Source organism: Anastrepha obliqua, chromosome 6, assembly GCF_027943255.1.
Source record: "Anastrepha obliqua isolate idAnaObli1 chromosome 6, idAnaObli1_1.0, whole genome shotgun sequence".
In the NCBI taxonomy this organism is placed as follows: domain Eukaryota; kingdom Metazoa; phylum Arthropoda; class Insecta; order Diptera; family Tephritidae; genus Anastrepha; species Anastrepha obliqua.
In genome coordinates this window covers 4,951,294-5,095,472 of record NC_072897.1, presented here as the reverse complement: position 1 = coordinate 5,095,472, position 144,179 = coordinate 4,951,294, and the positions used below count along the sequence as shown (strand labels likewise).

At 37.3% G+C, this 144,179-nt stretch overlaps 2 protein-coding genes across 2 annotated transcripts; one reads left to right on the top strand and one right to left on the bottom strand.

Annotated features, from left to right (window-relative positions):
- Nucleotides 1-46,117: 46,117 nt before the first annotated feature.
- On the bottom strand, nucleotides 46,118-47,285 carry LOC129249906 (kelch domain-containing protein 10 homolog; the record flags this gene model as incomplete). The annotated part of the gene is made up of 2 exons (XM_054889571.1): nucleotides 46,118-46,665; nucleotides 46,734-47,285. Coding segments are annotated over 2 exons (903 nt in total), but the record flags the coding sequence as incomplete, so codon positions are not given.
- Nucleotides 47,286-57,188: 9,903 nt separating this feature from the next.
- Nucleotides 57,189-138,146, top strand: LOC129249905 (uncharacterized protein DDB_G0287625). Its single transcript, XM_054889570.1, has 4 exons — nucleotides 57,189-57,280; nucleotides 59,043-59,468; nucleotides 92,417-92,993; nucleotides 136,910-138,146. The coding sequence occupies exons 1-4, from the start codon at nucleotides 57,189-57,191 to the stop codon at nucleotides 137,321-137,323; spliced, it is 1,509 nt and encodes a 502-aa protein (XP_054745545.1). The 3' UTR covers nucleotides 137,324-138,146.
- Nucleotides 138,147-144,179: the final 6,033 nt, after the last annotated feature.

The following is a 144,179-nucleotide window of genomic DNA, read 5'->3' as shown; positions in this document are numbered from 1 at the left end:
TATCTGCGGGATGTTCTGTTATTTGCCACTCTTTCCTTAGTCTTCTTTTCGATTCTATTGCCTGTTTTATAGAGTTTGGGATGTCATTTTTTTATTTTTAGTCTTGTTTAATGTCGTCGACTTAGATACCGCATCAATAATTGAGTCTCCAAAGTGCGAAACGGCACTATCAATCTGCTTTTCAGTTTAAAGTCTAACATTGTGGTTAAGAGCATGTTGTAGTATGTCGCGGAAAGCATTCCAGTCGGTGTTTTTATTATATGGTTTTCTGTGGTTTATTTCGATGTCAGGTGTGGTAAGAAATGGCAGGAGTTTTTTTGAGTGGTCGGATGATAGATCATAGTGTGATTATATTGTCAAGTAGTATCGGTTTATATTTTTATAGATATAGAAGTCAATCAGGTCTGGCTTTCCTGTCAGTGGGCCAGTAGGTGTGCTCACCAGTGCTTATATGGTCGCTTTTGTTTGTTTTAATGGCGTCGAGTAATTCGTTACTTTTTTTATTTGTCAGTCGTGATCCCCATGCTATGTTTTTGCATTTTAGTCGCCTCCGGCAATAAACTGGCTACCAAGAGTTCTCAGGTAGGCAAGATATTGGGTACACGTGTTGTTGTACTTCGGCGGACAGTAGGTGCAGGATATTGTCAAGAATCCGGATTGATCTTCAATTTGAATCGTCGTAGCTTAAATGTTGTCTCTTTTGTAGGCGTCCATTTCGATGCATTTCATGGTTTGTCGTATAATTACGGCTGTGCCACCATGCGCTTTGTTGCCTGGATGATTGGTGTGAAATAATTTGTAGTCAGGAATTTTAACGTAGCTTTTACTTGTCAAAGGAGTTTCGGCCACTAGTAGGATATCTTTTCGTAGTCAAGTAGAAAAGACTTGAGTTCGTGAATATGCTGGCATAGGCCGTTTACGTTCCATAGTGAAATTTTTAATTTATTTTGTCTGTTCATTTAGTTTTGTAACAACGAGTGTGATTATGGACATCATGTTCGACATTTGTGCTATTAGTTGTTTCACCATATTTTTAATTTCGTGGATTTTGTTATTTGTTGTTGTGAGCTTAGGTGGTCTCTGGTGTAGTGTGGCGTTTAAAGCTGCTTGGGCGAATGTTAAGTTAGGTGTCAGGGTTGATGGTTGCGCTGGCTGGTCGTTTGTGGATTGTACGTATGGTTACATGTTGTCCTCTATTTTGTTTGTGGTCAACGTTTGTGGTCGTAGCGCTGGAAAGCGTTGAATTCTAGGTGTTTTGTACACCATACAGTCTTTGTAGTTTGCAGTGTGATTCCCTCCACAAAGGGCACATTTAGTGTTTTTGTTATCCATACTTAGTTTGCAGCCACTTGTTTTGTGTTCTCCCGCGCATTTAATACAGACTGGCATCTTAGATAAAAAATTTTGTGTATGGCCATATTTTTGGCAATTTGGGCATTGTGGTATCGTCCTTTTTTGATGAGGGGGCTCAAAATTTATTTTACAATGAGGCAAAGACGTTACGGAATATATATCTTTATTACTTTGGTTTATTTTTAGCTCAATTGTAAACAATGGTAGTGGTTTTTTGGTATCTGACTGTAAAATGTTGTGTATATGTGTCACTTCGTGGCCGAGTTCCTTAAGTTCTTGTATGATTTCGTTGGTGTTTGTTGAGTGATGCATGTTTCGTAAAATAACTTTGAAACCTCTTTGTTCCTTTGGTGTGAAGGTATAGTACTGCGTATTTTTGTCCTCTAGTAACTTTATGATTGAGGAATAGTTAGTCGGTTCCTTTGCTTGTATTTTTATAATATTTCGTTATTGCTCAAAACTTTAAGCACATATTTGTTATTCGCTTAACCAGTACCATTTAAGTGACGTCTGCTTCGTTGTTTATGTTTTATGCTTTTTGTTTGTTTTCGCGCCTTCTTCTAATTTACTAGGAGAGTTGCGAGTGCACTTTTTTGTGTTGTTCTCGTTTAGTGATTGTTGCTGTTGTTTGTTGGTTAATGTTTGCTGGCTAGCTAATATGCTTGTTTACATTATCGGAGCTGAAATGAAAATTGTTGAAGTTGTTGTTGTGATTGTGCTATTAAAGGCAAGTGTTGTAACAGGCACGTTGGTTGTGTGAGTGAGAATAGCAGAGGTTGTTTTAGTGGGAGTTTTACATTGCTTGCTCCAACTGGCAGCGGGGATTGAAACACTTAATTCCAGGGTTTTAGTTGTTAAAGAACTTCGAACGGAAGTTTTCGCATTTAATGCCGGTGTAGTTTTTGCGCGGTTTGTGTCGTTGTTGCAGTGCAATTATTACCGCCGGAGGTTCATGTGCTATCGTTTTCACACTTATAGGACTGACTTATAATGGAAATATCTGCTCTCATTTCTTTAACTGTCTGTAAGAATAGGTCTAGGGCGGCCTCAGAGGGGTTAAGATTTATCTGAACAATTCGCGTTTGCTTTTATTTGTCAGAGTTCTCCTGAATACTGGGCATATGTAGCTCCAGGTAATATGGTTGATGTTCTCTTTTCTGTCGGTGTCGCGAAGCACAGATTTCAACAATCCTTAGCGAAATGACCCTCAACACCACATTTCCTGCACTCTTTAGATCTATCGAATGCATTAGTACAGTTACGCGATATGTGGTCGTACTCTAAATAGCTACAGCATTATCGTAACAATTTTGATTTTGGGTAAGTGTGATAATAAGAAGGATGATGGGTAAGTAATTCTGACTGGGGAGACGTTTGTTTGCTCCTCTCGCTGCAGGTTATCAAGTTTGAGTTACACTTACACGATTCTGTGGCAGGTTGGTCGTAGAGGGATTTTATATTGTAAGTATATAATATCCCTCATTAGCGAATGAATTGAACGACGCTTTTTTTCGTTCTCCACTAACATATTTATGAGTAACTTGATTTCCTCCCCAAGTTTTATAAAAGGATTGTTTGCTTCGCCCGGTCGGTTAGCAGGCGAGTCAGTACGTTTTATGCCACGAGGCTCCCCAATTTGGGTGGTTATACCAATAGGGGTTCTCGCAAGTGTATGAGCAAGCCTTAAGCTCTTCTCGAAAGGGTCTATGTCTTCCAAGGCAAACTTACTTTGTATTTCCTTATCTTTGTTTGTTTCATTTAGTGTTTTATTAATGATTTACAATGGCGTGCGTAGTTACCTATTTGATCCCATGGTTATCTATGTAAACAAGGAGGCCATGGGAGGATTGACACAATCTCTTATGAAGAATTGTGTTCAGAGCCAGATCGGTATTAAAATAAAAAAAAATAATAATAATTGGCGCGTACACTTCTGTTAGGTGCTTGGCCGAGCTCCTCCTCCTATTTGTAGTATGCGTGTTGATGTTGTTCCACAAAATGGAGGGACCTACAGTTTCAAGCCGACTCCGAACGGCAGATATTTTTATGAGGAGCTTTTTCATGGCAGAAATACACTCGGAGGTTTGCCATTGCCTGCCGAAGGGAGACCGCTATTAGAAACATGTTTTTTTATTGTATTAATTTTGCTTTCACCGAGATTCGAACCAACGATCTCTCTGTGAATTCCGAATGGTAATCACGCACTAACCCATTCGGCTACAGCGGCCGCCAGATCGGTATTAGTCAATATTAAATCAACTTAGGCTACTCGGATAACTTAATGGCGACTGCTCAAGAGCGTTTTCTGAATCCTGCCAGGATTTTAACGGGACGGAGGCGAACTTGGCATTAGCCAGCAAGCCGTTTCCTCAGAATATCCCTCCTGCATACTAAGGTAACAGAATACCAGTCTCAGCAGCTTCTGTATACATATGTATGCATATACATATAATATATATATAATTGGAGCGTACACCCTTTTTGGGTGTTTGGCCGAACTCCTCCTCCTATTTGTACTGTGCGTCTTGATGTTGTTCCGCAAATGGAGGGACCTACAGTTTCAAGCCGACTCCGAACGACAATATTTTCATGGCAGAAATACACTCGGAGGTTTGCCATTGCCTGCCGACAGCAAACGATTGCCCCGTATTTGAAATCTCCGCCGCGAAAAATGGCAACCAAAAATACGAACCTCGTTCTCTGTCCATCACACAGCGATGACTGGCCAGAATTTTAACAGAATTAGAAATATCATGGTACCAAAATAAGCAAAGCAATCAATTCAAGTAATAAAATGATAAATAATCAAGGGTTGAGTGCTTTAAATGTTGTCAACAAGCTTAAATAGAAAATTAAGAAACCTTTACATTTGTTACGATGATTAGATTCTCGCCCAAATACTTCCAAATTGAATAACCAAGAGTATTTCAACAAAAATCTCTGAAAACGAGTAAATGATCTTGAAAAACAAATCCGGTCCAAAGGTAACAATTACAAGAACAGGTACATATGCATATGTTATGGGATGCGAGCGGCATACAAAATCACCTAAATGAATTACAGATTTTATGAGAATTGGAAGATATTGACGTGTGTGTTATTTTGGAAACGCATTTAACCAAACAATAACGCTTTTAATGCAATCACTTCCTGTCTAGCCCACTACACACCCAAGCAACTGTCCAGGGGGTGGTAGTCCCGTAATACATTAATTAAGAAAAATGTAGGGCAATACGAAGATTTCAATTTAAATACAGAAATATTCTAAGCCACAACTGTAACGAATAAAACAAAAATACCACCCACTTTCTATCACTGCTACAGGTATATATTGCCCACCAATATACAACATATCTTCAGACGATTACAAGAAACTCATCAACATGTACAAATTTAAGTTCGTAATTGGTGGCTATTTTAACGCAAAAAATGTATATTGGGGGTCATGTTTAACGACAGCAAAAAGACGTAAGTTGTATAAAGCAGCGCGGTAAACCCGATGTGACTTCAGTTCAACGGCCATACTAATATATTGTCCAACAGATGTCAATAAAACTCCAGACTTGATTGAGTTTTTCATTGTAAAAATACTTTCAACGAATTTTTTTCAAGTAGCTGAAGCTTGGCAAACCCATGGCGGAACATCAATTCTTACATATGGTTAAGAAATAGGCTAAAGCACTACTCTCTTGAACCTTACTGTACCAAATTTATGCAAGAAAGTTCTTCTTCTTTTATTTAGGACATGCCTGTTTTTCTTTACACAGTTTCTTAGATACAAAATTTTATAATTTATCATATTAATAATACTGAATTATATATGTAATATTTAAATACATAACTGATATTAATTTTCTATTGAAGATGATATCCAGCTTTGCGCCCATCTTTTCGGTGATCTTCCAGGACGTCGCCTTCCCACTGGAATTCCGTCACGTGCAATCTTAAGCAATCGATTGTTGGAGGCTCTTAAAACATGCTTGTCCCATGCGCGTCTTCTTGATGATATCAATTTGACAATGTCATCGGTGTTCGTCTGAATTCTAATATCATGGTTTCTACAGCAATCCCACCTCGTTTTTCCTGCTATCGTCCTTAATGTGTGCATTTCTGAAGAGCGCAATAGTTGTTTCGTTTTTGTGTTCTCCGCACGGGCTTCTGCACCGTATGTTAATATCGGTCTTACATTCATATATTTGTTCTTTCATATAATATCTCGCAGAAAACCTGATATTTTTGAACCATTTGTACATCTTTCTCTCACTTCTGTGACGATGTTCCGATCGTTCGATACATCTATTTCCAAATATTATATTTGAATTGCATTACTTGCATTACTTACATTATATGTTCTGTTACATTATATGTTCTGGTTAATTTCTAGCTTACACCTTATTGGTTCCTTAGATATTACTATTAATTTGGTTTTTGCACTTGAAACTTCCATATTAAATTTCAAACCAGTAGTAACGAAACGGTGCAATTAAAACTGCATAATTTGCATAGCAAATAATTGTTATGTTTTGATTGTTTAGTTTGTAGCCTTGAAGTTAGTTAACTTCAGAAATAAATTTATCTATGATTAGATTAAAAAGTTGCGGATTTAATGAATCCCCTTGTCGTATTCCTGTGGTGCACTCTATACTGTTGGTAAATTTCCCATTTACCATAACTTTTATTGTGCAATTGGTATTGAGGTTCCTAATGATTTCAACAATTTGTCGAGGAACTTTTCTCTCTTTTAAAATTTCCAAGACGTCCTTCAGCCTGACTCGGTCGAAAGCTTTTTTAAGGTCTACAAAAGACATGAAGGCTGGACAATCGAACTCAATTGATTTTTCCATTATTTGTTGTAGGATAAAAATGCAATCTATTGTTGATCGGTTTTTACGAAATCCTTGCTGTTCTTCTTGTCCGTGTAGGTATGGCTGTAATTTTGTTCATAGGAGTTTTGTGAAAAGCTTTTGTGTGGAATGCAGAAGCGTTATTCCGCGGTAATTATGCGGGTCGTCTTTTTCCCCCTTCTTAAAAATCGGGGCTGTTGTACTTGGTTTCCATTCTGATGGAGCTTCTTCGTGATTCAAGATGATATTGAAAAGTTTTATAAGCTCTAGTTGAAGCTGTATTCCGTCATATTTCAGTATTTCATTTCTGATATTGTCATGGCCGGGTGCTTTTCTGTTCTTCAAAGTTTTTATCGCATATTCAATTTCGTTAAGCGTTACCACTTCACTTTCAGTTTCATATTCATAGCAAGAATCAGATGTTGTCGTTGTATTGTTTTTGTTTTTGTACAGCTCTTTAAAATATGATTCCCATTCGTTAATATTTATTGGATGTAATTTGACAGTTTCATTTACTTCTAACTTCCTATTTCCTAGCACCTTCCACACTTTCCTTTGCGCACCATACATATCTCATTCCAGCGATTTTGTAAAACCTTCCCAGTAGGATTCCTTAATTTCTCTTATTCTTTTATTTGTAGCGTTCTTTTGACCTTTGTAGCATTTTTCATTTTCTTCAGTTTTCAACGACCTATACTTCAAGCAAGCTTTCTTTTTCTCATTGGTTATTCGTTTAATTTCTTCCGTGTACCAAGGCATTTTACTTTTCTCTGTTTTATTGCTTGTTATTGACCTTTTACCTAAGGCTTCTGTTGCTGCTTCCAAAATATTTGTTTTTATTTTTTCCCAAGCTGTGTTTGGACTATCTTCTTCATCCAGACTTCTTTCCTCAATCTTATATATAAAATAAAGTCAACTTTTTGTGTGTGTTCGCTAACCGGCCATGACTTTGCACCGAATTAAACCAAACTTATACACATTGTTAAATAGGTATTGAAGATGGTTTACGTATAGTTTGGATGCCTATTGGTGGATAGGGCTCGAGATATAGGTCAAAACGTGGACCCGGGTAACCTTCGAATGTGTATGTACAATATGGGTATCAAATGGAAGCTGTTGGTGAATGCTTTAGTACAGAGTATTTTTCATGCCGCTCCGTGACTAGGGCCTTGAGATAGAGACCAACACGTGGACCCTAGAATGTGTTTGTACAATATGGATATCAATTGGAAGCTGTTGGTGAATGCTTTAGTACAGAGTATTTTTCATGCTGCTCCGTGACTAGGGTCTCGAGATATAGGTCAAAACGTGGACCCGGGTAACATTCGGATGTGTATGTACAATATGGGTATCAAATGGAAGCTGTTGGTGAATGCTCTAGTTCAGAGTATTTTTCATGCCGCTCCGTGACTAGGGTCTCGAGATAGAGACCAAAACGTGGAGCCTATAATGTGTTTGTACAATATGGATATCAAATCGAAGCTGTTGGTGAATGCTTTAGTACAGAGTATTTTTCATGCCGCCCAGGTAACCTTCCGATGTGTATGTACAATATGGGTATCAAATGGAAGCTGTTGGTGAATGCTTTAGTACAGAGTATTTTTCATGCCGCTTCGTGACTAGGGTCTCGAGATAGAGACCAAAACGTGGTATTGAATAAAGAAATAACTAATATGAGAATAAAGAAATAAATAATATGAAAACCATATCTTTTTTGTTCTAAACCATATCTATTCTATTTTAGTGTGCCCAGCGAAGCGGGCCGGGCTTGCTAGTTTTGTATACTATCGTGATCAAGTGATTCTACATTATACTTTTCTTTTTTGCTACTTTTATCGTGTTTGAGATATTTATAGCCCATTCTTAATTTACATAATATTATAGAAGAGAGTGATCCCTTCCTATATTTGCTGAGTTTAGTGTTCGCACTTCCAATATGTTTTGTGGCATGAAATGCCTGCTTGTAATGATATAATCGATCACAGAATTTTGTCCTTGGGAATTTTCAAATGTAGGTATATTAGTATTTTACAGCTTTGACCATGCTGTCATTAATTCTTAAGTTATTTTGTGCGCAGAAGTTTATTAGTGACTCACCGTTCTCATTTATGACATCCTCATTAAATCTTTGTTTTAGACCGCTGTGATTTTTTATCGAATCAGCTGGTTTTGCAGATTTGCATAAAATTCAGTTCGTTTTTCTCTAGGCTTTGTTATATCTGGTGCATACACGCTAATTAGGTTGATATCGTTTGGTGCATTTTTAAGTTTAATGTGAAGTAGATGTTCATTTATGTATTCTATTCCTTTTATACTGTGTTTCAGATTTTTGTGTAGCAGCAGTCCTACTCCCGCTTTTGCTCTAACTTCCTTATTTACTCCACTATATATCAAGATATAGTCGTCCATCACAATGTTACCTTTGCCTTTTTTCTTAGTTTGTGAGAGCGCACAAATATTTATCTTCTTTTCTTTAAACTCCTCTATTATTTCTTGATCTTTATTTATCCATGTCTTTATGTTCCATGAACCGATTCTTATGATGTTTTTATGTTTTAATCTCTTAGTCTTTTGACGTTGCCGGGTCGTTACCGTTGAGTTATTGTTATTGTATCCAAGGCTTTGTGTAGTTCTTTGAGCACGATATTTCCAATGTAGTAGGTTGCTAACCTGGCTACTTAGGATTTTTACGGGCTTACTCCCATTGGTTCGCAGGAAGTATTTGATTTTTGTTTCCCTCCTGAGAAGTGTTAACAGCCGCTTCTAACATGAAGTACAGACGCTGGCCGAATAGCCGCTCACTCTGAGACAGTCCCTACCGGGTTTAATTTTCCAGTTTTGGTCCGCGGGTGGTATTTTATTTCCCACCTAACCCGTATATCTACAGAGCTTTCCTCTATCCGCCACCTGAGGACGCGTCCGATTGGAAACTGGAAAAACTCCACGGAGAAAGTTCAACATTAAAAAACAAAACGCGAATTACCGTACGATATTGTGAAACACGTCATACTCGAAAACACGTCAGTCTGAAATTTGTTTTGCCGTCGTTTGATAGATGACAGCACACGGGAGCCAGAAGAACAGAACAAACAACTACATATATATGCAGAAGCGTATAAAAAAGGAAAAAGGCATCTAAGGGGGCTATGCATGGAATCATAGTTTTAACTTAGTATTAATAGTTTTGCTTATGCTCGTGGAAATATTATTCCTAAAAAATTGTTGTTTTATTAACAAAACAAACATTATTCAACTTAAAGTTCATTAAAACAAAAATTGAAAAATATTTAAGTGCCAAAGAAGAATGAAGGATGTATACATCTAAATGGAAAAAAAAAAATCGACGCATGTATCAATGCCTAACGAATGATTAAATGATCGACCTAAATGTCTGCGAAAAATTATAGAGACCGAACAATGACTATTTACGGTTGTGTTAATCTCTTCGCACTACTGATGAAATTAATCAGTTGGGTAATATCATGCCTTATACGTAGGCATAAAAAAACAGTAGGAGCCAAGATGCATAATCAATCCGAGTCATGCTAAATCAAGTCTCTTCGACTAGCAGAACAGGACAGCCTAGGAAAAGGTGCTGAGGGGACTCCACCTCATTATCCCGACAGCTGCTGCAAGGATACCTAAGGTACATTGCCTGGAAATGACGGCTTTGTTAGCCTTAGATTTCTCTCGAGCGCATTTGATCCACGCGTAGCCAGAAGGATCTCACGACCTCGCTGAGTTGACGCTAGGCTTTACTTTACAAGAGCAGATAGGTACTCAAAAGTACTTCGGACTCCTCATTTCTCTGGGACACTTCCTGACGGGTCACCTGTCTAGCTAGAACACAGTCCAGCAGTGTTCAGCAATATCCCTGAGACCATTACTCCCGACTATTTTCGAGCGCACCATCAGTCATGATCTTAATTGCCACTTGGCTTATTTCACTGATAGTTGCTACGCAATTGAGAAGCCAAACTACTACTTCGTTGATTACAGCAAGCTCCCGTAAGAACCCACTGCACTGGTTCCTGAATTTGAACTTGATCAACTCCTTGCAAAATACTTCTCCACCAACCTATCTGTCCAACTGCGAGTAATCCATCAACAGGTTCACTGAACCCTGCCTCCAAATGCTGCAATCCACAGGCGCTTATCTTGAAGGGATATGAATGGAGAAAGTTTCACTTGGACACAGCCTCAACGAAGATGAACGTAATGAATGAGGATGAAAGTGTTTAAGGGCACTAAATTTCCCGTAAATGAAGTCAATTTTGTAGTACGAGCTTCTCAATTTGATTATCTTAAGTACAGTGGCTGTTTTGCGTGCGATGTTCACCGCTACCTCATTTAGCATTGCGTTAAGCACTGGAGTAGGAGTGATCCGAGTCACCGTATTGATTCCAGCCTTTGGACTCTCTCCACCTTCTTTAAGGACGTCGTCCTCTTCAGCGAGTTCCACCAGTGGAAGAGAAGCATTTACAAGAAACGTATAATTACACAATCTAGATAGATTAATATTACTTTGGTTATTAAAAATATTGCTTACCAGCTTCTCACCGCCATACTTGAATAATTCAAACACAGTCCGCAACTGTGTTACGCCATGAATGAATATACTTCGTGTTGAAGTTTCTCTGCCATCATAAAGTCGATACAAGGTAATTTAACAAGCTTCATTCCAAGGACATCAACCAAAATAGTAACAGCCGTAGCTCTTATATATATAGATTCTGTATATAGATTCTGTATACTTTATATAGATATATATGTATATCTGCAATTAGAGCATAGTAGTGCTGTTTTCCATTGCATGTGCATTTCACTTGTGTAATCTTTTGTCCGGTGTGATCTGTCCAAGCATTTTTTTATTATCCATTTATTTATTCCAATCTTTTTAATAACATTCAACAATATTTATACTTAAAACTAGAGACAGGCAGGGTGTAACCATTCCGCAATTTTCGCTTTTTAGCAAATGAGATCTATTGTTGAAGGAAATGGGATTGGTGGTAGTTTTTGTAATTAGTGTACAGGGTTTGATTGAAAAGTAATGAGCCCTGTATTTTTTAAACAGTTTTATTAAACCTTTTGGCTTATACCACTAATATTCTTCAAAATAGGACCCTTGAGCGTCAATACCCCGCTGGTAGCGGTCCTTCCACTGCAGGAAACATTTTTTAAACTCATTCGCCGGAATCGCGTTCAATTCGGCTGTCACAGTTTTTTGGATCGCCTCGATGGAGTCGAAACGTCTCCCCTTCAGGTTTCTTTTCAGGCGCGGGAACAAGAAGAAGTCCGGAGGGGACAGGTCTGGGCTGTAGGGAGCGTGGGGAAGCACCGGAACCCTCATCTTGGCCAATACAGAGGTGCAGAGGAAGGCGGTGTGCGCCGGCGCATTTTCGTGATGAAGGGTATAAGTGTTGACGATTTCACGATTTCCCGCACATTGTAGTAAGTTAAATTTAACTCTTCACTGATCTCACGTAGACTAGCACGACAGAGATTGATCCCTGTAAGCCTCCTTGAGTAGCCCAATGGTTTTGGTACTCGTTTTGTTTAGCTGTACGCAAAATTTGATCGAGTAACGTTGCTCCAACGATCGCTGCATTTTCGCCTTTGCAAAATCCTAACACACTTTTAAAATAGCTTTCACGCACGGGGCGATGTTGACTGCACCGCTGTTGCCAGCGAGCTGGGACCGGTTTGTAGTGGAAGGGGAAGGGAGGCATGCTTTTTGATTTCTTCAGCTATTGTGGGAACTTTGAGATCACGGTGAATTTGGGCATTTGTGACATAGTATGGTGCATTTGGGATCATTCTGAGAGTTTTTGATTGGAATCTTTGGAGTATTTCGATGTTTGAATTAGCTACGGTGCCCCAGAGTTGTATGCCATATGTCCATACTGGTTTTAGGATAGCTGAGTACAAGGAGAGCTTATTTTCGATGAATACAATGCGATTTAAAAGCCAATAAAGGCTTTCAGGTTTGATTGTTAGGGCCCGCGTTTAGTAAAAATATGGGTTTACCATGTGAGCTTGCAGTCAAGATGTATTCCGAGATATTTGGTAATATTTCTTCGGGGTTTTTTTGTGTTATTGAGTTTATCGGGTGGGCGAGTATTTCGTTTGAGTGTAAAGGTAACTTGAGCAGGTTTTGTCTGATTTGATTTTATTGTCCAGTCTTTAAGCCATTGAACTATATTATTTCATCCAGCCCTTTTTGGAGTTTAAGAGAAGCCACATAAGGGAGTCAATTGAGAGTAAGGAGGTGTCATCTGCAAAATTTCCGACGATAGTTTCCTCAGTAACTGGTAGATCGTGAGTGTAAAACAAGTATAAGATGGTACCCATGATATTGCTTTTGGGTACACCAGCCAAACTTTCACTAATGAGATTGTTCTTCATTCGGTTTTCCAAAAAAATGCCGATTTTTAGGTAGGATTTGATAAAGGTATAATAATTTGTGGGTTGAGTAGCCTTTATTTTACAAAGTAAACCGTCATGCCAGGCACAGTCGAAGGCCTGAGATATATCGAGAAATGCAGCTGCGCAATACTTCTTCATTTAATGCAGTACTTGTGGGTTGCTACTGCGTCATACTTTTGCCTGATGTTCATGGCTATTGTATATATTTTGAGCATGTTACCATCCGATGATCTTTCTTACAAATCCCACATGCAACGTGTCGGTGAACATGATATTTCTGTCGGATAGTTTTGGAGATTTTGGGACATGCTATACGATAGATGCGACTATCTCTCTTCTAGGATAATAGAAAGAGTCTGTTAAACTCCGCCAAAATCGCGTAAGCGGTTATCGCACCAGTTAAGAAGAAGAAGAATGTCCAGGGAAATCAATTCCTGTGGCGGCAAATGGACGGGCTGGGGTTGTTCTCTCAGCTGAGAGTGCCGCCATTATTTGTGTGTGTTGTGTCTTCTTGTATAATATACAAGTTTTGAAGTTGTTGATCACCGATTTTATAAGGGCCCTTAATTTTGGTATCCAAAACTTGGTTCGTATGAGTAGCAGCACCAGTTGTTTGTCGTCGTGTAGGCTTATTGAGTGGGTAAAGTCAATAGCTTTGGCATTTCGCTGCTATAGGGTAGTAAGATTGGATGTCGCTTGTTATATGATAGCGCGGTGGAATTGCTTAATCGTCGATTTAACTCGCATTATTCTGTTTAAGTCCATTAATGAGTTGAGTGTGAACTTTTCTTGGGAATCTGGTTCTTTCGGGTCAAATCAACATATTCTTCTGGAAAATGATTTTTCTGTCGATACATTGTATGAATATTCACGTTAAATAAATCGGAAGAGCCTCCATTTTGAAATTAGAAGGACTAAGTCCTTTTGAAGAGTGGGTCCAATATGTTAAATGTCATTGAGGCTCTTCCGCTTGGATGCGGGGCTTGATGCATTAAATACCACTCGTACTTTTGATGTTATGTCGGGTTTAATGACCGCGCGGTGTGGTAAATAATATGAGGTTACTTTATCCGTGGGTTTATATTCAAGTCTCTTCGTTTGACCAAGTTCCAGTTATCTTCAAGAATGCATTCAAAGACTTTTAGGGGTTCTAACGCAGTTTTGAACAAGAATCGGCTTATTGTGTCTATCCCGAGATTTGTTAAGTTTGTCAAAGAACTGTTCACCGTTCTTGGTAGGGTTTTAATGTAGTTACTTGTCTCTTGGGTTACTTAAAGCAGGTAAAAAGGGACTTTAGTTGAGTATTCACCTACATTCGTTTGTTTTCACATTGGCCAACTAAATTTTCCCATGCTTATATGAAACCAGCGTTCGTTAGGGGCACGCTTATAATTGCGCCTGTTCTTTAGGATGTCCACATCCTTATTTATTAGCTAAAAAGTTTAGATACATGTGATAGCATTTTTAATATTTATCCTTTGTTTTACTTAAGTCGATGGTCTCGTTGGTACTATTAAATGCTTTGCAAAAAGCATCATATGTTTTCTTCCACTTATCGTAAAGAGAATCGAGTCTTAATGTGTAAACTGACTTGTCTTCGGGTAGGATCTGGATATGATCACCTACGAATTCGATGAAATCAGAAATTGTTAATTTAAAGTATTGAAAGAGCGGTGTTTAAAACCGAATGTACTGCACTGAATGAGTTCGTTTATTATTCATGCACTAAAAGCAACTGATTATAAGTTTCGGAATTTCCTGACAGGGTTTTTGTTAGTTTTTCTTACTGGAACAGTGCTTCGATTTCTTACTGGATATTTTACTTTATGAATACTAGTTAGGTTTACCGTTGATACTGATACCAACAAATTTTTAGGCGGAATGGTTTGCTTTATATTAATGTAAGTGTGTGTATATATCTAGTCTTGCCTTAAATTCTGTGACAAATTTTCTATGCAAATTAATGTTCTAACGCGGGTGAGCGTTAAAAAAATAAAACGCTTGCTTACAAACTCAAACTTGAAGTGCTTATTTTATTCATACTTTATTTCTTTTATACAGAATTTTTGCTTACTCTATCCTTAACAAATAATTGTTTATGTTTACAGTAAATATTTCACTACTGGATGAGCTTATTTCATCATCCTCTAATTTGTGCTTATGCTAGCTTTAAAAAGTATTGTTTACTGTAACTCTATCCATAACAAATAATTGTTTGTGTTTACAGTAAATATTGCACTACTGGATGAGCTTATTTCATCATCCTCTAATTTGTGCTTATACTAGCTTTAAAAAGTATTGTTTATTGTAACTATCCTAAACAAATAATTGTTTATGTTTACAGTAAATATTTCACTACTGGATGAGCTTATTTCATCATCCTCCAATTAGTGCTTATGCTAGCTTTCAAAAGTACTGTTTACTCTATCTTTTTGTATATATTATATTTGCCGTTATGCGGCTTACCAGAGTAGGGTATTTACTCCCCCTCCTCTAAATCGAAACGTCTTGGAATATATATCGGTGATATTCTGAATCGTCAAATCAATATCACTCATTATCATTTCTTTTATATTTTTACTTCTTAATGCTTTTTTCACATATATTTTCTTTATTAATTTATAAACTGTATAAAAAGACAATGACAATATCAATACTGTGGTAAGTGACCACCAAATCGGTTTTTCCTGAATTTCCTGTTTTATTTTATTTAATACATTAGAATTTTTAAATTTTAAGTATTCATTTGTAGATTCAACATACTCAGGTATTTCAAAGTTATTAATATAATTAATTTTTATATAATTCCAAATTTTTTCATCAATATTTTCGTATGTAACATTATCAATTATAGTATAATTCTTAAAAACTATTAAATAAACTCCATCTAATGTGTGTTCATCAATTACATGCGTTCCAGAAACTAATATGGCCCCCTGTTTTATTTCTTCTATTTCTTTATTTTTCTCTTTTAATTTTTTGCATTTGGTTCTTGCTTTATTCAAAATTTTCGACAATCAAGATTTCCTTACTTTAATTTTACAGTATGTATTTTTTATTTCTTCTTTACATTCTTTTACATTTACATAATTATTTCCACACTTCTCTATTTTATCCTCAATTATCAATTTACCATCTCTCTGCGCTATAGCCCGGGCTTCATAAAATTTACAATCATACAATACCTTTGGATATTTTATATATATTACAATTAATTCTTTATTTTGAATTACTTTAAACTGTGAATCATCTATTAAATCTGTAATCGTTATTTGTCCGTGTTCATGTCGTGTTATATTTCTTATCTCATCAATGTGCAGAATAGCTGGATTCAAAATTTCTACTTTGCCAAAGTTATAGTTTGTATTAAATTCTGTAATTCATTAATGAATATTAAAATTTAATATTATCCTTGTGAATTATTCTGTCGCGTTTCCGAATTATTATTTTATTTCCCCTATCTTGTTTTACTTTTTGTCTCCTATATTTCGGTTTTAATTTATTCCTTTCACCTATAGCTCTCTCATATACTATCTGACATGGAGTATAATTTTTTTCTTTTCGTCTTTTATTATGTACCTTCAACATAACCTCCTGTGCCGATTTTAATTTATCTTTTATATTTTCATGTGGTTTTTTATTGTAAAGCACCTCATACGGGTTTTCTTTAATTGTCGAATGAATAGTTTTATTGTATTGCTGAGCTGCTCTAATGATGGATTCTAAATCACTTATTAAATTCAATTCCTCCTTTAAACATCTACCTATTTCAATGAGAGTAGAATGCACTCTTTCTACTTGACCATTAGTTACTAAATGTCTTGGATCGCAATAATATATTTCAATATTACATCTATTAGCAAATGATCTAAATTGAGCCGATGCAAAACTTGGTTCATTGTCCACTGTAATTCTCTTTACTTCCGGAAATACCTGTAAAGCTTCCAAAATCTTTTCGTTTAAATTTGTCTTATATTCAATATGCTTAATTATCAAGGACTTAGAATAAGAGTCAATCAAAGTTAAAAATTTCAATTTTTGAGCGTAAAAAATGTCAACATGAACTTGTTCACCTTCTTTATCTGGAATTGGTGCCCTTCCAATTGGTACCTTTTTGGGTTGTCTATCGTATTATTTTTTTTATTAACTACCTGACAATCTCTAACATATTGCTTGAATTGCTTCACCATTTGGGGCCAATAGTATTGATCCCTGATCTGTGCCAAATTTTCCCTATAATTTCTATGCGCTCTACCATGTTTTTTCTCTATAATATTACCCTGGTCCTCTCTATTCGTGACATCAATTGGAAAACACTTCTTCTTCTTAATTGGCGCGATAACCGCTTACGCGATTTTGGCCGAGATTAATAAAGCGCGCCAGTCGTTTCTTTCTCGTGCTAACCGGCACCAATTGGACACACCAAGTGAATCCAAGTCCTTCTCCACCTGATCCTTCCAACGCAGAGGAGGCCTTCCTCTTCCTCTGCTACCACCAGCTGGTGGCATCGAATACTTTCAAAGCCGGAGCGTTTGTATCCATTCGGACGACATGACCCAGCCAACGAAGCCGCTGGATCTTTATTCGCTGCGCTATGTTTATGTCGTCGTAAAGCTCATACAGCTCATCGTTCCATCGTCTGCGATATTCGCCGTTGCCAACGTGCAAAGGTCCAAAAATCTTACGCAGAATCTTTCTCTCGAACACTCCAAGCGTCGCTTCATCGGATGTTGTAGAGTGTTAGTTTTGTTCGTCGAGAGAGGACTTTACTGCTCAATTGCCTACTTAGTCCAAAGTAGCACTTGTTGGCAAGAGAGATTCTACGTTGGATTTCAAGGCTGACATTGTTATCGGTGTTAATGCTGGTTCCTAAATACACGAAGTCTTTTACAACCTCAAAATTATAACTGTCAACAGTGACGTGGGTGCCGATACGCGAGTGCGCCGACTGTTTGTTTGAAGACAGGAGGTACTTCGTTTTGTCCTCGTTCACCACCAAACCCATTTGCTTTGCCTCTTTATCCAGTTTGGAGAAGGCAGAACTAACAGCGCGGTTGTTAAGGCCGATGATGTCAATATCATCGGCATACGCCAGCAATTGTACGCTCTTATAAAAAATTGTGCCTGAGCGATTAAGTTCTGCGGCTCGTACGATGCTCTCCAACATCAGGTTAAAGAAGTCACACGACAGCGAGTCACCCTGTCTGAAACCTCGTTTGGTATCAAACGGCTCGGAGAGGTCCTTCCCAATTCTGACGGCGCTGCTGGTGTTGAGCAACGTCATCTTACATAGCCGTATTAATTTTGTGGGGATACCAAATTCAGACATAGCGGCATACAGGTAGCTCCTTTCCGTACTGTCGAATGCAGCTTTGAAGTCGACGAAAAGATGGTGTGTGTCGATTCTCCTTTCATGGGTCTTTTCCAAGATTTGGCGTATTGTGAATATTTGGTCGATGGTAGACTTTCCAGGTCTGAAGCCACACTGATAAGGTCCAATCAGTTGGTTGACGGTGGGCTTCAGCCTTTCACACAATACGCTCGCTAGAACCTTATAGGCGATATTTAGAAGACTAATCCCGCGGTAATTGGCACAAATTGCAGGATCGCCCTTCTTATGGATTGGGCAGAGCACACTTAAATTCCAATCGGCAGGCATGCTTTCATCCGACCATATTCTGCATAGGAGCTGATGCATGCACCTTACCAGCTCCTCGCCGCCATGTTTGAATAGCTCAGCCGGCAGTCCGTCGGCGCCCGCGGCTTTGTTGTTCTTTAGCCGTGATATTGCTATTCTCACCTCGTCATGGTCGGGTAACGGAACGACAACTCCGTCGTCAACGATTGGGGTATCGGGATCTTCACATTCTCTATGACATGCGCAGCTGTCACCGTTTAACAGGTTCGAGAAGTGTTCCCTCCATAATTTAAGATTGCTCTGTACGTCAGTCACCAGATCGCCGTCTTTGTTCTTACAGGACAACGCCCCGGTCTTAAAACCTTCTGTAAGCCGCCGAACTTTCTGGTAAAATTTTCGGGCGTTGTTCGTATTGGCCAGCATCTCAAGCTCCTCGCACTCACGTATTTCGGCCTCTCGTTTCTTCTGTCGGATAATACGTCTCTCTTCCTTTTTCAGCTCTCTGTAGCGATCCCACATGGCTCGCGTTGCGCCCGATCGCAGCGTGGCTCTATAGGCGGCATCTTTTCTGTCGGCGGCAGCATGACATTCCTCGTCGTACCAATTGTTTTTTTGGGCTCGCCGGAATCCGATTTCTTCTTCGGCGGCGGTACGTAGGGAACGAGAAATGTTGCTCCATTGCTCGCGCATGCCGGTGTGTTGGGCAGTGCTCTCCGAGAGCAGGAGTGAGAGTCGAGTGGCGAATCTTCTGGCTGTCTGTTGTGATTGCAGCTTTTCGATGTCGAACATTCTTTGCGTAGGTAGATGTACGTTTTTTGCTGCACAGAGGCGTGTGCGCAGTTTGGCTGCAACAAGGTAATGATCCGAGTCGATATTGGGTCCTCGGATCGTACGTACATCTAATACACTAGAAGCGTGTCTTCCATCTATCACAACATGATCGATCTGGTTTCGCGTTTTTCGATCAGGAGACAGCCAGGTAGCTTGGTGTATCTTTTTATGCTGGAATCTGGTGCTGCAGACTACCATGTTTCGGGCCCCGGCGAAGTCGATCAGCCTCTGTCCGTTACCGGATGTTTCGTTGTGTAGGCTGAATTTTCCGACTGTGGGACCAAAAATTCCCTCCTTGCCCACCCTGGCGTTGAAGTCGCCAAGCACGATTTTTATGTCGTGGCGGGGGCAGCGCTCACAGGAACGTTCCAAGCGCTCATAGAAAGAATCCTTGGTCGCATCGTCCTTCTCTTCCGTCGGGGCGTGGGCGCAAATTAGCGAGATGTTAAAAAATCGTGCTTTGATGCGGATTGTTGCGAGACGCTCGTCCACCGGAGTGAACGACAGTACTTGGCGACGAAGTCTCTCTCCCACAACAAATCCGACACCGAATTTGCGCTCCTTTACATGGCAGCTGTAGTAGACGTCGCAAGGTCCTATGTTTTTCTTACTTTGCCCCGTCCATCGCATCTCTTGGATGGCAGTGATGTCAGCCTTTACTCTCACGAGGACATCAACCAGCCGGGCAGAGGCACCTTCCCCATTAAGGGACCGGACATTCCAGGTGCATGCCCTCAAATCGTATTCCTTATTTCGTTTGCAGGGGTCGTCATCAGTGTTGGAAATTCTCATCCGAGGCTTTGTTGCTGTTTTCATTGGGGGGGGGGGGGGGGGGCTTTTTAAGTGGCGGGTCCCAAACCCAGCGCACAACCAGCTATGCTGGGATGCTTCGCCTTCTCACTTTAGCTCACTCCCGAACGGGTGTTCGTAAGCTAACCAGAGGATACGTAGGCTAATCCCGGACGTTGTGAGCTGCTTGAACCATATGTAGAAGAATCGTCCTGGCCACTCCCAAGTGAATGGCGATCAGTAACTTTCCCCACTTGCGTGGACTTCTACACATGGAACCACGTGGAAAACACTTCACACGTAAAAATTTCGTTACCGGAAAAGTATCTATCAATTCGGATTTTATTTCATATGCCACTTCCGGAGTACAAAATATTCCTGTAACCAATTTTGGATTTAATGGTTCAGAAAGAACAGGTATTATATTTTCTGGTTTATCATGTTCTATTAAAAATCTGGTGTTACTGAATATTAAAACTCTTTCTTGGGTAGTAATTTTTGTACCTTGATTTATTAATATTTGCTGTTTAAAATGATTCAATGGCTTGTAGTTTCCCTAATTGAAATTTCATCACTACTCTCGGCTGAATGCTGTGTATTCGCAAATGAATCATCAGATTCTGAAATTTCATTATTCGATTCTGTTAAATTATTTAACTGCTGTCTCGATAGTGCATCTGCTACAACATTTGTTGTTCCGGATTTATAGATTATTCTTGGCGAAAATTCTTCAATAAATGCCCTCCATCTTTTCATTTTAACATTAGGGTTTCTTTCAGATATCGCAAACGATAACGGTTGGTGGTCCGTATAAATTTCTAAATCTTTTACTGCATAAAGGTAATGTCGCAATGTTTTCAATGCCCAAACAATAGTATAAAGCTCCTTTTCGTTAGTTGCATAATTCTGCTCGGTTGAATTCAAAGTCTTTGAAATAAATGTTATGCGTTTTCCTCGTTGTGATAATACAGCCCCTACAGCTATACTTGAAGCGTCAGTATTTAAAATTAATTTTTCATTAAAATCAGGTTGCGATAATTCAATGCATTGGCATAATACATCCTTTAACCTTTCACAAGCGGCTATACCTTCTTGGTCAAGATCAATCCTTGTCTTATACATGCTGCGATACTCCTCCATTTTTTCCTTTTAAGTGCTTTGTCAGTGGCTTAGCTATTGTAGCGTAATCTTCAATAAATTTCCTGTAATATCCTGTTAATCCCAAAAACCCCTTAATTGTCGTAAAGTTTTAGGTATGGGATAATTTTTTATCGCTTCCACTTTTTTTGTGTCTGTTTTAACAACCTACCTAACTACGTATCCCAGAAATTCAACTTCTGTTTCTATAAACCTTAATTTTTTAAGAGATATTTTCATATGAGCCTCCCTTAATCTTTCAATTATTTGCTTTAACTGCGGAATATGTTCTGTCAATGTCTTCGAAAATATTATAATATCATCAATATACACTTGGCAAAATTTACCGATACATTCATGGAAAATATCATTCATTGCTCTCTGAAATATACTAGGGGCATTCCTTAGCCCAAATAGCATCCGTAAGTACTCATATTTCCCGTTATTAACTGAGAAAGCTGTTTTTTTCAATATCACCTTCCTGCATTAAAATCTGATGAAATCCTGACTCTAAATCAATTGTTGAAAAATATTTGGATTCCCCCAAATTCGAAAGTATCACCTCAGGATTAGGCATGGGGTATCTATCTGATATTGTTTTTTTTCATTTAATTTTTTAAAATCTATGACCATCCTTAGTTTAGGACTTCCATCCTCGTTCATTCCCTTTTTCGGAACAACCCAAACAGGAGAATTATAAGGACTTTTGCTATTCCTTATTATACCCTTTCTTAGTAAATTTCCAATTTCCTCATTAACAAAATCATTTACAGACACAGGATATGGATACTGCTTCGACCATATGGGTTTGTCATCCTCAGTTCTAATTTCCGCTTTTATGTCTGTCCTGAAAGGCAAATCCATGTCAATGTTCTTGTGTGTTGCCTTTATAATTCTAATAATATCCTCTCTCAATAGAGGAATATTAAAACCTTCACTTTCACCAATATTTTTTTCATATATCTTAGAAAATTTATTCCTCATTTCCAAATTTTCAACTTCAAAATTATTTAACATATTGCTGGAATGATCTTCAGCGGGCGCTTTAGAGGTTTCTTCCTCCAATGTTAATTCTTTATTTGTTATTTTATGCTGGTATGACTCATCAGCTGGCGTCATAAGACAATTTTGTCCCATGATCACTTTTGTATTTCCAAAGCATTCCTTCCTTGAATTTTCATTTTTTCCGTTTGCATTGCCGGTAATACCTTCCGCGGGCGCTTTAGGACTTCCGTGTCCCAAAGATTTTGATATCGTTCGTGATTTTCTTATACAACTATCCTCATTGTTACTTAGAAACCGTAATTTTTCTGAATATTCGTTCCCATAATTAATTAACTCTTTTTCCATATCAATCTTAGCTCTAATCTTCTTCAAAAAATTAACTCCTATCAAGAAGTCACTTTCTAAATTATCTATTTCATAAAACCTTTCCATACATCGCAATAGATGTACGTTATGAAACAAATCAATGACGGTCGAACCATAAGTAGTCCTTACCCTCTTCTAAATTGCTAATTCCTGTCCATTGTCATACACTCCCTTTCTAATATAACAACTAGTAGCACCGGTATCTATTAGTATCCTCATTACTTCTCCGGCTTCCAGATCTGTCCGGAATATATAGTGCTTCCACCTGCACCTATGACCAAAAAAATGATTTTCACTAATATTATTGATTCTGTGAGCCTTTGCAGGTGGTTGACCACTAAAGTTTGTAATATCATTTCTTTTTATCGGTGGATTAAACCTATTTCCAGAGAAAGCATTACCCTGTTGTGATCTTGCAAACATCCGTCGTTGCACCACAGAAGTATTACCAGATGACATAGGTTTTGGTTTTGAGAAATTTACATTTGTATTCTGTCTTACCTGTGGATATCTCAAATTATTTTGGAACACCATTTTTTGATCACCTCTAAAATTATTTTGATAATTTCCATTAACATTATTTCCCTGGTTTCGAGCTCTAGAAAAGTGCAATGCAAATTCTGATCGCATTTGATTTGATTGAAGCTCCTGAGCCTTAGCCAAAGCGTTTGGTAAATCGACTGGAGCCAATGAGAAAAGTATCTGGTTAAGTGGAGGATGTAAACCAGTAATAAATGTTCTCAAAGCAGTTTCACGATTCTTAATAATAAGTTGGTTTGTTATTTCTGAATTAGTACCATGCGTCATTATGGTCTTATTAATTAGTAAAGTTAATTTACGGTTTACTTCATTGTAATAATCTTTTAGGGATTTTGATCCTTGTCTTAAAATACTCATCTCTTGATCAATTACATGAATTGGTCGTCTGTCAGCATATGCAAAGTCCAATCTAGCAAATACGGCCTCTAAATTCAATACAGCCCCATGATTAGTCAAAATATCGTTCACATCTCCTACAATTGTATTTCTTAATATAGTTAGTGCGCCAAAGTATCTTCTGCTACCTTCAATATACTCGTACAAACTCATAGAATTTTTTGCAGCCTCTCTCAACTCACAACTCACATATGATTTGCCTGAAAACACGGGCAAAGATCGAATTATATCCAAGCTTTCATTACACATTAATGCATCGTCAATAGTCTGAGTCCGATACTCAGTTACCTGAGAAGCTGTGGTCAGAGCCCTAATTTAGTTATTCAATTGACCTATTTCAATACGTAAGTTTGCGGTGTGAGTAGGTATTAATCTAGCTATATCTTCCGCAGATAAATTATTCACTGCCATTCTTGCAAATCTAACTATTATATCGTCCAGTGTATATTCTTGTATACAATTTTTTTTCAAGGTCCTTTCCTCACCTTTTGCACTTATTCTCTTGATAAATCTTTCACTCAATTACACTTTTTCACTATCTTCTTATTTAAGTATGGACACTTAGATTCTTTGTGATTACTGCCACAGTAACTGCAATAATACAGACGCACGTATTTAGAGGTACTTGAACTATTTCCCATTTACCTTATTTCTACGGTTTTTTTTTATTATGATAAATTCACAGCTATATTATCGCATTTCTTATAATTATTAATAATAACTTACATTAATATAACCCTGATTCTGGTGTCGTACTGATAATGTTCCTTTGCTGGCACTTAGATTCTTTGTGATTACTGCCACAATAAATTAATATAACCCGGATTCTGGTGTCGTCCTGATAATGTTTCTTTGCTGGCACTTAGATTCTTTCTCCTTCCTCCAACTATTCATTCAAAAAATTTTTCCCGAAAAATTTATTTTTTTCACCCAATTCATGGGGTACTTTTTATTTTTTCCGCAAAATATATTGTGTTATTATTTTTTTTTTTTTTTGTTTTTTCGCCCGATTCGTGGGGTACTTATTTTATTTTCACCGACCGTATGCCCTCTCGCACGAGGTATTCACTTACAGTTGATGACTTCTGGCAGGATCGCCAATTCATGTTCTAACGCGGGTGAGCGTTAAAAAAATAAAACGCTTGCTTACAAACTCAAACTTGAAGTGCTTATTTTATTCATACGTTATTTCTTTTATACAGAATTTTTGCTTACTCTATCCTTAACAAATAATTGTTTAGGTTTACTGTAAATATTTCACTACGGGATGAGCTTATTTCATCATCCTCTAATTTGTGCTTATGCTAGCTTTAAAAAGTATTGTTCACTGTAACTCTATCCTTAACAAATAATTGTTTATGTTTACAGTAAATATTTCACTACTGGATGAGCTTATTTCATCATCCTCTAATTTGTGCTTGTGCTAGCTTTAAAAAGTATTGTTTACTGTAACTCTATCCTTAACAAATAATTGTTTATGTTTACAGTAAATATTTCACTACTGGATGAGCTTATTTCATCATCCTCCAATTAGTGCTTCTGGTAGCTTTCAAAAGTACTGTTTACTCTATCTTTTTGTATATATTATATTTGCCGTTATGCGGCTTACCAGAGTAGGAGTGGGATTATTTTCGAATAATATTCGAATAAACATTATTCGAATAAAACGAATAATACTATTCGTTTCAAATAATTCGAATAGTTCATTATTCGAATACCTTACTATTCGAATACCTCACTATTCGAATACTTTACTATTCGAATACCTCAGTATTCGAACACCTTACTATTCGAATACCTTCCTATTCGAATACCTCACTATATATTCATTTATATCAGGGAGAAAATGATTTTAAAAATATAAAAATTACATTGGCCCTTCTCATAGTGCTAATCAGTTTTTCTCGATTTTTGAACATTGTGATTTTTTGATTTGACCGCTTCATGTTTCAATTAGCTAATATGATAAGATGTCTTTGGTATTGTTCTTGATAAAACATCGACAGGTATACTATATAACTAAATGTGCATAAAAACATCAGAGCGTTTCTAAAAAAATATTTCGTTTTCCCTCGTAACAATTCTTGTGTTTAGACGCCTTAATATTAATATTAGGGTGGCCCGCATCGCACTTTTCAATTTCCCATATAAATTGTATGGAGAAATATGATTTCAAATTTTCTATGGCCGCATCGTATTATACGATAACGGATCGAAATAATGGTTTTCTCTCAAACGATAAATATGGAGCCTTAAAATCTTCTTTTGCTTAATCTACAGATTTAGAAGTTATTCAAGGCCAATAATAGGATAGAATTATATACAGGGTGGCTGATGAATTTTGCTACATTAAGAAACTCAAATAACTTTTTGAAGTGAAAACTTCTTTAGAATCGTTGGGAGTGATTTGAGAAAAAGTGAAACGAAAAAGCGACACCAAAAAGAAGAAGAAAAAAGATATACGTATATATATATATGTATGTATAGAAAATGCTTCATTACCAGGCACACAGAAGGATGGCATAAGCAAATTTAAATTTGTGAATTTATATATGTATGTATATATACGGATATATGTATATATGTTGTGTGTATGTACATATGTGCCTCGCCACAGCAAAACATACGGTAAAATTTCTCAAGAAATCCAGCGCGCATTCATAGGCACAGCATTGCATGTACAGTAGGGCGGGTCGATTTAAAAATCGCTCATTGCTCTATGAAAATCGTATTGTAGGGATCAAAATAAGAAACTTTGCCGAAGGAACCATACCTCTAAAACGAATTCTGATGTCCCCCAATTTCAAAATATCACCATTTTTGGCCTTTACATGAAACAATCAGCTAAATGGCTATGTTTTTTCTTTATTTTATATATATATATATAGTATTATCTATTTTTTCTCTTAAGAAATTTATTTAGTCAGAACATATGTAAATGAATGAATGTGAGTTATAGAAAAGAAACTAAAAAGTTCGACCCATATTGGGGGGCATCAGAAATTGTTTTAGAGGTATGGTTCCTTCGGCAAAATTTCTTATTCTGATCCCTAGAATATGATTTTCACAGAGCAATGGGCGATTTTTTTGCCTTCCCACAAATAGACCCGGCCTAATGTACAGTAACCTTGAACAGGCAGCTGCGGTTGTCGAGCATTTAGAAACATATATTTACATACATATATGGGTGCAAACATATTTACGGAGCCGCGGGCACTCGACTTGACAAAAAATGAATATTGGCAAATAATTCTACGCGAAATATTCCAATATTGACTATTTTCGAATTGTCGAGAAAATTAGCATATGGGCGGCTCATTTTATGAATGAAAGTACTTGCTCTTAGAACTATGAGCTCGAATTTATAAATCAATTTTTTGATGATGAGTTTTTGTTGCACAGTACAATCGTTGAAACTGTTCGGCGCCGCCGCGACTGTTCAGCGCTATGGCAACTAGGATGATGGCCGCTACGCCTGCGCCTATTAATGCATTTTGTTCTTGTAGTCGCTAGGCATAGAATTTTAGCTTTGGACGACATACGTATTTACAGGAATAAAGTGGGTGGCCTGTGTGTGCGGTTGTATGTAGATGGATATGTGTATATTAATAAGCATTGTTTTGCTGGAAGTTCAGAACACAAATATGTATGTACGTAATTACATAGGCTAGGCCATAGTATAGCATACATACATATGTATAAAAAATCAAACCAAGCGCCCCACGAATGTTTGTGTGTATGTTAGTACGTCTGTGTAATATACGCGCTACGACGCTCATAATAGCAACCGCGTGTGCTGTATTGCGTCCGTATTTTTATATTCGTAAATATTTTCATTTTTAAATGTTTACCGCAATTATGCAGAAAAATAATGCAGAAAAGTGTCGTGAATATCGACAGAAAAAAACAACAATTGACACGGTATTTCAAAGATATGTTGACAACATCGAAACCAAAGCATTTGTATCATATTTTAGCTATCATAAGCCACTCATATCATTTGTTGAAATTGAAAACATTGAGGATGAATAAAATATGAACTTTATAGCAATATTATAATGAACCTACAATTATCCCGCTCCTAATGCTGCCTTCGTCTCATTCTCTCTCAGTTTGTTTTACGGAAGGTTTCACTTCTATCGCGTCTAACCGTTAGACTGGTATTTTTTTTTAGTGTATGGAATTCATTTATTTTTTTTTTTCAAGTTGAAGGTCATTAAATTTTATTAAATGTATGTTAACTGGTTTTAAAAATAATTGAATTTAAATGCCCCCATGCTCGTTGACACAAGTGCGGCATCTTAGTAAAAAGTTGTTCATTGCTACTTTGAGAGTTGCGACAGGAATAGCCGCAATTGTTGCCCGAATGGATTGTTTTAGTTCATCCAAATTTGTTGGCTTTGTTTTATAAACTTCTTGTTTACATAAACCCCACAAGAAAAAGTCAGGTGCAGTAAGGTCAGGCGACCTGGGGGGCCAACGAAATTCGGAGTTTCTTGAAATCAGTTTATTGGGAATTTTTCGTCGCAACTCTGTCATAACAGTCTGGGCTATGTGAGACGTTGCCCCATCTTGTTGAAACCACACAGAGTTGAAAGGAATTCTCTTTCGGCGTCGTTCTGGATAGAAAAATTCTTTCAGCATTTTCAAATAACGGTCTCCAGTAATCGTAACGGTGTGACCATTTTCTTCAAAAAAATAAGGCCCGACAATACAGCGTGAAGAAACCGCACACCACACTGTCACGCGAAGAGGATGCAATTCCGTCTCGTGGAGTATCTGTGGGTTAGAAGTACTCCATATTCGACAATTTTGTTTGTTCACATTGCCGTTTAAATCGAAATGGGCCTCATCAGACATGAAAAGGCAGTTTAACATGTTTTGGTCTTCTTCCACCATTTGCAGGATCTTCAGGCAAAATTCCAAGCGAATCGGCAAGTCTGCTGCATTCAGTTTGTTAACCATTTGAATTTTGTAGGGAAATAAGTCTAAATCTTTGTGTATTATTGTTTGCAAAGACTGTCGGCTGACACCAAGTTGAGCAGATAAGCTTCTTGTTGAAACGCTTGGATTGCTTTGTATAGCTGCAGCTACAGCAGCGATCGTTTCCTCCGTCCGAACTGGTGGGTTTCGATGATAAGGCCTTCTTGCGACTGTTCCTTGCTCAGCAAAATTATTCACCAGTCTCATTATGGTCCATCTGCTCGGGGGATCGCCGCCAAACATCCGCCTGTACTCTCTCTGTACCAAAACTACGGGCTCCAGTGCGTGATAGCGGCGGACTATCCAAATTCTTGTTTGCGTGTCCCAGTTATCCATTTTAATAAATTTTAAAGATCAATCTGCAAATTAAAACAAAAATGGAACAGATAACTTAAAAAGAAAAAAAGTTATTCAATTTTTTTTTGGTAGCGGCTTTCATCAGCCACCCTGTACTTATTTATGCAGAGAACGTAATATAAATTCATAGAGAAGGCTCAGGAACGAATGAGCAGGTTAAATGTCAAAACACATCAAAACGAGGGTAGGAAGTTAACAGTAGAGAGTTAACATAGCGGAGCGTAGTCACCATAGCGGCAGAGAATGTTAATGCAATGAGAAGGTGCAAATGTTACTGTAAGCTTTTTTAGTACAATTGAGATCTGAAAGATTTGTAATAAGGTCATTTAGCACACCGAGTTTATAGACACCTCACTGACTTTTGCCCACACAAAAATTAGAAACACCACACATCTTTCACCTCAACACACAACACATTTCTCACCTCGACATTAAACCAATTAAATTTGTACTATTTTCGTATTTTTGAAATAATAAGCGAATACGTAAAATTTATTACATAATTTTTTTTTCAATTACATTAAAAAAAAAAACGATTTTAAAAAATAAAATTTATAAAAAAAAGTTTGCACCGGGAATTGAACTCGAGTCTAACATGTGGCGAGGAAAAATAGGCGGTGCGTTTATTTCTTCGACTGCTTATTTTTTGACCATTTTGTTATTTTTGAAATGATAAGCGGATATATAAAATTTATTAAAAATTTTTTTACGATTACATTAAAAAAAAAATTTAAAAACGAAAAAAAAAAAAATTTGCACCGAGAATTGATGCCGAGTCACGTGGGGAGGATAAATACATTAAACTAATTAAATTTTTACTATTTTCGTATTTTTTGAAATAATAAGCGAATACGTAAAATTTATTACATAATTTTTTTTAATTACATAAAAAAAAACGAATTTAAAAAAAAAAAAATTATAAAAAAAGGTTTGCACTGGGAATTGAAATCGAGTCTAACATGTGGCGAGGAAAAATAGGCGGTGCATTTATTTCTTCGACTGCTTATTTTTTGACCATTTTGTTACTTTTGAAATGATAAGCGGATACATAAAATTTATTAAAAATTTTTTACGATTACATTAAAAAAAAAAATTAAAAAAAAAAAAAAATTGGCGCCGAGAATTGATGCCGAGTGACATGGGGAGGATAAATACATTAAACTAATTAAATTTTTACTATTTTCGTATTTTTTGATATAATAAGCGAATACGTAAAATTTATTACATAATTTTTTTTAATTACATAAAAAAAAACGAATTTAAAAAAAAAAAATTATAAAAAAAGGTTTGCACTGGGAATTGAAATCGAGTCTAACATGTGGCGAGGAAAAATAGGCGGTGCATTTATTTCTTCGACTGCTTATTTTTTTACCATTTTGTTACTTTTGAAATGATAAGCGGATACATAAAATTTATTAAAAATTTTTTACGATTACATTAAAAAAAAAAATTAAAAAAAAAAAAAAATTGGCGCCGAGAATTGATGCCGAGTGACATGGGGAGGATAAATACGCAGTGCGTTTATTTCGTGCGTTGTGAACCAAGGTTTTGTGCATGCGCGCGACGCGAATTAATTTTAATAAAGTTCTGAAAGTAATTCATGAAGTTTTTCATTACATACATGCATAAATGAACGTATACTCTATATGTACATAAATGATGGTATATGACAATATACATACATAATATGTATGTACATGTCAATAGGAGGTATTTGCATTAAGAAAAAAAAAAACGGTTTAAGATAAATCAACACTTATTTTATATTGTATGTCAATTTATAGTTTATGTATTCGACAGCAATTACATACATATGTATGTATGTACATTTGTATATGAAAAACAATAATGCACAAGCGCAAGAACATCATCTTCCTTTCATACATATGTACATATGCATGTATGCCCAAATAACCTTGACTTATGTATGTACACAAGTCACAGCACATCACATTCTTACAAGACAAATACACATACGCACTAGCGAGTTTCTTCCTAACAAGTGCAAAAACAATTCTGCTCTATGTACATATTAAACTCCTGCATAAGCGAATTCGTATTTTTTTAACACATTGTGATTCGTTGTCATTGCCGAAGTGAGGTTTGAGTTAGTTTAGCCAGCGATCTGTATTCACTCAGCAACAAGTGTTAGCAAGAGTTGCTATGCAATGTAGCGCGCTCTTCTCTTTTAAATGTGAGCATTTAGTCTTATACTGAATTTCATTGCCTTTCGAGTTACGACAGAGGTAGCATCTGCAACAGAAGAGAATATCATAAACTTCGCGAATTATTCGATTGCACAGTTGCTATTGTTATGCCTTTGGCGTTTGCTTTTCAAACAAAAAGTATAACGACGCTACAATGGAAGAAGATGTAAGTATATACATATATTTTATTGATGAAAAAACAAATTTTGGTAAAATATTAGTATTAAGTATTTAAAATTATGTGTTATAGTTACCGTCTAATAGCCTCACATTATCAAGCAATGTGGAAAACAGTGAAGAAGTAAATTTTTCGGAAATAAAATTGAAAATTTTAAATAAAGAGTACGAAATATGCAATAAAAAAGGGCGTAGCACTGTTTGGCAGATTTTTGGCAAGGTGAAGACTAGCACTGGTGACGAACTAAATAATATAGTTGCGTGCAGAACCTGTTGGAACGTATATAAGTTCAATCAAAATAGCACTTCTAATTTAGTAAGACATAAGTGCTATAAAAATTTTAAAGACAGTGTTTCTGTATCGAAGATAGAAGTTAGTGCTGATTTGAAGCATGTCGGAATAAATATTTTAACAGAATGGGTAATTGCAAATTGCCGTCCCTTTCAAATAGTAAAGGATTCGGGTTTACTGAAATTCTCAGAGTTTCTTGTATCAATCGGCGCAAAATACGGACTCCACGTCAACGTTGAAGCCTTACTACCTCACCCAACAACAATATCAAGAAATGTATCTACTTTATATGACAAAACTCTAGCAAAAGTTAAAAATGACTTACAGTTTGTAACTGGAAATAAGATAGGTTTTGGCTTAACATCCGATATTTGGGCAGATAACTATATTAGAACATCGTATGTTTCCCTGACTATACATTATACAAAGGATGGTGAACTTATAAATCGGCTATTAGGATTGTCCGCCTTTGAAGGACAAAGATGTACAGGTAAAGTTTATTTTAATAGTCAGTCGGTTATGTTATGATTTTGTCTTTAGGGGAAAATATCCAACGAAAGGTGTTGAACATTTTGAAATTTCATGATCTACTTATTGATAAATCCGTTTTTGTGACTGATAGAGGTAGCAATATGAAGAAGGCTTTTGAGCCTTTTAAAAGAATTTCATGCATAAGCCATTTACTGAATAACGTGTTGGAACAAGCAATAACAAGTATTCCTGAGCTCAATGAGCTATGTGATGCAGCTACCAAGCTTGTTAAATTTTTTAAGAAATCTGGAGAGAATTCCGGTTTACAAACGACCTTAAAAAGCTTTTCACCCTCCAGGTGGAACTCAATATTTTATTTGCTGAGCTCAGTAAAAAAAAACTGGGCAGAAATTACTGATATTTTACCAGCCAAACAACAACTGTCTAAGTTGAATAGTATTAGCTTAAGCTATATAGAGGAAATATTAAAAGTATTAGAGATTTTCGAAGAAGCATCAAAGGAACTAGAAGGTGAAAAGTATCCAACGCTGCATTTGGTACTACCCCACATAAACAGACTAAAAAGTACTTGTTCAGTTCGTGAAAGTGACTTAGCTTTCATAAATCACTTTAAAGAAAAGTTAAATAATTTGTTGGACACCATTGTTTTTGAAAATCTTACAGTATATCACAAACTTGCCGTATTTCTGTTCCCGCCAACAAACAAGTTAATATTTTTCAACGAAAATGATAAGACTCTCATAAGAGATGAATGCAAGACTCTAATGTGTAGCTACTTTAACGATACGACCATCCAAGACCATCAAACTACAACTGAAAACCCGCCCACCACTCGGAAAACGCAGCTTTTCACAGCATTTTTACAACCAGCTGAAAGTTCTAATGAAGAAGATAATATAAATAATGAGATTATCAGATACGAATCAACTACCGTCATATATTATGACGAATTCGACGTCCTTCAATGGTGGCGCTTACACCAAGTACAATTCCCTTTGCTTTTCAAAGTAGCCAATAGTCTGCTGGCGATTCCAGCCAGTAGTGCCGCTTCGGAAAGGCTTTTCTCAAAAGCAAGGAACTTAATATCAGAGAAGCGAAGTGCAATCGGTTCCAATTCATTTTCTGTGCATCAAATAATGTTTTTACATTATAATATGGATATGAATATATTAAATTAGTGTACGCTAATATTTTCTGTTATTTATTAAACTTATTCATGAATTAAATTTACTTTTGTTATATGAAATAAAAAACTTTTAGATACATATGTATGTACATAAAATTCCACCTCTTTCTATATTAATACATACCTAATTACATTTATGTTCGTATACATATATTCTAAGTACTCAACAGTAAAATCAATTACATGTTTACATATTTTTAAACTAATTTACAAACGGTAATTTGTTGAAGTCGACCATATTGCCAATCGATTCATTTGCCACTCAAATCAATTGCTTTTCGAATTATGAACACAATGGACAATAATAATAAATGAAACATCTATCGTTATTGCAGTGTAGTGAGATCACTCTCTCTCTTCGTAAACATGCTCTTTAGTTCAGATGTTGAGTTAGCGTTATGTAGATCAAGTAGCAGAGTTTTATGCGAGTGACTTAGAACGCCAAATGAGTGAACCGTTGCAGGTGTTTAGTACATATGTATTATGTCCTAGCATATATACATACATACATATATACCTACTTGCCTTCTAAACTTCCTACAAAATAATTGTATTCATATGTTACTACATCCATGCACGTTCATACATTCATGCATATGTATATGCGCGAGCACAGCGCTCCCTTCTTGCTTCCGTGTACTTTTGTCTTTCACCAGTCGATATTCCTAATATTGTACTTACAAAAACACGATATGTACTTTGATCGACGCAAAAGCAACAGCAAGCGCAACGCCATGGCCGCTTTGCCACCGCACATTCTAAAATGTTCTAGAACACAACAAAAACACATACCTCACATGCGCATGTCGCCCAAAGCTAAAATCAAAGCCTGGCGACTACAAAAACAAAATACATTCGTAGACGCAGTCGCAGCGGCCATGATTCTATCAGCGACGGCGCTGAACAATTTGGAACAAAACAAAAAGTTCATTCATAAGTTAGAGCTCATATTTCAATTTCATTCATAAAACGAGCCGCCCATATGCCAATTTTCGCGACCATTCGAAAATAGTCAATATTGGAATATTTCGCGTGGAATTATTTGCCAATATTTGATAAATCTTAAATTTTTGTCATGTCGAGTGGCCGCGGCTCCGTATGTATGTATGCACCCTTATATGTATGTAAATATGTCTTCTAACTGTGCGACAGTCGCGAGTTAATGCGACTTCCAGCGAATCACACATTGCTGTCCGCAAAGCCGCATATATGTACCTTATGATCAGAAAGTACCGGGAATGTTTAAATTAAACAAAACAGAGTTAAATTTAAGGAAAATTTATATTATCTCCTTCAAAATATGACCCGTCTGAAGGAACACACATGTGCCAACGCTTGACCCAGTCCTCCAAACACTCCCGGCAGGCCGATTTGTATTCTCTTTGATCAGTGCGATGGCGCGTTATCACCATGCAAAATCTGAGAATTGTTTGCTCACATTTCCGGCGGTTTGCAACACACAGCATCTCTCTAAGGTTTCAAAACGGATAAATAATATTCTCTATTGACTGTCTGGCCCGATGGAAGGTACTCATGGTGGACTATGCCTTGGCAATCGAAGGAAACAGTGAACATCACCTTCCCGGTTCTTTTTGCTCATAAGGTATACATATCCCATGTGTCAAGTGTGCGCAGAAGCTTGTGTTCTGGGTTTGTTAGAATGGTGGTAGTTTGTACATATATTTAAACACATATGTGAGTATGCGCGTTAGGCTTCCTGGATGGATATTAGAATATTTTCTCATCAATATGTGTATGTAAGTAGTTCAGATTTGACTGAAGAAATTAAATATAGGAATGCATATTCATATGATTGACTTTATGGCTGTTTTACATATAAATCAATTCAAATGAATAATGTTATATAGAAAATAAATTTCTAAATAACTGGTATTAGAAAAACCTGAATATCTACACTATTTTAAATCAATTTCAATTAAACCAAATATAAAAAATGAAATAAAAATATCGAATAAAAAACTGTGCACAGGATTTGAACCTGAGTCAAATATGAGACTACGTACTGCATATACGACACGTCTTTCACGATTGCGCTAATCTACAATTATTAGTGATCTTTTCTAAATCACTCATTTATTCGATTCGCAGTTTTATATGTACATATTCTGCGTTAGTTGAAAGTTTGTATGCGTAATTATATGCATATGCATCTGTGTATGCGCGTTTGGCTTTCTGGACGGATATTAGAATGATATTTTCTCATCAATATAATTTGGATTTGATGAAATAGATTATAGACATATGTACATATTTTCTGTTTTGATTGATTTATATAAAAATCAGGTCATATCCAGTATGAACTATTTTATACCGAAAAGAAATTTCCATTTATAAAATACAAAAAACAGTATTTTAAAGAAATTTTAATTAAAATAAACTCAAAAATTTTACCAAACTTTCCTGGTTTGAATTGTAAAAAAAAAAATGTGCAAGAAAAAAAATATGACTTCAGGACTTGAACCTGAATTAAATACGTGCTAAAACACAAAACGAATAACTCCGCCGACTTTAGCTTCTGCACCACAAACTAACTACCGCACGGCCTTCTTAATCGCAAATTTATTCGCTTCGATTTCCTTAGCAGTGTGCCGAAAAATCTTATGAACGTCCTCAGTAGTATGGTAAACGCAGAAAATATCTGAATTCTTGGCCTAGCGTGGTAAGTAAATATAGAAACCCTCCACTCGCGTCACTCGCGTGGTAAATATCTGCAATTCCCCACTCGTGAAGATAGTTGAATTTGAAATGACCTTATTATGAATCTATAAATTAGAACTCGAAAAAAGCTCTTTTAACATTTGCTCCTTCTCATTGCATTAACATTCTCTGATAGCGGAGCGTAGTCAACAGAAATAAATATAGCGTTTGCATTGAAATGTAAAATGCCATGATTTGATGTTAGGGAAAAGAAAATAACAGCAGACTTGTACAGTTTTCTTTCATGCTTATTTGCCGTCGGCATTTTGCATGCGCAAATAGATTATTTCTTGTGAGATTAATAAATTAATTCTAAGTAACGCAATAGCACCGTAGGCCTAAGTAGCTAGTGTGCTCTATCAATTAGTGTTATATTTCATATTTCTCTAATAAATAATAATAATAGTAATTCAAAGTACATATATGCATGCATGAATATGAAATTTTAGGTATCTAATTGACTAAATTGTATTGAATTTAGGTCTATTATCAAAATTATTCAAATATCATAACACAAAAAATAACTTTGTAAACCATTCATTTACATCAAGGTTTATTATTCAGCAAAGTGTTGAATTAATATCCATATTCATGTGGGCAGAAAAACACATGACTTGCCTCTAAACCCAGCTCATACACCTCTCATACACATCTACATATAAAGAATTCAAAGCAAATAGACAAACGTATGCAAACATATTTCTAATATACATATGTATGTATGTATGCAAAAATCACATTTATTTTTCATGCTTATTTCCCGTAGGCATTTTGCATGCGCAAATGCATTATTTCTTGTGAGATGAATAAATTATGTAATTCTAAGTATATGCATGCATGAGTGTGAAATTTTAAGTATGTAATTAACTAAATTGTGATGATATTAAGTGCATTTTCAAAATAATTTCAAAATATTCACATAAAAATTGGCTTTGTAAACCATTCATTTGCATCAACGGTTATTATTCAACAATATGTGTCCTTTTTAAATTTTTATATCCATATGTATGTACATATATTCATATTCTAAATAGATATAACATCTACCATCCATATTCATGTGGGCAGAAAATCTTGACCTGCCTCAAAACACAGCTCATATGTATCTACATATAAAACATTCAAAAGCAAATAGACAAACGTATACAAACATATTCCTAACATATGCTAAAAAAACTCATCTAAACGGTATTCGCGTACATATACATATGTATGTATATATGCATATATGAATACATATGTTGGGACAATGTACATATGTACGTAAAAGTTTCTATTCTAAGCAAAACAATGAATATTCGTATATACATACATATAACTGCACATACTTACTTTATACCTCCACATGTGTATGCTTCCAAAACTAAAATTCTAGCCCTAGCGACTACAAGAACAAAATGCATTCCTAGGCGTAGCTGTTGCGGCCATGATTATTTACCCGCGACGGCGCTGAACAGTTTCAAATATTAAAAAGCACAACAAAAACAAATTCATTGATAAGTTCGAGCTCATATTTCTACGAGCAAAGTACTTTCATTCATAAAACGAGCCGCCCATATGCCAATTTTCTCGACAATTTGAAAATAGTCAATATTGGAATATTTCGCGTTGAATTATTTGCCAATATTTGGTAAATCTTGAATTTTTGTCAAGTCGAGTGACCGCGGCTCCGTACATATGTATGCATCAATATATGTATGTAAATATGTGTATATGTACAATGCTGTGCCAATGAATGTGCGCTGCGCCTATCAATGCGCGCTGGATTTCTTGATTTCTGTCGCAAGTGCTCGCAGCCTCACATGTATGTATGTCTATGGAAGTTTGTAGGCATGTATTTATGTGCATGCGTGTTTGCTTTTGCACGTCCATATGAACGATTTTTCATATGCAGATGTTCATTTGATTTAGCTGAACGAATATATTGATTTTGTAAGGAAATCCTGTCGAATTAAATTATTGGTATATGTTCATTTAAGTTCTTCTTACCAAATAAATATTATTATCCTTAAGAAAATGAAATACTAGTTTTTTTAATTTTAATTTTGTATTTTTATTCACAAGTAATTTAAGTACTCTTATATATATATGTATGTATGTACATATATTACAATACTATAAATAATAGGTATTTACATTTCCTGAAATGAAAAAAAAAATATATAAAATTGTGAAAGCACGAATTACGAAATTGTTCTCATACTATAACAATTTCTCACACGACTTCGATATTGACATCGATTAAGTCATTGCGATTTACCTGATTTTTAAAACACTACTCTCAATCCATCGTGATTAAGTGAAAATTGTAGTGGTTTAAAAATCTAGGCTCAGGTGCTACCTGAAAAGGAAGATAAAAGGAAAACCTGAAAGATAGAGAAAAATCTGAAAGATGGAGAAAACCCTGAAAAATAAAAAAGTCTGGAAAATAGGAAAAATAAATATAAATGAATACATATAAGAATAAACAATTAATAAACGCTGGTTTTACTTACCCTAAGGACCTGCGCAACTCACCTTGTTGGACCCTGACCTACAACGTACGACAACTTTTTTAGTTTATCGTTGCGCTTCTGACACCTAACTTGGGTATTTTCTTGCCGTAAAAGCTACTTCGCATTTTTGAATAGCAGTACATATATCAAAAAATCGAGTAGCTTGATGCGATGATCTTGACATTCGCCAGATATTGCGAACCAATGGGGAAATACTTCTTCGGTTTTTTGTTTTAAAACTGGCAACATTCGATTGCGAATATTACCTACGTGAGCATATTTTGCAAAAAGCTGACGGTACCACATCATCTGAAGGCGACACACTTCGAATACCCTGTCTTCAGGATTCACCAGTCTCAAATCGGTGTCATCCGTGAAATTTTTAGACCTTATCAGGGCTTCGGAATGCAATTTTAAGTCTCCTTGTGTTTTCATCATAATGTGGGCGCATTTGTCGCATTTTAGCTTACACAGTAATTTTTGGTAAATACCATAGCCAGTGTAATAACGCTGCACCTGTACCTCAGCTATATTTTGTTCTTCGGCAAAATTCTCGTCTCCTACCTCTATATTTTCTAAAACGAGTTGCTCATTTAGCGGTTCTCCTACTTCTTCCTCCAGATGATGATCCTCGGTCCCTAAATTCCAGTCTAAATTAATATCATCATCATCTTCGCAATTATTGCCTTTGTTTTCGAACCGCTGTCGTAAAATTTTCATAGATATCAATCGCGCTACTATATACTGTACTTCGTGTGCTGTGGGATGGGTATTAATACCCTGACTAGCTCGGACCCGATAAAAGAAATTTTCTAGACAATCTTGGTTTAACTTTCCAAGGAAAATAAATTTTAAATTTTGATGCTGTTGAAAAAGTTCCTCGCACAATTCCAGCATCGATTTTATGGTAGTACGAAAACCTTGGATACATTTAATAGTGGAATATGCACGCATTGTAGACATTGGACTAAAGAACTCGAAGTAACTTAATAGTCTTTTAACTTTGCCCCTATCATCCCGCTTCAGGGGAGACCTTAATGGATTTGTTGACTGGAAATGCTTTGCATCGAGTTCATCAAAAAGATCGTTCATTTCTTTAACAAATATCTGCGTGGGCTTGGCAAAATTTATCAAGTTTTCGTCATTACCAAATAAATTTTGACTACACATCATGTCAATACCTGACGCTACCGAATTGCTCAATACTTGTGTTGCGCGTGAAACGCTCATTTTTTCGAAAATGCTTGGATAAATATGAGCCTCCGTCAATTTTGGGCAAATTTTAAAATTGGAATTCTTTTGATCAATATCAAATAACTTCCTAATGACCTTAAAGCTTGCAGTGCCATGAGCGGTTGGAATATCATATTTCATAAATACATTACGGATGGACTTTATGAGATGGCAATAGTCAAACATACAAAAAATTTTATTATTTTCGTGCATGAAAAAGGTGTTAATTTCAGAAATCTTCAATTGATTAAATAAAGTTATATTCGCGGGCCCTATTTGTACGTTTCAACAACTCAGAATATTTATTTTTTAGGTCATTATTTTCTTTTTCAAGCTCCTCGATACGTTTATTTAATTTGACCGCGTTACTCTGATAATAGCGAGCAGACTGAGCAAACCGTTCGCGAGTGGTTGTGGTTTCTAAGTCCACGCAGATCTGATTACTATAACTAGCCTGCCTGTTTTCCTCTAATATCGAATATTTCTCAAACTCTTCCAGAGTTAAATCTTCTTCTACTTCCTTAACTACCTTACTATAAGTTGCAGTGACGGGCAGGCAAACCCAATCAGAGCCAGCACTAGGCCAGCGACTTCTATTTACTGGCTCTAAATTGAAGCAAGGAAAATCCCCTTTCAAGAGTTTATATTTCGTAACCAATGTGGGTTCAAAATGGCGTTGGCAAAGAAAAACCCTGTCAGTGCTTGACACTTGCACGTTGCAAGCCAAGGCCCAATTCTTACGTGTCTCTTCGTCCCTAGGAAACGCAAAAAGTATAACTTTATCCTTAGGCACGCAGCTCTAGATACAGCAGCTCCTTTTTTTCGGTCCACTTGTTCGGTGGAACATCATCATAGCCTAATTAAAATTTTTATTTTAATTTTTACAAAATTTAAATTGAGGTATATTCAGTATAATCATATACATATATAAAACTAGAACCCGCACCCTCCGGGGATTTATAGTTTTCATCTAACATCTCAACCAAGTTTCATTAAATAAATCATTATACTTGGCCTAAAATTGCCCATACGGCATTATCCTAAGCCCGATCTTTTAAATTCAAAAGTTTTTTATAAATATGTAAATAAAATAATGAGAAAGTGCGCATTCTAAATAAATAAATCCCTTCTCTGCTTTCTATTTCTTGCATGCATGCATGGATGTGTATATTAAGCTTTTCAATAGGCACGAAGTATTGAAAACGACATCCAGGCATACGATTATCAGTTTATGTATGTACAGTGAACCAAAAAGAAACTGAGACACTAATATTTAAAAAAATATTCACAGATTTATAAGAAATAATAATATTGACGGTAACTCCGTTTATTTTTTTTCACTGTACATACATATATGGAGACATAATAATAAATTAATTTACTTACCCAAGTTTAAAGTTGGAACCGCTCCATTCTTGAGATATTTTGGTCCCACGGCATCCTACTCAAAATGCTTAATGCATACAAATGAATTGTGCATTGGCATTTGCATTGAGGGTGAGATCCTCAAATTTTCCTTCCACAATTTTAATAATTCCCGATTTTTGGGAAATGCAAACGATCGAACATTTTGTTCACTACAACACTCGCGAACACTACATTTCGAAGCTTTAGGCATATTTTTCTTTTATTAATTACTTATTAACAATTTAAAAATGTTTGCTTCACCGCGCACGTGCACTTCCAATTGACTTTCTTTTCGAATTAAAATTCAAACCAAAGTTCAATTGGTTACAAGCAATCACAAGAGCTTTCCAATATTTGGCGCAGTTTTCATATATGTACATATATACATTTATCCAATCAAAATCAAATCTAATGCAATCATACATTTTTTCCGATATTTGGCGCAATTTTCATATATGTAAAGCTAATATACATATGTCCTTTGCTAATATATGTATATAAACAATCATACATACAATTACGCGCAATTTTCATAAAAAAACCAAAAAGAACAAATCTGTAAACATGCATACAAATCATATGGACATATCAAATGAACAACTCTGTTCTGTACGCAAGCAAATGTAAGCTAATGTAAACTACATTTTCTCACACTTGTGTATCACTCTCTCCCTCTCATTTCTCTCCGGCAGCCATATTAATTAATTTCCTACTGTTAACTTGTGCTTTCCTACCCGTATTTTGTTAGGAGGAACGGGCTGGGACTGCGCCTTCTCTATGAATTTACGTTCTCTGATTTATGTACACATGCAGATTGATTTGAAATTGGATTGATGCGCAAATGCATGTGTGTATGTATCTAGGTACATATGTATGTAATTTCACAAAATTACGCTATAGAAGAAATAAAATAAAAATATCACTTACTTTTTGTTGCTAATGTGTGTACCTAAGCTCGGTATTGAACATTAGATACATGACATATGCATATGTACATGTACCTACCCTGCTGAGTGGTCAATAGTAGGTAGATATTTCTTTGTATATATTCTATATATAATATAAAAATGAAATGATGTTCGTTTGTCCGCATTTTTTTGGGCCGATACGAGGCCAATTTTATTCGTTCTTTTTTCATATTATAGGGATCCACTAGGGGAAGGTTTTTAGCAAAAAAAAATTTCTTTTAAATATTTTCTTCATATAAAAAAAAGAAAAAATCAAAATATTGTACAAAACAAAACTTGCTCAATTCTTAGATTAAAGTAAGTTTCGAATCGACATTCATTTTATGTGTAATTTTATGTGTACAACTTTTTTTGAATTTTTTGTATTTGTATTGTGATACAGAAATGTATTGTATACAGAAATTTCAAATGATTCGAATGAAAATTTTTTTTTTTTTTTTTATTTCTTCCATAAAATATTACACCTGTCGTTAGACAATAAGTAATTTGATTTACAAAAAGATGGAATGAGAGTGATATTGAATGGCCAATGCCCCCAAGCTCATTTAGAAGAAATATATACATATTATTTAAAAACAAGTGGTTAACAAACAATGATATATACGATTAGTTGACAATTGATTACAAGGATTTTGCAAGATCTGTTGGTGTTTGACGGTTAAGCCGACTTTGGGTAGATTTTTCTTTATTTGGTAGTCTTCTCATCATAGGATTTGTATGCCTTAATAGTCTATTTATGTGTCTTCTGCTAGCGCTTTGTATTGTTTCATCAATAGTATCGATGTCAAGGTCGCGATGAATATCTGCGTTAGGTATGTACCAAGGTGCATTAGTTAAGGTCCTAAGTATTTATGAAAATAATGTTTCAATTCAATTGAGCAATGCTTTCTTTGACCAATTCTATATGGAAATGAATGCGTTTGCAAACGATGTTTTCGGCTATGAACAAATGTTGGAATCGAATGAAAAAGGAAAGAAACGCGAAATGATAAAAAAAATTCTTGGAAAATTTAAAATGAATGGTGCTTCATTGGAAAAATTCAAAGGTAATAAGAACATACACAAGATAAAGTTAGAATTCGAATTTTTAGATTTATTTTGTTTATTTCTCATTTTTTTCAGAAGTACACCACACAACAACTCATTCCAACTCTGATTTTGAAATCCTGTTGGAATTGGTGATCGATAATTTTGTCACTATAATGGTCAATGGAAATTTGCGTGTATCAGACCCTGCATATTATTTACCATATCAACTTTTTATGGAACATATGGACCAAATGAACACAAAAAAATAATTTAGTTTTGTTTTGATTTTTTGCAACATTTTGGTTTTCAGTTAATACAATAAAAACAATACTGTTTTTTCGTGAACACAAAATTCTAAATTTATTACGTTGTTTGTTTAGAATTTTTTTAGAAAAAAAGTAAATTTTTTGGTTTTGAGGAAATTTGTTTATTGTTGCTATTTGTGAAAGCGAAGATATTTGTAAGTATTTGACTATAATCCTGAAAGTTAATGGAATACCACTATGACACATAGAAAACATTTTTTCAAAGGGGTGTTTTTCAAAAATTATAAAAAAAATTGTTTTCAAAAATTTTGAAGAAATTAAGTAAAATAAAAAAATTTCGAAAGCATGAAATTTTTTCAAAACCAAATTTTCCTCAAAAAGATAAAAAAAATTTCTTCGAAGAGGTGTTTTTCTAAACTTTTCAAGGGTATGAAATTTTGTCAAAACAAAATTTTCTGAAAACCAAACAAAATTAAAAAAAAGGTGTTTTCAAAGCATTTCATATTCCACTATTAATAGAGAATACATTTTTTCGAGGGGGTGTTTTTCAAAGCGGACAAAAATCTTTTTTAACAAATCAATTTAAACTTTTACAAAAGTATGAAATTTTTTCAAGAACAAAATTTTCTCAAAAACGTTAAATTAAAAAAAAAAATAGTTTTTTCAAAATATTTAATTTTCAGCAATTAACTGAGAAGAGATTTGTTAGAGCGAAGTGTTTTTCAAAACTTCAAAAAACACTTTTTAACCAAAAAAAAATAAACCTTTGATAACATTGTCTAACAATTTCTGCACTTTTGCACAGTCTAAAGAGGCATTACAAAAACCATGATTGACTCAGCGAAAGAGCAATTTTAGCTGGGAAAAATAAGGACGTCAATGATATAAATTCAGCTATTTTAGATCAAATACCTGGTGACATAGTTGCGTATAAGTCAATGGACACTATTACTGATCAAGATGAGGTCGTAAATTATCCAACTGAATTCTTAAACTCACTCGATTTGCCAGGCTTACCACCTCATAATTTACGATTAAAAATTGGAGCACCGATTATTATGCTGCGCAATAGTAATGTGCCCCGACTTTGCAACGGTACCAGACTCGCCGTGAAGAAGCTAATGGGTAACGTTATCGAAGCAACAATTTTGAAAGGGAAGTACAAAGGAGAAGACATTTTGATACCCTGAATTCCACTGATTCCGGCAGATTTATCATTAGATTTCAAACGTTTGCAGTTCCCTATTCGCCTTGCCTTCGCTATGAGAATTAATAAGGCGCAAGGACAGTCTCTACAAATGTGCGGTATTAATTTAGAATACCCAATTTTTTCTCATGGAAAATTGTATGTAGCTTGCTCACGAGTTGGCAAACCATCGTCATTATTCACGCGAAAGATGAAAAAACCAAAAACGTTGTCTACCAAAAAGTGTTACAATAAAGTTCGAATGAAATTGTATCAAAAAATGTACTTTGTTTCGTATTAATTTTATTCTCTTTCAGCAAATCATTGAATTTATCGTCTAGCGAAGCGGGCGAGGGTACGCTAGTTTAGTTATAAGAAACTATTTGTAATAAATAATTATCATAGTAAATGGTTTTTGAAGTATTTATGTACGTATGCTTTTGCTAAAGGCAAAATACCTTAACGCTCTTCCTTTTAAAGTAAACAATTTTTTTTAATTCGATAATAAAATATATATTATTTATTTCTCTTAAAAAGAAGTCTGAAATAGATTACGTATTTCAGTGTCACATGAAGTTTATTTTCTTATTAATAAATAAATAATGAATTTAAACTTAATTAATTCTAAAATCTGTTTAAATATTTATTTCCTTTTGTTTTGGTGTAGAAATACTTAAGCTGATACTAAGTATTGTTTTAATTTACTCCTTGAAGGTTGGACAATATTACCAGCACTAGAAAAAACTCGCTTGGAACTTGCTGATGTAGCTGGTATTGCAAGATATTTCTTGGCTAGTAGTGAAAGGATGCGATACTGCTTTTCGTGATCCTTCCACCAAACTCTCGCCTCTAAATTATGGTTAATTTGAGGCTCAGAAATATACTTTTCAAACTCACTTTGCATTTCATTTATTCCATAAACAAGTGGTGGATCCCATACGTTTCAGCATATCACCACAATAATTGCAGGAGGCCTCACCGGTATTTTCCACGATTGCAAAATGTTGCCAAACTTTGCTTCTGGGCATTATTATTATTTTTTTTATTTGTCTTGATTGATGATTAGATTGGCTGAACGTTCTTGCTTGAGGTTCTTGATTGTTATATTACGTTTCCACCAAAAGCAAACACCGTGTTTGCAGGAGTTGTGTTTGGGAGAACTGTCAACTGTTTCCACCGAAAGTTTGGGAGAAACTGTGTTTGAACTGTCTTTTGTTGACATTGTGAAATAAGAATTATAAAAATTGCCAGAGTAATGGGGACAAGTTTTTCAAAGATAATTTCCGAATGGAAAGATCCTGCTTTGAAAAATTGTGCAGCAAACTTGAAAAAATAGCCAAAAGAAAAACGAAGTATCGAAACCCGATTTCACCGAAAAAGCGCGTGGCAATTGCTCTGTATGCAGAAAAAAAACTGCAGGCATTCGAGGTCAATCTCTATTTAGCACATTACTGCCGCCTTGATTTAAAAACTTGGTATCTTTTCTTTATTGAAAATAATTTGTTTATATCGTTAATCTGGAAAAAGCGAATTTAATTATGCATAGACTCATGGATACGAACTTTAAATCAGACGGCAGACTATTATCCTTTTAAATTTGGTGTTCATCTGGTTGCCCGATTGGCCACTTGATCCTGCTTCCACTCTTATGATACAATTTTCTAGAATTCGTGATCTGAGCATCCATTGAGTGTATGAACCATATTGTAAAAAAAGATCGCCACAACTGCTCGTACACATATGTAACGTATAAAAATAATTACTCTTATTTTCATATTAATTAGCTTTTTTATTTTTACTCATTATTAATGTCTTATTTTATTATGTTTATTCTTTTGGTTCCATTTCTTCCATATGAAACTATGTCATTCCTAAATGGTTAGCAAACAATAATTATGCTTTTATGTCTAGAATGAAACATAAAAATTGTCGCTTCTTATTGCTCGTTACATGACATACCATACCATATATCTCTTCATTTATTGTATAATCATTTGGCTTTTGAAGAATGCCACAATCTCTGTGCAAAGCGCAATGGTATGCCCATTTTAAGCAGCTGTGAGTGGCCATTCAATTTGAGATTTGGTCTGTAATATAACACTGCCTCCCAGCAAATTTCACTTAATAATGGTATGGTCATCCACATTTTATAAAGGTCATTGCACCGTCGTATACGTTTTTCATCATATTCAATACCACCGAATATGTACATACAACCATTTTGACTGTGCGCTGCGGCATGGAAGTACAAAGCTTTTGGTGGAGAGGCTGTTTTTATAAGTGTCCATTGCTTAGTAGTAAAATTTAATCTCCATATATCTGAAAAATATACTTGATCGGCCTGCAAATGGAAAAGGGATATCCAACTTCAAATATAATTTAATAATACTAAATTTAATTATTACGCACCTGCAAGCCTCCCGTAATGAATGCTTCGACCTCACCATTCGATTTCGTGTGCTGTACGCAGGAAAAGCACTTTCGTGGGTTTGGATATCCGGAATTTTGTCGCTCGATTGTTAGATTTGTTTGTGATGTTCGATCGGGTAATGTGACGAAATATTCCCATCGGTTTGTAATTAAATTAAATGCAGGGATGCGTTGTAAATCATACACTAAATTCGATGTACCACCACCCAGCACATATATGTATTGCCCATCGTAGACAACTTCGTGACGATAACGACCCTCTGGATCTTCGCGTATATCTGGACGACAGATATATACGCATTCCCACACTCGTGTGCGCAAATTTAAGCGATGCACATCACAAGAGTAATCATAGCCAGTTGTTCCCCCAACCGTATATAAATAATGTTCGTGTAAAACTATTCCCGGTCCATATTGCGGAATTGGCGCATCACCAGTAGCCTCTATTCGCTTAACACTCGGTTTTTTACCTGTTGTTTGATATATATAACAGTCGTTTGAGCAAGATTCACCAAATGGATAGCCGGTGCGTCAATCAAATGTCATATTGACAAATTGCAATCATTGTTGCCATGTTTCGATAAGAATGCAATAATAAATGAGGAAAATGAGCAACATTGCCACCACTTAATAATTATATTAGACGCAAACCCAACAAAACACGCTTTGAAAAGTGGGTTTAGGTATGGAGTTGTGTTTTAATTTTGTATGGGATTTGACAGGTGTTTTGTTTGGTGTTTGCGCTAAGAACACGATAGCGGCAGAGAACCCAAACTCCGGCTGCGGTGGAAACTTAGTATTAATGAGTGATCTAAGCACGGGATTTAAAGAAATACAAAGGAAATATGTATACATATGTATACATAACCCAAAGAAAAGTTTGCCTGAAATGTCCATCTATATATTTCTCACCGCCAGTTACCTAAGCGTATGCATGGTCGTAGGACTGTCTGCACTCGTTTATCGGGCTTAGGTCAGTCCGTAGCAGGTAGAGTATATGAGTATATGTATGTGCATATAATAGTACTGCGAAAAGCAGAAAACCTAAAAGAAAATAATTTCACGCCTCAAGCAAGAGTAGTCCGCTAAACTAAGTAAATATTGACCACAATATGAAACAAAAACAAAGCGCCGACACAATAAAAAGTAGGTAGTATTTTCATTTAATATAGTAAGCCTCTGCGTGGTTTTTAAATTTGCATACATAGGTACATGCACTTGTACAGAAACCGATTAGTAGTCCGCTAATCTAAGTAAATATTTACCAAAAATATTCGAATATCGAAGTATTCGAATAGTGATGTGTTCGAATAGTAAGGTATTTGAATAGTGAGGTGGTATTCGAAGAGTAAGGTATTCGAAAAGTAAGGTATTCGAATAGTAAGGTATTCGAATAGTGAGGTATTCGAATAGTGAGGTATTCGAATAGCATTATTCGAATAAACGAATAAAAAATTAGAATAAATATTATTCGAATTACGAATACCTCTCGAATAAAAGATTTTATTATTCGAATAATTTTTATTCGAATAGTCCCACCACTATACCAGAGTAGGGTATTAACTTGCATACGGCAAGAACAAATTCGAAGATAAAAGTTCCGTTACTTTTGCTTTTGTTCGTATGAATTGTCTACTCATAAATTATACTCAGTTTCGTGGCAAACTTCGCTTGTTAACAATGGAGTGGTAACGCTTGTTTACCGCACGGCCAATCGTTCTTTCTAAACGTCTGTAGTGTCACAGAAAAAGAAATAGTCGCCCTTGCAGGGTTCGAACCAGTACAGCCATAAAAGCCGCTCGAGAAAGAACTCGGCAACATTTGAAATAGATAATCTTAAAAAAAAACAAATGTCATGAATGATTTTACACACAAATAATAAATATTGCCCAATAAATTTGAATTTTTGTATGTAAGCAGAATATATGTAGTAACTAGCGATTCAAGCTAGCTTAATAAAATTTTTTTTAATTTCTATTTGGAAAATTGTAATTTGCACGTATGATAAAAATTCGAAACCATTGCGTCGTACCTACAGCTTTCCGTGTGGTTTTTAGTTAATACTGTAGATGTGGTGTTTATTGTAAGGTAACGGCGGCTTTTGCTGCCTGTAGACACAAATGTTTCTGCTATTGAATATTTTGTGGTTTTTTGTAATGTGTCGGGTGAATATTCCAATTGTATTTTTCACTTTCTGGGTTAAAATTTACCAATCCGGCTCGAAGGATTAAAATGACGGAGTATGTAGACGATATTAGGGCGTATAGTATACTATACATATATACATATGTGTGTGTGTGTACTATTTATATTAATTATTTATACAAATATGAATTTTCAGTTTTATTTCCGATTTATTTGTAGGTCGCGGTATTGAATTTATTTAGATGAAGCCCGTGTGTCTTTTTGGATTGTACATACAAGTTAACCCAAGCCAAGTTAAGGAACTCTTTACTTCTTATATTCTTTATTATAAAAATTGCTTACTCAATTTTCATATTGATTTCTGCAATAATGCAAGTATTATAAAAATTGCTTACTCAATTTTCATATAGATTTCTGCAATAATGCAAGTATTATAAAGTTGCTTATTTAAGTTCCTAGAATTAAGTCACGCCACAATTTTTATTAATATAAATTAAGTAGTTTACTTGTTTAAGCGGCTTTGTTGGTTTTGGGAAGTTAGTGAATAAAGTGCGGTCAGATGGACCGGTAATAAAAAAATTTATTTTTTTAGAACTTATATTTTACAAGTTCTTAACTGGCGCCCGAGCAAAATTGGTTTATAAGTAACCATCGCGATTAAGCAAAGAACGAGGCCCCCGAGTATCCTTGCGGAAAAAAGGACGTGTTTTGGAACGCAGCCGCTTTGCTAGTGAAAAACTTAAATTAACCAAACGGTTTATGTGTAAAAACGAAAAAAAACACACACGCTATTCAAAGCTGTGAATTAAGAACACAACATTTAAAATAAAAATTTTAAAGTAAAAACATTAAAATAACCAAACGTTTTATGTAAAAAAACAAAAAGCTGATAATAGCTGTGAACTGAAAAGTGCGAAACCGAAAACAAAAATTTGTAAAGTGAAAACCACAGTAGACCTAAGGGCTTATATAAAAATACGCGCGAACTAATACTATGAATCTGCAACAAAAAACCTAAAATAAATTATGGACAAAAACTGAGCAAGGATAATTCTGTGAAAGTGAGAAGCAGCCCTGATACAACAATGAGTATTTTTCTGTGCTAAAAACTGTGATACGCCTTAGAGGACCCTTCAACACCAGAACGAGAGCAGCTCTGTATTTAATATAGTAAGCTATCTAATACTCGTAATTAAGAATTATAAAAATAATATTTAAGTATCCTTTTAAACATATTACGTCTTTATTTCCCCCATTAAATAAGAGGGAAAAAATCTCTAAAAACAGTTACTTGTGCTTCAGTTAAAAATTTTTTTTTTTTAATGGCAAATCCGAATAATTTGGTAAGGCCCACCACACGACCCTCAAATTCCGCTCCTAGTACTTCGCAAAATGCTCAGTTAAGTTTAGACGATTTAAGAGTTCTTATTTCGGATATAGCGGCGGACGTTTTTAGAAACCAAGGACTTCAGGCTATCCGAGAAACTCTCAATCCAAACGCTGGATTAGCCAATATTAGGGACCAACCAATAGACAGACAGGGGGAAAATCTAAATGATATGGACGAAATACCGGACGTCGTGAAATCTTTAAAAGAATTCTCTGGGCAACCAGGAGAATTTAATTCGTGGAAGAAAAGTGTGGACAGAATTTTGACAATATACGAACCTATAAAGGGAACGCCGAAATATTACGGAATTTTGAGTGTGATCAGAAATAAAATCACAGGTAACGCTGACATAGCGTTAGAATCTTATAACACACCGTTAAATTGGAGTGCAATCTCACAATGTTTAATCACACATTATGGGGACAAACGTGACCTATCTACTCTGGAATATCAGATGACAACTCTGGTACAAGGTAGTAATAGCATCCAAGAATTTTACCAAAAAGTGTACTCACATCTTTCATTAATATTGAATAGATTAGGATGTCTTGAAATGGGTAATGAATCTCTTACTCTGCTGACAAAGGCATATAGGGACAAAGCTCTCGACACCTTCATTAGGAGTTTAAATGGCGACTTGCCTCGCCTCTTAGGGATCAGAGAACCGGTGGACTTGCCACAGGCTCTTCACCTTTGCCTCAAGCTGGAGAATCAAAGCTTTCGCTCGAACCATGCTTACAACGGAAGATGGAAACCACCTTCACAGCAATACTCAAAGCGAAACTCTGGACAACAGCAGAAACCAATATATCACCCACTCTCATAGAATAAATTATATGAATAGGCCACAACCAAACCAACATTTTGGAAAAAGGCCACAACAATTCGGTAATCATCAACAAGCAAAAAATCAGAGAACGTATCATATTAATACGACTGGAATAACAAACGAACAACAGTTAGATGAGTATAAGCAGTTTGGCGAACCAAGTGACATCCATTTTTTAGCATGATAAACTCTTCGTTGCCATATTTTGAAGTAAGGACGGAGAGCGGAAAGACGCTAAAATTTTTATTAGATACAGGATCAAGCAAAAATTATGTTAAGCCGGAATTAGTGAGTAAGCGTATAGCAAATAAAAATCCATTTTTTGCCAGGTCAATAGTAGGCGACATAAAAATTAGCGAGCATACATTTGTAAAACTCTTTAAGTTAGATAATAAAATAAAATTTTACCTAATGCCCTCTCTAAAAACATTCGATGGTATTTTGGGGAACGATACCCTTAGGGAAATAGGGGCAGTTATCTATACCAATGAAAATATTATGGTATTAAGTAATGGTTTCAAAGTATACCTTAAGCAACTCCCGACGCAATGTGTAAATGCAATAAACATTGAAGAGGAAAATTTGTCAAACGAACAAAAGAAAGGAATGAAAATAATTGCAAATACATATAGTAACCTTTTTTCAGAACCGGATGAAAAGCTTACGTATACAACTAGAGTAGTGGGCGAAATTAGAACCACGACAAACTCGCCTGTGTACACAAAGCTCTACCCTTACCTTGCTTCATTAAAATCCGAAGTAGAGAGTCAAATAGAAAAGCTTCTAAAAGATGGAATGATAAGACTATCTAGGTCTCCTTTTAACTCTCCGGTATGAATAGTTCCTAAGAAACCAAACTGGAAAAAAACAATATAGAATGGTCATAGACTATAGGAAGTTAAATTCAATCACAATTGCCGACAGATATCCCATTCCAGAGATTTCAGAAGTCACCTCTCAACTACGAACTAGTAATTTTTTTTCAGTTCTCGACCTTAAAAGTGGATTCCATCAGATTCCACTAAAAAAATCTGATATGGAAAAAACTGCGTTCAGCATAAATAATGGAAAATATGAATTCACACGGCTGCCGTTTGGCCTAAAAAACGCACCGTCAATTTTCCAGCGTACGCTTGACGATGTCCTACGGAAATACATTGGAAGATGCTGCTATGTTTACATAGATGACATCATTATTTTCAGTAAATCAGAAGAAGAACATTTTAAACACATAAAAAACATATTCAAAGCCTTGGAAGAATCCAATATGAAAGTGCAATTAGACAAATGCTAGTTTTTCAAAAAAGAAGTCGATTTTTTAGGCTACGTTATTACACCCCATGGGATTAAAACTAATCAGGAAAAGGTTAGGGCTATACAAAATTTTCCTGAACCACAAACCCTTAAAGAGCTTCGTAGTTTTCTTGGCATGTCAGGATACTATAGGCGGTTCATCAAGGACTACTCAAAACTTGCCAAGCCCCTGACATCCCTTTTAAGGGGGGAGGGAGGACGAACGTCCAAAAATAAATCCGCAAAATTACGAATAAGTTTAAATGATGATGCTAAGTAATCTTTTGCCAAAATAAAGAATGCACTCACCTCAGAAGATTTAGTACTTGCTTACCCAGATTTTAGTAAAGATTTTGAGCTAGTAACAGATGCCTCAAACTTTGCTATCGGTGCAGTACTTTCTCAAAATGATAGACCAATATCATTTATCTCTAGAACTTTAAATAAAACGGAGGAGCATTATGCGGCGAACGAAAAGGAAATGTTAGCTATAATATGGGCTCTGAACTCTTTGAGAAATTACCTGTAGGGGTCGGTTAAGGTCAAAATATTCACAGACCACCAGCCGTTATCCTATGCGCTAAGCAATAAGAATAACAACGGTAAAATGAAGAGATGGAAGGCTATACTCGAAGAGTACAATTACGAAATGTTCTATAAGCCAGGAAAGGCGAATGTTGTAGCAGATGCTCTATCTAGGATAACGGAGCAAGAGTTAAACACGCTATCAATAGCCACGAACTCAGACGAAAGTTCGGCTCATAATTTAATCCTTGGTGTTGAGGCACCTATAAATGCCTTTAAGAATCAAATATTTCTGAATAGAGACGTAATGTCATCTTATCAATTTAAAATAATATTCCCCACGTACCACCGTCATATTATAACAGAACAAGATTATTGCGAGGAGAAATAGATTTCCATTTTGAAGAGATATTTAAGTCCATCATTGATAAACTGTATAAAAACGGACGAACAAATTATGGGGAAAATTCAGGAATTGTACCCATTACACTTCCTGAAATACAAAATAAGATTCACCCAAGTAATGGTGGACGATATAATTAGCAAAGAAGAACAGGAGAATATCATAATAAGGGTGCATGACAGAGAACACAGGAACTGTAAAGAAAATCGTACTCAAATTCTTGAAAGGTACTATTTCCCCTCAATGGCGAACAAAATTAAAAAAAATTATAAAAAAATGCGTAATTTGTAAAGAAAACAAGTATGATCGTCACCCAATGAAACCCCAAATCCAGCCAACACCCATACCACGTTGCCCCGGTCAGATAGTTCTAAGAGACATTCTCTTTTCACTCATTCCTGAAACGTTGGTCATGGACAACGAAAAATCCTTCTATTCAGAATCTATTAAGTTCATGATAGAAAATGAGTTCGGAACACAAATTTTTCGAACAGCTCTATATACAAGTTGCTCTAACGGTCAGGTCGAACGATTCCATTCAACACTGCAAGAAATAATGCGTTGTCTACAATGCAAAAAAATACACCGGTCATTCCAGGAATTATTAGAAAGAGCAGTAAAAGAATATAATTTTTCAGTGCACACAGTTATAGGGAAAAGACCAATGGAAATATTCTTTGGTAAAAGAGTTAGTAGCAACCCAGAGTTGCTAGAAAAAGACAGGCAAGAAACAGTGAAAAAACTCTCGGAAAAACAAGCTACTGACCTTGCGTACCACAATAAAAATAGATCTATTCTCAAGGAATATGTAAAGGGAGAGGAAATATTCGTTAAAATAAACAAAAGATTAGGAAACAAGTTGTATCGAAAAGAAATAGTTGCCCAGAATTACAACACGACAGTAAAAACTAAAACTGGCCGAGTCGTACATAAAAATAATATCAAACAGTCATGATAAGGCACTCATAGATACATTATACTTAATACCTTTCGTTACAGGACAGAACATGTTAACCTTTACAATCTTGACGCTGGTACTAGCAGTTACTGCTCAGCAAATCTTTGTACAGGACCTTAAAAACAACAATGGGTACATACCCATCAAGACAGGAGAAGTCAGGACAATTAATCACTATAATAAAATCCTACATTTCATAAATTTAAAGACGTATGAGGAAACAATAGCATTAATTTCTAATAATCTAAACACATTAAAGGGAATAACATTTGAAGATGAGCGACTTCTGGAAACGGTAAATAAAAATCTAATATTGCTGAAAGCAAGAGTGAATAGTATACACATTCACTCTAAGTCAAAAAGGGGACTAATTAACGTCCAGGCTGTCTCTGCAACGAAGACAGTAGAACCCACCCTATAACTAGTTCACTACGAGAATCCCCCAACAGATTTCATAACGGAGGACAACATAAAATTTGCCATTGACAGCTTTAAACCTTACAAATCACCGGGACCTGATGGAATCATTCCCGCTGATTTGCAACGCACAAAAGATATGATTGCACCTACACTCGCCTTAATTTTTGAGGCAGCGATACGTCTTAACTATATCCCCAAGAAATGGGCAGAAGTAAAAGTGGTATTCATTCCCAAAGGGGGGAAAACCACACATACGAAACCGAAGGACTTCAGGCCAATTAGCCTATCATCCTTTTTGTTAAAATCTTTAGAGCGGTTGCTAGATGTGCATATCAAAGGAAGGATTAGCGACAAACTATCACCTTCCCAACATGCATACAGTAAAGGCAAATCAGTGGAAACAGCGCTCCATGAGCTAGTTCACACAGTCGAGAAATCACTTCACTACAAAGAATTTACCCTCGCTGCCTTTCTAGACTCGAGGGTGCTTTCAATAACATATATCCGGAAGCAATTACCACTTCGCTAACGGAAATAGGAGTAAGCAATGCAATAGTCTCGTTTATATAACGAATGCTAACTGGGCGAACGATAAACGCAAATTTGGGTGACACATTTGTTAAAAAATTTCCGATCAGGGGTACACCCCAAGGTGGGGTAATCTCTCCACTTCTGTGGAACCTAACTGTCAACAATCTTCTACAAGAACTGGAAAAAATTGGAGGTAAAACAATATCATACGCCGATGATATTGTAATAGCAATCTCGGGGAAACACCTTCCAACAATATGTGACCTTCAACAAAGATCTCTCAACAGACTATCACTTTGGTGTAAAAGTCGAGGACTAGAGGTAAATCCGGAAAAAACGGATCTGATACTTTTTAGTAGGAAACACAAAACACCTACTCTTCAACAAATATTCCTAAGAGGGAAACCACTTAGAGTAACAGAAAGGGCAAAATATCTAGGACTTATACTAGATAGGAAGCTAAATTGGGGGCTCACAGTCGCAGACAGAGCACGAAAAGCTATGACCGCAATGTACTCCTGCGGAAGGCTTATTGGGAAGAAATGGGGATTGGAACCCAGAATGATATATTGGCTCTACACAGCAGTGGTTAGGCCAATTCTCTACTATGGTATAGTAATATGGTGGGATGCCCTTCAGAAGGGTGTGAACATCAAGAAACTGGACAAAGTGCAAAGACTAGCATCTGTTCTGATAACCGGCGCTATGTCAACCACACCATCGAAAGCATCATATGCGACACTAAACCTCCTTCCGGTAGATCTGCGGGCAATATATAACGCACGCAGTGCGGCAATAAGGCTGAACACTCTAAACAAGTGGTCAAACACGAATTATGGCCACGGTAAAATCCTGGTGGCACTTTGGGGCTTCCCGGACTGGTGGACTATGCACTCCCCGTTTACGACCCTCCTACCCTCAAGGGGAGAGTGGGAACGGGACCACGTGAGACAGGGCGAGTCCATCCATGTTTACACAGATGGCTCAAAGCTCGAGGGCAGGGTGGGCGGAGGTGTATATTCTGAACATCTGGGGATCTCCTTCAGTTTTCGGCTCCCCGACTACTGTAGTGTCTTTCAGGCTGAACTGATGGCAATAATAAAAGCCGCGACACTGATACAGTGTGATGCGATATCCGGAAATGATATCTACATTTTCACTGATAGCCAAGCGGCGATAAAATCTCTCACAAAACAGTCGACAACCTCCAAGGTAGCCATGAAATGCCGCACATCTCTTAACGAGATGGCTGAGTCATTTCACCTAAAGGTAACATGGGTTCCTGGCCATCGCGACATTGAGGGTAACTGTAGAGCCGATGAACTAGCAAAGACTCGGCACTAAATTGTCTGACGAACACATAGATAATGACATAGGGATACCCTTACAAACATGTAAGCTACACATCCTTCAAGAAATTGTAAAGAAAGCAAACGAAAGATGGCGAAATGAAGCAACCTGCAAAATCGCCCGTCAACTTTGGCCGGCTCTAAATGCTAAACGCACAGAATCTCTGCTAAGCCAAAATAAACACAGTCTTAGCACATTGATCTCAGTCATAACGGGGCACTGCCTAATAGGTAGACACGCCCAAAGGATGGGTGTGCAAACACATGACATCTGTAGAAGTTGTCTAGATGAGGACGAGGAAGAGACAATCTCGCACCTACTGTGCCACTGCCCTGCTCTATCCAGACGCAGGTTTACTATTATGGGTAGACAATTTTTTAATGAGCTAATATAGAAGACCTCAGTACCATAGAAATCAGAGATATTCTAAAATTTTTGAAAAACACACACTGGTTTTAGGAGAGATAGGGACAAGCTCCCCACGCGGCATCACAATGGGCTATGAGCCTGAGTGTGTCCCACAGGACAACCGCTTCAACCTAACCTAACCTAACGTCCTAGGAAAAGGCTTAAAGTACATCGCCGGCTCCATGGACAGCGACGATGAACAGGAAATAAAAGACGCGTTAACCAAAATAAACGACAATGAAAAAGGCACCTACAATAAACTAAGTGACTTGACGTACATAAGCAATTTCATGACCGAACAAATAACTAACATAACTGCCCATATAAACAAACAACAAACTTTAGTCAGTAGATATATTAATGAGTTCAAGGACGGTGCACAGAATAAAATCAAAACACTGGAAGACGAAGTCCGATTTATCGAACAGACTTATAGTATAAACAATGACATATCGCTTTTGAATAACCATGTTGATAACATAGGACAAATTATATTTTCCAGCAAATTGGGAATTATTCCCACGGACATTTTGACGCAAAAGGAACTTAGTTTGATTAACGACTACGATAGCTATAGCAATACGAAAATTGTAGTACTTTTCCAAGAAAATAACATTATTCTAACTTTACTAATACCTCAATTCTCTCCTAGTCCTCTGGCCAAAATCCAATTTGAACCATTACCAAATATTGCAAACAAATCAGTGTTTTTGAACCCATCAGAAATATTAACAGATAACTCTAATAAAATTTATAGTATAAATGTGAAAGACAAATTAGAAAAAAACTTGATTTCATTAGATAATGAATGTATTGCAAACATTTTAAAATTTAAGGAAGCACAATGTAAAATGGAAATTTCAGTAAAATCTGAAGTAGTAGAAATGGTACAAGGAACACTCATATTTAAGAATTTTAAAGGAAAAATAACTCACGATTGTAACAAATTAGAAATAAGACAAGAAGGAACCTTCCTCATTAAGTTTGAAAATTTTAATATTAATGTTCTGAATAAAACCTATACAAATGTAAACTTGAAAATGTACGAAACACTCGTATTACCAAATTTAGTCACAAAAATCAAAGAAACTAAAAATGCTACAAAATTGGACTTACAAATTGAAAATCTATATTTAAAACAAATACAAAATGAAGATACCATTAGAAATTTAGTAGATGAAAATAAAAAAATGAATGTAATTAGCTTAAGTTCAGATATATCTATTGTACTTTCAGTTATTATTGCAACTCTTATTCTCGTTTGCATTATTAAGTATAGACAAAAGCTGTATTTATCACCTCAATCAATAATAACTACCGAACATATGCCAAACACCCAAGCGGGGCCATTTCTTGAAATTAAAACACCATAATTCAATACTCGATTGCGGACAATCGATTTAAGAAGGGAAGAGTTAACCCAAGCCAAGTTAACGAACTCTTTACTTCTTATATTCTTTATTATAAAAATTGCTTACTCAATTTTCATATTGATTTCTGCAATAATGCAAGTATTATAAAAATTGCTTACTCAATTTTCATATTGATTTCTGCAATAATGCAAGTATTATAAAGTTGCTTATTTAAGTTCCTAGAATTAAACACGCCACAATTTTTATTAATATAAATTAAGTAGTTTACTTGTTTAAGCGGCTTTGTTGGATTTGGGAAGTTAGTGAATAAAGTGCGGTCAGATGGACCGGTAATAAAAAAATTTATTTTTTTAGAACTTATATTTTACAAGTTCTTAACTTACATACATACCTATGTGGTTATTAAAAATTAAAATTTGATAGAGAAATTGGGGCGGCAATTCATTCCTGCATTGTCCTTTCGCTTTTCAGAATTTAAGAGGACAATGCAGGGATGTGTTTGTTTGGAATAAACAGAGACAATTTTATTTATTTTTAAACTTACTTATGTTGCCATATGAAACAAACTACAAATTATATATGTATATTATTAAAAAAGGGTTTCTTTTTCGAAAACTCAATAGTTGTGATGGTATATTGTTCATTATGTTTTGTTGTTCACAGTGTAAGAATATTGTCGCAATATGGAGAGAGGTCCAGATCTCCAGTTTTTGGTAGAGTGATTAACAGAGAACCACTTATACCACAAGGTGTAACTATTGGATATCATCAACGGCATTATGATGTCGACAGTGTTGGCAGTGTGCATGGAGCTGAAGCGAAATCAACATCGACTTACCATAGTGCGGGTGGTAGCAACAGTAGTAGTGGCTCTCGCAGACCTTCAAAATACCGCTATGTGGGTGCAAATGGCTTAGCAGTAAACGGGGCAATTGGGAGCAACACGAGTCCTGTTAATGTGCAAGGTAGCTTTCAACGTTTGAAAGAGCTTATTTGGACTGAACGCGCTAAAGAACTTACACAACAGCGACGAGCAGAGGAGTTATCCGCCCGTGCCGCCGTCCTCAAAGAGATTGCTAATGGCCAAAAGTGAGTACACTAAGTTCAGTTTGTATTTTAAGTATAAAAAGAACGGCCCTATTAATTTACTGTTGGTACCTTAATAAGAATAAGTGCGCATTCTTTGTATTGAGGAAGTTTTAATATATACTATGAGTATTTTACGCAACCTAAAAGAACAGGAGGCAATAATATTACATATTTAACTCGAAACACGTGTTCTGACGGACAAAGGTGTACAGGTGAACTAGGAAAATAGTATTTTCAGCACTGTTTCAATCAATAAAAGCGTCGCTTTGAGTAAGTAATTTCGCTAAGTAATTGAAAAGTACAAATGTATATTAAATATATAGATATTTATTGGCTGCCGCCCATGATCCAATATTTAAAAGAAATATAAAATCATGGCTGATTATCTCAAATATATTCTTCTTCTTAATTGGCGCGATAACCGCTTACGCGATTTTGGCCGAGATTAATAAAGCGCGCCAGTCGTTTCTTTCTCGTGCTAACCGGCGCCAATTGGACACACCAAGTGAATCCAAGTCCTTCTCCACCTGATCCTTCCAACGCAGAGGAGGCCTTCCTCTTCCTCTGCTACCACCAGCTGGTACCGCATCGAATACTTTCAAAGCCGGAGCGTTTGTATCCATTCGGACGACATGACCCAGCCAACGAAGCCGCTGGATCTTTATTCGCTGCGCTATGTCTATGTCGTCGTAAAGCTCATACAGCTCATCGTTCCATCGTCTGCGATATTCGCCGTTGCCAACGTGCAAAGGTCCAAAAATCTTACGCAGAATCTTTCTCTCGAACACTCCAAGCGTCGCTTCATCGGATGTTGTCATCGTCCAAGCTTCTGCGCCATACGTTAGGACGGGCATGATGAGAGTCTTGTAGAGTGTTAGTTTTGTTCGTCGAGAGAGGACTTTACTGCTCAATTGCCTACTTAGTGCAAGGTAGCACTTGTAGATTATCTCAAATATAGCTTCCTTTAATTCAAAACTTGCTCAGACAAAAAACAATAGGGCTCTGAGTATGAATATCTGTAACATGTATCCGCTTATAAGTACCTTTACACCGTCATTACCCTGCGATTTATTTGGAAGAAGACTCCCGTTGCCAAACACTACCAATTCAACGACTGCGAGATCTGTTTTTAGGAAATTTCCGTTTGCAACGTTTATGCATTTCCTTTAAATATTGCTGTTTCCACAGAAGTTAAAGCACTGAGAAAGTAATAACATACAGTCACAATCTGGAAGAAGAATTATTTTGTGTGTGGGGTGCCAGTACTGGAAAACAATATTTTTTATTTTTACCCGCTCAAAAAGCACTGTGCGATATGAAGCAAGTGCAGAACCGGGCGCACAGAAAAATAGCACGATTTGCAAAAAAATCTCAAAAGTTCGCATTCGTTTTCATAAACAAAATGTGCATGTAAATATGTATATTATAGATACACTAAGGTGCTTTCCATTTCAATTCAACCGGGTTATTCGGGTCAGGTTCTTCGATTTCGATGTAACTCAAATATGTTGCTCTCTGGTCAAAATATTGAAACACGTATTTTTTTGTTCGCCCGAAAAAAATTGTTTTCAAGATTTATCGGCAATTTTGTTTTTCGGCTCAAAATCGACTTTTTTTTAATTATATAGACACTTTTTTTTAAATGCTCATAACTTAGTCAAAAATGAACCGATTTTAATAATTTTGGGTTCAAAATGATCGTCATTACTTACACGAGGGATTTAGAAACAATTGCCAAAAAGTAATAGGTCTATGAATAAGTTCGTGCGGTTTTTTTTTTCGAAATTTGAATTTCGGATCATTCCCATGGCTTTTAAACGTTTCGAAATGGTTGATTGATCAACTCCCAAAGTTTTTGCAACCTCTCTTACGTTTGAGCCGGATCTTGATCGAGCAATTCCTCCAATTCGGTATCCATGAACTTTGGCGGCGCGGCCAAAATCACCACTTTTAAAGCGTGCAAACCACTTCTGGCACGTTCGCTCAGCTAGAGCATGCTCACCATAAACTTCCACCAAGATACGATGACTTTCGGCTGCTTTTTTCTTCATATTAAAGAATTCCCCGCAAAAACACATTATTTGGCACGAAATTCGACATTTTCAAGTGTGGTAAAAATATTGTTGTTTACGCTTCAAATAAAAAACTTATACTGACGTTTGTGCCTTACGACAGTAGCTCTCCAATGAATGTTTGGAAATGTGGATCGATGGAATTAGTTGAAAATTTTTTATTTTGCAAAGAAAAAATTGAAATTTTTTCGAAATTCAATATTTCAAAAAGTGTATTTTTTTTTAACTTTTTCCAAATCAAGCGGACCTCTCAAACTTCAATTGAGCTGAATGACCAGTAGCTAAAATGAGTTGTGTTTGAGTAAAAAACTTGTTTCGCACTTTTTGTTTTTTGAAAACAAAAAAATTTTCTATTACTTTTTTGCAACTGTTTCTGCATGAAATTGCTCGTGCAAGTAATGACGATCATTCTGAACCCAAAATTATTAAATTCGGTTCATTTTTGACTAAGTTATAAGCATTAAAAAAAAAATTCTTATATAATTAAAAAAAATCGATTTTGAGCCGAAAAACAAAATTGCCGATAAATCTTGAAAACAATTTTTTTCGGGCGAACAAAAAAATACTTGTCTCATTATTTTGACCAGAGAGCAACATATGTATTTGAGTTACATCGAAATCGAAGAACATGACCCGATTGACCCGGTTGAATTGAAATGGAAAGCATCCTAACTGAAAATTAGCTGCCCTTTTGTTTCAAAGTAAATTTATAACTTCACTGCTATACTCGTATTACTTTTTCGTGCATTTTTTATTAATCCCATAGGTAAATGCATTTATTATCTTATTATATTTATGCTATCAGAGAACAAAATTCGAAATTATCAATACTACACAATGTCGAAGTCGTAACCTCGTTATAAGCAACGGCGGCTGTGGGCAGCTCAGGCGCGTGAGGGAAAATGTGGTTCGTTCGTTTTATGAAGGAAATAGTGGTTGTTATATTCAGTAACATTTTAGATTGCTTGGCGGCAAAGCGGCAATCGCGCTGTTCAGTGGATGGACTAGTGGATATCGACTAGAGGATGGCAAATTTCATTATTCATTTTATATACATACATATACACATAGTAGAAAAAGTCTGCGTTCACCTATGCAAATATTCTTTGCATTAGAAAAAGTTCAAAACAATAAATATTTTAGAAATTTTTTTAATGAGTTTTATTTAGTTCACTTAAACGTAACTATCACACATATTTCGCTGCCAATAACAAACTAAAATTTAAAATGAGATCACATAAAATTAAAAAGGCCATTCAAACTAAACGGAAAAAGTTTGCGTTCACTTCAATAATAATAAAATAAAAGGCTGAAGATCATAGAAATGTTTTAAAATTAATAGCTGGTTGGATATCTACGCCTTTTTATGACTTCTAGAAGGCGTCTTTTCATTGATCCAACTAGTTTGGCTGTTATTTCTGGACTTACGGCTTCCCATTCCTCTTTAAGCGCGTTCTTAAGCATTTCCTTGCTAGTTATTGTACGCTCTCGTATTTTTTTTTTCTAGAACGTCCCATAAGTGCTCAATGGGGTTAAGGTCAGGTGATTGTGGGGGTGTGCGAAGTTGTTTTGGAACATTATACAACAACCACAACCTAAAAATCTCTGCTGTGTGTTTCGGGTCGTTGTCCTGTTGGAAAACAAATCTTTCACCGAGTCCCAGTTTGATTGCACTTTCTCTCAAATTCGTTTTTAAAATATCGAGATAATCATGTCTGTTCATTATCGACTCAATAAACTGTATATTTCCAACGCCCGAACTAGCCATACACCCCCATATCATGGCACCTCCTCCCCCATGCTTTACCGTAGGTACCAGATTTTGCTTTCCAAGTGCCGTTCCGTTTTTCCTCCAAATAATCTTACGACCTTTTATCCCGAAAATGCAAAACTTGCTCTCATCTGAAAAAATCACACTATTCCAAAACTCAGGTGGCTTGTTTACGTATTCCTTGGCGAAAGCCATCCGCTTAAGTCGATTTACTCGCGATATGAAGGGTTTTTTTCGGGCCACTCTGCCGTGAAATCCGATTCTTTTTAGAATTTCTCTTACTGTATCTGGATGTACTTTCTTTTGGTATTTTACTTCTATGTCTTTTGAAATTTGGCTTGCTGTTAGTCGTGGATTAGACTTCACAAGAATAGTTATGTTGCGTTCTTCTCTTTCCGTCAGTTTTTTTGGACGCCCAGAACGAGGCTTAGACTCCAAACAATTCGTTTGCTTGAAGTTGTTTATCACTCTTTGGACCGAGGAGTATTGCCTCCCAACAATTTTCGCGATTTCCCGATAGCTCTTACTATTTTGCCACAAACTTACAATGATTTTCCTTTCACCAATATCTATTTCTTTTCGCCTTTGGTCCATAGTAACAAAAAACGTATTTCTAATATCAATTTTTTCCTCTTTAGATTTGTTCTTAACCGCGTCAACTACATGAATGATTTAAAATTAAATTTAACGTACTTGTCATTCAAATAATCGTCACTATTTGAAATGAACGCACACTTTTTCTGCTCAGCCTATTTAAGTATTGTAAATGTACTACAATCTCTAACTCCTAGGTGGAGCATAGGGCGTCTATTAGTAATGTATGGCTATGCTCAGGCCATTGTCTTACAGCGGCGCGCTGGGAATCGCTAGACTCGCTGTTTGTCCTTCCAACCAATAAAAAAAATGCGTCATGTGCGCGAAGTATAAAAGAAGTAAGTTTTGAAACAGGAGATACTCGAAACCCCTTCAAACCGAGGAAAACTTCAGGGCACTCCCCGAAATCGACGACATATGTGTCAATCAAAGAACAACGATGCGAAGTAATGGACGCAAATGCCGAAAATGCGAGGGAAACTCCTAAAGTTAGCCGAAAGCCAGTTTGGATGGTAGAGTTTCGACAGTCCAAACCTCTCTTCTGGATACACCGTTGCCAATAGGACCAGTAAGGTCACAACTAAATCCAGAACTAGAAGATTCGGCAAAGAAACGAACAGCAGCTAATACAGTTGGGCCAGCGTTCACTAAAAAAAAGACGATAAACCAGAAGAATGGCAAACTGTCCGGAGGCGAAAAGGCAAGTATCCCACTAAACCTACGGACGACTCAAGTAAGCGATCCAATGAAGAGAAGTAGGTAGCGACAAAAAATAGGAAGTTTTAACGGTGACCGGACTCTGTACTCGTTAAGCCTGCAGACTGTTTTAGCTATGCGGAGGTCCTTAAAAACTTACACAGTGAAATAAAACCTGAGAAATCAGATTAGGTCTGCGAGAAAAACCAAGGCCAGCAATGTTGTTCTGGAAATTTCTAAGGGTGGAAAGACACAGCAGCTCTGCGATTCCAATACAGAAACATTGAAGGACGAAACAAAAGTGATGGAAATGAGGCCAAAAGTCTCTATCGAAGTATAATATCTGTATGCTCTTACAGAAGAGGCCGAAGTCATAGAAGCTATCAGAAAAACAACTCAGAATTTGGAAGAAGACCTCGGATGCGCCTGTCAAACGCAAACAGCAAGGAGCAACGGCACGCATTCATAACAATGTCATTGCGGGAAAACATGATGTTAAAACAGGAACGCTTAAAAGTATAAAAACTAGCTCCAGGTTCAGACAACGAACTTAAATTAAGCATTATTACAAATGTTTTGAAACAAGAAGAGTCAAGGGCTATTCATTCGATGTACAAAAATTAACTAAAGTGGTGCATATGTATAGAAAAGGAACTCAAACCGACTTGCAGGAAAGCATGTTACCGATATTTGGCCGTCGCAGCTCTTTAACTTGCCTTCTTTGGGATTTCATGGAGCATTATAAATAAGAAGAAGTACTTTTTCCGGAATATTTTGTGCCCGAAGGAACTCTTTTTCCTGTTTACTTAAGCAATTTTTTTATTAAAAGAGGATTTTTCGTTTCGACAAAAAATTATCATACCTCAGCACCAAATGCTCTGTCCAACGATTCTTCAAATAAAGCTAGGATCATGCAAGCACTTTTATTTTCTTTGCAGATAAATTTTTTTAATGAACGCAGGTTAGCCGATTTCCCAATAACCATTATTTTTACTTCATGATTTAATTATTTTTGTTAAGTTTTTCCAAAAATGTGTGATTCCATTAACAATCTTACGTGAAAATTTTTCTCTGCAAACTTTTCAGTCATCGTATTCCATGCTTTTTTTTAGTTTGCAACTAACCATTCCTAGGCACACTAAAAGGTCCAAACGGGACTATTACCAACACATTCGTAGAAACACTAGAGCTTCTTCTAAAGACTCACTTCCCAGATTGTAAAAGTCATGACCCATCAATCGACAATAGTCCAACCATGGTAACTCACCATCAGCGGAGATCGACGGTCTCATTTGTCAATAAAATCATAAATTTCGAAAGGGTAGAGTGGGCAATTAACTCCTTTAAACCCTTTAAATCACCAGGCCCGGATGGAATATTCCCAGCACTTCTATCCAAAGGCACTGTGGAACTGATCCGAGTCATGGTGAAAATCTTCAGAGCTAGTCTAATATTGGAATACATTCCAAAGACATGGAGGAAAGTGAAGGTAATATTTATTCCTAAGGGAGGTAAGAAACCCCCTGATTCTCCAAAATCATACAGACCAATCAGTCTATCGTCGTTCATGTTAAAGACAATAGAAAAACTACTTGAATACCATCTAAGAGAAGAAGTAATCTTCAAAAAACCCCTTCATAAGCTGCAATTTGCTTACCAAAAAGGGAAATCCATAGTCACAGCACTGCACACACTCGTTGTCAATATAGAAAAGGCTCTAAATCAAAAAGAAATAGCCCTATGTTCCTTTATGGACATAGAGGGAGCCTTCGAAAACGTAAATTACAAATCCATGGAAACAGCACTCGAGAAAAGAGGTGCAAACCCAATATTAACACATTGGATAAGCCAAATGCTTAATCAGAGGATTATTAAAGCTTCGTTAGGCTGAACTTAATGTCACAACTGTAAAGAGATGTCCGCAAGAAGGAGTTCTTTCTCCACTGCTATGGTCCCTACTAGTTGATGATTTGGTGCAGCACCTAAACAATAAGGGATTTATAACCATTGGTTATGCAGATGACATATCTGTTAAAATAAAAGGCAACCATGAAAGGACCCCTGCAAACGAAATAAGGAATACGATTTGAGGGCATGCACCTGGAATGTTCGGTCCCTTAATGGGGAAGGTGCCTCTGCCCGGCTGGTTGATGTCCTCGTGAGAGTAAAGGCTGACATCACTGCCATCCAAGAGATGCGATGGACGGGGCAAGGTAAGAAAAACATAGGACCTTGCGACGTCTACTACAGCTGCCAGGTAAAGGAGCGCAAATTCGGTGTCGGATTTGTTGTGGGAGAGAGACTTCGTCGCCAAGTACTGCCGTTCACTCCGGTGGACGAGCGTCTCGCAACAATCCGCATCAAAGCGCGATTTTTCAACATCTCGCTAATTTGCGCCCACGCCCCGACGGAAGAGAAGGACGATGCGACCAAGGATTCTTTCTAAGAGCGCTTGGAACGTTCCTATGAGCGCTGCCCCCGCCACGACATAAAAATCGTGCTTGGCGACTTCAACGCCAGGGTGGGCAAGGAGGGAATTTTTGGTCCCACAGTCGTAAAATTCAGCCTGCACAACGAAACATCCGGTAACGGACAGAGGCTGATCGACTTCGCCGGGGCCCGAAACATGGTAGTCTGTAGCACCAGATTCCAGCATAAGAAGATTCACCAAGCTACCTGGCTGTCTCCAGATCGAACAACGCGAAACCAGATCGATCATGTTGTGATAGATGGAAGACACGCTTCTAGTGTATTAGATGTACGTACGATCCGAGGACCCAATATCGACTCGGATCATTACCTTGTTGCAGCCAAACTGCGCACACGCCTCTTTGCAGCAAAAAACGTACATCTACCTACGCAAAGAATGTTCGACATCGAAAAGCTGCAATCACAACAGACAGCCAGAAGATTCGCCACTCGACTCTCACTCCTGCTCTCGGAGAGCACTGCCCAACACACCGGCATGCGCGAGCAATGGAGCAACATTTCTCGTTCCCTACGTACCGCCGCCGAAGAAGAAATCGGATTCCGGCGAGCCCAAAAAAACAATTGGTACGACGAGGAATGTCATGCTGCCGCCGACAGAAAAGATGCCGCCTATAGAGCCACGCTGCGATCGGGCGCAACGCGAGCCATGTGGGATCGCTACAGAGAGCTGAAAAAGGAAGAGAGACGTATTATCCGACAGAAGAAACGAGAGGCCGAAATACGTGAGTGCGAGGAGCTTGAGATGCTGGCCAATAGGAACAACGCCCGAAAATTTCACCAGAAAGTTCGGCGGCTTACAGAAGGTTTTAAGACCGGGGCGTTGTCCTGTAAGAACAAAGACGGCGATCTGGTGACTGACGTACAGAGCAATCTTAAATTATGGAGGGAACACTTCTCGAACCTGTTAAACGGTGACAGCTGCGCATGTCATAGAGAATGTGAAGATCCCGATACCCCAATCGTTGACGACGGAGTTGTCGTTCCGTTACCCGACCATGACGAGGTGAGAATAGCAATATCACAGCTAAAGAACAACAAAGCCGCGGGCGCCGACGGACTGCCGGCTGAGCTATTCAAACATGGCGGCGAGGAGCTGGTAAGGTGCATGCATCAGCTCCTATGCAGAATATGGTCGGATGAAAGCATGCCTGCCGATTGGAATTTAAGTGTGCTCTGCCCAATCCATAAGAAGGGCGATCCTGCACTCTGTGCCAATTACCGCGGGTTTAGTCTTCTAAATATCGCCTATAAGGTTCTAGCGAGCGTATTGTGTGAAAGGCTGAAGCCCACCGTCAACCAACTGATTGGACCTTATCAGTGTGGCTTCAGACCTGGAAAGTCTACCATCGACCAAATATTCACAATACGCCAAATCTTGGAAAAGACCCATGAAAGGAGAATCGACACACACCATCTTTTCGTCGACTTCAAAGCTGCATTCGACAGTACGGAAAGGAGCTACCTGTATGCCGCTATGTCTGAATTTGGTATCCCCACAAAACTAATACGGCTATGTAAGATGACGTTGCTCAACACCAGCAGCGCCGTCAGAATTGGGAAGGACCTCTCCGAGCCGTTTGATACCAAACGAGGTTTCAGACAGGGTGACTCGCTGTCGTGTGACTTCTTTAACCTGATGTTGGAGAGCATCGTACGAGCCGCAGAACTTAATCGCTCAGGCACAATTTTTTATAAGAGCGTACAATTGCTGGCGTATGCCGATGATATTGACATCATCGGCCTTAACAACCGCGCTGTTAGCTCTGCCTTCTCCAAACTGGATAAAGAGGCAAAGCGAATGGGTTTGGTGGTGAACGAGGACAAAACGAAGTACCTCCTGTCTTCAAACAAACAGTCGGCGCACTCGCGTATCGGCACCCACGTCACTGTTGACAGTTATAATTTTGAGGTTGTAAAAGACTTCGTTTATTTAGGAACCAGCATTAACACCGATAACAATGTCAGCCTTGAAATCCAACGTAGAATCTCTCTTGCCAACAAGTGCTACTTTGGACTAAGTAGGGAATTGAGCAGTAAAGTCCTCTCTCGACGAACAAAATTGACACTCTACAAGACTCTCATCATGCCCGTCCTAACGTATAGCGCAGAAGCTTGGACGATGACAACATCCGATGAAGCGACGCTTGGAGTGTTCGAGAGAAAGATTGTGCGTAAGATTTTTGGATCTTTGCACGTTGGCAACGGCGAATATCGCAGACGATGGAACGATGAGCTGTATGAGCTTTACGACGACATAAACATAGCGCAGCGAATAAAGATCCAGCGGCTTCGTTGGCTGGGTCATGTCGTCCGAATGGATACAAACGCTCCGGTTTTGAAAGTATTCGATGCGGTACCAGCTGGTGGTAGCAGAGGAAGAGGAAGGCCTCCTCTGCGTTGGAAAGATCAGGTGGAGAAGGACTTGGCTTCACTTGGTGTGTCCAATTGGCGCCGGTTAGCACAAGAAAGAAACAACTGGCGCGCTTTGTTAATCTCGGCCAAAGTCGCGTAAGCGGTTATCGCGCCAATTAAGAAGAAGAACCATGAAAGGACACTAACAGACTTAATGCAAAATGCCTTGAACGCAACATGGGAATGGTGTAACAAGGAGGGGCTGTCGATCAACCCTAACAAAACCACAATAATCCCCTTCACAAGAAAAAGAAAGTTAGAGTTTCCTACATTGAAAATAAATGAAACAGTGATAGAACTAAAGGAAGAGGTCAAGTATCTAGGTTTAACCTTAGATAAAAAACTCACTTGGGAATCACATATAAATAATATAACAAAAAAAACACGAAATCCTTGTGGACAACCAAACAATTACTAGGGTGATCCTGGGGCCTCAGCCCTAGTATGGCCCTCTGGATATACACCGAAATGGTTAGACCAATCATACTGTATGGAGCACTAGTATGGTGGAGCAAATCTATCCAACAAACAGCGATAACCGAACTGGGAAAAGTACAAAGGCTTGCTTGCCTATGCATCACAGGGGCTATGAGAACTACCCCAACAGCTGGCATGGAAGCACTCCTTAATCTCCCACCACTTCATATAGCAATCCAAGAGGAAGCAGCTACGCAAGCACTCGTGCTACACATGAAATAAAATTTCAAATTAGGCAACCTCACCGGTCACCTAAATATCCTAAATAAAATCAAAAACACCATAAGCATGGCTCAAGTCTCAGACCACATTGACCCAACCCTCTGTTTCACAAAAGGATACACAGTTACCTTTCCTGAGAGGATCGAGTGGAAAACAAACCCAAAATGGATGAATGATGATTCACAAAAATGGTACAGTGATGGATCAAAAACACCTTATGGTGTAGGAGCAGGAGTAGTGGGGCCCAGAATCCACAAATCATTCACTCTCACCAGGGACACCACCATCTTCCAAGCGGAACTATACGCAATAATGGAAGCAGCAAACATCATGCAACGTAGAAACCACAAGAGAGTAAAGATCAAAATACTCTCGGACAGCCAATAAGTTCTAAAAGCTTTAGACAGCTACACCTACAACCCAAAAACCGTCTTAGAATGCCACAAGGCACTCAATAACCTGCCATCCAAAAACAATGTCTCATTAATTTGGGTACCGGGACATGAGGGATATGACGGCAACGAAAAGGCAGACTTTCAAGCCAAAAAAAGGGGCAGATCCAAACTTCATCGGACCTAGTCCCATGTTCGGATTCAACAAAAACAGCCTGAAACAAAAAGTAAAACACTGGGCCAAAACTCTATTAAATCAGCATTGGAACAACGTAGAGGGTCTTAGACACTCCAAAAAGTTCCTAAATTTCAACGCTAAAAGAGCTGACATGGCCCTCACGTTAAAAAAAAGAGCATTCGCACTCTCACAGGCGCCATCACGGGTCACTTCACCTGCAACAAACACTTACATGAATTAGGCATAACTAACACCAGCACCTGCAGATTTTGCTGCGAAGATGAGGAGTTTATAGAACATCTCATTATCGAATGTCCGGGGTTGACGCATAGAAGGAAAAGGTTTTTAAAGAAGTTCATGCTTACAGAAGAAGACCTTCAATCACTCCCTCAGAAGGAGCTGGTACAATTCATAAGCATACTTAACAGTCAATAGACAGCATAGGGTGCACAATAGATCAATATGGTCGCAGTGCTAAAGGGCTATACCTTAACCCTTTACAACCATTAACCATTAACCATTCCAAGCGTGGAAGCCTCCAGGCCTTTTCTTAGCTTTTTCTATTAGCTATTTCTTTGATCCGCAAACTAATTGGACAACGCCTTTTCTATTTTCAACATGGAAATGCTGATGTACTATATTATAGAGTGTAAGCATTGTTCCAAAGTCGAGAGGCCTGAAAGGATAGTTGATATCAGACTAATGCAGTTGCAACCCGGTGATGAGTGGGAACCAAATGCAATAAGAAGGAGTCAGTTGAATAACGTTGACCTGGGAAAGATCATGGAAGCGGAAAATGCTAGAGAGAGACCATCTAAAAATGAAATGGGGGAAGAAAGTCCTGGGGCTAAGGTGTAGTAGGTACAGTGGAATGGTCTTAAAACAATTAATGGAGTTCTGCATCGTGTATGGGAAAGCGAAGATGAAAACCTTTCCTGTGATCTGATTATAATTCCTAAAACAAGAATTGCATCTGTGTTAGAGGAAGTGGAAGTCATCTTTGTATCACTAAAATGCTAAAGAAGATTAAGCAGCGTTTTTACTGGGTAAATCACAGACAACCAGTAGCCGAAGGGATTTAAAGTTTCGCGGAGTGTATGCAGCGAAAAACCCGAAGGAGAGAAGTCGTGCAAGATTACAGCAATAAAACGCGTGTTTACCATTTGAGCGAGTTGCCATGGATGTGGTGGACCCCTTTCCAACGAGCGACTCCGTGAACAAATATGTGTTCATTGTTAGTGGCCAGAAGTGTACGCTCTACCAATTCAAGATACCAAAACCATTCATGAGGTTTTTGTGCACAATTGGTTGACTAGACTTAGAGTACCTATTAAATTGCATTCAGGCCAAGGAAGGAATTTCCAATCCGCAGTACTTAAAGAGATGTGTTGCTTATTGGGAATTCAGGAACCCCGTACAACACCCTTGCACTTCTAATCAGATGGAATGGTCGAAAGATTTCATCGCACTCTGAAGTAGCAAAGGTTGAGTAAAGTTGCGAAAGGTAGTTGGAAAATGCCAGCGAAATTTGGACAAACACATCTAAATGTTCCTGTTGACCTATCACTCAGCTGTACATGAAACTACTGGCCAATCGTGTATAAGGACCATCTTTGGAAGAAATTTAAGGCTTCCGGGTGATTAGCGTTCAGAAGAGGTGTCGCTTCTGCAATCGACGGAGGTAGTGATTAGGAAACACTGCAAAATGGCATGGATGAATTACACCAGTATGTGAAGCATCACACTCAGCTAATAAACAAAATGAAGGATCGATATGAACGTGCTATGAACTCCAAAGGGTTCGACGAAGGTAATTTGGTACTTCTTTATAATCCGCAAAGGCATTTCTCCGAAAGGTCCATACAAAGTGAATAAAAAGTTTGCTGAAGTATCGTATCCTTGAGAAGCAAAGCGAAAGTGTCTGGTGGTGAACAAGGGCAAAGAGAAGTACCTCCTATAATCAAAGAAACAGTCGGCGCACTCACGTATCGGCACCCATATCACAGTTATAATTCCAAGGTTATGAGAAAGTTCGTTTATTTAGGAGCCAGCATTCATGCCGATAACAATGTCAGCCTTGAAATAAACGTCGATGCGGTACCAGCTGGTGGTAGCAGAGGAAGCAAAGGACTCCTCTGCGTTGGAAAGATCAGGTGTAGATGGTGATCGAACTCAGAGTAAAAGAGTTGTTTGAACTGTAAGAGATTTGTTTAAATTTTAAAGAAGTGAAAGTCTTAACAATCCATTACATGGAGTTGGTACATTTAGATAAGACTGCTTGTTTGGTTGAGTACTGATGCTTTGAAACATAGAAGTTTATTTGTAAAAGAATACTATTAAAGACAAAAACAAAACATGTTTATATATATACAGTCACTCACCCCTTATTTGATATAGATACCATTTTTTTGTATTATCTTTTGCGGAATATTATGGAAAAACAGAATAAGCAGACATCTTATTTATTTTGCTTTATATCATTTCTCAACATAAAATAAAAAGGGTTTCTACTCATTAAAAAAACATACAGAGAATTCACGCTGCAGGTTAAATGATGCAGTCAAAAGTAGCGCTATTCTCGGCGCAAGTTTCAACAAACAAAATTGTATTTTTAGTATGCGAGAGTTTGTAGAGACATAACGCAATATTTAATTTTATGTACTCTTTTTTTTAGCCGTGGGACCGCTTACTTCGAGTGTTAGTTAGTTTTGGAGCTTTTCAGAAAAGGAATGTTGTATCGTAAAATGGCTAAAATTGTGCATTTAAGTTCGTCAACAGTTCAGCACATTATTGACGCTTCATGGTTGCAAATCGTGTGGTAAATAAGGGAGGGCAGGCTCAAAATAAAACTTTCACAGAGAAAGAATATCAGTGCGCCAAGTGAAGAACAAGCAACTTAACTTGTCATCCAGAAACTAAGGGAAAGTGAAAATACTGAGGGAAGCAAATTTAAATGGCAGTTATAGTAATACACTTTTCGTAAGTGCAAGGAATAGAAATTAGAAATTGCAGTTTGCGCGTCACCATCTAAATAAGACCCCATTTTGCAGGACGAGATAAAAATAAACTTTTTTGGGCCAGATGACAGACCTGTTATATGGCGCGAGGCCAATACTGAGCTTACACCCTCAAATTTGTGAGCTACTATAAAACACGGCGGTGGTAAAGTTATGGTTTGGGCATGCATGCTATCTGGATATGAAATAAAACAAAATAAATAAAATATCTGCATAATCTGTTTTTCCATTTTTGCAAAATATTATATAATAATATGACATATAGAACACTTTGGAAAAAATCGTATCTGTATCAAATAAGGTGTGATTGACTGTATGTATATCTCAGTTTGTTGTATATTTTTCGGACCGACGAATACAGAGTCAGTGTTGTAAATTCTTCATTATTACAATTTGCTATAATCATTTTTAATGTTTAATCAAAATATTGTTTTCTGTTATCGAAGCATTAAAATCTTTGAGCTCGAAAAAATTTGTCAGCTTGACAAATAACACAAGGCTTTTTCGACATGTCGTTCCGACGCGATGATTCTCATGATTCATAAATGGTATTAATTCAATGCTGTGATCTAAGGTGTTGTCAAGCTCTTCGGACGTGCCTACTCTTAGATCTGTTTCGGTGTTTTATTTTAAATATTAGTGCGATAGTAAAGGTTATTTTATATCTTACTTAAACACTTTAAGTATGCATTGTACATGGAAGCAAAAGTTTGACCGTGGCTAGCCTAAAATTCAGTGATTTAGGTGTAAAAAACTATTCCATTTAAAATGTGTTCATTTATCTGAAGCCGATACTGACTTCTTCTTTACAAATCGGATAGTGTATTTTACTTACTTACGTAGTTGTGCCAGTAGTACTCGTGTCTCACGGGGAAGCTGGAGCTCTTCATTTGCAATAGGTGGTGGTTGTTCTCCGATTACGACATTGGTGAATGTCGTTTATTGACTGTCTGGTCCAGTTTTGTCCTAGATTTCGTCGGCGTAGTTTAAGAGGCGTCTCCTGACGTGCCTGGGAGGCGGCTCAGGCTCAAGCAGGTGTCTGCAGGGGTGAAACCTGCAGTAACATCCTAGCAGGAACTGCTTGCTGAGCAATTTGTTATGCTCCATTACTGGGAGCATTTGTGCCTCGTTGTGAAGGTGTTGAACAGGGGACGTCAGGAGGAAACCATTCGCTTTCCGAATGGCAGTATTTTGGCATGTATGTAGCTTTCTCCACTGCGTGTTAGGCGACCAGACAGGCGCAGCATAGTTCGGAACCGGCCGACCAATTGTCTTAAATGTCGATAGCAACAGTTCTTTGTCTTTGCCCCAAGTGCTGCCGGCAAGCGATTTGAGGGCCTTGTTGCGATTTTGGACTTTAGTGGCAATTGCGGTTGTGTGTGCTGAGAAGGATAGGAAGCTGTCGAAGGTTACACCCAAAATTTTGGAGTTGCTTACCGCGGGAATTGGTGTGTCGTCGACTTTTACCTTAAGGGACAGCTGGACCTCCTTTGTCCAGGTGGTAAAGAAGGTCGCCGTAGACTTAGTGGGGAAAAATTGGAGATTCCTCGCAGGGAAAAAGGGAGAAAGTTCGGTGAGGTTGTTGTTCACTTTAGAACACTGGCCATCGATGTCATAGCCGACATATTATCGTACAGTCGTCAGCGTATGAGAGCAAAGAGACTACCTCTGGTGGTTGGGGGAGCTTCGAGATGTAGAAGTTGAACAGCAAGGGAGAAAGGACACCACCCTGCGGTACACCTTGCCTTATCTTCCCCTGCTCTCGAAAAATCACTGACGAGTGACGACCGCTCAGGTAGTTTGCGGACTACCTCTTCAGCCCTGGCGCGAATGTCGACTGATAAAAATCATCTAGTGGCATGGAATGGCTGACTGTAGTGTGGGAGTAGGAGGGCTTCAAGTGTCTTCACTACTCTGGAAAGGAGAGTTATCGGACGATAAGTTTCCTCTTGATTGGCGGGTTTCCCAGGTTTCAGTAGTGGGATCACTCTCCCTGCTTTCGACTTATCAGGGATGATGACAGTGGCCAAGGACAGGTTGAAACCCCTTGTGAGAAATCCTACTCCCAACGGTCCTAGGTGCTTTAGCATCAGCGCGTTTAGTCCATCAGGGCCAATGGCTTTTGATGTTTTAGATTTATTAATGGCCCCCTACACCTCATCACCAGAGAAAGCAAGTGGCGCACTGCCGTTCGTCAGTTTGTGCAGCCTTCTGGTAGCACGACGCTTGGTTCTGTCGGCCGGAGGATGCAGTATAAAGAGTGGGCTAAAGTAGCTCGCTTCCTTGGGTTCGACAGGGACCAGAGGTGAGGTTACAGGTCCTCAGGTGCTCAACCCAGTCAGTCCGCTTGTGTTGATCTACCAGTTGCCGGATCTCCAAATGAGATCCCTTATGCGGGGATCCCCGGGATCGACCTGGCGTAGATGGTCATGCTTGTTTGCTGGCTGCTTCGGCTGGGAAATGAGGACGAATGTCCTTGAACCTTCCAGCAGGGATGCAGGGATGCGCGCACATCGGTGGGGATGGGAAGAGCGGCGAAGGTGTCTTCAGTGAATTCCACGAAGCCGGCCCAATTAGCTTTTTTAAAGGTAAAATATAATATTACCGGTTATTCGCGGAAACAACGTCGGCAGGTCTCTCAATCGAGACGATAATGGGCAAGTGGTCTGATGCAAGCAATAGCATAGGTCGCCACGTTATGCTATTTATCGGACCCGCGCTAGCTATTATTAGCCGTTAAGGCATCAGACGCCTGCTGGCGGGAGCAGTACGACGCCACATACCGTGTGGAGCACTCCCTATGAGTCTTAAGGCCTGAACAGGTGTTAAGGTGGCTCCACCCGTTGCACTTATTGCACCTAACCGAGGTGGAGTTCGGGTGGAGCCGTTTATGGCATACGCAGCAATAGAATACCTCTGGCCCAGGGTTGGATTCAATACCAGCCCTGAGGAGAAATATTTGGAGCAAGGTTGCTGCGAGGAGTTGCTCCTGTGACCTAAGGGGTAGGGTGATATACTGTTCACTAGACAGAGCTAGTTTACTGGCGTGGCAGCCCTTGGTCGGGAAAAACCCGAATAATTCCGGTAACGTAGAACCGGCTGCCATGGGAATGAATCGAGTTTTCACTCTCGCTCAATCACTAACTGTCGCGCTAGCTGGTGTTGCACAAAAGCAAAACAAAGGGCTCCAGAATGGCAAAGAGTTGGAGTCTATACTTAGTGTGGTTTTGAATGAGTTCGCTGGGCTCAGAGCTAAGAATGTTCGTGTGATATCTCTTCTTTGGTCTTTATACGATGATAAACAGATGTTATTTGGAAAGGTTGATAACCATCAAGCGGAGCTTCTCTCTATGCAAGCTCTCTAAGCTAAAAAGCTGCAATACTGCAGTAACTTCGACTGTAAATTCACTTATTTGCGCTGAGGCTGATGCTGTTGGTATCTCGCGCGCTAAAACACGTAGCGGTTGCTCTGCTACTCTCACGTCGTCTACTTCTGTCGCAGATGACGCCGCTGCTTTTATCGTCAATTCCCCTACACAACTAACTTCGCTAGTCTCTGCTATTAAGCATTGCTCTATTGACTCAGAAAATAAGTGCAATAATCGGTTGTCACTCATACAGTTGACGCACGTGATAACCACCGAAGTATTGTTGTCACCAAAACGAGTTCAGACATCAAAGTTGCTGCTCGTATGTAGTGACTGCATTTGTGGTCGTTTAAGCCGTCTGTCACAACTGATAACATTACCGATTATGCAGAGAACGTTAATGTATAGAGAAGTCTCAGTGACAGGAACGTATGGAATTTTGAGATGTACTCGCCCGACCACAGGCACATTTTTTACTATAAGTTAACAGCAATGTACTGAATTATGTAAATTTAGTAGCAGTCGATTAGAATTTGTTCGTGATTAGAAACAAAGAATGTTAACGCTGTAGGCTCAATTTTTCCCAAATCATCCACAATTATATAAATATGTTTATACATATATCTGTGGTCATAATCAATAATCGCCTAAGTCGACTTAAGAAAGAAATGAATTATGTATACTAGCATATTCAACTAATAAAACTGTATATTTACGCGAAGTTCCTATCACTCTAACTAGTTTTTTTAGGGCAAATATTATTAAAAGCATATTAGCCTAACTCGCAACGAAGCGCTATTGCATTTATTATATGAGTCTAAGTATACTTAAGAAGATGGTCAATTACAATAATGTTATATTTAAATGGCCTATAATAACTTAAGTTGTTTTTGCACCTAAATTTTTTTTAAGTTTGTCATACACAAGAGAGCTGACATAAGAGCCAACGTGAAGGTGAGTGTTTATTACAAATTGAAAATATATATAATATAAGCATGCACTATCTCTTCAAAAGTTGTTAATGCATTTTTGTTGTGAGGTTTTAAGAGAGCTATATCTTCATACGCGACAAATGCGAATGACATATGCTCTTATTCTTTTTTCAAAGTGCAGTTAGATTGGTATGCGTAAAGCGCCATTTTAAAATCATTTGAGTTAAGCAATTTCCTGAGATTAATGCAGAGGTTATAAGAGGTCAGAAAAAAAAGTTTCGGTAAAATTGAATATTTTCTGAACTAAAAAAATATAATAAAGCAATTAATAAAAATATTTAAAATTAATGAAATGGAAAACGAAGTAAATGTAACAGGTAAGATTGAACAAACAAATAGCTTTGCTAAGTTGCTTAAATTTTTGCAATTAATAGGTTATGATGAAAGCAGTCACATGTCGTTTTTAGAGGGCAGTGGGGCTGATTTACTAGCAAATGTTTCTAATACTCTAATACTGAGAATGAGGCAGATAAATCAAATTTACAGGAAAATCTCCGTTTTGACAGTGATGACTCAGTCCTAGATTCCGACTATGAGGACTCAACTTCTACTAATAATGGAAATAGTAGCAATTTAGATGATGATGAACTGATCAACGAGGCCCCGATACATCCCAAAGAGTTTATTCGAGGAAACAATCATGCACAAGACGGAACTTGGGAAAGGCATACGTTAATGTAAAGGGTGTTGTTGTATCGGAAAGAAAATTGAGACCTCTTATTATTGATTGTCGCATGAAGTGCAAATCAAAGGTTCCGCTTGCATTTCAGAAAAGCATTTTTAATAAATATTGGTCGTTGGGTACGTACAATCAGAGAATTTTTTTTCATTGGTTCCTTAATTGAAATCAACGACAAAAACACTCAATATATGCAAAAACACCCTGAAAGTCCACGTGAGCGAAAATTTCAGGCTGCTTATTATGTTGAGTTTGAAGGCCAAAGAGTGCAGGTATGCCAAAAATGCTTCCTGCAGTGTTTTGATGAGAGTGCCAGTTTCGTCAAAACTGTTTTGAAGAAGAAATTACACTATCCTAACAGTGACCTTGTTGATAAGCGTGGATCAGGTGGAGGAAAAAATATACATACTTACGGATGATAAAGTTCAACTTGTAAGGGACTACATAAGCAGCTTTCCAAAATACGAAAGTCACTATACCAGGAGAGATACAAGTTGCCAATACTTACATGCGGTATTATCCCTGGCCCAAATGTATACTTCGTTTTGCGATAAATACAAAGCCAACGTAGTTAGTGTTTCCTCATACAGTGGTATTTTTAAAAGTAAGGTGCATCTTTAAGGCCTTTCTACACGATATGGTTTCTACATATGACTTGTCATTCTTTCTACACTCACGTATTGTCGTGTGACTTCCAATGCTTTAAGTAGTTCAATTTATTTGCTTTTTTCTTACAATAAATAAATAACTCCAAAAAATGTTGCCAACAAATTAAGGAATAGGTTAATATAGTTATGTGTCAGGCGAAAATAGAATCGTTTCTATTTTGTATCTGCAGTTTTCTAAATAGACATATACATATGACAAAACATATATGTAAGAAGCCTTTTACGCTTCTTATAATTATTTAATTAAAAAATGTTTTACAGCCATGAATATAAAATTTAAGAAGCCAATACCTGTTCTACGCGCGAAAAATTTAGAGCTAAAATTGCTATTGCTAAACAGGAATCCGATGATATTCTACTACGTGATTTAGAAAAGGAACTATTAGCCCATCAGAGTAAAGCAGATTTTGCATATGAGTCAAAAAGAAATGACAAAACTTGCGCTTCCGATGATCCCAAAGTTAAAGTGTATACTTTTGATTTGCAGCAGTGTTTGCCTACCCCATACTTAAGAAACTCAATAAGTTTCTACAAAAGGCAGCTTTGGACCTATAATTTAACCGTACACGACTGTACAACTGGCACCCCACATTGCTTTATGTGACATGAGGCACTTTCTGCCCGTGGCGGCAATCAAATCGCATCATGCTTATTCAAACATATAAACAATCTTCCACAAGTTAATCATGCAATCTTTTACAGTGATTCCTGTATGGGACAAAATAAGAATTCATTCGTGTGTGCAATGTTCACATTGGCACTTGAAATCAACCCCACTTTAGAAATTAATGATCACAAATTTTTAGAACCTGGGCACACGCACATGGAATGCGATGTGGATCACGCTGTGATAGACACAAGTACATCATCCACGTGACTGGTACAATTTTATAAGAAGTGTACGTTCCAGAAATCCGTTCAACGTAATTGAAATGAACTTGCAAGATTTTTTTTGATTTCCAGCTTTTCTTAAAAACAAAGCTAATGTGGAGAACCAATAATCTAGATGGGGAAAAATTCGTTTGGAAAGATATTAGATGGCTAAGATTTACAAAGAGAAATTTTGCAAAAATTCTTTATAAAACCACTTTAGACGAACATGCTCCTTTTAAAACATTGAACTTGTTAAAACGTGGTGTAAATTCAATAGCAAAAAGCGACATATCAATGCTAACACAAGACATTAAGATCAGCTCAAAAAAGAAAAAGGATCTCCTTAATTTACTACCATTTGTAAATCCATGCTTTCATCCTTTTTATAAACGTTTGTTAACAGATAACTCAACTGATGTACATCCAGATTTAGTAGAAGGTGAATCAGAAACCGAATAACTTCGACTGATATATTATACTTATACTTTTAAATAAATATTACATATAAATATTAAAAAAAAAAGTTTTCGGAAAATGTCATTTAGTTTAAAATAATGAATTTGTAAAATTCCTTTTTTTTTTAATAAACTCGTATTAGTGAAATGGACTAACTCTTTATCTTGGTAAATTTATATATGCAGAAGTTCCTTAACTCAATATGTGCCACACAAACAGCAACCAATTCTTTTACAATAAAAGCCTTAGTCAACATAGTCATTCTTATATCATATGTTATGTTTGCAATAAACATTTTTATTTCTTTTTATTAAATATCTCCTAAACAAAGCCAAGTTTCATTATAATTGTGTAACTGAGCATTGTGCTTGAAATGATCAATAATTATGTATTTACAGTTTTTTAAAGCTTCTTTCTACATTTCTCATAAACGCTTCTGAATATAAAAAGCTATTTATCTCGGAAGCAAAGTTAACGACTTAGGCGATTATTGCTTATGACCACAGATATACTCCAGTATATACTAATATAAATACTACCCCTAACCTTTGGCAATGAAAGATTTTGTTACCACTGAAATAAGCAAATTATTAAAAGATGGAATAATTAGAACATCCCGTTCACCTTACAACTGCCCCGTGTGGGTTGTACCCAAAAAACTAGAACGAACCAGAAAGAAACCCTGACAAGCACTACCAGTCATATTCCAACATATGTATGTAAACCTCAATAATTTACAGTTCTACTAATGATCGAGGATGACCATACTTAAAGGGGGAAGAGTTAACACAACAGCTTACAACAGCTCAACAAGTTGACCATTAGCAACGACCAATAACTCCACACGAGGAACTAAGGAACTGCTGACGCTTCATGAGCTGTTGGCAAATTCAAGTAAACAACAGTCAGGAGCAATTGCTTAAATCGAAGTCAGCAATATTCCATAAAGAGGGCACACGTAAGTTCAACGTGACGTGTGACTAATAGTAGGTAAAATTTTAAGTTAAAGAAATAATTGTAATTAATCTTAAGTTGGATTCAAAATAATAGAGACAAAAGCGGACGCAAGTCCCCCAGTTTTTTTAAATAAAGTTTATTTCTAAAAAACTTTCTTCTGGTACCGGGGCAAATTAAAAAAACAAAAAACAGTTATACATATTTAAAATGCTGTTTAGCTTGAGAAATTTGAACAACACATCTTCGAATTATCAAATTTATAACTAATTAGAAGTTATAAATATAATAATATAATTCAATAGTTTTTAGAATGATAATATTATATATTTTAATAATTTTGGTACATGGATAACACAGGCCTACAAAATCTTGCTTTTTTACAGCTTTTAAAACCGCTATAGGTGTTTCTTGAAGATTTTTTTATGCTGAAAACGAATATGACCTTGAAAATTAAAAAAAAAACTTTACCTTGCTCAAAAAAAAAATTAAAAAATGGCCAAAATCTGCATTTTTTGACTATTTAACCTCAAATTGCCAAAAATCCTGACGTGCTGGAGCATTTTCAAGGTCATATTCGTGTTCAGCGTAAAAAAACCTTCAAGAAACACCCATAGCCGTTTTAGTAACTGTACCTCGCAGGACTGTGAAATATATCCGATACATTTTGGTACATACACTTTATTTTTACTTAATTATAAAATGTCAAAAATTGATGGGTGATATAACTTTTTAATAATTTTACAAATTACAAAGTAATTAGTTAAAATTATCGAAAAAATTTTTTGGTAGTTGGCCTGTGCAATTAAACAGCTTAGTACTTTTTATTGGTATGATATTTTTGAAAACATTCTCCAATATGTAATGCTACTTTACAAGATTTACACATATAAGCAATTCCTTCTAACAAATTTGCTGGCCTTATCGCTGAAAATTTTTATCAACTCGTGTTGTTTTATGGATCTCGAAAGCCTTCCTCGTGGATCAGCCCGAGGCGTTCTTGTAAAAGAAGTACTAGGTTCACTAGCTTCGATATCTTCGTCCGAGTAAGAGTTTTTCTCTGTTAGCCCAGACTCAGCACGTGTAAGCAAAAATTTTGAAAATTTCAACTTTTCGTCAGGATTTAATTCTTTGTAAATTAAAAATGCGTTTAGAAGTGCACAATTACATAAATACATTGTAACCTTTCTGCTCCATTTTTGTGATTTTTTAAAAATATGATAGTATGATAGGTACTGATCGGCAAGATCTACACCACTCATAAAATTATTATAATCAATAACACTTATCGGTTTTCTTATCGAAAAGCCCGTTTTTCTATCTATCTTTCCGGTATCATAATTTTCGCTTGGTGAATTGTTGAAATCATCGTTACTTGTTTCATTTTTCTGGCCACACTTTCAATACTCGTAATACTTCACCTTTTCGGCGATATATAGATTCATTTATATTCAATTTTGGCTTTTTTAGCATAAATGTTAAAACGTTTATTCAAAAATGGTACTAATATGTAGTTCAGTAATGGTGTCCGCAAATTATTACTTTCACCTGAATATAATTTGAAATTACATACATAACCAGTTTTAGACACGCATAACATTCTATTTAAAATTCCATATTTGACTATTTTCATGGGATTGTATACTCTAAATTTTAGACGACCACGCCATGGAATCATACCCTCATCTAATGATAAATTTTGGTTGGTTGTGTAGATCTTCATAAATTTTCTACAAAAGTAGTCGATGATATATTGAATTTTGATTGAATGATTCGAATTTGATGGTATAATAGAATTATCTGAAAAATGAAGGAAGGTCAGAATTTGCTGGAATCTATTACGGGTCATAGTTTTCCGGAAAATAGGGATTTCAATCAGAGGGTGAGTTGACCAGCAATCATCTATAGAGTTTTTTCTTACCAACCCCATAATTATTACCAGGGCACACCACTTTTTCAGTTCGTTATTAGTTACGTCATACCACTTTGCAGTATGCTTCACTTTTTTATATTTGTGACGATTTTGGGAGTAATATTTATTTGTCTGTTGCAAATCAGCGCCAGTTGGAAACACCAAATGAAAGCAAGTCTTTCTCTACCTGATCTTTCCAACGAAGAGGAGGCCTTCCTCCTCGTCTGCTACCATCATACAGCTCATTGTTTCATCGCTACGAAACTCGAAGTCGCAGACGTGCAAAGGTCCAAAAATCTACCGCAGAATCTTTCTCTCAAACACTCCAACGGACGACTTAGCTGATGTTTTCATCGTGCAAGCCTCTGCGTCATACGTTACGACGGGCATGATGAGAGCCTTATAGGGTGTTAGTTATGATCGTCGAGAGGACTCTACTTTTCAATTACCTACTTAGTTCAAAGTATAACTTGTTGTCAAGAGAGGTTTTCCGTTGGACTTGAAGGCTGACATTATTATTGGTGCTAATACTGGTTCCTAAAAAAAAGAAGTCTCCTTCAATCTCAAAATCAAAACTGTCAACAGTGACGTGGGTGACGATACGAAAGTGCGCCGACTGTTTGTTTGATGTCGAGACCACTAGACCCATTCGCTTTGCTTCTTTATCCATTTTGAAAAAGGAAAAACTAACAGCGCCGTTGTTAAGGCGGATGATGTCAATATCATCGGCATACGCCAGATTGGGTTAGGTTATGATAGAAGTCTGTCTGTACGACCAACTCATTTAGACCTTACAGGTCCGTTGTGATACCACTGTGCTGCACGGCAACCTCACTTCTTCTTCTTTTTTCTTTTTTTTTTGTCGGGACAACTAGCAAGTGCAGCACTCAGACATTAATTGAGTCCATTGTACTACACTTGGACTCCCTTTTAATTTTCTTTAAATCTACCCGATCTCCGAAGAAATCTGAGTAGATCTTGTGGTGCCAAGGAGCCAAGATGGTCGCTTCTTAACACATCAGTGCCAAAGACCTTAAACCTGATTCGGGCGAAGGCGGGGCAGACACACAGGAAGTGATCCGCCGTCTCATCCTCCTCTTCACAAGCTGGGCAGAGTACACTGTCTGAGATGCCCAACCTTTCCATGTGCTTTGCCCACAGAAAGTGGCCCGTCATTAGTCCAACCAGCCGTCTGCACTCCCCTCTGCCTAATGACAGAAGGGTTTGCGACAGTCGATCGGACATGACAGGTAACATCAGTTTTGTCCATCTGCAGCCTCTCTCAGCCTGCCAAGCTCGCTTGTGGGTAGTAGTTACCCATTTGCTAACCGTGGCCGTGATGGCCGCAGAGGGGAGTGGCAAAGCGGGCTCTGGGCCAAAGAAGTTGGCTTCAGAGCCCATCTTAGCTAAGGAGTCAGAGGTCTCGTTACCCGCGATACCCACGTGTCCCGGGACCCATGTTAGCATCAGGCTGTTATGTCTGCCGACATAGTTCAGCCTGGATTTACAGGACTTCACTACCCCTGATGTGGTTTGAGGGCTGTCTAAGGCCATAAGCGCAGCTTGGCCGTCGCTGCAGACACATATAGATCTGCCTCTCCATCGTTTTTCCACAACAAAGTTCATCGCTTCTTGAACTGCATACACCTCCGCTTGAAACACAGATGCATGCATTCCAAGAGCAAAGTGCAGTTTTGTCCCGCTGGATTCCACGTAGACCCCAGAGCCGGAGCCATGCTCGGTCCTGGAGCCATCCGTAAAAATGCGAAAACAGTGTTTGCCGGGCTCATTTTCTGAGTCTCCCCACAACTGAGCCTCTGGAAGCACTACACTGTATCTCTTTTCAAGTACGACTCTTGATGGCATTGAGTCAAGTGGCATGGAGAGAATCGTTGGATCGATGTCCATACCTTCTCTGTGTTCCAATGCCGGACAAGGGCCGTACCAGTTCCCACTGTGTTTCAGTCTGCAGATGGCCTTCAGGGCCTCTCCTTGGATGAAAGCATCAAGTGGTGGTAAACCAATCAGAGCATCTAGTGCCGGGCCTGAAGTAGTCGGCAAAGCTCCGGTGCAACAGATGGCCACAGTGCGTTGTAGTCTCGATAAGGTCCTCCTGACTCCCACTAGGGATAGTCTACTCATCCAGACCACTGATGCATAGGTGATAATGGGTCTTATCATAGCTGTGTAGATCCATAGGACCTTGCTAGGAGAGAGACCCCACGTTTTCCCAAAGACACCTTTGCACTGCCAGAAAGCTGTCAGCTGTGATTTCCATAGGAGCTTACTATCGAGGATTACTCCTAGATATTTAATTTCCTTGGATAGCTGGATTGTGACTCCTTTTAGCTTTGGCAGAACGATTCTGTCAAGCTTCCTCCTTCTGGTAAAGAGGACAATACCAGTCTTGGCGGGATTTGCCGACAGCCCGTTCGCACAGCACCAAGTGTCAATCCGATCAAGAGTTTTCTGCACTTTCCTGCAGATGTTCATAAGCGAAGAGCCTGTTACCAAACAAGCAACGTCGTCCGCATATGCTTGTGCGTAGACTCCCGAATCGTTTAAGGTGGTGAGTAGAGGATCGATTACCATGCACCAGAGCAACGGAGACAGCACACCGCCTTGGGGGCAGCCTCTGTTAACCCCAGATGACACCAGCAGATCTTCCTCTGCTCGCACCGAAACGATTCTTTGGGCCAGCATCGAACGAATCCAATTTACTAGCACCCGGTCTACGCCGTGCCTACTAGCAGAGTTACACATACTATCAAAAGTGGCATTATCAAACGCCCCCTCTATGTCTAAAAAGATACCCATAGCGTAGTCCCTCCTGTCGATGGCCAGCTCTATCCTAGCAACAAGGTTTTGCAGTGCCGACTCGCAGTATTTTCCACTCTGATAGGCATGCTGAAATAGAGACAGAGGGTGAGCCTTCAGCGACTTCTGACGTATGCGCAGTTCCACTAGTCGTTCGAGACTTTTCAGCATGAAAGAGGTCATTCTGATTGGTCTAAAGCTTTTGGGGCTGGTGTAGTCGTCTTTTCCAACCTTTGGGATGAAAGCGACCCTCACCATCCTCCAAGAGCGTGGTATGTAAGCCAGTGCCAGGCTTACTTACTTTCCTTCGTAGAACCATGACATCTTTCATGCTGAAAAGTCTCGAACGGCTCGTGGAGTTGCATATGCGTCAGAAGTCGCTTAAGGTTCACCCACTCTTTTGGATTTCAGCACGCCTATCAAAGCAGATAATCCTGCGAGTCGGCACTGCAAAACCTCGTTGCTAGGTTAGAGCAAGCCAGCGACAGAAGGTACTACGCTATGGACATCTTTTTGGATATAGAAGGGCCCTTTGATAATGCCACCTTCGTTAGTATGCGCAGCTCTGCCAGAAGACATATCTACACCATGTGCTGATGAATTGGATTCGTTCAATGCTAGCCCAAAGAATCGTCACGGTGCGGGCTGAGGAGGATCTGCTAGTATCGCTCGGGGTTAATAGAGGCTGCCCCATTGCTCTGGTGCATGGTGATCGATCCTCTACTCACCACCTTAAATGGTGCTGGAGTCAACACACTAGCATATGCGTATGACGTTGCCTGTTTGATGACGGGCCCTTCGCTTACGAACATATGTAGAAAAGTGCAGAAAACTCTGGATATGATTGACACTTGGTGCTGTGCTAATGGGCTATAGGCAAACCCCACCAAAACTGGTATTGTCCTCTTTACCAGAAGGAGGAAACTTGCTGGACTCGTTGTGCCTAAGCTAAAAGGAGTCACAATCCAGCTATCCAAGGAAATTAAATATATTGGAGTAATCATCTATAGTAAACTTCTTTGGAAGTCATACTTTGAAACAAAAGCATCCAAAGCACTGACAGCTTTCTGGCAGTGCAAAGGTGTCTTTAGGAAAACGTGGGGTCTTTCTCCTAGCAAGGTTCCATTGATCTACACGGCCATGCTAAATAGGTCTTATCATCTATGCATCAGTGGTCTGGATGAGTAGACTCTCATTCGTGGGAGTCAGGAGCACCTTATCTGGATTACAACGCACTGTGACCATCTGTTGCACCAGAGCTTTTCCGATTACTTCAGGCCCGGCATTAGATGCTCTGATTGGTTTGCCATCACTTGATATTTTCATCCAAGGAGAAGCCTTGAAGGCCATCTGCAGACTGAAACACAATGGGAACTGGTACGGCCCCTGTCCGACATTGGAAAACAGAGAACGCATGGACTTCGATCCAACGATTCTCTCCAAGCCCCTAGACTCCATGCCATCAAAAGTCGTACTTGAAAAGAGATAGAATATAGTGCTGCCAGAGGCTCAGTTGTAGTCAAACTCAGAAAATGAGCCCAGCAAACACTGTTTTCGCATTTTTACGGATGGGTCTAGCGCCGAGCACGGTTCCGAAACTGCACTTTGCTCTTGGAATGCATGCATCTGTGTTTCAAGCGGAGGTGTATGCAGTTCAGAAAGCGATGAACTTTGTTGTGCAAAACAGAGGGAGAGCCAGATTTTCATGTGTCTGCAGCGACAGCCAAGCTGCGCTTATAGCCTTAGACAGCCCCCCAACCACATCAGGAGTAGTCGAGTCATGTAAATCTAGGCAGAACTATATCGGTAGACATATTAGCCTGATGCTAAGATGGGCTCTGAGGCCAACTTCTTTGGCCCGGAAACCGTTCTGCCACTCCCTTCTGCAGCCATGAAAGCCATGGTTAGCAAACGGGTTACTCTGACCCACAAGCGAGCTTAGCAGGCTGAGAGAGGCTGCAGATGGACAAACCTGATTTTACCTGTCATGTCCGATCGACTGTCGCAAACCCTCCTGGCATTAAGCAGAAGGGAGTGCAGACAGCTGGTTGGACTGATGACGGGCCACTTTCTGTGGGCGAAGCACATGGAAACGGTGGGCATCTCAGACAGTGTACTCTGCCCAGCTTATGAAGAGGGAGATGAGACGGCAGACCACTTCCTGTGCGTCTGCCGTGCCTTCGCTCGAATCAGGTTTGATGTCCTTGACACTGATGAGTGAAGAAGCGACCACCTTGGCTCCTTGGTACTACAAGATCTACTAAAAATTCTTCGGAGATCGGATAGATTCAAAATTAATTAGGGAAGCGAAGTGTAGTAGAATGGACTTATTTAATGTCTGAGTGCAGCACTTGCTAATTGTCCCGACAAAAAAAAAACAAAAAGAGAATTGAAAAAGTATTTACCTAGATAACTGGTTCTGATTTTAGCTAGGGCTGGACAAATGCAAACAAAGTGCTCATCTGTTTCTTTCTCTTCCTCATCTCTACAACTTTTGCAATATTCATGGAAGGAAACTGCTAGTCTCGAGGAATGCCTGCCAAATAGCCAATGATAAAGAGGAAGGTATGCCGTTAATAGAGGAAAATGGCATCAGGCAAATGACCACCTTTTCCTTCACGTGGCCCCAGAGAAAAAAGTCACAAGGTGTTAAATCACAAGATCTCGGTGGCCAATCTTGTTGAAAATAAACATTGTCCAGATCAATACCATCCAATATCGGCCATAAAAATCGTTAATCATCTCTCGATAGCGCAATCCTATTCAAAATAACACCTGTTATTGGAAAACCCTTCATTTTTTTGTTTGTGACTATTCGTAGTATGTAGTATAGAAGCGTGGCCAAACCACCGGTTGTTGTTGTAACTGCATAAACATTCCCCATACTTACCATACATACGGGGAATGCTGCTGGAGTGGCAGTCCTTGGCCGGATATAAATCCGGGTCGTTTCGGTAACGTAGAACCGATTGACGTGGAAACGAACCACCGGTCTTTCCAAAGCGCCAATTACAGAAGTATAGAGGGAAGGTATAACACGAGTTAGTCCCCATTTAATACCAACCGCTTTTTTGCAAGTATGATATATAATGCAACGTTGGCCTTCTTTACTCTTTCCTCAATATTAGGTTTCCACGTGAGTTTCCTGTTTAATATGAGTCCTAGCTACTTGACATTCTCTCTGAAAAGAGTCTCCCCACCCTTTAAAATTAGCGTGGAGATTATAGAGAGCCTATGTTTCTCTGTAAAGAGAATTATTTCACTTTTTGCGGGGTTTATACCGAGTCCCCTGCTCTCAGTCCAGCTTCTAAGTGTGGCCATGTTAGAGCGCAGAATATCCATAAAGGTATTAGGATAGTTGCTTTTAATGGCAATTGCTACGACATCTGCGTATGCAGGGACGTAGCAGCCCCCTCTTCCTAGGGTCAGCAATAGGAAATTTACCGCCAAAGTCCAAAGAGGAGGGGAGAAGACTCCACCTTGTAGTGTGCCTCTGCAGACCTGTCTGCTCAGAGTAGTGCTGCCTAATTTAGCCGTTACTTTTCTTGTGGCGAGTATATCTTCTATCAGGGCAACAACGTGTGTTTCAACTCCAACAACTTCTAAAGAATCTACTATAGCGGTTGCATTTATGCTGTTGAAGGTGCCTTCTATATCTACGAAAGCAACCAATGCAAACTATTCGTCTAATAAACTTTTTTCCACCAACTCGACCAGCGAATGTACGCCGGTTTCTGTAGACTTCACCGTAGTATAGGCATGTTGCACTGAGGAGAGCCTATTTAAAGGCACAACGCCCCGTATATATTCATTTAATATTCTCTCTAGGATCTTGAGGAGAAAAGACGTTAGACTAAGGGGTATAAAAAGACTTTTGTCTCTCTCCAGCCTAGAGGAATGTGGCCCATGTTAAGACAACTTCTAATGATAATTTTGATAAACGGTGAAACAATTTTCCGCGATTTCTGCAGTTCAGTAGGGTAGATACCGTCTAGTCTTGGCGATTTATAAGCATCAAAAGTGTTAATAGCACTTTCAGTTTTTGCGTTTGTAACTAAGAGACTTCCTAGGTCAGATCGTCTTTCATTATTAGCGGAAGCTTTTCGTTCCACCGGCTTGTTTCCTGGGAAGTGCGTGTCTAGGAGAAGACACGGACGTAGTCCATGTATTCCCTTGGCCTTGTAGATAGCATAGCTGGCATGGCGTCTTTGAAAGAATTTTCCTTAATCTGGCCGCTTCTGAAGTTTCTTCACTTGCTTTGCAATAATTTTGCCAAGATTCACGCTGCGCCGTTCTGATTGCTTTTTTGTAACTTTTCAATTCAGCCTTATAAGCTTGGCAATCCTCTAACCTTCTCGTGGCCTTGACCAGATTAAATAACGTTCTTTGGGATTCTCGTAGCGAGGTTAGTTTTTGGCCCACCAAGGTGGCTTAGACTGCCCTTTGATTCGAACTATCGGACAACTACAATAGCTGTTAAGGAACTATTCATTGCTTTAGTACCTGATTAACCAACTTATCCAACTCCCCACATGCCCTTGGGGGCTATCTTTGGCAGTAAAGCCCTTAATTAATTATTGTAAACTCCCCTCTTCCACAAGCGTACAAACTTCATCCGCCCAATCGGCGTTCCTATCGTAGGCCATATAGGCGGAGGGTAACCAAAAACCGGTTTTCCCAAGCTCGATGCTTACCGCCACCATGTCGCCGCTTCTAAACTGTGGAAGCAAGAAAATGTTGATATTATTTTTTGCTTGGATGCAGCTACGAATCTTACATGTGTTGTACGGCAATCATTTTGAAGCTGTTCACCCCGAGTCTGTAGGTTTTATTGCCGCATATCCACGGATCTTGAATGAGGGCTATGCCAAGTCCACCGGCAGCCAAGCGGACAATCGGCGCACGCCACCAATTATAAAAAATGTTGCCTGACCGGGTAAGTTCTGTGGCTCGCACGCTCTTTTCCACTATTAGGTTAGAAAAGTTACACGACAGCAAGTCACCCTGTCTGAAACCTCGGAGAGGTTCTTCCAAATTCCGATGGCGCTGCAGGTATTATGCAACGATATTTTGCATAACCGTATTAATTTTGCGGGAGTATCAAATTCAGACATCGCGACATATTGGTAACTCCTTTTCGTCCTATCGAATAAAGCTTGGAAGTCGATGTAAAGCTGGTATGTATCAATTGTTATTTCATTGGTCTTCTCCAAGGCTTGGCGTAATGTGATTCGATTATAGATTTTTCAGCCTCACTGATAAGGTCCAATCACTTGGTTGATGGTGGGTTTCCGTCTTTCACTCAATACGCTCATTAGAACCTTATAGGCGATATTTAGAAATCTAATCCCTTGATAATTGGCACAGGTTGCAGGATCGCCCTTCTTATGGGTTGGGCTTATAGAAGCTGATGCATGCAGTTAATAAAAATTGAAAAACTAGAAGGCGACGCCCTAGTTCTAAAACTCAGGTCCACATATACACATAAGTATATAAATATTTACATATCGCCAATGATACCACCTATTGGATCCAAAAGCCTATCATCTATGTAAATTTAGATTGAAAATCTATATATAAAAAATTTATAAAAAAATAAAATCCCGCTTCTAAAACTTTCCCATCGACAAGAAATTATCTCATCGAAGCTTTCTTTCATTTTCAGTTGGTTTTACATGCCGGATAAAAAAATCTTGCATTCAAATCAGTCTGAAACTATTAATTGTCTATACCCTTTCTAGCTGATTTCTCATTTTCACTCATGGCCTCATATATCCCAGATCGGTTAGATAGATTGATTTTAAGCACGCTAAATCATGTTTAATATATATAGAAATATTTATAACTTATTTCTAAACCGATTAATTCAAACCCTGTCTTTATGTTATTTCTATTTTTTCACATTTAGCATTCAATCATCTTACAAACATCCTGTAAAATCCGATTCTCCGCTGATGGATGAGAATCGTAGCCCTGACCGAGATATATATCAGCACTTGAATGATGGTCGTATGTCTATCGCCACTGGGCAATCGCGTTATATAGAGAACAACTACAGTAACAACAAAAATAGTAACAGCAATATAAACAGTAACAATAATAACAGCAGTAATAGGCGCAAAAATTCAAGGAGTGGTTATAATAATAAGCTTAATTACAGAAGTAACGGTAAAACCACCAAAAGCAATAATAAAGCTACTATTCGTAATAACAGTGAACACAATGACTCTTACATGAAATCTAGTTTCGATGGACCAGCAAAATCTTCGCTGCACAGCTATATGATTAAAACCAAGAATCACAACAACAAAAATTTTGGAAAACAAAAATCCTTTCCATTTTTGTCATTTGATAATGCCGAATCCTCTGCAACAACATCGCATACTGGCAGCTCCTTCAACGATGAACACAGCTTGGGTATACTGAGGCCATATCCAATGCGTACGTCACATTTTCGCGAACGCAACCGCGCTGTACTCAAAGAGGTATGAAACGTTTAATACGCTATAAGAAATCAAGGATTTTTAATATTATTGGAACGAAAAAGGATATTTACCGATGAAATCTCCAATAACTGGACTTCTGGAAGCTCAGAGTATTTTCTAGAATAAGCTTCTATACGTCCTCAATACGAGTTCTTCTTTTAACCAGACCTCGTCTTTTCTCAAGTTAGATAATTTGAATGAGTAAGCGATTTCACGTTCTTACTCATATGACACTTGTTTGGTACTTCTTTTAGAAGAATGCAGAAGAAAAAACTTCCGCTACAAATATGCAAAATTTCAATGGCATTCCCTTCTTCACTTTTCCATCTAAGTGTGTAAACTAATTACATTTTGCTTAGTAAATTTGCCCTTATCCATCCGCTCAAAAATGCTCAAAATCTTTTTGGAGTTTAAAAATCTGGCGTACGCTGACGGAAGTGTACGCTGACGGTAGTGACGCATTGCCCTTTCTCTATGCCCCTTTTCTCTTTTGGTTTGTGTTTTTGATGGTTTATTTAGTTGGTAAGTGTTTATTTTAAATTTTTCCAACGAAGACACAAACCACCCCTTTGAATATTTGAATATTATCTGCGCAGCGCAATAGTGCAACAACAAACCATACAGCAGCTACTCAGTGTTTTTGCTACTACATTTCACCTCAAACTGTGCATGTGTAATTGTGCCTGCGAATGTTTTGTTACAATGGAGAAACTACTCAGAGTGTTTCGCTGCTACATTTGACATCAAACTGTGGCTCATCATCATAAATGTGTGGCTTACAAAGTATATTCACTAATTTTGCTATTAGCTATTAGCAGAGAATGTTAATGCAATGAGAAGGTGCAAATGTTACTGTGAGCTTTTTTTAGTACAATTGAGATTTGAAAGATTTGTAATAAGGTCATTTAGCACACCGAGTTTATAGACACCTCACTGACTTTTGCCCACACAAAAATTAGAAACACCACACATCTTTCACCTCAACACACAACACATTTCTCACCTCGACATTAAACCAATTAAATTTTTACTATTTTCGTATTTTTGAAATAATAAGCGAATACGTAAAATTTATTACATAATTTTTTTTTTCAATTACATTAAAAAAAAACGATTTAAAAAAAAAAATGTATAAAAAAAAGTTTGCGCCGGGAATTGAACTCGAGTCTAACATGTGGCGAGGAAAAATAGGCGGTGCGTTTATTTCTTCGACTGTTTACTTTTTTACCATTTTGTTACTTTTGAAATGATAAGCGGATACATAAAATTTATTAAAAATTTTTTTACGATTACATTAAAAAAAAAAATTTAAAAACGAAAAAAAAAAAAATTTGCACCGAGAATTGATGGCGAGTCACGTGGGGAAGATAAATACATTAAACTAATTAAATTTTTACCAAGGTGAACCAAGGTTTTGTGCATGCGCGCGACGCGAATTAATTTTAATAAAGTTCTGAAAGTAATTCATGAAGTTTTTCATTACATACATTCATAAATGAACGTATACTCTATATGTACATAAATGATGGCATATGACAATATACATACATAATATGTATGTATGTACATGTCAATAGGAGGTATTTGCATTAAGAAAAAAAAACGGTTTAAGATAAATCAACACTTATTTTATATTGTATGTCAATTTATAGTTTATGTATTAGACAGCATTTACATACACATGTAGGTATGTACATTTGTATATGAAAAACAATAATGCACAAGCGCAAGAACATAATCTTCCTTTCATACATATGTACATATGCATGTATGCCCAATAACCTTGACTTATGTACATATGTACACATGTCACAAAACATCACATTCTTACAAGAAATCAAATACCCATACGCACTAGTGAACGAGTTTCTTCCTAACAAGTGCAAAAACAATTCTGCTCTATGTATGTATTATGTCCTAGCATATATACATACATACATATATACCTACTTGCCTTCTAAACTTCCTACAAAATAATTGTATTCATATGTTACTACATCCATGCACGTTCATACATTCATGCATATGTATATGCGCGAGCACAGCGCTCCCTTCTTGCTTCCGTGTACTTTTGTCTTTCACCAGTCGATATTCCTAATATAGTACTTACAAAAACACGATATGTACTTTGATCGACGCAAAAGCAACAGCAAGCGCAACGCCATGGCCGCTTTGCCACCGCACATTCTAAAATGTTCTAGAACACAACAAAAACACATACCTCACATGCGCATGTCGCCCAAAGCTAAAATTTAAGCCTAGCGACTACAAAAACAAAATACATTCGTAGACGCAGTCGCAGCGGCCATGATTCTATCAGCGACGGCGCTGAACAATTTAGAACAAAACAAAAAGTTCATTCATAAGTTAGAGCTCATATTTCAATTTCATTCATAAAACGAGCCGCCCATATGCCAATTTTCGCGACCATTCGAAAATAGTCAATATTGGAATATTTCGCGTGGAATTGTTTGCCAATATTTGATAAATCTTAAATTTTTGTCATGTCGAGTGGCCGCGGCTCCGTATGTATGTATGCACCCTTATATGTATGTAAATATGTCTTCTAACTGTGCGACAGTCGCGAGTTAATGCGACTTCCAGCGAATCACACATTGCTGTCCGCAAAGCCGCATATATGTACCTTATGATCAGAAAGTACCGGGAATGTTTAAATTAAACAAAACAGAGTTAAATTTAAGGAAAATTTATATTATCTCCTTCAAAATATGACCCGTCTGAAGGAACACACATGTGCCAACGCTTAACCCAGTCCTCCAAACACTCCCGGCAGGCCGATTTGTATTCTCTTTGATCAGTGCGATGGCGCGTTATCACCATGCAAAATCTGAGAATTGTTTGCTCACATTTCCGGCGGTTTGCAACACACAGCATCTCTCTAAGGTTTCAAAACGAATAAATAATATTCTCTATTGACTGTCTGGCCCGATGGAAGGTACTCATGGACTATGCCTTGGCAATCGAAGAAAACAGTCAACATCACCTTCCCGGTTCTTTTTGCTCATAGGGTATACATATCCCATCTCTTCACTGACGGACAAGAAGACGGTCGCAGTTGTTGTTTTTTGTATGCATACATTTTGCGTCCGTTGAAGGTTTGCATATATTTGTATACATATGCGTGTATGCGCGTTTGGCTTTCTGGATGCATCCATGGATATTAGAATATTTTCTCATCAATATGTGTATGTAAGTAGTTCAGATTTGACTGAAGAGATTAAATATAGGAATGCATATTCATATGATTGACTTTATGGCTGTTTTACATATAAATCAATTCAAATGAATAATGTTATATAGAAAATAAATTTCTAAATAAATTTCTAAATAAATTTCTAAATAACTGGTATTAGAAAAACCTGAATACACTATTTTAAATCAATTTCAATTAAACCAAATATAAAAAATGAAATAAAAATATCGAACAAAAAACTGTGCACAGGATTTGAACCTGAGTCAAATATGAGACGACGTTCTGCATATACGACACGTCTTTCACGATTGCGCTAATCTACAATTATTAATGATCTTTTCTAAATCACTCATTTATTCGATTCGCAGTTTTATATGCACATATTCTGCGTTAGTTGAAAGTTTGTATGCGTAATTATATGAATATGCATGTGTGTATGCGCGTTTGGCTTTCTGGACGGATATTAGAATGATATTTTCTCATCAATATAATTTGGATTTGATGAAATAGATTATAGATATATGTACATATTTTCTGTTTTGATTGATTTATATAAAAGTCAGGTCATATCCAGTATGAACTATTTTATACCGAAAAGAAATTTCCATTTATAAAATACAAAAAAAAAACAGTATTTGAAAGAAATTTTAATTAAAATAAACTCAAAAATTTTACCAAACTTTCCTGGTTTTAATTGTAAAAAAAAAATGTGTAAAAAAAAAAAATGTCTTCAGGACTTGAACCTGAATTATATACGTGCCAAAAAACAAAACGAATAATTCCGCCGACTTTAGCTTCTGCACCACAAACTAACTGCCGCACGGCCTTCTTAATCGCAAATTTATTCGCTTCGATTTCCTTAGTAGTGTGCCGAAAAATCTTATGAACTTCCTCAGTAGTTTGGTAAACGCAGAAAATATCTGAATTCTTGTCCTAGCGTGGTAAGTAAATATAGAAACCCTCCACTCGCGTCACTCGCGTGGTAAATATCTGCAATTCCCCACTCGTGAAGATAGTTGAATTTGAAATGACCTTATTATGAATCTATAAATTAGACCTCGAAAAAAGTTCATTTAACATTTGCTCCTTCTCATTGCATTGACATTCTCTGATAAAAGTAAATTTTGGTAACTGTGCATGTTAATTATTAATTGCGCAGTTACCGTGTAAAGCAAATTAAACTTTAGAACAGCCATTTTTCATACGCCGCCGCACAGTGGTGCAAAACTGGAGTTTACTATTCAAAACAGTCTACAGCACACATTTCTTGACCGATTTGCAATTTATTTTTTTTGAATTGCTCAGGATAAAATTGCTAACAACTCTGTCGTTGCGGATTTTTAAAATATTTTGCTAATATTGAAATATTTAAACAAATACATTTAAAAAACAAAACTTACAAACTTACAAAACTTACAAAATCTTTTAAAAATTAATTATTTTTATGAAACTTGGTATCCGGGGGTTTTCTGGGTCGCTGATTGCAAATATGATGTCAGATTGTCAAAATTCAAAATGGCGGATCCAATATGGCGGTCAAAATTTTCTTATAGTTAATTATTGTTTATGAAACTTGGTATCCGGGGGTTTTCGTGGTCGCTGATAACGAATCTGATATCATATTTGCAAAATTCAAAATGGCGGATCCAATATGGCGGACAAACTTTTTTAAATCCAATCGAATTCGCTTGAAACTTGTTACCTGAGGGTTTTTGGGGTCGTTGATTACGAATATAATGTCAGATTTTTAGAATTCAAAATGGCAGATCCAATATGGCGGTCGAAATTTCTAAAACTTAATTATTTTTTATGAAACTTGACATACGAGGGTTTTCAGGGTAGCTGATTACGAATCTGATATTATAATTCAAACAATTCATTTTTGATGATTCATTACTATGTATTTAATAAAATTTGAGTTGTAACCTTTTTTTCAAATGATTTCACCGTATTTTATAATTAATTACACAGTCACATTTTATTATTTACTATTCTTTGAACAATTAAATTTGATTATTTATTAAATTTTTTTAGTGGTCATCAACTTGATAAATTTGTTTTTCGCAATTTTAAATTTTATTGAACTGCGTATAGAGAAAAGTAATAGACCTGGTCTATTAGAATAAATATTGCACGTTGCTAGTTTTGATTTTGGAAACATTTCAATTTTTTATTTTCACTATAACGTTTTTATGTTCATGAAATGAACAGGTAAAATTAAATTCTCGGCAGAAGAAGCGTTAGCTTTAATCGAAGACACAAAACTTTCAAAATATCAATACGTATCAATACAATTTCGGGCTAAGAAACGAAATGCAAATATTTTTCCAACATACCATCAAATTCTTGAAGCAAAAAAGAGTTCTTACCCTTCGAACATATTATACTCAATACAGAATTAGGTGCAAGTATTGAATTACAGTCCCTAATAAATCATAATGTACTTCGACTTCTTAAGGATTCTAGTTTATCCCTTCCACCTTTTCAAGAATTAAATAAAACTTGCAATTTAGATTTCATTCTAAAATATGGATGCGATGGTTCTTCCGATCAAAGCATATATAAGCAAAAATTCAGTAAATTAAATGCCTCAGATGAATCAATATTTGCAGTGTCAATGGTACCTTTGTGCTTAAAAACAACTGATAATTCAAAAATTGTATGGCAAAATCCTCATCCATCGTCACCAAAACGTTGCGTTCCAATTTCTTTTGAATTCGCGAAAGAAACAAAGGAAAGGACTCAGTCGAAAGTGGATGACATTAAAAATCAAATTAGAGAATTGCAACCAATAATAGTTGAAAAATCTGACGGCACCTATATAGTTAAAGCAGTCATGGCTCTAACTATGGTGGATGGTAAAGTTTGCCAAGCTTTAACAGATACACCTTCAGCAGCAACTTGCTATATTTGTGGAGCAAAAACATCCGAAATGAACAATTTAGTCAGACTCGCAAACAAAGAAGAAAACCAATGTTTTTTTGAATTTGGCCTTTCTGTATTGCACATGTGGATAAGAATGATGGAATGCATTTTGCATATAGCATATCGATTAGATTTTTGCCGGTGGAGTGTAAGATCTGATGATCATAAAGTGCTTCTTCGAAATACTAAACAAAAAATTTGTAAAGAGTTTAGAGAAAAAATGGGGCTTATAATAGATCAGCCAGCACATGGTTCTGGATCTTCTAATGATGGCAACACTGCGCGTACATTTTTTCAGGATATTGAGTTAACATCAGAAATAACAAAAGTAGATAAAGAGTTAATATATAGATTCAGTATAATTTTAAAAATGTTAAGTGGAAGTAGAAAAGTACCAACAGACTTTTTTAACGACTATACTTACAAAACAGCTGAGTTGTTCATAAAGCTCTATCCCTGGTACTATATGCCATCTTCTATTCATAAAGTGTTGATACATGGTGGTAAAGTAAAAGGAATTTTTACTACCTATAGGGAAATATTCAGAAGAGGCTGCTGAAGCCAGAAATAAGGATTTCAAACGTTTCAGGGAGTTCAATACTCGTAAAATGTCACGAACCATAACAAATGAAGACTTAATACATAAACTTTTAGTTTCTTCAGACCTTTACATAGCCTCATTAAGAAAAGAATGGAGAAGAAATTCTGCAGCAAATGATCCCGAAATAGAAGAACTTATACAGCAATTTGAATAAAAGAGAATGTAAAACTTTGTCTTTTAAATCTACTAGACTATTACTAGACCTCTTGCCTTTACTGGCTGGAGATCTTCTCCCCTTGCCTTTACTGGCTGGAGATTTCTTCCTCTTGCCTTTATTGGCTGGAGATCTTTTCCTCTCGCCTTTACTAGCTGGAGATCTTTTCCTCTCGCCTTTACTGGCTGGAGATCTTTTTCTCTCGCCTTTACTGGCTGGAGATTTTTTCCTCTTGCCTTTGCTGGCTGGAGATCTTTTCCCCTTGCCTTTACTGGCTGGAGATCTTTTCCTCTTGCCTTTACTGGCTGGAGAACTTTTCCTCTCACCTTTACTGACTCGAGATCTTTTCTTCTCGCCTTTACCCTGTTTTGCAACTTTTCACCGTATCAGATCTACCATTTCAAGTTTAGGAATATTAACATCGGATTTGTAATCAACGATCCCAAAAACCCCCGAGTTACAAGTTTTAAGTAAATTCGAATAAATTTTAAAAAATTTCTCCGCCATATTGGATCCGCCATTTTGAATTTTGCAAATATGATATCAGATTCGTCATCAGCGACCACGAAAACCCCCGGATACCAAGTTTCATAAACAATAATTAACTATAAGAAAATTTTGACCGCCATATTGGATCCGCCATTTTGAATTTTGACAATCTGACATCATATTTGCAATCAGCGACCCAGAAAACCCCCGGATACCAAGTTTCATAAAAATAATTAATTTTTAAAAGATTTTGTAAGTTTTGTAAGTTTGTAAGTTTTGTTTTTTAAATGTATTTGTTTAAATATTTCAATATTAGCAAAATATTTTAAAATTCCGCAACGACAGAGTTGTTAGCAATTTTATCCTGAGCAATTCAAAAAAAATAAATTGTAAATCGGTCAAGAAATGTGTGCTGTAGACTGTTTTGAATAGTAAATTCCAGTTTTGCACCACTGTGCGCCGGCCAAGGCATCCACACCAGAGCAGCAATAGAAACTTGGTTAAGAATTTGCACTAGCTAAGCTACGAACCATTTCTGGTTCCATTTTGCAAAGACGCTACTACAGTGCACATCAAACAGTGGACGAGTAGGTAGCAGCACAACGTACCGGAAATTTTACCCAATGCACGTTTTAAATGAGTTTTTGCAGAGAATGTTAATTAACATGCAAGAGAATTCTGCATTCTGTTGCATATAATTAACATTATCTGCTGCTACAAACCTTTCAAATCTCAATTTTACTAAAAATAGTTAACAGTAACATTTGCGCCTTCTCATCTCATTAAGGGAGAACACCACTGTGATTTTTCAAAAAAAAAAGAGGTGTGTGTGTCAGCTCCGACACGCGACTGGAGTTTACTCCTTAAGAACGATTACCGTGCTATTTAAAAATATATTTAATATGCAAATGAGTAAATGAAGACCTTTTCTATATTACTGGAAAAATATAAATTTATTTATTAGCAGCGAATTGCGCAATTAAATTAGCTTGCCTTTTCATCATATCGTTAAGATGAAAATAATTAAACAAAGCAAAAACACCGAAATATTCCACCAAAATAATTCCTATGAAGAAAAACCTTTCACGACAGTATTGATAGGTGAATGTCAATTTTGTAGGTACATATCTGCCATATGTGAACGGGTATATTAATTTTGTTGATTTATTGGTAATTAATGCATATGTGAACGTATTTTAAGCTCTCTGGAGCCTTTATTTTTAAATATCACGGTAATCGTTCTTAAAGAGTAAACTCCAGTCGCGTGTCGGAGCTGACACACACACCTCTTTTTCATATGGTATAAATATTTAAAATACTTTAGTTTCTAGGAGATCCGTATAATATAGGGAACATGCAAATAAATCCTCGGTGCTTTGCTAAATCGATCAGTAAAAATTAACTAAATAGATAACTCGACCTCAGCAAAAATATTTTTTCTTATGCAAAGCGTGTTCAAAATATAAGATGAATTTTCATTTTTGTCAAAAAATATTTACTTAATCATCAATTTCTATTTTATCTCCTTCAAAGTAGTCCCTCTCAGATATAATACGCTGGTGTCAGCTTTTCTTCCAATCCTCGAAGCAGTTCTGATATGCAATTTTTGGTATGTCCTTGAGCCCTCGCTCTTCTCGATTCGATTTTCATCTCCCCAATCGTCGCAAAACGCCGTCCTTTCATGGGTCTCTTCAATCTTGGGAGCAGGAAAAAGTCCCAGGAGGTCAAATCTGCTGAATACGGTGGCTGAGGCATGATAACGATGTTTTTGGCCAAATAAACCCTCGCAAGCCCAGATGAGTGAGCACATGCATTATCATGATGCAAAATCCATGAATTTTTTTTCGTATTGCTTCATGCTAACGGCGGATAACTTCAAAGTAATACTCCTTATTTACCGTACGACCTTTTGGTAAGAACTCCACATGCGCTACGACATGGTAATCGAAGAAAACAGTGAGCAAAACTTTGACATTTGATCGAACTTGGCGTGCTTTTTTTGGTCTTCGATGTCATAACCATATACCATATATACATATTTGTCATGAGCTATGACCCTTTTAAGCAAATCTGGATCATTGTTGACGCCATTCAACAATTCTGGGCGACGTTCATGCGACGTCGTTTCTGGTCCAAATTCAGCAATTTTGGAACGAACTTCGCTGCCAGACGATTCATGCCCAATTCCTGAAAAGACTGCACGACATGAGCTAACCGATATGCCGACATCCTCAGCAACTTCTCTAATTGTGAATCGACGACTTCCACAACAATTTTGTTCACTCTCTCACCATTTTCATCGGTTGTTGAAGTGTGGGGCGTCCAGAGCGAGCACCGTCGTTCACATCTTCTCGACCTTCTGTGAAAAGTTTGTACCACTTTTAATGATTTTATTGACTCACCGTATGCCACTGTCAACATTTCAAGTGTTTTGGAGCACTTAATTCCATTTTTTACACAAAATTATATGCAACTTCTTTGATCCATTTTTTTCGATAGCAAAAATCGCCGAACACGCAAAACACATGTCTTATTTATGCCTCTCACAAACAAACGAAACAAGCTGTATTGCTAAAACTGTGAAAATATCTTCGAGACAATTGTACTAACTTAAAAGAAATAATAATCGAAAGTCGAATGTATGTAGCCCGAAATTCAAACGTGAAAATTCACGTTATTTTGTGAACAGACATTATTACCTATGTAATCTGAATATTGACCAAATCGGATCATAAATGCAAATTTTCTAATTCTAAAATTTCTAAATTTTTTCGATCCGTTCAGACACATTTTTTGTGAAAAAGAGTTTCCTCTTAATTAACGAATGTATAATCTGAAAATGCACGCCACAAATACGAGGAAAAGCTCAGCAAAACACTCCAAAATGATGTAAGCGTATATAAGGGTGATTTTTTAAGAGCTATAGGAAAGTTTTTCAAAAAAACACATGTAAAATTCAGAAAAATGCGGGAAATTTTTATTTAAATCGATGGTACAGTCCATATAATTTAATGTTTGCAGATTATTTCATGCACATGTTGACCGCGACTGCGCTTCAAATAGTCCATTCGCTTAGTCCAATTTTGGCATACTCTTTCCAATGTTTCGGCCGTATCTCACATATAAATGCTTTAATGTTGTCTTCCAATGCGTTTATTGATTCAGGCTTTTCTAAATAGACAGGAGCTTTAACATAGCCCCACAAAAAATAATCTAGAGGCGTTATATCGCACGATCTGGGTGGCCAATTGACAGGTCTCGAACGCCTCTCAACAAGTCCATTGTTACGCGTGCTGTGTGGCACGTGGCACCGTCTTGCTGAAACCACATGACATCCAAGTCAAGCTCTTGCATTTTGTGCAAACAAAAGTTGGATATAATTTCACGGTAGCGCTCACCATTCACAGTTACGTTACGATTCGCAGCATCTTTGAAAAAGTACGGTCCAATGATACCTCCAGCCCATAAACCGCACCAAACTGTGACCTTTTCTGGATACATTGGCAGCTCTTGCAATTCTTCTGGCTGATCTTCACTCCAAAATCGACAATTCTGTTTATTTATAATACGTACCCATTGATCCAAAAATAAGCTTCGTCGCTGAACACAATTTTTCAATAAAAAAGTGGATCTTCGACCAACTTTCCAAGAGCCCATTCACCAAAAATTCTGCGTTGCGGTAGGTCGTTCGGTTTCAATTCTTACACCATCTGTATTTTGAAAGGCTTCACACCGAAATCCTTTCGCAAAGTTTTCCACGTTGTTGAGTAGCAGAGGGCCAATTCCTGCGAACGGCGACGAATCGATATTTGATGGTCATCATTAACACTGGCCGATACAGCTGCGATATTTTCTTCATTTCGCACTCTACGTAATCGTGTTAATGGTTTGATGTCCAATAATGTAAATTTGGTTCTAAATTTAGTCACAATAGCTCGAATAGCCGCTTCAGTGGGTCGATTAAACTGACCATTAAATGGAAGAAGCACGCGATAGAACACGCATTTTTATAATAAAATTCAATGATTTGAAAGCGTTGTTCGTTTGTTAGACGATTCACGGTTAAATTAAATACCAAACTGAATATGTTTGATAGTGAAACAAAACACGAAACGTGCTTCAGCTGTTTAAACCAACTGTTTAAAAAGATAATAGTTAAAAAATCACCCGTTATAAGTATGTATATTAGCTATTTTCCGGCGCGTCGCTGCCGCGGAAAAACTTATTTTATTGAAAGATCTATTTTGTTCAGTTATAACATATTATGAGTACACTTGTTGAATTTTTTTTTTTTTGTTTTTTTTTATTATTTCTCTTTTTAAATTACAATCTGTTAAATTTTAACAATAAGTAATTATTTTTAAAGTAGTATTGGAATTCTTTGTTCTCTAACCAATGCTAGATAAACATTCAATTTTGCTTCAGATTATGCTACATTATATTATTTTCTGTGTTATAATTATTATTATTATTAATTATTACTATTATTTATTATTTATTATTATTATTTATTATTATTATTATTTTTGTTTTTCTTTATTGTTTTGTTAAATTGTGAGTTCTGTTGGAGTTAATCGTTTTAATCTTCGTTTTCCCGCTTTCTCCGATTGTGGTAGTTTGCGCATTTGTTCATTTTGATGATTTGTTAGTCGTTTTATATGCTTGATGCTGTATTTTCTAATTGTATCATCTATTGTGTCGATATTGAGGTCGCTGTGGATCACGTCGTTTGGTATATACCAGCGCCTGCTTTTGTTATTGTTCGAAGTATTTTAGATTGCGTCCTTTGAATTATTTTGATATTGGTTTTTTTTGCTGTGCCCCAGATTTCAATGCCATATTTCCAAATGGGTGAGATTATAGATTTATATATCACTACTTTGTTGTTAAGGCTTAGTTTTGAATTTTTAGCCAACAGCCAATATAATTGTCTGAACTTGTTTTTGATTTCATTTCGTTTGTTTTGTATATGTCGTTTCCAATTTAGTTTTTCATCTATAGTTATGCCAAGGTATATTACTTTGCACTAGGAAGGATTTTTATTTATGTTTCTTAGGCTTTCTGTTTGTATATATTACTTGTACCGTTTTATCTTTGTTGACTTCTATTCCCCAATTATCGAACCATGATACGGTGTTATTTATTGTTTGTTGAAGAATGTCAGTCGCGTTTTTTTCTATTTTATCCGATGCCATTAAAACCGTGTCATCCGCGAATGTGGCTATCATGCAATTTTTTGTGGTTGGGATCGGTATATCTGCTGTAAATATCAGGACACTACCTTGGGGTACACCTGCTGTCATTTGCATCATGCTTGAGCATTCGTCTTCGAACTTTATAAAGAAATGTCGGTTTTCCAGATAACTTTTGAGAATGGTGAAGTGATTCCGTGGTAATATTTGGCTGAGCTTATGTAGTAGTCCTTTATGCCAAACCCTGTCAAAAGCTTTTGCAATATCCAGGTAGACAGCTATGCAGAACCTTTTATTTTCCATATCATTTAATATTTTGTTTATAACTCTGTGGACTTGTTGCACAGTTGAATGCTGTCATCTAAATCCAAATTGATGGCTTGGTATTATATTTTTTTCTATCAGAATTTTGTCTAATCTGGCAAAGAGTATTTTTTCAAACACTTTTGAAAGAATGGGCAAGAGACTGATAGGGCGATATGACGTCATTTCTGATGCACTTTTACCTGGTTTGGTACTTTTACCGTTATTTGTGCAACTTTCCAGAGGCGTTGGAAGCATTGTGTCCTTAATATGCTGTTGAAAATTTGTCGTATATAAATTATGGTTAAAGCACTATGTGCTTATTAAAAAACGATAACTGTCCTTAAAGCACTATGTGCTTATTGAAAAGAAACCCGGAGGTTTTGTTTGTAGCGCGATGCGCTCTTCTTTATTTCGAGTCAAAAACGGAACTGAACTTAACTTATAAATTAAAATCTAACTTGTCCCTATTCTTGGCACAATTATTTTTCTGGCAAATACTTTATTGCTCTTGTTGGTGGAATTCCAATGTTGTTGTTGTAGTTTGCATAGGTAGCTGAATATGGAGTTGTTGTTGTAGTCTGCACTTGCCGGTAAGTATGAATATGATCCCTACCGCTGCAGTTGTGCGAATGGAGTTGTTGTTGTAGTCTGCATTTGCCGGTAAGTATGAATATGATCCCTACCGCTGCAGTTGCGCGAATTTAATTTGTGGGACCATGAAAAGTTTAGCTTTCCCACGCTAATGCAAAGTAGCTAAGTCTGCACTTGGTATTCATATGTCACTCATGGGAGTCATGTGTTAACTGCCCCCCTCGTAAATTTAGGCCGTCCTCGGCCGCTTTTATGATCTTTGCTGCTATCTCATCTCTTTTTATCTTATCCTTTCTCACTTTGGTTGCTTTGTATTTTTTGATTACAAATATTATGGCAACAATGATGACTATGATTTCTTTGATAATTAGTATTGATACTCCCTGAATTGAACGAGTTTGAATGTCGTCATGTAATTTTTCAATGTATCCAAGATTCTTCAAATTGATTCTGTGTAGGTACGGTAAGCTTAAAATCTCCAAATCTTCCGTCAAATTCACAAATTGGGTTGAAGGAACTCCTGGGTAGAGTGTTGCTATTGCCTTTTCGTTGACAAAAGTCGTACCGTTTACGTGAATTTTTTTATCAAAAGTTATTAAAAAGGTGCCAGATATCGTGACTGATGAATTGTCTGCTTCTTGAACTTCAACAGTTTGGTCATTTATTATAATTACCCCATTGTCTACCTCGGCAACTGGTTCGAGTTGGCTGAATGTAGTTTTGCATGTAGCTTTGTGATTGTTAAACAGTTGTTGCACACACGTCGCATCTAATTTTACTCTACAAAATTTAGCTGTTAGAGCCGTCGTGCAATTTGTGACAGGAATGGTTGAGTCTCCACAGTCCGCAACTTTATTAGTTTCTAAAAATATTGTCCTTTGGTTGTGTGCCACTGGAAACACCCTAACTAAACTGCATAATTTTTTTATTCTTGGAAACTTAATTATAAAGTAAATTAATTCATTATTTTGAAAAATTTTCAACTTAGAATTACTTATAATATCACTTATACTAACATTTGCAGCGAGCTCAGTGATTAATATTTTTGAAATTTCTTTTGTGTCAAGAATAATAGGATTTACTATATTTACTTTCCCTAAAACTATAGAATAAATTATATTCTCTAAGTCAGTTATAACTGCCCTGTTTCTTGCCGTCAATAAACCGAATAAATTTCCTGTATCTATTTTATTTTCCTTGGTAGTTCGTAAAATTTGGTTGACTGTATCAGTAAGTTGGTTAATTTGTACTTGTATCTTTGTATTAATAGTGAATTGACGTTCATTAGATTCAATGAGCGCTCTTTCTCTGAATTTTACCTCATTGAAGTCGTCAAAATCCGGGGTTCCGCCTATGTATTTGAGTGTTTTACCAATTAAATTTATACTTCGTGCATGTCTATGATGAATCTGAAGTGTGTCCATCAGTCTGAGTATGTGTTCCATGTCCGATTGGAGAATTTGTTTCATATGAGATTGAGGGAAAACGTGAAGTATTTTTTCTGTTCCCTCTACAACGTTACGGTAAGTCGTAAGGTTTGTGCAATGTGTCATGTAGTCAAAATTTTCCCAAATTGCAGCTTTCCCGTCCGATATCGGTATATAGTTCGATTTTGAAAAGTCCGTTATTTTACCGTATAACCCTTGACTTAAAAGTAGTATAAAAAATCTGAAAGAGAAAAAAACTTATTACCTCAGGTTGCCTTTGTGGACCTTCCTATTATCTATTAAAACGGTGGATCCTAAATCCTTCTGTACCGTTTTTTCTATAAAAACTTTGGAAAACTTATTGCCTATTCTTTTATTAGTCTTAACATAGACCTTATCTCCTGGATTAAAAAATCGCGTCACTTTATCCTTATTGTGTGTTTCCAACTTATTTTCCTGAGCTTTTATTAATTTCGCCTTAATTTCAGTTTTAAGCCACGTTGGCATGGAAGAAATTAACTCAATCGGTTTCCATCCAGTTACTGAATGAATGGACCTGTTGTACTTTGAAGTGGCAAGAAGTACTAATTCATCAGTCTCATTTATTGCCTGCTCTATTTTAGCGCACCTAGCAATTTCTGTAAGAGTACTATGGAATCTTTCCACTTGTCCATTTGTTTTGCTATGGAAAGGAGGGGTTGTAAAAACGTCCGCTCCGAAATGATCTTTTAAAAGAGACCTAACGGTCTGAGAGTTGAGAGATTTTTCATTATCAAATGTTATATTTTTTGTATTTTCGAAACAATTAAGAATCTGTAATAAAGCCTGCTTAACGTCAACAATGGCCCTGGATTTAATTGGAATAACAACGGCAAATTTCGAAAATTTGTCTACACAAGTTAAAAAATAGTGTTTATCAGTAGAATAAATATCCATATGTAACATTTCCCCATGACGAGATGGCACTGGGGTCTTTCCCATTTCAGGATTAACCGGATGTCGTTGATACTTGGCTTCTTTACAAATTTTACAGTTCAATATAATTTCTTTTAACTTTTTTCGCATGCTTGGGAAATAGTAGTCATTCAAGACTTGTTTTAAGTTTTCCCGGACAGAGCGGTGAGCTCTAGTGTGCTCCGTTATTAAAATTTCATTCTGGTCGTTCTCATTAAAAATATCATCTACTCTTTTCGTAGTATACCGAAATTTTACTGATGGAAATTTCCTTACAATTTCATTCTGAATTTTGCCCAAGGTCAGTAAATCGCAATGAATAGCATTTACAACGTCAGGATTAATGCATTCCCCAACTATCGCCATAAGGTCCTGCATTGTTTTAAATGTGATTAAATGTCTTATCCTGGATTTGAAAATAATTTTTGTAACTTTTGTTGAAGTATTCCCTTTTTCTAGGATTATTTGATTCCGAAATGAATTCACTGGGTTTTCAACCGTTGGAATTACTTCCGATAAAGATTCTTCGCTATGCATCGTGACGGATGTAGAATCTTCGGAATGTTCTATAGCATTTAAGTATTGCCGGGACAACGCATCGGCAACAAGATTGTCTTTCCCGGGTTTATAAAAAAAATTTGGAGAAAATTCTTCGACAAACGCTCTCCAACGCTTAATCTTTGTATTTGGATTTTTGTCCAATACAGCAAAGGTTAAGGGCTGATGGTCTGTAAAAATATTCAAATGCCTTAGGTTAGGTTAGGTTGAAGCGGTTGTCCATTGTGAACACACTCAGGCTCGTAGCCCATTGTGATGCCGCATGGGGAAACTAGCCCTTATCCCTCCTGAAACCACAGTGTACTATTCAAAAATTTTGCTAGATCCTTGATTTCGACAGAGCCGAGATCTTCCAGTTCATTAAAGAAATGTTTGCCCAAATTGGCGAGTCTACGTCTGGATAGAGCAGGACAATGGCACAGAAGGTGCGGAATCGTCTCTTCCTCTTCCTCGTCTAGACAACTTCTGCAGAAGTCATGTGTTTGCACACCCATTCTCTGGGCGTGCCTACCAATTAGGCAGTGCCCAGTTATGACTGAAGTCAGTATGTTGAGACTATGTTTGTCTCTCCTTAGTAGTAGTTCTGTGCGTTTAGCATTGAGAGTCGGCCACATCTGTCGGGCTATTTTGCAAGTGGCTTCGTTTCGCCATCTTTCATTCGCTATGCTTACAATTTCCTCGTGGATATGTAGTCTACATGTTTGCAAGGGTATACCTATATCAGTGTCTATGTGCTCATCAGTCAGTTTGGTGCCGATTTTCGCGAGTTCATCAGCTCTGCAGTTCCCCTCTATGTCGCAATGGCCAGGAACCCATGCTATCGTTAGGTGAAATGACTCAGCCATCTCGTTAAGAGATGTGCGGCATTTCATGGCTACCTTAGAGGTTGTCGACTGTTTAGTGAGGGATTTTATCGCCGCCTGGCTATCAGTGAAAATGTAGATATCATCACCAGATATCGCATCACACTGTACCAGTGTCACGGCTTTCATTATTGCCATCAGTTCAGCCTGAAAGACACTACAGTAGTTGGGGAGCCGAAAACTGTAGGAAATCCCCAGATGCTCGGAATACACACCCCCGCCCACCCTGCCATCGAGCTTTGAGCCATCTGTGTATACATGGATGGACTCGCCCTGTCTTACCACGTCACGCTCCCACTCTTCCCTCGTGGGTAGGAGGGTCACGAACGTTGTAGTGGCAAGTGTAGGCGGAATTGTGTAGTCCACCTGTCTGGGAAGTCCCAACGTGCCATCCAGGATTTTGCCGTGGCCATAAATTGTGTTTGACCACTTACTTAAAGTGCTCAGCCTTATTGCTGCACTGCGCGCCATGTACTTTGCCTGCAGGTCTACTGGAAGGAAGTTTAGTATCACGTTTAGTGCTTTCGACGGTGTGGTTGACATTGCACCGGTGATAAGAACAGATGCAAGTCTTTGGACCCTGTCAACCCTTTTGATGTTCACGCCCTTCTCCAGGGCGTTCCACCATATTGCAATACCGTAGTAGAGAATTGGCCTAATTACTGCTGTGTACAGCCAGTGTATCATACTGGGCTTCAAACCCCATTTTTTCCCAACGAGCCTTCCACAGGAGTATAGCGCCGTCGTAGCTTTGCGTACTCTGTCTGCGACTGTGAGTCCCCAATTTAGCTTCCTATCTAGTACAAGTCCTAGGTATTTAGCGTTTTCTGTTACTTTAAGGGGTTTTCCCCCCAAAAGAATTTGTTGAAGAGCAGGTGTTTTGTGTTTCCTGCTAAACAGTATCAGTTCCGTTTTTCCCGGATTTACTTCTAGTCCTCGACTCTTGCACCATAGTGATAGTCTGTTGAGAGCTCTTTGTTGAAGATCACACATAGTTGGAAGGTGTTTGCCAGAGATTGCTATAACAATATCATCTGCGTATGAGATTACCTTACCTCCCATTTTTTCTAGCTCCTGAAGGAGATTATTGACGGTCAGGTTCCATAGAAGTGGAGAGATTACCCCACCCTGCGGTGTGCCCCTGATCGGAAATTTCTTGATGAATGTTTCACCCAAATCTGCGCGAATCGTCCGCCTGACTAACATTCGCTCTATGAGCGAGACGAGCGCTCTGTTTACTCCCATTTCTGTTAGCGATTTGGTAATTGCTTCCGGGTGTATGTTATTGAAAGCACCCTCGATGTCTAGAAAGACAGCAAGGGTGTATTCCTTGTAGTGAAGTGATTTCTCAATCGTGTGGACCAGCGAGTGAAGCGCCGTCTCTACTGATTTGCCTTTGCTGTATGCATGTTGGGAAGGTGATAGCTTGTTGCCAATCTTCCCCTTGATGTGCCCATCTAGCAATCGCTCTAAAGTTTTTAACAGGAAGGATGATAGGCTGATCGGCCTGTAGTCCTTCGGTCTCGTATGTGTGGTTTTTCCTGCTTTGGGAATGAAGACCACTTTTACTTCCGCCCATTTCTTGGGGATATAACTAAGTCGTACTACTGCCTCAAAAATTGAGACGAGTCTAGGTGCAATCATACTAATTGTGTGTTGCAGGTCGGCGGGGATGATTCCATCTGGTCCCGGCGATTTATAAGGTTTGAAACTGCCAATGGCAGATTTTATATTGTCCTCCGTAATAAAATCTATTGGAGGACCCCCATTGAGAACTGTAGGATGAGTTCTACCATCTTCATTGCATAGACAACCTGGGAAGTGTGTCTGCAATAGTAATTCTAGTGTTTCTTCACTATTAGTTGTCCAATTGCCGTCCTCTTTTATGAGGTAACTAGGGTTGCTGTGGCTCATTGATATAACTTTCCTGAGTCTACTTGTCTCAGAGGTACTATCTATCTTTTGACAGAAATCTCTCCAAGACGCCGTTTTAGCTGCCCTAATGGCATACTTAAATCTGCGTTGACAGTCTTTGTATCCATCCCACGAGTTAGTTCTTCTCGCTTCGTTATACTTGGTTCTGCATTCTCTTCTTAGGTCTGCTATGTCTGTGGACCACCATAGAGGTTTCGGTTTGCCTCTTTTCGTCCTCGGAGGGCAGGCTGCTTTCGCAGCCTGTTGAAATGCTGAAGTCAGTTCATCAACAGTAGAGTCGAGTTGTAGCTCGGAGTTAATTTGGTATGTCATGCCCGTAAGGTTGTTGGCTACAATATTTTCGAACATACCCCAGTTTGTGCGTTTGCGGTTCACGACCGGTTTACACAGTTTAATTGGTAATTCAATGCTATACGTTAGGTACCTATGGTCTGAGAAGGAGTTGTCTTTAGACACTCTCCAGTCTCTTATAATTTGTGACCCCCGTTCATTGACACACGTAATGTCCAGAACTTCCCTTCTAGTAGCTGTTACGAAGGTAGGGGAGTCGCCTATATTGCTAATATGAAGATAGTTACACATGATGAATTCAAAAATGTACTCACCGCGTTCGTTAGTGTCTGTACTACCCCAGACATGATGGTGAGCATTTGCATCTGCGCCCAGGATTAGTGGTATGCCACGTCTCGCGGCTTCCTCTGTTGCACCTCTTAGGAGTGGAGATGGTGGTGGTTGTACCGCGTCATGTGCCATATAGGACGAGGCAAGCCATATTGTCCTTCCACAGGACTCCACTGATATTACTGCGTTGTCCGCATCGCTGAATTGCATCAATAAGAATACATTAATATGTTTTTTCACTAGTATACACGACCTGGGTTTACCTTTGTCGGTGACATAGACCAGTTTAAAATCTTTGTTACTCAACCCGCAAACCCGATCTTTTATGACCCATGGTTCTTGGATGAGAGCGATTTCCTCTTCTCTTTCAGCGAGACGGAGGATGAGTGCGGCTGAGGCCGTCTTACTGTGGTGGAGGTTGATCTGTACAACCCCCACCATCGTTGGTGTGCGTTGTTAGATGACAGCCAACCACGGTTTGGTCAGCGATCTCCTCGTCAGAGGAAGTGGGAATATATTCCTCGTCCTCCAGAGCGTCTGAGAGATCGGAATATTCCCCCATATCCTCTAGGGTAACCCTTCGGAAGAGTTCGCCTACCATACCGGAATTGGATGCCACCTCGTCGTCCGTTAGGTTGTCTAACGCAACCGTCTTCTCCTCCGCGGATGACGTCAAGTTATCTGCGGAGCTGCCCTTACTGGCTATATCCTGTCTGTAGACATGGAGTGTCAGTGATTGGAAGCCGTAGTTCACCTTCCATTTCAAGTTAGCGAGTGGATCCAGTGATTCCTCATTTAGGATGATCACCGCTAGTCTCCTCTTGCCATCCACTTCGCCGATCTTTGCTACTTTCCAATCGCTGGTAGGTAGCTCGGGGTTGCCTAGTTTGAGCAGTTCCAACACTTCCTCTGGGTCGGTGTGGAACTCTGGTATCCAGGCTCTTGATCTTGGCCGATTGGGGATGTCTTCACGGAGGACCACGTCGAGGCGGGCCCCTGGCCAAGGCTCCCCTATGCGTTTAATTGCCAGAGTGTACAGATCGACCGATCGTTGATCCGCGCACCTGGTTAATTTGACGCGTGATTGGAACCAACCCGCGTCTGAGCAGCTGGGTGGGGGTCCTGGATTTTCTTGCAGGATGTCCCTGTAGACTTTCCATAGACTCCTGCTTATCAGATCCCAGTTTGCTTGCGGGATCGCACCGTCATGGGAACTGCGATCAATCACCGCCCTTATATGACTTCCTTTCGCTACTTCCGCAAAAGATTTTTTAAGAACCTTGGTTGTTTGAGTGGCGGACACCTTGGATCTTTTGGCTTCTGCCGATGTCCCCTCACTCGACCTTTTGCGCTTACCTTGCGCAGAGTCCATTTTAGCCTTCTCCCGGTGTTCGGCTATGAAGGCTTCAGCCCACGCTTTGGAGTCTGACTGCTCCTCCGTCAGATCCTCTAGTTTAGTGTCCTTCAGTCTCTCCAGGATCCTGAAGGCTGAACGCTTGGTACGGTAGTACCTTTCTGAACCACTAATTTGCTTCCGGGGGTGGGTACTACCCGGGGCAGTGATCAAATGCCTTACTCCATACAAATAATTTCGGAGTTTTTGAAGGGCCCATACAATTGCTAACAGTTCCTTTTCATTGGTTGCGTAATTTTCTTCACTGGATGATAATGTCCTGAAAATCATAGTGATTGGTCTACCTCCCTGCGATAAGACTGCTCCAACAGCATGTGCTGACGCATCTGTCGTTAGATCAAAAGGTTTACTATAATTTGGATAAAGAAGAAGCACGTCCTCCGAGGACAAAATCTTCTTTACTTTTTCAAAAGACAACAATGCGTCTTTGTCCAGTTTAATTTTAACATTTTTTGATTGATTAGCCTTTATGTGGCAATTTTCTCCTCTTAAATATTTCGTGAGGGGTTTTACTATAGAAGCATAATCCTTAACAAATCTTCTATAGTAGCCTGATAATCCTAAAAACGATCGTAGACCACGAAGCGTACTAGGAATTTGATAATTGATTATATCATTGACTTTATCAGGACATGTTTTGATGCCTTCTTTTGAAACAATGAAGCCTAAAAATTCAACTTCTTCTCTTACAAATTTAGATTTTTCTGCTGAAACCCGCATATTTGCTTCATAAAGTCTCGTAAGGACTCTTTCTATGTCTTTATAGTGTTGCTCCTTGCTGCTAGAAAAAATAATCACATCGTCAATGTAGACGTGACAGCATTTTCCTATTTCTGCTCTTAAAATATCATCAATCGCCCTTTGAAAAATTCCTGGAGCATTTTTTAATCCAAAGGGAAGCCTACAAAACTCGTACTTCCCGTTGTTCACTGAAAATGCGGTTTTTTCCCTATCCTTTTCTGCAAGCTTGATCTGGTGAAAACCAGATTTCAAGTCAAGAGTTGTAAAAAAAACTGATTTCCCCATATTTGCCAAAATGACAGAAGTGTCCGGAATGGGATATTTATCAGAAATTGTTTTCCCATTCAATTTCCTAAAATCAACTACCATGCGCATTTTCTTTTGTCCATTGTCGTCGAATCCCTTTTTATCGACGACCCAAATAGGGTTATTATAGGGTGATCGAGAGGGACGAATGATTCCATCTCGGAGTAAATTTGAAATTTCTTCATTTATAAATTTTGAAGCTGCCATTGGATATGGATACGACTTGGAATACACCGGTTGGCTATCCACAGTTCTTATTGTGCCAACTACGTTCGTATTAAACGGCAATGCTTCATTCGGGTTCGCAAAAGCCTTTGAGTGTCTTTTTAAAATAAGTGAAATCATATCACTATCATCTGACTTAACTGTAGGATTTCCACTTAATATTACACTATTCACATCCTTACAGTTGTAATATCTTATTTTTTCCTGACCACTTTCGTAATGTAAAATTCCTGTTTTTAAATCCAATTTTGCCTCAATTTCTTTCATAAAATCAAATCCTATTATACCGTCAAATGTTTTTAAATCAGGAAGGAGGTAAAAAACCGAGTTCCTTCCGAAAATATTCACTACACATTTCTCATTTATTTCGGCGGTGCCATGAATTGACTCTACCTTAAACGGTTTATCAATTTTTTAATCCCTTTTAAATTTTCATCGTATTTTATGTAATTCTTCCCCGCTCCTGTATCAATTAAAAACTTTATTGGTCGCCCTGCCAGTTCCCTACTTACATATGGCAGGAGCTACTTCCTCCTAAAAAATTTATTTCCTCAAAAAACTCGCTTTGCATTTTATTTTCAGAATAATTTCCTTCATTGAAATTCTGGTTTAGATGATTTATCCTCTGAATTTTAGGTAAAAGCGATTGCCTATCGCTTTCACGCTGTCTTTTGTGTGCTTCCCCTCGTAAATTCTGCTGGTTATTACTGGTCAATGGTCTCTGAAACGGTTGACGAGTTCTGGAGGAGTCCTGCGGTGACCTCCAATTTGGGTTGTACCTAGTCCTCTGTCCGAAGTTCGAAATGGAAGGGTCGACCTCCATTGGGGTTGCCCTATTTTGATTTTGCCTTTTAGGTTGCGTATAATGTGGGGAGTATTGCGGCACATATGACCTTCCGTTGTTATGTCCTGACTGAATTTCACCCCTGTTATTGAAAGAATTCGCGAATGAATACCGGGCATGATTTGCCTCCAACTCCTGTGCTAGTGCTAAGGCGCTGGGCATATCTGCGGGCTGCGATGAAAACATTATATCGCTCATAGGCCTACGCAAACCTGATATAAACACCCTCAGAGCGTCTTGCCTATATTTTTGGCATAGTGACCTAATCAGCTCATTGTTACCCTCGTGTGACATTATTGTTTTATTTATTATCAGCGTTAACTTCTTTTCTACCTCATCATAAAAATCAGCAATAGAAAATTTTCCCTGGCGTAGAGTCGACATTTCCTGTTCAATTAAATAAACTGGCCTTTTGTCCGCATATGTGAAGTCCAGACGTGCTAAAATTGCTCTAAAATTAAGAACGGTATTGAATGACGATAACACTTGATCAGCAGAACCGACAATTTTGTTTCTAATTATCGCTACAGCTTGGTAGTGCTTAGAGCTACCGTCGAAACTTTCAAAGAGTTTATAAGCTGCAAATGCTGCTTGCCTCCAGCTAACATATCGCGTCCTGTCGCCATTAAATTCAGGCAGCGACTTTACAATTTCTAGGGACTCTTCACATCGCACAGTTTGATCAATTATTACTGGTTGATATTCTTCAACCCTAGTCGGGGTTTCTAGGATCCTAAGCCTATCGGTTAGTTGTCCTATCGTTGCTTCAAACGAAGCTCTAGTCCTTTCTGTAGCAGCTGAAACTGCGGCTGTCACTATTATTCTCAACTGATCCTCGTTCATTTTAATATTTATCACTGAGCACTTGACAGGGAAATTTCTTTTAGAAACGCTATTAACTTAAAATAATTCTCACAAAAAATTTTAGAGAATCCTTGCTTATGCAAGTTTTAATTTCACAACAATTTTAAAATTATTTTAATTTCGCAACAATTTCTAAATTATTTTAATTTCACAACAATTCCTAAATTATTTTCACAACAATTTTTACGGAATCCTTTTCTATCAAAATTTTAATTTCACAACAATTTCTAAAGTATTTTAATTTCACAACAATTTCTAAATTATTTTAATTTCACAACAATTTTTACGGAATCCTTTTCTATCAAAATTTTAATTTCACAACAATTTCTAAATTATTTTCACATAATTTTTTAAATTATTTTAATTTCACAACAATTTTTACGGAATCCTTTTCTATCAAAATTTTAATTTCACAACAATTTCTAAATTATTTTAATTTCACAACAATTTCTAAATTATTTTCACATAATTTTTAAGGAATCCTTTCTTAAATTTTAATTTCACAAATACTCGTTAAATTAATACAAAAATTCTTAACAACTAATTTTCACTTGATTTAACTTACATTGCAATCATTTCTGCCGTGCAGGTTTCTTTCGTTTCCAAAAATAGTTGATTGTATCCTTCGTTGTTAGATTCAGTTGTTCTGCCAGTTGGGTTCAGTTGTCCTGCTAGTTGGGCTCGGTTGTTCTGCTAGTTGGGCTTGGTTATTCTGCCAGTTGGGCTCGGTTATTCTGCCAGTTGGGCTTGGTTGTTCTGCCCCACGTTGGGCGCCAATTATGGTTAAAGCACTATGTGCTTATTAAAAAACGATAACTGTCCTTAAAGCACTATGTGCTTATTGAAAAGAAACCCGGAGGTTTTGTTTGTAGCGCGATGCGCTCTTCTTTATTTCGAGTCAAAAACGGAACTGAACTTAACTTATAAATTAAAATCTAACTTGTCCCTATTCTTGGCACAATTATTTTTCTGGCAAATACTTTATTGCTCTTGTTGGTGGAATTCCAATGTTGTTGTTGTAGTTTGCATAAGTAGCTGAATATGGAGTTGTTGTTGTAGTCTGCACTTGCCGGTAAGTATGAATATGATCCCTACCGCTGCAGTTGTGCGAATGGAGTTGTTGTTGTAGTCTGCACTTGCCGGTAAGTATGAATATGATCCCTACCGCTGCAGTTGCGCGAATTTAATTTGTGGGACCATGAAAAGTTTAGCTTTCCCACGCTAATGCAAAGTAGCTAAGTCTGCACTTGGTATTCATATGTCACTCATGGGAGTCATGTGTTAACTTATATGTAATTGCTACATCAGGTAGTTCTTTTAGTATTTTACCATTTATTAGATCGAAGCCCGGTGCTTTTTTACTGTTCAGATTTTTCAAATGATATCTGATTTCTGCTGAAGTTGTCATTTTCATTCTCTTTTCTGGGTTACTCGTATTTACATTTTGTTCAATGTGCTGGTTGTCTTTTTCGTTTGAGAATATTGTTTTAAAGTGTTCAGCTAGTGTGTTTGCCTTCTCTTTATTGGTCTTTGCCCAAGTTCCGTGATGTGTTTTGATGGGAGGTTTATGTGGAACTGCTTTGACTAAGTTTTTAGTTGCTTTCCATAGGGAATAATTGTTAACTGCCGTGGCCCCCAAGTTATGTATGTAATTCTCAAGCTTTTTATCCTGGTGTTGTTTTAATAATGTTTTTAATTCGGTTGTTGATTTGTTAAGTTTTGCCTTATCTTCGGGATGTTTAGTAATTTGCCACTTTTTACGGAGTTTCCTTTTTTGTTGAATTTTTTGTTTGATATGTATTGGAATAGACTCTTTTTGTTGAATTTTTATATTTGGTGTCGAAAGGGTGAGGGCTTTGATGATGGAATCGTTGAAAAAAGCTATTGCTGAGTCAATCTTGTTTTCCGTTTTCAATGAAATATTTATGGTCAATTGTGCTTGCACACTTTGTCGGAAATAATTCCAGTCTGTTTTATTATTATATAGTCCTCTAAAAGTTTGTTGGTGCAGAGATCCAAGAATTGTCATTAGAAGTGGGGAATGATCCGATGATAGCTCCAAACATGACTTAATGGTGATATGGGATTGTGGAATATTTTTAACAATACATAAATCAATTAAATCTGGTTGTTTTCTGATATCTGTAGGCCAGTACGTCGGCTCTCCGGTGCTTATGAAGTGTGCATTATTTTCTCTTATAGCGTCTAGTAATTTTCGGCCTTTCGAAGTTGTTAACCTTGATCCCCAAATAGAATTTTTTGCATTGTAGTCACCTCCAGCGATATATCGACTTCCTAGTCCGTTTAAATATTCCAGGTATTGATCTTTTGTGTTATTGAATTTTGGCGGACAGTATACTGCTGATATTGTTATTGATCCATTTGAGCTATTTATTGAAACTGTCGTTGCTTGTATGTTATTTTTTCTATAACCATCAAGTTCGTGGTATTTATATTAATTGTTTTTTTTTATGATTATTGCAGTTCCTCCGTGAGCCTTGTTATCTGGGTTATTTGTGTAGTGTATGTTGTAATTGGGTATATTTACAAAAGTTTTATGAGTTGCATGAGTCTCGGATATTAGCATAATATCAATTGCTTTGTCTAGAATAAAAGTCTTGAGTTCTAGTTCGTGGCGCGTAAGTCCGTTTGCGTTCCAAATTGCTATTTTTATTTTACTTAGTGCGACCATCTAGCTTCGATACCAGTATGGTTACAATGTTCATCATGGTGGCCATTTGTGTTATCAATTGTTTCATCATAGTTTTAAGTTCAGTTAAATCATCTATACTTGATGTGGTACTATTAGAGTTGTTAAATGTTGTTAATGTTTTCGTTGATGCTGCTTGTGCATAAGAAACGCCTGGTATAAGGGTTTGATTTGTATTAGTGCCGAGATTTTCCTGGTGATGTTCATTATTGCCTTGTTCTTGTCGTGTCGGATATCTTTGTAGTGTCGGATATCTTTGTACTTGGAGTTTTTTGTAGATTTCGCAGCCTCTATAATTAGCTGTATGGTTTTCGCCACAATGAGCACATTTAATTTGGTCTGTTTCCGCTTTGTTCTTAATTTTACACATATTTGTCTTGTGTTTACCAGCACATTTAAAGCATACTAGATCTACCATACAGTAGTTTTTTGTATGTCCGTATCCCTGACAGTTTGTACATTGAGGAATTGTTCTTTTTTGACGTGGTGGCTCAAAACTAATTTTGCAGTGGAGTAGATGAGTTATACTGTATATGTCTTTATTGTTTTCATTTAATTTTAGTTCAATTGAAAATAGTGACAAAGGTTGTTTTATACCCGAAGCGTTTTTAATTTGTACGTTGTGAATATTTGTTGTCTCATGACCTAGTTCAAAAAGTTCATTTTGTATGTCTTCGATAGGAGTCGAGTGATGCATCTGTCGTAAAAATACTCTAAACCCTTGTTGCTCTTTTGGTCTAAATGTATAAAATTTTGTTTTTTTTTTGTTTTAGTAAGTCTATTATTTTTGTGTAATGTGTTGTTTCTTTCGGTTGGATTTTAATTTCGTTTCGGCTAAGAACTTTTATTTCAAATTTATTATTTGGCAGGGAATTCAATGCATTTGTTAGGGTACACACATTTTCTACATGTTGTACATATATTGGTGGCGGTTTTTGTGCACGCTGCGTACCTGGGTCTTTTTCTGCTGGGTTGCTTTCTGGCTCATTGATATTTGGTCCGTTATCTACATCCAAGATATCGAACCTATTTGATGAAGCTGGGTTGCCTAACCAATACTCTTGTAGAGTTGTTTGTGTAGAGGTTTGCATTTTGTTCTTTTGTTTTTTGTTATTGTTTGAGAGTTCGAGTTTGTTTGGTGATTGCTTATCTCGGTTTCTTTTTAACTGTGATTGCACAAAGTCTTTTTTTCATTTTGCATTTGCATTCTTGTATTGTGCGTTGCTGTTGATGACGATGCGATCAGTGTAGTTGGTGCGCTACATTCAGCACTGCGTGTTGCGGTTTGAAAGGGAGTTGAAGGTGCGTGGGTTGGTTTAGCAGAAGTGGATGAAGTTGTTGTTGTTGTTAAGCTTAGAGCTGTTGCTGTTGTAGTTATAATGGAGTAGTGAGTACCTGTTGCTGTCGTGCATGATGTTACTGCTGTCTCTTTCGGATAGTTGTAGGGTGCCAAGGTAGTCTTTATTACCGGATTCTCCACGTGATGGTGATTAGCCGTTAACGCTATTGGTGTTTTACATTGATCACTCCACGATAGCGGAATTGTTGATTCTCTTATTTTAGCCATAGTTTCTCTTGTTTCTATTTCTGTTTTATCAGAGTAAGTTGAGCACTGACTTGAATTTGTTGTTTGCGCGGTAGATAGCGGTATACTCCGTTCACGGGGTGGAGTGCGCTCTACTGGCATTCTAATTTTGTTTTTATCGTTGTTTTTATATTGTTTATTTCACTTATGTTGTTGTGTTTTTGTTTTTAATAACAATACTAAGTTGTGTTTAGCACGTTAAAGCGTCTATTTCGCGAACTAAAGATTTTTTAAATTAAAGATTTACCACTTTAAGGAGGTTGCACTCGAGAGCGAGGTGTTAACACGTCCGAACATGATAAACATTTTTTAATTATTCGGAAAGAAATTTAATGATTTATTACTAAGATTTTTTTCAAGTGCCTACGGATCTATAGGGCTTCTCAGTAAGAGCGCTTCAACTTTTGAACTTTTTTGAATAAAACACAAACGGTTTGACTTTTTTAACTAATTTTTTTTTTATTATCGAGTTTGAACATATACATTTAAGTATGAAATTCGATTTCTTTTGCATGACCACCGCGTGCACGTTTTACGAAGTCCAATCGTTGAAGTAGGGATGCTCGATGAACATCGATGTTCGATGATGATGCTATACGAAAAATATCGTAACATCGATGTTAACGGAATCGATCATCGAATATCGATGTTAACTTACATCCACAGTATCAAGCGATTAGAGCGAGTGCGTACTGCGCACGGGTTGTTCCCTTCCTTCGTTGACGTTCTTCGTCGTCTCGCTCGCGCTCACGCTCTCTGAGAGAGAACAGAAAACAGAGAGAGAGTCTCTTTTCTGTTCGTTTCGTTTTCGCTTGTTGTTTGTTGATAAATATTTATGTTGTGCGTGCGTTGGCTGTTATAATTTACTCATTTGATCTCATCCAGTGTCTGATCTCAAACAAGATCCTATCCAAGTTTGGAATAATGCCGTCGGTTCCACTTATCCGAAATTAAAAAAAAAAGCAGTGAAATATTTGAGTACTATCGCTACATCAACGCCATCCGAAAGACTGTTTTCAAAAGCTGGCTCTACTCTTTACCAGCAAAGAAATAGATTGAAAGGTTCTTCTCTATCAAAATTACTTTTCCTTCAGTCAGTGGATAAAAAATATTGGAATTTGTAATAATTTGATCTTCTGTTTCTTAATAAATTTCGAACGATTTTACTGTATTTATGTTATTTTTAGTTGTGTATCTTTTTGATCTTTTTTGTGTGTTATATATACATTTTCAGTTTGTTTAAACTATATTTTATTTTCTTCTGTTTACTTTAAAATTTAATTTGTTTTTTTTTTTTTTTTAATTTTATTTATGTGATTATTAATGCAAAAATCATCGATGTTATCAAACATCGATGTTTATTTTTCGATAAATATCGAACATCGATGTTGGGTTTTCGATTATGACATGGATGTCAACATCGATATTTTTCTAACATCGATCATCCCTACGTTGAACCCAATTTTCGACCACTCTTTTGCATAAATCGGCCTGTTACTGTAGACCAATGACTTCACATAACCCCAAAACGGGACGGCTTGTTAAATGGACCGTAAAATGGCCGTAATGCTCTTAAAGTAGCAGCAACAGAACGATTATTTTCAAAAAAATTTGCACGATTTGCAATCGTTGCTCAAGTGTGTAGCGTTCCATGATGAAATGTATACTAATGAAGTTTACAAATGACAAGCGAAAAATAAAAAATATTGCTTCGTTCGCCCTCCCTATCGGAAAAAAGTTGAAGCGCACCTATTGAATAACCCGTTACAATATTTATTGACGTTGTAAAAAGGAGATGACGATGTAAAAAGGATGGAATATTTGCTACGCTTTTAGCAGCGGCATCAGTATTTTCGTTACCTCTGATTCTCCTGTGACCAGAAGTCCATATAGATTTCAATTTATTTAGAGACGTTTGAACCATGTTACGGATAGCAACGATTTCTTTTTGTGCATTTGTTGGTGACTCAATGGCATCAATACAGGATCTGCTGTCTTTACATATAACATATTTTCCTTTATTCTGTATAGTATATTTGGCGGCTTCAAATAAAGCAGCTAGTTCCGCGGTGAATACTGAGCATATGGGGTGAAGCAGGCCATGTTTAATTAATTCGCCATTTTCTTTTGTTACAGCAAAAGAAGTTGAGTAAGAGTTTTAGAGCCGTCTGTAAAAAGTAAATTCCGACCTGAAATCAAATATTTTTCTATATTCATCTCAAGTCACTTGCAAGAGAGATGTTTGATGGTGATACAAGTTTTGGAAGGAGGCGATAGGTGCAGTCGTTAACTCTATCCGTTATAGTAGGGAGCCCCGTTTCCGCAAACAAGTTTCGCGACGAAGATGTTGGAAATGCTCGGAGAGATCTTCGAATGCCTATATGGCAAGGTGTAGATATCATTTTTAATGAGCGTTTATCGCATATTCCATAAAATGGTAAACTTTGATTTCAGTTACGGAGCTTAAAATGATTCCATTATGATTAAGTTGGTATCCAGTACAAGATAGCTTTCTGCAAAAATGAAGGGTCTTGGTCTTTACAAGGCGAGTGACATGTGAAAGATCAGAAATTTTGGTGTAAAATACAACGTCGTCAGCATATAGTTGACATTTAATGCCTTTGTGATTTGTTGCTATATTGGCAATTTCGCTAAAAGCAAAAATAAAAAGAAAGGCTTATAATAGATAGCCTCGAGACGTGTCATTATCTAAGGGTTTTATTGACGATATAAAACGATTTATTCTGACCTCACACTTTCTATTAGAGAGGAAATTCTTTAATTTTGTCCTTATTCTTGGACCTACTTCTCATATATCTAATTGGCGCATTATGATATGAATTCCGATTCGATCAAAAGCTTTCTGGAAATCAATTGAGAGCAATGATTTATGATTTCTCGAAGAGAGTGCATCTGAAATGAAGTGGTCAATGTCAATGTTACAAAGGGTGCGTGTGATTTCCGCTCAGGAAAATTCTTGGGTGGGAGGAATGTACATGGTCACGGCCACATACTTTAGCGGAATATACACTATGACTGCTAATGTTGAAGTTCTGGACTGAATTTGAAGTAATTTGTGTGGAATATTTTTCCTAACAAGTATCGCTACTCCCTGTTTACTTGCAGTTATATGGTCTTCTTCTTAATTGGCGCGAAAACCCCTTATACGATTTTGGCCGAGTTTAACAAAGTGCGCCAGTCGTTTCTTTCTTGTGCTAACCGGCGCCAATTGGACACACCAAGTGAAGCCAAGTCCTTCTCCACCTGATCTTTCCAACGCAGAAGAGGTCTTCTTATTCCTCTGCTACCACCAGCTGGTACCGCATCGAATACTTTCAAAGCCGGAGCGTTTGTATCCATTCGGACGACATGACCCAGCCAACGAAGCTACTGGATCTTTATTCGCTGCGCTATGTCTATGTCGTCGTAAAGCTCATACAGCTCATCGTTCCATCGTCTGCGATATTCGCCGTTGCCAACGTGCAAAGGTCCAAAAATCTTTCGCAGAATCTTTCTCTCGAACACTCCAAGCGTCGCTTCATCGGATGTTGTCATCGTCCAAGCTTCTGCGCCATACGTTAGGACGGGCATGATGAGAGCCTGTAGAGTGTTAGTTTTGTTCGTCGAGAGAGGGCTTTACTGCTCATCTGCCTACTTAGTCCAAAGTAGCACTTGTCGGCAAGAGAAATTCTACGTTGGATTTCAAGGCTGACATTGTTATCGGTGTTAATGCTGGTTCCCAAATAAACGAAGTCCTTTACAACCTCGAAATTATAGCTGTCAACGGTGATGTGGGTGCAGATATGCGAGTGCTCCGACTGTTTGTTTGAAGAGAGGAGGTACTTCGTTTTGTCCTCGTTCACCACCAGACCCATTCACTTTGTCTCTTTATCCAGTTTGGAGAAGCCAGAACTAACAGCGCGGTTGTTAAGGCCGATGATGTCAATATTATCGGAATACGCCAACAATTGTACGCGCTTATAAGATATTGTGCCTGAGCAATTAAGTTCTGCGGCTCGTACGATGCTCTCCAACATCAAATTAAAGAAGTCACACGACAGCGAACCACCCTGTCTGAAACCGCGCTTGGTATCAGACGGCTCGGAGAGGTCCTTCCCAATTTTGACGGCGCTGCTGGTGTTGAGCAACGTCATCTTGCATACCCGTATTAGTTTTGTGGGGATACCAATTTCAGACATCGCGGAATACAAATAACTCCTTTCCGTACTGTCGAATGCAGCTTTGAAATCGACGACAAGATGGTGTGTGTCGATTCTCCTCTCATGGGTCTTTTCCAAGATTTGGCGTATTGTGAATATTTGGTCGATGGTAGACTTTCCAGGTCTAAAGCCACACTGATAAGGTCCAATCAGTTGGTTGACGGTTGGCTTCAGCCTTTCACACAATACGCTCGCTAGAACCTTATGGGCGATATTTAGAAGACTAAACCCGCGGTAATTGGCACAGAGTGCAGGATCGCCCTTCTTATGGATTGGGCAGAGCACACTTAAATTCCAATCGGCAGGCATGCTTTCATCCGACCATATTGTGCATAAAAACTGATGCATGCACCTTACCAGCTCCTCGCCGCCATGTTCGAATAGCTCAGCTTGCAGTCCGTCGACGCCCGCGGGTTTGTTGTTCTTTAGCCGTGTTACTGCTATTCTCACCTCGTCATGGTCGGGTAGCGGAACGACAACTCCGTTGTCAACGATTGGGAATCGGGATCTTCACATTCTCTGTGACATGCGCAGATTTCACTATTTAACAGGTTCGAGAAGTGTTCCCTCCATAATTTAAGATGCTCTGTATGTCAGTCATCAGTTCGCCGTCTTTGTTCTTACAGGAAAACGCCCCGGTCTTAAAACCTTCTGTAAGCCGCCGAACTTTCTGGTAGAATTTTCGGGCGTTGTTCCTGTTGGCCAGCATCTTAAGCTCTTCGCACTCACGTATTTCGGCCCCTTGTTTCTTCTTTCGGATAATACGTCTCTCTTCCTTTCTAAGCTCTCTGTAGCGATCCCACATGGCTCGCGTTGCGCCCGATCTCAGCGTGGTTCTATAGGCGGCATCCTTTCTTTCAGCGGCAGGATGACATTCCTCGTCGTACCAATTGTTTTTTCGGGCTCACCGGAATCCGATTTCTTCTTCGGCGGCGGTACGTAGGGAGCGAGAAATGTTGCTCCATTGCTCGTGCATCCCGGTTTGTTGAGCAGTGCTCTCTGAGAGCAGGAGTGAGAGTCGAGTGGCGAATCTTCCGGTTGTCTGTTGTGATTGTAGCTTTTCGATGTCGAACATTCTTTGCGTAGATAGATGTTCGTTTTTTTGCTGCACAGTGGCGTGTGCGTAGTTTGGCTGCAACAAGGTAATGATCCGAGTCGATGTTGGAGCCTCGGATCGTACGTACATCTATTACGAAAAGGTGAAAACAAAATAGAATTGGAAACATGATAGGCTGAATTAGACTGCTTCCTCGATCTGCATGACAGAGTGAGGAGAGTCCATATTTATATTCGTTTTGAATCGTTGAAGGTCGAATAAATGTCATCTGAAATAACGTTAGTTATTGAGGTGAGAGTAAGAAATTATTGGTGTAAAATTTGAGTTTGGTTTCGGTTTCACAAAAACTAAACAATTATTGCGCTCTACAGAAATGCACACATTAAGGACGATGGCAGAAAAAACGAGGTGGGATTGCTGTAGAAACCATGATATTACAATCCAGACGAACACCGATGACATTGTCAAATTTATAAGATCAAGAAGACGCGTATGGAACGAGCATGTTTCAAGATCCTCCAACAACCGATTAATTAAGATTGCACGTGACGAAATTCCAGTGGGAAGGCGACGTCCTGAAAGACCACCGAAAAGAGTGGCCCAAAGCTGGATACCATCTGCAATAGAAAATTAATATCAGTTATGTATTTAAATATTACATATATAATTCTGTATTATTAATATGATAAATTATAAAATTTTGTATCTAAGAAATTGTGTAAAGAAAAACGGGCATGTCCTAAATAAAAGAAGAAAAAGTTTCGGAGTGAGAGAAGTGGAATTGCTAATTTTTTGTGTATTTACTAAGTTTATTTCTTTGTTGTATTTTTCTATTTACGGAAGATGTTTGTGAAGTTGTTTCAGTTATATTTTTAAAGATCTTGTTGATATATTTGACGAACAGTCAATATTGCTTTTGTTAACTATTTTACTTTGTGCTATAGAGGGAGAGCTAATGATTTGGGAGTAAGTTTGAGGGAAAGAGTTTTGTAGAACTCTTGCTTTGTATCTATTTTTTTGTTGCTTCGCGAATGGTGCATTTGTGTATTACTTTGATTTTAAGAATTTCTTTGACTTGAAGAAATTTTGGGCAGCTGTTAGTATTTGATGGATGGTCAGCTTGCGCACATTATTCTGGTACATTCAGTGTTCATATGAGGGGGCAGATCACAGGTTATGCAAGTTGGAAGGTTTTTGCAATGCTTCATAGTATGCCCAAGGACTTGACATGACCTACAACGCTTGGCGTTGGGGAAATAAGGTCGAACTGAGAGTTTCCACCAAGCTTCGTCGATTTTTTCCGGGAGAAAGTATGAGTCAAAAGTAAGCAATAAGGCTCCTGTTGGACATACGGTGTCGTTAATTTTCCTTTGGAATTTGTATACGGAGATTACTCCATGTTGCTGTAAACCTTCAACGATTTCATATTCTGTCATATCCTTGAGAAAAGGCGCATATATTGTACCTTTGACACAATTCAGATTGGCATGATACGAACATTCAATGTGGCAAATGCCAGGATGATTTTTCGCGTTCAAAAATTTGTCTGCAATTCTTTTGTTTTTTTGTAAGAACTAAAAGACTTCCATCGCGGCGTTTAGCAATGGAATTTATTTCTTTGCTTATGGCTAGTATGGCTTTACGCACAGAGAAACATGAGTATTTAGATAACGGTTTTTCTTTGTCGACAGATTTTATAACTATATATTTCGGATCATCGCATTGATTAAGTTAACCTGGAGTAAATAAGTTTATAAGTTTACGAAATTTCAATACAATCCGACGATTGGTTTGTCAGTTTTTAAACTACGTCAAGCAAACAAATATTCTATATTATATGTAAGATAAAGATATAGATATGAATATGAATCAGATCGGATTTATATATGTAACTATCTCGACATCAAAACCACCTATTGCTTCATTGCGTTTGGTTTTTTTTTCTTGGATTATTGTTAATGGCTTGAATCAATAGGAAAGGGATTGCGGAATCACGACCACTGAATCTGTATTTATATTGCGTGTGACACGGATATTCCTCGAATAATGCTAATAGTTCTGCACCTGCAACATTTTTCATCCGTGCCACCTTGAAACTATTCCCAACACGTTGTTTCAATATCATACATCACCTCAGAGATTATCATCATCAGCCATCAGCTATCCTTTTGCATTTGACTTGATCAAAAGCTAACATCGTTCAGTTTTTACTATTAGCTTTTTCCAGTCTTCATTGATGTTTTGTAGCCATGTCATCTGCCTTTGCTTTTTACGATGATTGTATTCTAGCCAAGTATTATTTTCTGTGGTTGCGATTCTTCCATGCGCATTATATGACTAGCTCATTGAGCATTAATAAACAATAATAAACATTACGCCGTTGCACAAGTTAATCAGCTCGTTGCTATACCGTATCCGTTAATCATCGCAGTCATCTCGTATGAGACCAGAAATGCTTCATAAGATAGCGCGCTCAAAAACCCGAAGTCGTTCTTCTTCTGCCTGGTCTGGTCTGAAATTCAAATTTTTTGGCATAAATTAGAAGGAGTGGTACTAGGCCATTGAAATTTCGCATACAGGTTAAATATGACTTAGTTAAGAAAAATTCCAAGAATGGATGAAATCGGTCATTCCCCAGGGGTACCTCTCTTGTACCTATAGTAAACATTTTTGAATTCCAGTTCCAAAAATTGCGATATCTTAACGAAAATTGGTAAAAATGTTATTCTCGTAATACGCACCGACGATACCGAAAATAGTTGAAATCGGCCAGTCCCTAGGAGTACCTCCCTTGGACCTATAGTAAAAATTTGGTTTCATAAAATGAAAAATTTGCATATGATAGGCAAAAGTGGTCAAATAATTTTATTATCCAAATATTTATACATATGTTTTTACTGAAGCAATTTTTTTTATAATAACATTAACTGTATATCTGAAATGAGAGAGAAATTACAGAATTATTAAATTTACTTGAATATAATATAAAAAGTAATATGTACCAAGCAAATCATTCGTAATCACAGTCTTCCGTATCTAAGACTAAAGCGTTCTCCACAACGTCTGCTTCCGATATATCGGAATCAGAATTATCCGAATCGTATTCAGATCCCCCTGGCAAGTGGTTGAAAATTTGAAGCTCATTTGAAGGTGCAAGCAAATGTATTACTTCTTCTGGTAGCTTCTCTCTTTTCCGATACTTTACTCTAGCGGATAAAGACAAGCTGGAAAGAAGGGGATCTGAAGAATCCATTGGTCTATTGAAAACATCAGTCATATTATTTTTTCTTGTATTTTTTCTTGCATGTGCGATGCGATCTCTCTTGTATAATTTATTTCGAGCTTCTGACGCACTTTCACCAAAACAACCAACAGGAATTACGCAATTTTCTATAATCTGTGAGCCGTGAACTAATACATATTTTATGAACTGTTGCTGACATTGGAAACCATAAATATTTTTCCATGTGCAAGAAGGCAGTTCTTTTGCAAAAATTTCAAACTTTGTGGTGCCTATAGGATACTCGCAGGAAATAGGAATTAATATAACTCTAAAGTTATTCAAAATTTCTATATCAATATTTGTAATTAAAGAAAAGAGTTCCAAATTTTTAAAGGCTTTCCTGGCAGTATTGCCGTCATTTGATGTTCCACTACCATTTGCTTTAGGCTTATCTTTTCTTATCATTTCTTCCCAAAACCTCTTTTGTACTTCTTGTTTTCGAAGTTGGAATGCTTTTTTAACTGAAGCTTCCCTTCTTTGCCACTTTTTTAATTCGATTCTATAAGCAAGGTGTACAACGAATTCAAATACTCGAATCCATGCATGTAGTGGGCTAATACCATATCTAAGGGATGTAAGTTTGGGTTTAAAAACATCAGAATTAAAATTTTTAGTTGTTACGAATTGTTTTGGTGTAGCACCACATATTGGGCATTTTTGATTAGAATTGGTGTTTGTTATAACATTTAGTACTTTTCCATCCATCAAAGTCATATGCAAATCATAATTGACAATCATTTTTTCTCCGTTACCAAGGTAATATTCAAATGGATTTAAATAAAATATTTGCATATCTAGCTGACTATTTTCTCATAGAATCAGAGCCGTAGATTCTTTTGCTAATTGCATTTTTAATGGCCTGCAAAACCGCACTGATTGCGTAGAGCGATTCCTCCAAATAATTTTGCCAGAACTGTCCAACATTTGTAAAGGTATAATGGTAGTTAAAAAAAGGTATTTGGTCAAAAAGTTGAGGTGTACTTGTCTCAAACCTTTGTTTAAACATACTTTGTCCCGTTGTGCCGTCAAACCCATAGCTAGCAATTAAAACAACATTCGAAATTTCTCCCATAACGTGCAAAACATATTTTTGGAATAAAAGAATGCGTTGTGCGGTATGGTCTAAGAGATTTTGCAGTGATACTTCTGCTGAAGACTCCGACACAGATATCTCCTTGGGCCGGCAAAGTAGCTTGCATTTAATTACTTCCTCATAGCTTGGATATACACTGCAATTCCTTTCTTTATTTAACAACCTCATGTTGATATATTGTCTTTTGCTTAAATCATTTTGAAGTAAAAATGCGAGAGCTTCTTCCGGAGTTAGTGGAACTGCTTCGGGTTTTTTGGAGGTAACAGCTTTTCTTATTTCGCTTTGTTCTGCTTGATGCTCAGTTTTCTTTAAAATAAATGCTAAATCACGTTGTTTTGATTTTTTTGCCGCAACAGTAGTTGCATGAATCAAAAATCAACATCGTCATTGTTTTCACAAGAAAGATCACTTGCCAGCTTCCTCTTAAGCCGATCTTTTGCATCTGTGTAGCTAATCTTTGGTCGTCCTGCTTTACTTGAACACGGTTTTTCAAAATCATTCTCAGAAATTTCAATCATAAATGTTGCGGCAACCCACTGGGGGTATTTCTCTTTAAATCTATTAACCATACGATAACATTTTGATAATTTTTCGCTAACATATGCTAATAAATTTTGTATTTTTTTTCTTATTTCATCTTTTTTCTTTAAACTTAACTCATTAGTATTAATTTTTTTAAAAACCCAATCCAAAACAACATTAGTTTTGCGATCGCCCTCTATCCAAACTCCAAGCATTTCTTCGCATTGGAATTTAAAGGTTGCTGAAAATTATAAATATACTTAAATGGGGCAAAAACGGACATAAATACATGATTTTAACGAACATACCCCGAACTTCCGCTGAACATAAAAATCTGGAACAAAACGGGACAATACCGGACAATACACACAACTTTCACTCCACAGAACACAGGTGAATACGAAATTTTCGGTTAAAAAAAGAGGTTGTCTGTAAAGTCGGTTTACTGACGATAGTTTAACGTGACAACGTTATAAGAAAATATTGATGGAATGGTAGCAATTTTCAAAACAAAAATTTTAATTTTATTTGTTTGATAGATATTTTGTATGGATATAGAGGAGGAGGTAAATGGAATTGCAATGGAATAGGTCAAGTTACATTTACACAAACGTGCAAAATGACGAAACATTTATCAAATTCATGAAAGACTAGCGAAAACCCGCCCGTTCAGCTGGTCGTCTTTAAAAAAATCTAGATTAATTAATTAAATTAAGCCGAAAAATACTGTGTGTATTTTATAAAAATTCTCGAGCATGAATAGTAATGAAAGAAGTTTTAAATAATAGTAGCAATTAAAAAACGTTTGATGTGATTTACTTTATTACTTTTTTTATTGTAATGCTCTTTGGTATACAATATTCTTCGTTTTTCCATGCGTTGTTGAATAAATGAACAATACCGATGGCTTTCCAACTCTTGAGCATTAAACATAAAGTTGGCCATGAGAAAAACATGGGTATTCTAAATCAATACCACAAATTGATAAAGTTTGGCCTTGTGACTTATTAATAGTAATCGCGAATGCAAGGCGAACAGGAAATTGAAGCCGTTTGAATTCAAACGGCATATCCGATGGTATCATTGGTATTCGCGGTAGTAAAACGTCTTCACCAGAGTATTTTCCATTCAAAATTGTTACTTCAATGACGTTATTCATCAATCTCTTAACTGTCGAGTGCCATTACATAGTCGTGGTTGATTTATGTTTCTCAACATAATAATCAGTTCTAATATTTTCAAGTTTAGCATGTGTGGCGGTAATCCAGGTAAATCAAAGGAATTCAAAAATTCAGTGGGATAATTTACAATATCATCTTGATTTGTAACAGTGTCAACGGATCGATATGTTTGTTTTGGACTTGGTATGTTAGCCAAAATAGCCGCATTCATTTCATTCACATCTTTATTTTTGCCAGCCATGATGGCTCGTTCACTAAGCCAATCATGATTTTTGTAATTTTGGGGCAAATTTGGGAAAATACTTTGAATTAACTGTTCTTTCGTTTGACTTATTTGACAAAAGTTTTGTTGTAAAGTCATTAAGCCAGTTAAATTATTGGCATTATCTCTGCGAAAAAGCAGAGAAGGAGAAGAGAACTGTTCTATATAACTGACTTCAGATTAACGTTTATATAATAAGCGTATATGTAACATTTTAAAATTTGTTTACAATTTTTTTTTTAATTGTTAATAATAAGTGGTCTTCCTCTTCCTCTTCCTGTAGCTATTCCTTTTCCTCTTCCATCTCCAGCTCCATCTCCTTTCTTTATCCCGGAAACGGGCAGTAAAAATTACTTCACTTAAAAGCTTTCATCAACAGCTTCTATCTGATACCCATATTGTACAAACACATCCAAGGGTACCTTGGTCCAACTTTTCGGCTATATCTCGAGACCCTGGTAATTCAGAGATCTAAAAAATACTCTGTATTAAAGCACTCATCAGTAGCTTTGATTTGATACCCACAATGTAAAAACACATCCTAGGGTTACCCGGGTCCTCGTTTTGGCCTTCGGCAGCGCCACCTGGTGGTGAGTGGAATCAATAAACATATTATACTAACCTTCACCGTGGAAAAATATATATATATATACCAAATTTCATAATAATCGGTCCAGACACACACGACCAAAATGTATTCAATTCTAATGAATGCTATGTGCGGTACAAAAAATACGTGCGGCAAATAGCAAAAACATACTCACTTAACTGGCGCATCGCACACACACGCGTTATCGGATTTTAACCAAACTTCACAAAAACCTTTGCCAAAGCAACTCCAACAATGTGTGAAACCTTCATTGTTTTCCTTACACGCGTTGCTGAGATTACCGGAGACAAATGCACACTTTTTTCGGCTTAATTTTTATATATATAGATATCTTCAATTTCGATTGTGCATCAGACGTTAATAAGTCAACAACACTAAGAGGCACCATCATCGATTTGCCTTTTTCAAGACACTTTACACTTGAAACACTTTCATTCCTACTTTTTCTATCATCGTCCTATTCTCAACAGAGAAATGGTTCATTACCATGCACACAGGAAGAAGGCATATGCAAATACAAGTATGTGAATTTATATACCTACATATGCGCATATACATACATATACATATATGCTCACTCAAGTAGGACAGAGCCAGATGTCGAACGTTGCCGAACGCGGGTGACGATTGTGCTCTTTGTCGTTTGTCGACGTGATAACGTCTTATAATTCGATTTAGCCGGCTGCACGCACGAAAAAAATGTGTCGTTACCTTGCTCATTCGTCGTTACCTTGAAAGAACTGCAAGCGAAAGCGCGGAACGAACGACAAAGCAAACAAAGCAAACGAACGGCAACATTCGACATCTTGCTCTCTCCTACTTAAGTGAGCGTATATATGTATGTATATGCGCATATGTACATATATAAATTCACGTATTTGCATTTGCATATGCCTTCTTATTGATTATTATTAATTTGATTTACTTGAAGAATTTAAAATAAAACCAAGCTTGTTAATAATACCTGTTGTTTTAATGTTATTATTATTAATTTTTTTTATTATATATGAAGGAATAAATGCATGGTAATATTTACCATATACCTTATAAGATATGTTGTATACTAATATATGTATATAAACATGCATATACATATACAATTTCGCGCAATTTTCAAAAAGAACAAATCTATATGTAAAGATGCATACAAATCATATGGACATATCAAATATACGAATCTATTCCGTACGCAAGCAAATGTAAGCTAATGTGCTTGAACTGCAAGCGAGAGTGCGGAACGAACGACCACTGAAATGTCTCAATTAATACTGCGTACCTATTTTTTTGAAATAAGAAAAAAAAATTTTGGATTCATGCCAAAATATTTGAATTTCAGACCATTGTGCAGTGTCATGGACCAAGCCTCAGCACCGTATATAAGTACACCCAGGAAGTTGAAATTTGACACACTTTCGAGTTAAGAAGAACCCTTTGAGATATTGGAAAGTTTACTTCTGCCTTCATCTTTTGAGATTTTCATGTTTATTTTTTTCGTTTATTATTACACCAACGGCTTTATTGTTTGCTTTAATTAGTGTAAAAATATCCTCCGTGTGCCTACGATTTCTTGTAATAATGGCAATATTATCTGCATAAGCGATAGTCACATCAGATCGACTGAACAGGTGGCCAGATTATACTTATACATACTCTTTGATGGCATAGTGTAACATTAGGTTAAATATTGTTGTTTACAGTGCGTCGCCTTGCTACATACTTCTTCCAATAACAAAGGAGTCGGTTTCATTATGTTGCCTTTTGTATTGCGAAGGGTTAATATTGTCAGATGAACTAACTTTGACGGCATATTAGATTCTTCCATTGCTTTTGCTACATATGGTATTTTTGAGCTGTCACAAATAACGTACGTAGGCATTGCATTTCAGGTATACTACCAAATCCTAATCCTTCAAAGCGCGCAGTTTAAAATCAAATGTCACCTTATTTTTTGGACACAGGTATATCAATATTTTGTGGCAGTGCAAAATACCCAACCCTGATCTTTCGCGCATAGTATATCATCTATGGGTGTTAAAGCCAGTAAAAAGGTGTAAAAAGGTTTTTCATTATTCCGCCAATTATACATATAAAAAATATTATATAACGATAAAAACTGGCAAAGGGATCGCTTGCCGATACGATCTTATATGTCACCATCTATTGACGAATCGCAATTTTCTATTTATGGACCCAATTTTGATTGCTCAGTTCAAAACTTGGAGCATTCAATTGCGAGCATATAATATTAAGAGACAAGTTAGAGTTGGATGTAGAATTCAGGAGAGGATAGTTTCAGTCAGTTTTCTAACAGCTATTAGCCACTACTAGACACCCAGGCCACTGCAGTGAAAGAAAAGAAAGAAACAGCTGATTGCTGTAACGAAATCCGTACCATCATTTTTTTTTTTATTTCTCGTGTTCTGTTAAAGCTTAAGGTTGAGCAATATTGAAAGTCTTTGAATAACTGCAACTGCAAACATCGAGTATAAGCGAAATAATTAGTTTTCATTGAAATTAAAAAAAGAGAAATTCGTGTATTTAAGAAGTTTCATTGATTCAAGCGATTTATAAATCATATTTTAAATAATTTGATTTATATGTCAAAATACCTTGTATTAATGCCAGTTTTTACAGAGGCTACTCTCACTTAAATTCAAGCCAAAAGCGGTTTTACATTATTAAAGTGAATTATAAAACACTGTATTGTGTATACTACATAGTTTATTAATTTGAAAAACTTAATTGCGTATTTTTTGCAATTTATGGTGCGAAGTATGTCAGCAATTTGTTTTTACAAATGGCGGGGGAGGAGTGTCGTGATCTGTAATAATTCATATGCTCGTACGTACCCATCTGTGATTTAAAAGCATTCGATGAGCCTCAACAGCAATTTTCTTCGAATGAAAGCAAACAATTTAAACTCCCCGCAAATAAAGAGAATTCGAAAATTTGGTAGCGAACAAATTTATGAGGAAATACAAATTCACTAATGCAATTCATAGAGGTCCAAGCATTTGTGTAATACTTTAGATCTGTCGTTTTTGATTAGCGCTTATCACTGCAACAATCAACTGAAAACCGGTAGAATAAAAATTATACACTTGATAACATCAGATATAGTCAGTATTATGCATCTTTTTTAAAATATCTCTTTTCTCCCCATAATTAGGACTTACCACTTGAAAAGAACCTGGAGACTGATTACTTCTCACGAGCGACTCGCTTGCAGCCACAAGTTGATGTATCAAGCAAGGAAGCATTGCTATTGGAGGGCATCATACGAGACTTAAATGGGCACACTTCCACGTCAGTCATTACCCCTGAATATATGGAACATTTTATTATGAGTAAAAGTCGCACCGAAAAAGAAGCAGCCCCTGCCATGTTCGCGGACGTGTTTGCATTGCCGTCGAGCCTCAATATAGCATTCTCTAAAAATACGAAAAAAGTGTCTGATGCTTCTGTCATTGAAGATCCAATAAAAACAAATGCTTTTATTAGTTATGCCAAGCCACAAGTACGATATCCAGCAAAAGAGACTGGTGGTCCAGTGGAGCTGTATGAATACGGTACTCCTTACTAACTTCCGGAAATATCAAATTAAATTGAATATCAGGCAGTGACGTTCGAAAATGTACCAAACAGCATGTATAATACACCTGTAGATTTGTATATACATAATGAAGGTGGCAAGAAAGAGCTATTAGATATTCAAACCACTTAGACATACATACGGATACAGTTAGTGATTTATGTTCAAGTATAAGACACACGTTACTTACATGGTGCAAGAACTATTTTACAGGGCGCATTGATTGCAACTCGGAGTGAAAATACTAGAATGCTATAATAAAATCTTTAAAGCTGTTAACATTCCCAGGTAAAATTTTGTTTCGAATGAATTACAACGATTGTCGAAAAAGGGTTTAATGCATACCTGTGACTTAGAGTAAAATTTCGCGCAACATAATTTTGTAAAACACTTTAACAGATTACCTCTCTTACGAAAGGGTAGTTTTGATCCGATTTATAGAACCAGTAGAAAATTCGCCATTGTTTGTGCATATTAAGCACGCCAATCACAGAATCACGAAATCCAAGTATTTTGAAATCTCGGAAATGTCGGGAATAACTTGTTTTAATCGAAATATTGAATTCAAAGAAATAAAAACTTATATAATTTTGAATAAAATAAAAGCTATTTTGGAAGAAACTTGGTTTACTTTACTTATTGAAGCTTTATGATCTAGAGAGATAAATAGGTATACATTCCTTAATCTCATGGTTTTTAAATAGTTACAATTAAAAAATGCATTCAAAAAAAGGAAATATCCTTTAATATTTTTATTATTTTATTATTTATGAATATGTTTTATACTTTTCGTGTATTAATTAAAAAAAAAAAATTAAATAAAGCTGTTTCTCGAAAAACCAAAAAACAAAAAATACTGTAAGAAAATGGCTAATCCTATTTCAAAAGTATGAGTGATTAAGTAATTAAATTAAATTTAAATAAAGATAGGCTTGATTAAATTAAGAATTTTTTAATAATATAAATTTTTATAGCTATTTGAAACATTGTAAGTTTTTGCCTATATTTGCCAGTTGAGATCGTGAGATTTACAGGCATTGTTTTATTATATTATATTTTTTGGCTCTTTCCGTTCTAAAGAATTCGAAAAGTTGAAAGAAAGTTATTTCAATATTGTGTTTTATTACGTTATTTTTAATCTTATACACTGTTGCAAAAGTGTGCAGTAAACAGATGCTAATGTTTATTCGTGGTATTTGCTTAGGTAGCAACAGTATGTTTATAACCATTTCGTTCTGTAGCTTTTGAAACTTATAACATTTTTTACAAAACATGGCTTTATTTCCTGGTATGTTTAAATGTTTTCAGTTTCTAATATTTTACTCTTATTAAAAATGTTATACCACGTGTGGAATCTACTATTATTACTTACTTTAAAAATATTCTGGGATCCGCTATTTTGATCCCTAGTATATATGTAAGTTTCCGAAATATGTATAAATTGGTTTTTAATTTAAACTGGGAACGCAAAAAGCATTGGAGGTCTTAATACATGAGTCTAGTACTTTCATCCTGAATGGCAATCATTTCGCACCCAGATAATTACTCCGCAAATGTTGCATGGTATCATGTATGTATGTATGGCTGTATAGTTCATATATGCATTTAAAATATTTTTTAGGTTTATTTCTAATTCTAAAAGACTTATGAACTACATATGTACATATATGAAAATCTAAAGTCACATACAAAATCATATACACATTATATGTATATGTTCATACATATGTACAAACATTCATGCATGTACTATCACTTTCGAACTTGTATGTGTACGTGCATATGGTTATTTCTGCATGCAAAGCAGGGGTTGCTACGCGTTATTATTGTGAGAATCCACATAATTGTGCATATAAATGTGTGTACATAAATACACAGCAGTAAATTGGACTACCTCAAGACTAACATAGAACTACCCTATATTGTAACACAATCAGTTCCTGAAATGGGTAGTTTACAATGACGCTTAAACGAGATCGCCCCAATGTAAACTGCAGAATAACTATATATTAGCATTCTTACATTTAAGCTGAATACATACATATACATATATTCAGATGTATTTGTACTTGATTTATTATTTTATCATAATAAAAAATGATACATACATATTTACTTTATATAAGTATTATATGTATATAATTGCATTTGCGAAAATATAAGCATAATATACATACATACACATACATATGTATGTACATACCGTCGTTCGGGCACTCCAAAATCCACCTCATAAAAAAATAGACCCCTTCTTTTCGCCAAGCGTTAGGAAGTAGCGTATAGATGAAGCAACTAGTATAAATAAACATATCTTGGCAGCACAGTAATGGAACTGCCTAAAATTGCATTTGTTTGTAAAATAGTGAGTTATACAATTTTTATGAGGTATAATCACACTCGCTAGCGGCGAATCTTGCTTCATAACTTTGTTCTTGCTTTCGTGCTTGAAGTGGCGAATAAAAGAGGCCTAATATCATATTACCTACATACACATACATAAATCAATTTCCTATTATACGTACTTTAGTGTAAGGAGATCAAGATGAGCCTGCCTTAATGCAGGCAGTAAAGATTTTTTTACCAAATTAGTTATAACACATCGAAAACAAAAGAAGTAACCTGATTTTCTCAAAACAATGAGGTGATAGGCAATTTTGAGCCATGGAATCGAGTTTAGCGCATGCAAAATACATCGGGAACCAGTCTCACATAAAAAAAAAATGTATACCTGTGTGATGAAATACACCCATGTACAATGCGCAAAAATCGTACATATGTCCTTTTCACTACCGATTATGTAAACAAACACTTTTATAAATCTTACCTACTGCTAAAGCTTACAATGGAGTTGAAGTTTCAATAAATTTACCGTCAACATTTCGTATGCTGGTATATAGGTATGTATGTAGTAAGCAATGTAATCAACAAAAATAATCAACATGTTGAAAAAATAATTCCATATGTACACATATCAATTATCTATGAAATCTTATACTTTCACCACGCACACGTCTATACATTAAAGATATGTATGCTTATATAAATATATGGATGTGATCATATGCCCTAAGTTAAGACCCATCGGAGTACATTTTAAAAAGATGCACTAAGTTTTGCCGTTGCGCATACTAATATACATATCTAGGTTTGTTAAAATTGGGAAAAAGTGTCACTTAAACAGCTTTTTTAAATTTCACTTTTACTCAAAAATGCCATAAAAATTAGGAAAATATACATACAAGACAAAGCGAACAAGATATGTACATATATAGGAACTATTTATTGAGTCCTCTAAAACATTATCAATTATACTTTTCTTACTAGATGTTCACTACACTTGTATATGTTTATAGGTGCTGGTGATTCTGGATCAGTGAATCATTTTAATTAACTATTCAATAACGATTTATGACTTATTTCTGTAAAATGTATCAGTTTGTATAAAAATGTTTAACTATGAATACGAGTTGAATTTAAACAATGACAATAACAGCAATGACAATGTTAAAATCATGTATTAAAAATTGTAGAGTGCAAGTACATTAAGGTGTAATATAACGTAAATGACATGAGACAATAATCTTAAGTATCAAGAACTTAAGAGCATTCACCTGTTGATTCTTAATTAAAATTAAAATATTATGTATATATTTACTCTCAATAAATATATATTAAGGGAGATATTCGAAAAATTACAAATAATTTAAATGGCATGTGCAATAGATCAATTTTTTTAATATATGCCAATATACATGTTATATCTATATTTACTTAAATGTACATTATCAATGTACATTATCTTCAAGATAAATAAAAAAAAATTTTAAAAAATATTTTAAGTGTTGATTAATTATGTTAGAGATGTTTAGATAAAAAAAACTTACAGCAAAAAATTTTGAAAGAAACTGCTAACTAGAGTGAAAACGACTGGAAAATCGGGACAGTAAAAGATATCAGTTATCTCGTAAATGAAATCATCAGTTGCAAAAGACAAATCAAGTTCCCAAGTCAGCAGTAGATCATTTAACTCCATTATAAAACGGTTGTGGAACATTTGTGCGAGAGTTGGAAAGGCGCGGTGGGCACGAATTACCAAATTGATTGAAACGTTTTTGGCAGCCATCAGTCCTCCTTATGAAATAACCATCTGCCGCTTAGAAGCGGCATACAAATGTTGTTGCATCAATTCGTGGAAAGACATTAAGACACACATCACAAATTAGAGAAAGAGCTCGGCCAAGCACTCAACAAAGGGTGTAAGCACCAATTATAATGTATATTTAGTCTTGCCTCGCAGAAAAACATTCCGCTAATTTTACTTTTTCTCGTATGCTACTCATAAATTATACTCAGTTTCGTGGAAAATTTCGCTTTTTAACAATGGAGTGGGGAGCTAACGAAAATCGCTTTGCAGTGAAATCATGGGGGGTTTGGTGAGTTAGCACACTTATGGTGTGAGACAAAATTTTAAGAAAAATAAGACTCAATTCAAGAAAATTAGTAATCGACTATATCATGTCTATGTTAATAGGACTATGAATAAGTTCGTGCGGTTTTACAACAGATGGCGTAACTTGATTATTATTGCATCGATCCACATTTCCAAACATTCATTGGAGAGCTACTGTCGTAAGGCACAAACGTCAGTATAAGTTTTTTATTTGAAGCGTAAACAACAATATTTTTACCACACTTGAAAATGTCGAATTTCGTGCCAAATAATGTGTTTTTGCGGGGAATTCTTCTTCATTATTTTAATATGAAGAAAAAAGCAGCCGAAAGTCATCGTATCTTGGTGGAAGTTTATGGTGAGCATGCTCTAGCTGAGCGAACGTGCCAGAAGTGGTTTGCATGCTTTAAAAGTGGTGATTTTGGCTTGGAAGACGAAGAACGCGAGGGTGCGCCGCCAAAGTTCATGGATACCGAATTGGAGGAATTGCTCGATCAAGATCCGGCTCAAACGCAAGAAGAGGTTGCAAAAACTTTGGGAGTTGATCAATCAACCATTTCCAAACGTTTAAAAGCCATGGGAATGATCCGAAAGGTAGGCCATTGGGTGCCGTATGAATTGAAGCCAAGAGACGTTGAACGCCGTTTTATGGCATGCGAACAACTGCTTCAACGGCACAAAAGAAAGGGTTTTTTGCATCGAATTGTGACTGGCGATGAAAAGTGGGTCCATTACGACAATCCAAAACGTCGGGCAACGTATGGATACCCTGGCCATGCTTCAACATCGACGTCGGCGCAGAATATTCATGGCCTGAAGGTTATGCTGTGTATCTGGTGGGACCAGCTGGGTGTTGTGTATTATGAGCTACTGAAACCGAATGAAACGATTACGGGGGATGTCTACCGATGACAATTGATGCGTTTGAGCCGAGCACTGCGAGAAAAACGGCCGCAATACGCCGATAGACACGACAAAGTTATTTTGCAACATGACAATGCTCGGCCACATGTTGCACAAGTGGTCAAAACATACTTAGAAACGCTCAAATGGGATGTCCTACCCCACCCGCCGTATAGTCCAGACCTTGCGCCATCCGATTACTATCTCTTCCGATCGATGCAACATGGCCTGGCTGACCAGCACTTCCGTAATTACGATGAAGTCAAAAAATGGATCGATTCGTGGATTGCGGCAAAACCGACCGAATTTTTCACAAAGGGAATCCGTGAATTGCCAGAAAGATGGGAAAAAGTAGTAGTAAGCGATGGACAATACTTTGAATATTAAATTTGTAACCATTTTACGTCAATAAAGTTTCAAATTTCGAAAAAAACCGCACGAACTTATTCATAGTCCTATTATCTCAATCGATTTTCAGGTGTAGGAAAATTTAGAAACATGAAAATTTCAAAATGCGATATCTCAGCGAAAAAAAATGATATTTGAGCAATGTCAACGACATTTGAAAAAAAGGCTTGTATTAAAAGATGCCATCCTTTAATTTTGGTGAAAGAAAACATCTGCAAGGCTACATAACTTCAAATATGGGCAAAAACAGTGTTTTTTGCACTTTTAGGTTAGGATATCTCGAAAACCAGAACTGATAGAGCAATTCTGAGGCCAGATTTGGATTCAGGGCATCACAAACCTTCGAAAATATATAGTCTGGTTTCTGGGTCTGAGATGCTGTCGGCCTGTGTAATTGGCGCTTACACCCTTTTTGGGTGTTTGGCCGAATTCTTCCTGCTTTTGTGGCGTGCTTCTTTATGTTGTTCCACAAATAGAGGGACCTACTCTTTTAAGCCGACTCCGAACGGCAGAAATTTTTCATGAGGAGTGTTTTCATGGCAAAAATACACTCGAAGGTTTGGCCATTGCCTGCCGAGGGGCGACCGCTATTAGAAAAAACGTTTTCTTCATTTTTGTGAGATTCAAACCTACGTTCTCTCCGAATTCTGAACGGTAGTCACACACCAACCCATTCGGCTACGGCGGCCCTATTACATAAGTATGGTAAAACAGCAAGTGAGATTTCCTCTTCATTTCTGCGAAGAAGGGGTAAGATCGGAGCAAAAGTGTACCAGGAGGACGTCTCATAAGGTGCGGTAAGCAGTACTCTCTTCGATGGAAAGCGCTGGATCTTCCAGCAAGATTCGGCTCCAGCCCATAGGAAAAAACCACCCAGCAGTGGCTAAAAAACAATATTCATGGGTTCATTGCCGCTGAAGATTGGTCTCTGGAAGTCCAGATCTGAATCCATTACACCACAGTTACTGGTCGGAATTGGATAACATGACCTCTTGAGGACCTCGCAGAAATTTGGAAAGTCTCAAACAATCTTTGGTTCGAGCAGCGACGTCGATACCCATGGAAACCGTGCATGCTGTAAAAGCT

Excerpts from the sequence above, each read along its gene's own strand:
- LOC129249905 (XM_054889570.1), top strand. The coding sequence starts at position 57,189 with ATGGACAGCGACGATGAACAGGAAATAAAAGACGCGTTAACCAAAATA. Across the intron at positions 57,281-59,042 it reads AATAAACTAAGTGACTTGAC|TGTAAGAATATTGTCGCAAT; the intron begins GTACATAAGCAA and ends TGTTGTTCACAG. Across the intron at positions 92,994-136,909 it reads ACCGCGCTGTACTCAAAGAG|GACTTACCACTTGAAAAGAA; the intron begins GTATGAAACGTT and ends CCCCATAATTAG.